General features: G+C 43.0%; 1 protein-coding gene across 2 annotated transcripts; it reads right to left on the minus strand.

Annotated features, from left to right (window-relative positions):
- Positions 1-3058: 3058 nt before the first annotated feature.
- Positions 3059-114116, minus strand: LOC132832360 (coagulation factor XIII A chain-like). 2 transcript variants are annotated; one of them, XM_060850311.1, is made up of 16 exons: positions 114016-114116; positions 111463-111505; positions 109329-109502; positions 73914-74102; positions 60532-60783; positions 59144-59262; positions 56194-56301; positions 48440-48614; positions 45493-45631; positions 41994-42097; positions 36629-36717; positions 34364-34517; positions 18508-18789; positions 12884-13044; positions 9362-9498; positions 3059-6542 (listed from the first exon to the last, which is right to left on the minus strand). In XM_060850311.1, the coding sequence occupies exons 3-16, from the start codon at positions 109486-109488 to the stop codon at positions 6404-6406; spliced, it is 2208 nt and encodes a 735-aa protein (XP_060706294.1). In that variant the 5' UTR covers positions 109489-109502; positions 111463-111505; positions 114016-114116; the 3' UTR covers positions 3059-6403. The 2 variants fall into 2 exon arrangements, with proteins under 2 accessions (XP_060706294.1, XP_060706293.1); XM_060850310.1 differs by having other exon boundaries at positions 109329-109506.
- Between the last annotated feature and the right edge of the window lie 30063 nt (positions 114117-144179).

Consider the following 144179-nt stretch of genomic DNA (forward strand, 5'->3'; position numbering starts at 1 on the left):
CACCTAGACCCATTCCCTCTGACTAATGCACCTAACTCCACTGGCAATTTAGCATGGCCAATTCACCTGATCTGCACATCTTTGAACTGTGGGAGGAAACCGGAGCAAACCCACGCAGACACAGGGAGAATGTGCAAACTCCACACAATCACCCGAGGCTGCAATTGAACCCGGGTTCCTGGTGCTGTGAGGAGTCAGTGCTAACCACTGAGCCACTGTGCTGCCCTCTGGTTTCTCTCCACGTAAGTTGCCAGACCTGCTGAGCTTTCTCAGCAATTTCTGTTTTTGTTTCTGATTTACAGCATCCATAGTTCTTTCTGTTTTTATTTAGTTGGGTTTTAGAAACATTTTTCTAAGCCCCATTCAACAAGGGCAAGGAAACAAAATCTCACAGCACGCAGCTCATGCCTTGATATATTCTTCACTCGACATTCTATGCTGAAAAGAGATCTCATTTGAAACTCTATATTGACCCTATTCCGAAGAGAGTTTAAAGTACTTTAATGATATGGAATATAAACCCTTTATAGATGTGCATTGTGCAGGCATATATTCAGCATTCCAGAGGACTAAGTTCTGACAGCCAAATTCATTGCAAATTAAAGAGTTTTACTGCACATAAACTAGTGACAGATTTAAAGGCAACACAGCCGGACTGTTGATGTGCAAAGAATAAAAAGCTAGGTAGCTCGAGATTATGTTAAATATTGAATCAAAATGGAACACTGCTGGGTTCTTAAATTGCTCACTCACAATAGAAAGCCAATGTTTGCTTTTTTTTCCCCTTCCCATTTGAACAGTAGATTAAAGCAACATTGTAATATCATAGCCTGGTAATGACAGTTTGTATCTCCCTGCTAAGGCTCAACACATTCAGATCACATTTGTCTGCCACCTTGTTATTTTACTGAGGTTAGGTTTCTTTGGGATAATGGTGACAAATGCCAAGAATTTGCCCCTGGATTCTCAGAGGCAGCCGCTGCAAAGTTGTGATGGACGTTACTTTGTGATGCCTAGGAAGTAGGGGATACCGCAACCACTTGGGAAAGGTCAGGCTGGGTTTATGGCCATCAAGCAGCTGACAAGCTGGTGTTGAAGCTCCCTTTAAGGGACAAGATCCCACTCCCTTCAAGGGACAAGATCCCACTCCCTTCCAAGAGCTGTTGGCTGGTAGGCAGACTGGTAGGTCTTCAGTCCCAGCAGAAACTCCAGGAGCAGCGGTCAGGGAGGAGATAGCCGTGACTTCCCCCCTCCCCCCTTCATAATGAGGCAAGAGTGGGTCAATGGGCCTAGTTATACAGGCTGCAACAAGTGGGAGTGGCATTGCTATGACGCTGACCATTTCCTCCTGAGTCCGCTCCACCAATCACAATGCTTCCTATTAGGAGGCTCCTGCACTGTCCCACCCAATGAGTCCACAGGGAGACTGCCAGGTGACTTCAGGCAGGTTCTCAAGAGGCAGAGGGGCCCACCCTCGAATAGGTATGATGTCAGCGGTGGTGGGTAAGATGCCCTTAATTGGCCATTTCAGTGTCTTTTGAGCTGGATGACAGTCACAGTTCTCTGCTCTTTCTTCACAAAGCTGCAACTTTCAACTTTCTCAGTACATAAAATTAGTGCTGGATTTGTTCTCATTGCCCTTCTAGGCAGTAAGATCCAGATCCTAACAATAAATTGCATAAGAACTATTAACAACCCCCTCTGTCTCTTGCATTAGGTCTCTGCCCTCTTGCTTCTTCTCTGCCTCTGTCAAAAGTATTTTAAAAAGCCTATTTTCCAACACCTTTCAGTTGTGAAGCAGTCACCTGACCTTGAAATGTTAACTCTATGTTTCTCTCTCCACAGATGCTGCCAGACCCATTGAGTTTCTTCAGCATTCTCTGTGTTTGTCACATAAAAATCTTGCTTGTGGTTCTTCTGCAAATTATTGTGTCGTTAAGCCCTCTGTTTATCAAGTCAATCCTAACTATTCACTCTTTCAAAAGACTCAAAGTAAGAGATACTGAAAAGAGAGAGAGAGAGAGAGACGTTTATGAAACAACTACTAAACTGTACAAGTGGATTATTTTGGGAGTTACACAGATACCAATAATTCAAGATGGCTCACCCCATCTGCTCAAATGAAATTAAAAGTCGACAGGTAAAAAGTGCTGGTCTTGCCAACAATGTTTTCATTCCTTGGACAGTTAAAAACACTCCTTGAATTAATGCATTCTCTTGCATTATTTTAGTAGTCTGAATCTAGCTATTAGCTGCATTTATTTAAGTTACATAGTGGTTTCTCTCCACATTACCAGCAGCTCCTTAAATTTAAAACAGAACAAACGAAAGCAGTATAAAACCAAATGGACAAATGAGAGGAAGTCTCATTACCTTACCCTCTTCTGATGAACCTGTGCTGTATTCTGTCATACCATTGTTTTTCTTTTGCTTTGAAGAACAGTTGCTCTCTTTATTACCTCTCCTTGGTTAATCGAGGAGACTTGTGATCTGCACCAAATTTGGAGAGGCAATGGCCGAGTGATATTATCACTGGACTGTTAATCCAGAGACCCAGGGGGCATTCTGGGGACCAGAGTTTGAATCCTGCCATGGCAGATGGTCAAATTTGGATTCAATAAAAATCTGGAATTAAGAATCTCCAGATGACCATGAATCCATTGTTGATTATTGGAAAAGCCCAACTGGTTCACGAATGTCTTTTAGGGAAGTAAATCTGACATCCTTACCTGGTCTGGCCCAAATGTGACTCCAGACCCACAGCAACTGCCCTTTGGGTAACTAGAGATGGGCAGTAAATGCTGGCCTGGCCAGTGATGCCCTCATCCCGTGAATGAAAACGTTTGCTCTCAAGAGTTCCAAGGGTCATTCTGAGTTGTGCCCCTCTCTTCCTTATAAACGGAGAGACAATGGATTCTAGTTCTGCATCTGCATGGCACTGCATTGTTCCATATCGTTTTGTGAGAAACTATAGTAATCTATTAACATACTGCAGTAAACGAGAAGCAAATCAATTCAACTTTCGTCTCTTAATCACACAAAGACGACATAAACTAAATTACAGAAAAGTTAATTTTATTAGCAATCAGCTTGGAATATTGATAGTGCACATTATAAGCACGTGTGTGATACAAAAGAAATCAAGAGTAAAGCTCCTCATAACAGAATTCATGGCACATTATGATGTTACAATGACATACATCAAGGTGAAGTTAACCCACTGGAAATGCCCTTCAGGATCCCTCAATCAGTGTTCCTAAGAGGTGGAGCTGCTGACAGTTTGTATTCCTGAAGAGGTGAAAGTGAGGATTGCAGATGCTGGAGAGTCAAAGTCTAAAAGCGTGGTGTTGGAAAAGCACAGCAGGACACGCAGCATCAGGACTGATGATGAGCTTATGCCTGAAACGTTGGTCTCCTGCTCCTCGGCTATTGTGCCTTTCCAGCGTCACACTTTTCCACTCTATATTCCTGAAGACCTGCTTCCTCTGCAATGTGTTATTTGTGACCTCCTTGAAAAAAGACTTTGCGGTAAATTTTTATGCAGCTCTGCTGTGCAGGCCGCACTGTCGACTGACATATTGACTTCCAATCCAGATTCCACTTAAATGGATTAAAAACGGAGCCTCCAAATATAAATACGAATGTAGCAGAGTAACACAATTCTGACTGACGTGGTGGCTCAGTGGTGATCACTCACAGCAGCAGGGACCCAAGATTGATTCTAGCCTCTGGTGACTGTCTGTGTGGAGTTTGCACATTCTTCCCATATCTGCGTAGGTTTCCTAAGATGTGCAGGTTAGGTGAATTGGCCATGCTAACTTGCCCATAGTGTTCAGGGATGTGTAGATTTGGTGCATACGTTTGGGGTAAATGTAGAGTAATAAGGGAATGGGTCTGGGTGGGATACTCTTCAGAGGGTCAGCATGGATTTGTTGGGCCGAACGAAGTGTTTCCAGACTGTAGGGATTATATGATATTCCTCTTTCCTATGCTCTTAAAGCCGACTTCTATTTGTTTCCCTAATGTCTATGTGACTCAGTGTCAAATTTTGTTTCAGAAATGCTTCAATCAAGTGGCTTAGTATATTTAGCATAGCAAATGCTGCTTTAAAAATCAGCTTGTTATCACTGGATAAGTTATTGGTAGTAACTGGATAGAAACCTTTCAATCTTGGAATGCCACTAATGTGGATCAATGTTCTTGCAGTATCAGATGAAACCCAGGATCGGGGGAGGCTATTAAATCCCTTGATTCTGTTCTGCCATTCTTAGTCATGATTGATCATGAACTTCGATGTCATTTTCCCATGCTATCCCCATATTCCTTGACATCATTAGCTGATCCTGCCTTGAAGATACTCAATGTCCCAACTTCCACAGGGCTCCACAGGAAGTAGAGAATTCCAAGCCTTTTGCATCCGCTCATGGAGATGCAAATGTAATGCCATCTTCCCTCTTACATTAGCTTGTCACACTACTTCACAGAATATGGAAGCAGGCCATTCAGCCCATCACATCCACACTGACCTTCTGATGAGCATCCTATCCTGACCCACCCGATTCCTGTAACCTTGTATTTCCCATGGCTAGCCCACCTAACCTACACATCCATGGACACTATGGGCAATTTAGCACGGCCAATCCCCCTAACTTGCAAGTTGGACTACGGGAGGAAACCAGAGCATCCTGAGGAAATCCACACAGAAATGAATGGAACTTGTAAACTCCACATAGACAGTCGCCAGAGGTTGGAATCGAATCCAGGTCCCTGGCACTGAAGCATATTGGCATATTTTGTTGTGATGTTTATAACAGCGTTGCTCCTGACATTCAGGTAGGAGACTCAGAACATTCAGTCTTCTCCAGGGTGAATCACATCTTCTATTCTGAGTGATATGTGGCTGACAGTCTCTCAAACCAGATTTTTGGATTAGTGTATTGCTAAACGGTGGTAGGGTTAGACTTGGAGGGCTAGGGGATAGCAGTACTCTCATACTATGATAACATGAAACTCTGTCAGCCTGAGTATTGCAATGGCCCTCAACTGCAAAGGAGATAGGTCCAACAAGTCATTGCAAGTACCCCTGAGTGGTACTGCCTTTTGCAACATGGCCTTTGTTCTGGGACACTTATAAGCCCAGGCATGTGTAACCACAATCTCTAAAGTGTCAGTTGCCAGGGTATGGAGTCAACAAGTGTGGAGGGAGGACAGGATGAATCTCTTAACCATGTGTAGGATGCTCTGTGCAGGGAGAGAATGAGGCAATTTCCTGGTAAAGAACAAGTACAGACATATTCCATACAAAACTGTCAAAGTTTCGGAGGCCCCCGCTGTACAACTTCTCTCGTCTTTGATAAACTTTGATTCTGGTCCTATATTGATGCAGATACGTGACATAAACGTAAAACTACTCGCTCATACATTTTTATCTATTTCTTACTGGCTACAAAAGTATGTAAAGCAATATGGAAATATCCAATATTGTGCTTTTCACTGCAGTTAAAGAAAAGCAAAGTTTGTAATGGCAATTAGCACTTACATTAAGAAAAAAAAGCATGATCTGAATACTTTTGAAAGTAAAAAGGGAGCAGATCGCTGCTTGGAGACAGCCAAAAGGTGTAAGATTCTGTAGCTTCCAGGTACACACTGCAGCTTCCCAAGTCCCCATGCCACCACTCTCCCATTCCCTGTCAGATTGTCAACCTGTCAACCACCCTCAACTGCAGAGGAAAGAAGTCAATGCAAATAATTGCTTGGGGGTGGGAACGAGAGATGGAGAAGATTGCGTCCAAATGTGATTCCCCTTGAGGGTGAACAGCTCGCTGGTAAACACCAGACGGGCTGATGCATGAAAAACATCAACTTGGGTGAAAAATATACTCTCTGGCACTTGTGCATCCCATACTCAGAATGGATCCAGAGAGGACACAGGAAAATAGTTGAGAAAGTAACTGAATGCAAACATCCCTTTCTTTCAGATACCCAATAAAGTTACAAGATGCAGGGCTATATCTGCATGTACCTTTTGATCTAAGCTTTCTGTGACACATTATGTATAGCCATAGGTGAAAAGAAGTAACGCCCTATTGATATAATCCCTGTTCTGGTTTATATATATCCAGTACACAATAACATAAGCACCACAGAGTTTGAAAAATGTTAGAGCACGGTTGGATAAAATGTAACAAGGATAAATTCTTAAGTGCTGTCATCAATTTGATATTGGCTAAAGTGAATAAAAATTGATACAGAAAGCACTGGAAACAAGCTCAAAAACAGAAGATGAATACGTTAGAATTCCCTTTTAAATTTTTCAATTAATACACACTCCAGATTACATCTTCAGAAAACTCCCTTTAAGGCACATTAGAAGAAGATTCTTTGTTTGCTCCATTTATATTTCCTATGTAACATTTAGTTCTAATTCTCCGATGACCTGCTTCAATACACCGCTGTCCAGGCTCGCTATCACTTTGCGCTGACCCCGTTTCTTGGGCACAAACACTTCCTTTGTTGTTAAGGTGGCATTGTCTTGGAGGATACTGCAAACAGAAAATGTTATTTGTGTTACAAACTTGTTCAAATTTGATGTTGAAGCTTACCTCATCAGGATAGAATCTCAAGAATGCCAAATTTTCTTTGACTATTTATGTGCGCCAAACAACCCCAGTACCCAGTGGCCAACCACTTTAACTCCACCTCCCACTCCGCCAAGGTCATGCAAGCCCTGGGCTTCCTCTGCCGCCAAATCCAAGCCACCCGCCAATGGAGGAAGAATGCCTCATCTTCCGCCTTGGGACCCTTCAAACACACAGCATGAACATCAACTTCACTAGTTTCCAAATCTCTCCTACCCCCCCACCTCCCAGATTCAACCCTCTAACTCAGCACCGTCCTCTTGAACTGTCTTGCCTGTCCATCCACCTTCCCACTTGTCTCCATCCTCCGCTCCGAACTATCACTATCACCCCCCACCTGCATCTACCTATCACCTTCACAGCTACCTTCCCCCCACCCCCGCCCTCCTATTTATCTCTCAGCCCCCTTTCCCCCCTGACATTCCTGTTGAAGGGCTTATGCCTGAAATGACAACTCTCCTGCTCCTCGAATATTGCCTAGTTTACTTATACTTGTTATAAACTGCACAAATTCACGCACAGCCATCAGTCTGCTGTAAACTGAAGGAGCACGTCTGTGCATTGTGTCTTTTCCAACTTTTGGGATAGCCATTGCCTACTGTAAACCAACAGCAATGCTTTAATCAGGAATTGACTTGCTTGAACTGAATTTAAAATCAAATTTGGCCATTAACCGTTCAATGGTATTAACTATTTATCAACCAGAGTCCAAATTCCCACTGATTGGGACATTTTTAAATGCAGTACAAATGATTGTTTTGTTTGAGATTTGGTATTCTTGCGATTTTGTCCTGATGAATGTTAGATGGAAAATTTCAAGAAAGCATGTTTCTTTTCTGTCAGTCATGTTCAAATTCTATGCAACAACCAAACATTTATGTTTAAGAATAATCCCCGGGCTACATTTAGGTTTGAACAACAATGTCATAACTTGACTTTCAGCATTTTGTGTTTCATACCACTCCTTCTGTGTTAGCTTGTCACTTAAATTATTCACACTGACTTTCTTTGCCCTTAAGTCAGTCATTATCCCTTAACCAAGAGAGTAACCAGTTCCCAGTGAAAATCTATCACTGAGAAGTTAGTTAAGCGCTGACTGATATAATTCAGCTGAACACAATGCTACAGATACTGGATGTCAGAAATAAAAACAAAATCAGAGAAACAGAATAAGTGGACAGGATTCGCCAGGTTCCTTGGAGGTGTGGGGGCCCAGGAGAATTGGAGGGGGGCATGGGCGAAGGTAGAAAAACTCCAAATGAAACTTTTGGCTGGATTTCCAATACATAGAGATATCCTTGTGACTTTTCTCATCTTCACAGTGAAGATGACAACCCACCCAGCAATGCAGGGAAACTCCTGGAGGGAGCTGAGGGCAAGTCATTAACAGGAACTTTCCCAGGTTTGTGTGTTATTTTACAGATGCCAGAGTTCATAGTGAGAGTACCCAGCAGCCTGAGGGTTACATGACATCTGCCATTTAATCCCTAAGAAGAGGGAGCCTACTATCCAATGGCAGACAAGGACCTGTCACTGCACCTTTCTCTCATGAATACCGCTGTCACTGAGAGTAACCGACCTCAAGACTCTTCCTTGAGTGAGAAAGATTCAGCCCAGTGTTTCAGAACAAATCTTTGTCAGAACAGGAAAGAAAAAGTGAGACGTGACAGCGTTGCTTGAAACCTTTTCCAGTCCTGAAAAGTGAACTTTGTTTCTCTCCCTGCAGACGCTGCCTGACCAGGTGAGGATTTCCAGTAGCTTGGCTCTTCAATTTGGAGCCATTCATTTGTGGAGAGAAAGCAAAACTCTGGGTGGTATTTCCAGGATACAGATTGATAGCTGCTGGCAAATTCACCGTGTGAGGAACCGAAGAAATCATCTCCATTTCTCCCCCACTCAGGGGCATGAGATGGAAGCGTTCTTAGTTGCTTGCTTGCTATTTCAGATTAAAGGACCATGTGCAACATCTACAGAGTCTCAGGAACACCAAAACCTTCCTCCCCCTTCACCCCCAATGCCGCTGTCACCCCTCACCATCCGAACCCACTCCTGTTCCCTCAACTCCTTCTGCCGAATGAAAGAACAGAAAACTTTGCTTTTACAGTTTCTGTCAATTTTCCAACTTTTACCTGATGTAAAACAGATGGAAACAACGTAGAGTTTTTAATAAGAAGATATGTTAATAAAGGAACACACAGCCGGAAACATTATTTAATGAGAAAATCCAGCAGATGCTGGAAATCAGAAATGTGAAATTACTGGCAAGACTCAGCAGGTTCTGCAGCATTAGAGGAAAGAAATAGAATTAACATTTTGGCTCCAAAGACCCTTCCTCAGAAATGGTTGTAGCCATGAAAAGGTTGGTTGAAATGCTGAGGATGAGGTAAGGGGATAGAGGGGGGGAAGAGGTGGAGATGGAGCGCAGAGAGAGAGAGAGAAACACAGTTAGACAGACAATAGATCAAGTAACAGACAGCCTGGACGAGTGAAGGCTGCTAGTAGGACAATGGGGGTGGCTAACTATGGAGTGGTTTTTGTAGCAGTCCACATGATCACAAGGCCTGGTGTGTGGGAGTTGTGGCAAGGACAGTGGAGACAGTGCTCAGGCCCTAAAATTACTGAATTCTATATGGAGTCCCAAGGACAATTGAGTCCCCTTGCATTATTTAATGCAAAGGTTTGATTACATTTCTATCACTTATGCTGATTTTGATTTTCCTTACCTGAACATCTTTAACTTTGCCTTCTGTGTATCAAGTCCATCAATGCGAAGAATCAGATGTTCGAGAGGCTTTCTGAGAGGGTTTGTAAATTCAATCACAAGGGTTACCTCATGGCCAAGCATCACTGGGCCTTCAACCTGAAAAGAGTTGGGGGGGGGGGGGGGATATAAAACCTGTTAGGGGCTACTATCAATTAACCATTTATCAATCCGAGTCCACATGACAATCAAACAATACCTCTTTACATACAGTATAAATTATTGTTCCCTTTGAATGTGGAATGGCCTGATGACTGCATGCCTCTCTTTTTCAGCCATATTCAACTTCTGCACCACCAAGCAAATGTTCATGGGAAATTTACCTTCCCCGTAGCCTCCTGGCCCCGGTTCCAGAAGGTTCCCTATAATATGTTCGGCCCGTGGTAAACCACAGGTAATTGAAACTGTGGAAAACAATTCTGCAGATACGGTGGTCACCCAATGCCACATTTTCAGGCCTGCCCCTTTTGTGTTAGTTTATCATTTGAATTATTCATACGGACTATCCTTACCTTTAAGTATGCCATTAATTCTCAGTTAAAACAATAACTTGTTGCCATTGTGATTCTAGCACTGAAAGTGATGGAAGTGCTAACTGGAATCAATCAATCAATCAGATTTGTCTCAGTCTTTATCAATCCCTCAGGATTCCTACAGAGAAATAAATTCTCCCCATATTTGTGTGGGTTTCCTTTGGGTGCTCTGGTTTCCTCTCACAGTCCAAAGTTAGGTGGATTGGCCAAGCTAAATTACCCATAGTGTCCAGGGAGATGCAGGCTAGGTGGATTAGCCATAGGAAATGCAGGGTTACAGGGCTGGGTTGAGTCTGAGAGGGATGCTCTTCAGAGGGTCGGTGTGGACTCGATGCATCAAATGGCCTGTTGCCACACGGTAGGGATTCTATAACAGAGAATTTTTCTGATAGTAACAATGGACAACATTTAGACATCATTTTCTGAGGCAAACTGCTGGAAATGCTCAGCAAATCAGCCAAGATTTGTCACTAGAGAAACAGGTTTTCCATTTTGGGGTCAGTGACCTTCCCTCAGGGCTGGAGCATCTGGACTACTCTGCACAGTATCAGTCTGCTTGTTTAAAAATGTAAATGCATTGGAGTCAGATCAGAGAATATCCACCAGATTAATACCTGCAATGGATGAGTTGTTCAATGAGGACAGGCTGGACAGACTAGGTTTGTACCTTATAGAGTTTAGAAGAGCCAGAGATGACTTGATTGAAACATACCATCAGACCATAAGACACAGCAGCAGAATTAGGCCATTCAGTCCATCAAGTCTGATTCACCATTCAATCATGGCTGACACATTTCTCAACCCCATTCTCCTGCCTTCTCCCTGTAACCCTTGATCCACCTTACCAATCAAGAACTTATTTCTGTCTTAAATATATTCAATGACTTGGCCTCCACAGCCCTCCACAACAATGAGTTCCACAGTTTCACCACCCTCTGCCTGAACAAATTCCTTCTCATCTCCATTCTGAAGAGCCATCTAAAGGCCCCAGGTCTTACTTTCTCCTACTGGTGGAAACATCTCCTTCACCTCTCATCCTTCTAAATGCTGAGTAAGACCTAGAGTCCTCAACCGCTCCTGATATGACAAGCCCTTCATCTCAGGATCATCCCCATGATCATCGTCTGGACTACCTCCAAAGCCAGCACATCCTTCCCTCGATACAGGGCCCAAAACTGTTCACAATATTCCAAACATGGCCTGACCAGACCCTTGTACAGCCTCAGCAGTACATTTCTATTTTTGTTTTCTTGCTCTCTTGAAATGAATGCTGACATTGCATTTTCCTTCCTAACTACCAACAGAAGCTGCATGTTAACCTTAAGAGGAAGGTGGACAGGAATGTGGATTTGAGGTTACAATAGGGTCAGCTATGATTTTATTGAACAGCAGAACTTGCTTGTGGTGCTGAACAGCGTACTCCTGCATCTTGTAATATAAACTGATGATGGTGCTAGGCAAATGCAGGGAGGAAAGGGTCAGTAAAGATGGGTCAAGAGGAAACAAAAACAGAAATTGCTGAAAAACGGATGCAAGTCTAGCAGCATCCGTGCAGAGAAATCAGACTGAACGTTTTGGGTCAAGCGACCCTTCCTCAGAACTTCTACAATGGGTCTAGAGGAGGTGTGAATGACAATCACAGAATCATTATCAGAATCTGTTAACTGAGAACATGGTTGTGCAATGGTTGTGATTGACTTGCTTGTTGATTGGCAGAATGCAGAGCAATTGGGGAACCAGCCGACATCAAACATAGGGAACCAGAAAGAAACCTCTCTTTTATCCCATATTTACTACTCGAACTGTAATTGCATTTTTCCTTATGTACTGTGTTGAATTTAGTTTAAACCATATCATGCTATTGAACTACAAGCTATCTCATAAGGCCTGGTCTTCAACCATTTGGTTTGATCATGGACAACAAGTGCTATCACAAACAATGTTTCGTTAACTATGAGCACAACAAAAGCATGCACTCTGTACTGTGACGTGGAGAAAAATGTCCACATTGCACACATTTCTCCCTTCCCCAAACTTACAGAATCATAGGATTCTGTTAAATGATTATTTTATTATTCATTTACTTCAATTGCTCTGGATGACAATTACTAAATACAGATACTCTGAGAGAACTGATTATTAGACATGTAGGAGCAAATTTCTGAGGATGCTAGAATTTAGAGTAGATTACTTACAATGTGGAAACAGGCCCTTCGGCCCAACAAGTCCACACCTGCCGAAACACAACCCACCCAGACCCATTCCCCTACATTTACCACTTCACCTAACGCTAGGTGCAATTTAGCATGGCCAATTTACCTGACCTGCACATCTTTGGACTGTGGGAGAAACCGGAGCACCCGGAGGAAACCACACAGACACAGGGAGAACATGCAAACTCCACACAGAGAGTCGCCTGAGGCAGGAATTGAACCCGGGTCTCTGTCGCTGTGAAGCAGCAGTGTTAACCACTGTGCCACCGTGCCGCCCACAGTGGCATCCTGCCATTCTGTATTGAAAACAAAAATTGCTGGAGATCACATCAGAACTCTGAAGAAGAGTCATCCAGACTTGAAATATTAGCTTGTTCTCTCTCCATGGATGCTGCCTGATCAGCTGTGATCTCCAGTATTTGTTGTTTTCAGTAATTATTAGACATCTTGGGCTCTCCACTTTTTGAAAGTACAGAAGTTCTGAACCAGAAGCGAATCACCTTGACCAAAATAAACATGTGAGGAAATGAAAGATATTTTTGATGAGCCATTTTTAACTTTAATCTTTACTGGCTCCCACCAGTGCGTGAAATGGAATTGAATTTCATTCAAAAAGTAATACCCCTCTAGTTAATGGATGCAAAAAAAAATTCTTCAACATTCTTCTGTGTTTTAATAGGAGTTTGGCCCCTGTTTTGGCAAAAACAGTAATTTGAGCCCATTTTAGACATAACTTACTCTCATGTTCAGCTTTGGAATCTGCAGGGTTACAGTCTTCTGAACAGCAAGGGTCTGCCCTGTTTCATTGACCCGGCCACTGATGAAAAAGTGCAGGATGGACTGTTCAACAAGGTGATCGACATAATCCTTTGACTTGATCTTCACTTGTGCCTGATGAACTGAGGGCAGTGATATGACTAGGTTATAAAACCACCTTTGAACAGAAGATTGTTGTCCTTTGTTTTGAAGTTAAAAACTTTAAAGCGAAACGACAGGTTCTATCAAAATGTGTATTGCTTTGTCCAAATAGTGATTTTCCACCAATTCAGCTCAAATTGATTACTCCATTAACTGTAAAAATGCATATCCAGTCCAACTATCTCATATATCCCAGATGTGAAGAATTGAATGCAAAAACAGCATGTACCATCACATAACAACGGCTGATAATAATCTAGGAACAAAACATACTCTTCTGATGTAGTGAATTTAAAGATAGTTGACTCACAGAGAAGATAGAAAGAACTACTGTGAAAAACTTGCAGTCTGGATTGAAAACTAGCTTAATGTTAAAAGGCAGGTAATTAATAAATGTAGAAAGCACTGGTTATATAATGAAGTGAATAGTATGGAGGTTATGAAGTTATTATATGCAGTGTATGCACTAGTAGGTCTCTTCTGGATTTTAATTCCTCAGTGTAAAGTTTAGGAAATAACTATGCAATGTTGCAAATACATATGATAAACAGAATGAAAAGAGCATTTGAAGAACAAAATGATTATTGATAGGTTTTAATCAGTCTCAAATGGTGGTGAAATCGAATGACATTGATCACACTCATTAGCACAGTTTTTGTTGCAGACTGGGATTGATGCTGGGAGTGAATTAGTGATGAGGTATTCCTAACTCACATCAATATGAAACAACAACACTGCCACCTTTCATTTATGAAGCACTTTCAAAGTAATAAATCATTCCAAAGGGCTTCACAAGTGTTGTCAAACACAAAAATTGCACACTTAGTCTGAGGAGGATACACTCGGACAGATAACCAGAAACATGGTCAAAAGGAACTGTTTGTTAGGGAGTTTCTGAAAGGAAGAGAATGAGGTGGAAAGGTTCACAGAGGGAACTCCAGAACTTAGCATCTAGGCATCGGGGGTGCATCCATTCATCAAGGATTACTAAAATGAGGAATGTGGACGCAAGTCAGAATTGGAGAAGCCCAGATGTGAGGGGTTGCAGGGCTTGAGAGGTTAGAGAGACAGGGGCGGGTGAGAGCACTACTTCTTTCTGCTTCCTCATTAGCCACCTTGAAGTCTGGAGGTTTATTATTTTTAGGAAGGAGGAAATTAGACTTCAGTGCAGTCAATAAAAAGACCTTGTATTTATGGTACCAGGAGTCTGGAGTTTTTGTGGCTGCTGTCATACATCAAGGTCTTTGGATGTATCTGTGGAGGCATTGCAGATGGAAGTCAGAGCAGAAAGGCGCTGTTTCAGGGGCCCTTAGAAGAGGTGATCCATAAAGAAGGTGTTAAAATGTGATAATGGAGGGAACTAGCAGAGACAGTCAAAACAATCTCCACTACCACAAGAACAGTCAGAAAGTACCAGAACAGCTTCAATGACTCACACAATTGGTTGAAATATGTCAATGCACTTGTCTCAACACATCCTGGGACTGCAGAATTGTAATAATGGTGCTTGACAAGCAACCCAAGGTTCAGGTTAACGTTCTGGGGATGAAAGTTCAACACTCTCTATTGCTTCTTAACATTCAACAGAATTATATCACTGAATACCCTGCTATCAACATCCTGGGTGTTACCATTGACCAGAAAATGACCTGGACAAGTCACATACATATTATGACTACAAGAGCAGGTCAAAGGTCAGGAACTCTTCAGCAAGTAACTCACCTCTTTACTCTTTCATGCTTGTTCACAAGCCATACATCAGGAAAGTAATAGAATGCTTGGCACTTGTCTGGTCGAATATAGCTTTGACAACACTCAAGAATTGGAGGAGCCAGTGCTGGACTGGGTGGTTGATGAAGAGCAGCGCTCCGAAAGCTAGTGCTTCCAAATAAATCTGTTGGACCATAACCTGGTGTTGTGTGATTTTTAACTTTGAACATTCAAGAAGTTCAACATTAAAAGACTTTGGGAGTGCAGGTTCATAGCTCCTTGAAAGTTGCAGGTAGATAGGATAATGAAGACGGCGTTTGGTATGCTTGCCGTTATTGGTCAGTGCACTGTGTATAGGAGTTGGGAGGTCATGTTGCAGCTGTACAGGACATTGGTTAGGCCACTTTTGGAACGCTGCATTCAACTCTGATCTCCCTGATATCATTAAACTTGAAAGGATTTGGAAAAAAGGTTTTCAAGGATGTTGCCAGGGTTGGAGGATTTGAGCTATAGGGAGAGTCTGAACAGGCTGGGGCTGTTTTCCCTGGAGCATCGAAGGCTGAGGGGGACCTTATAGGGGTTTGTAAAATCACGGATACGGCGAATAGCCAACCACCAAGGTCTTTTCCCTGGTGTCGGGAAATCCAAAACTGGAGGGCATAGGTTTAAAGGTAAGAGGGTGGTGCACGTATGGAATGAGCTGCCAGAGGAAGTGATAGAGGCTGGTACAATTATAGCATTTCAAAGGCATCTGGATGGGTATATGAATAGGAAAGGTTCTGAGGGATATGGGCCAAGTGCTGGCAAATGAGATTAGATTAGGTTAGGATATCTGGTCGGCATGGACGAGTGGGACCGAAGGGTCCATTTCCATGCTGTACTGCTCTATGATTCTATGACCGTGCTGAACAAAGTAACTCGTCGATCATCACTCCATCCATTACCTTAATAATTCACACTTTCCACTATCAATGCATAATGGCAGCACAGTATACAATATACAAGGTATAATGCAGCAGCTCCCAAGCTTGTAACCTCCACAAGGACAAGGGCAGCAAGTGCACAGGAACACCCCTACATGCAAGTCCTCCTTCAAGACAGACACCATGCTAATTTGGAACCATATCACCATTTTGTCACTGTCACTGGGTTGAAAACCTGAACCCATTTCTTAACAGTGAGTGTACTTACAGCAGATGGTTGTAGTTTTTCCAGCAGGCAATTCATCACCCACTTCTCAAGGGAAATTAGGAGGGGGGGGGCACAAATGTAGGACAAGGCCAGCAATCCCAACATTTTATGAAAATATAAAAATATAACTACACATCCACTTTGCCCTTGACCTTTCTGAACCCCTGCAATAGCAATCTCACCAAATGCCGGATTACTGCATACACTGACCAGTCACACTCTTGACTTGCCACACACTCCACACAGACTACTTCATTTATTCAAAATCTTTATTTAAAGTGGCAATGCACCTCCATATCTCACCTTCAGGAGATGCATGTGCTCATCTGGGGTCAAGTTTTGCAGGCATGTTACATTCACTTTCACACTTTGTCCAAAAGGTACAAGGGGCTTACTGTCAGTTGCAGAGAAATGCAATTGGGGAGCACTATCATAATGGAAGTTACTCTTTCAACAGGAAGCGAGAACACTTCAAGTTCTGGACTGACGCGTCTGCAGGGGAAGCTAAAGACAGAGCTAAGGGGGCAAAATGAGGTTGGTTGGAGAAGACACGGCAATGATCAGCAAAAATTCCAGCAACTTTGTGCAATTTCTCAAAGCATTGCTATGCCCTTATACTCAGCATGTAGCTTCTCAAGAGATGATGTCACTGCCTACACAGCTGAACAAGAGCGTCAGACTTTTAAGTGACGGGGGGTTACCTTGCAGGAAGTGTTGCTTCACTCCATCTGGTGTAGGAGCACCTACAGTGCTGTACGAAAGGGAGTTCCAAGTTTTTGTCTCAGTGACAGTGAAGGAACAGTGATATTGTTCCAAGTTTTTTTTTAGTTTATTCATTTTTATGGGTTATGGGTGTCGTTGGCTGGGCCAGCATACATTGCCAAACTCTAATTGCCCTTGGAGAAGGTGGGGGTGAGCTGCCTTCTTGAACCACTGCAGTCCACCTGCTGTGGGTTGACCCACAATGCTCTTAGGGAGGGAATTCCAGGATTTTGATCCACAATGCCCTTAGGGAGGGAATTCCAAGATTTTGACCCAGTAACAGTGAACATATATTTCCAAGTTAGGATGGTAAGTGACTTGGAGGGGAACTTCCCATGTATGGCGTTCCCGTGTATCTGCTTGTCCTTCTAGGTGGAAGTGGTCATGGGTTTGGAAGGTGCTGTCTGAGGATCTTTGGTGAATTTCTGCAGTGCATCTTGTAGATAGTACACACACTGCTGCTACTGAGCATCGGTGGTGGAGGGAGTGAATGTTTGTGGATGTGTTGCTAATCAAGCAGACTGTTTTGTCCCAGATGGTGTCAAGCTTCTTGATTGTTGTTGGAACTGCCCCCATCAAGTGGGGAGTATTCCATCATTCTCCTGACTTGAACCTTGTAGATGGTGGACAGGCTTTGGGGAGTCAAGAGGTGAGTTACTCGCTGCAATATTCCTAGCCTCTGACCTACTCATGTAGCCACTGTCATTAACTCGGAGTTGAGTTGAGTTTCTGGTCAATGAAAAGTTCTAGGATGTTGACAGTGGAGGATTCTGTGATGAAAGCACCATTGAATGTTATGGGTGGTAGTTAGATTGTCTGTTATTGATGATGGCCATAGCCTGGCATTTGTGTGGCACAAATGCTATTAAATCAGCATTGTGTAGGATTGGAGGAACACTTGCATGTGATGGTGTTCCCATGCATCTGTTGCTCTAGCCTCATACAAAGATTGCAGTTTGGACGTTCGGACATTTGTTCTCCTGCTATTTTCACCCCAACTCAATAATGACATGAGGAAACTTGAGTACCACAATGAATTGTCATTGGATGAAATGCATGAGAAGGAAAGGTGGGTATTTGTAAATCCAACAGCTGAAGGTGCTATTTATTGTGATCATAATGCTTCAGAGTAACTATTGAACATTGAAGATCATGTCTGTTTGGCTGTCAGGCATGTTCTCCAAGCCCCCTTTAGAAACATGAAACTTCATTTGAACTTTTGCCCTGCCTTCAGCCATCTCCAGATTTTGAGATAATCAATGCAGAGAGTAAGGAGGTGAGTTACTTGTAGAGATCTATGGAAGCTAACCTGATATGACCGACCAATAGTTCCTCTTTCTTCCAGAAAGGTGACTTTCCATTGGCAAGCTCATTGATGCCAAAAATAGCACTGGGGCGAAATAGTCTGAATGACCCACACAGACGACCCATGTCTGAATGAACCACGCATCAAGTGGAAATCCAACATCACAGCAAAGAAAATGAGCAAAAAATAGCTGTTGCAAAATTCAAAATAGTTTCCATCCATATACCCACCAGCAACATGGAAATCAGACCCAACTGATTTCAATTTCCCAACTGTACAGGAGATTAATTCTTATTGGATGCCCTTTAGAAATGATGTCCTTGCAGGTTTGAACATTAAAAAGTGGGACCTCCACCCCAAATAAATATTTAAATGAAGCATGCACATATTGCTGTTCCCTCACCAAACCCCCAATAACCGCATAACTGGATCACAATACACCGGTAATCAGAAAATCCACAACAATGGGTCTCACCTTGATGAGGTTCCACAGTGACTTTAATGGTCTCCCGCATAAATTCAATTTTTGGAACTCCAGTGTAGAACACCACGGTGCCGCTCAGAAAAACAGTCGTACTGCGTTTTTCATTGCTGTTGTTTTGGAGCTCTATACCAACAAAGAAGTTGGTACCAAGGAGGACATTCTCAGGAACATGCATGTTTAAAGATACATCCATTGTGACCTCAGTTACAGCTTGTTCCTTCTTCAGCCCATATTGTATTGCTGTGTTCAGTGCCATCCTCTCCTCTGGACTGCCTGAAGAGAGAGTGGTAACAAAGCAAAGGAATGGCGATGAGGTCTGCCCATGAGGTAATTTTACAAGAACTAGAGGGCATAGGTTTAGGGTGAGAGAGGAAAGATTTAAAAGGAACCTAAGGAGCAGCTTTTTCACACACAGAGGGTGGTGCATGTATGGAATAAGTTGCCAGAGGAAGTGGTGGAACTGGTACAATTACAACATTTAAAAGGCATCTAGATGGGTGTCTGAACAGGGAAGGGTTCAGAGGGATATGGGCCTCTAAAACTGGATTAGATTAGGTTAGGATATCTGGTCAGCATGGACGAGTTGGACCGAAGGGTCTGTTTCCGTGTTGTACATCTCTATAACTCTACGCCGCCATATGCATTGCTCATCAGGATTAAAAGATGGTAAGTGTTAGGGAATCTCAGCATCTTGCCAAGTGAAACTGTGTCACCTTTGATGCTTAATGTGACTCTTATTTGGAACTGAAAAGGGGACTGATCATAGGTTTATTCATTGGGAGAGTAGATTCAAAGTGCTGTGCAAAGTCACGATATCTCATTGGGATCGATTTTGAGGCATCTCTCTTCACAGACAGGACGGATAGTTGTCCCTGAAAATGGAGTGGAAAACCTGCTCTTTAATCCTATTTGCTTAAGATTCCTCCCCCTTGCCACTTTGCAAATGTAACTTATGTCTGCTGGAAGTCATGCTATGCAGTAATTCTCCTCACAGCTAAATTCGATTTAAATTAAAAATTTATTCATGTAGAATTAAAAATTCATTAACCTGGATTGTTTGAAAGTTGGCATCTATAGATCACAATTCTGATGTGGCAGATTAGTGCATTTTTAACATCACATATCTCACTTCAATTGTGTTTTCTGAAAGCTTTTACTGCTGAACTAAAAATCCTCATTTGATTTCTCTGTAACTTGAATTCCTTTCCTCTCACTCCCTTTACTATAACTTTCACTTCCTGTACAAGATAAACTCTCTACTCATATACCGTTCCAGTTTCATTAATTTAGTGTTTCAGTATTCCTCCACCCTTGCCACGCATCAAGTAATTTGCTACTTTGAAATTTGGCCAGTAGATTTTAGCTGTGATGACAGGGTGGCTAGTTACTTATGGATGAGAAATTGCTTAGCATCAGCCTGTTAGTGCAAACTGGGTAGAAAAAGGGTCTTCTGTTATAATGGGAGGTTTAGGCTTATGCAGTATTGGCCTTGGGCTCCGCTTACATCAGACTGGTGAACTGCATAGAGCTCACAGTGTCCCGAGGCAACATGTTGGTAAGGCTGGTTTGAATTTCAGCCCACTGTATCATCCACAGTGGCTCTTGACAGTTTTGTGAATGAGGGACTAAGTGATTGGAACTGAGAGCACAGACAGAGGGAGATAAGTGAACAGTAGGAACAGGGGTGATCAGGATTGACAGTGAAACGGACTTGCCAAATTATGCATTATGGTGCCCATTTGAAGATTGCAAAACAATGCAGCATTGTTGAATTTCCAGGCCCAAAGTACTCATGGCAATCAGTGTTTTATTTCCTGTTCAAGCAGTGTGGAACATTGAAACATTCCTGTTACAGTGTTCCATATTTGCTGCATGCTTAACAATTAGCCAAGACTTAAACGCTTTGTAATTCTCATTAACGTGACAGATTGGTACAGATAAACCGATTTTATGCTTTTGAATTAAAGGTCATATTAATGTCAGAATTAGGAAGAATAAAATGTTTAAACGTTTGGCAATTAAATAAAGGTTAAGGAAAGGAAATATAGATGCAGATATTACAGAATTAAAATAATGCAGATCATAAAATAGCAAGCTTTAAATTCGGCGCAGAATATTTTGCTGGCGTGCCCATTGCTGATGAGTTGAGACGTGCAGCTTTAAGACTCTTTCAACAACCATCACCCTGCACATCATCACCATCTCCTTCTGCACTCCTTCCCCCATCATACCCTTCACCTTCTTCACCCCACACCCTTCCCTTCTCTTCACTGTCGTGTTTTCTCTTTGGGAGATTTCCCACTTGAAACCGGAGCTTTAGACACGGCAACATGTTGGCCTGAATTGATTTGACAGAAGATACCCAAAGATTACATTTCAAAAAGAGGAGCTTTAATATGGTCAGAAAATAGAATAACCGACTTGCAAAGAAAAGGAAACAAACACATTCTTGGGAAAGAAGTGACTTGTAGTCTGAACATTGCAATCCTCAAAGTGAGGGCTCAAACTCACAACAAATAAGGGGAGGACCATCCCTTGAACTTTAAGATTTCATCTATCTGGCCTACATGTGACACACAGCATTAGGTTGACTCTTAACCCCAATAATCTCCAGCCCCGAAATGGCCCTATCAAGCCACACTGTTCAAGGACTAACTAGAGAAAGGTAATAAATACTGTCCTTGCCATCAATGCCCACACCCCATGAAAGAATAAAGAAAAAAATAAATTGTCAGCTTCCCTGGGACTTCCCAAAGCCTATCCACCATTGACAAAGCTCAGGTCAGGGGTGTGATGAAATGTTCCTCACTTACCACAATGAGTGTAGCTGCCATAAAACACATGACACTCAATACCATCAAGGACAAAGCAGCCTGTTGACTTGTACCATGTCCATCACCTTCAATATTCACTCCCTCCAACACCAGCGCCAGTGTTTACATAATAAACTGCAGCAACTCATCAAGGCTCCTTGGGGAGCACATTCCGAACACGCAGTCTCTATGATCTAGAATGGCCAGGAGAGCAGATGCATGGGAACACTATTACCTCCAAGTTCCCCATCAAGCCACTCACCACCCTGACTCAAAAACTGTACCATTCTACACAGTCATGAGATCAGATCCTGGAACTCCCTCCCTAACAGTATGTGGGTGTCTATCTACATCACATGGATGGCAGCGGTTTAGGCCGGTGGGTTCACCAGCATCTTCTCCTGGGCAATTAGGGATGTGTAACCAATGTTGGCCGAACCAGTGACATCCACAATCCTATAAAAGAATAAAAATGACGACAGCTTTCATGCTGTGAGGGTGTCTTAAAACCAAAGGCACCAGTGGGTCTATGGTTATTCAACGAGTGAGACCAGTGTGGAAGATACCTTGTCATGGGTGAGGTCTTAGCTAATTTATATCACCACTGACAAAATCTTTCAGGTTTAGCTGATCCAGAGATTAAGTCACATGAGATCCAGGCTGAGTTGTAAGTTGGGTACAAAATTAACTTGATCATATGCCACAGTTGGTAGTTGTGGAGGGGGGGGGTGTCTTTCTAGCTGGTGGTCTGTAACCAGTGGGGTTCTGCAAGGGTCAGTGCTGGGATCTCTCTTGTTTGTAATTTATATAAATTATTTGGATGAAAATGTAGGAAGTCTGATTGGTAAGTTTGCAGACAACACTGAAGTAGAGTTGTGGATAGCGAGGAGGATTGTCAAAGGATACAGCAAAATATAGATCACTTGGAAAGTTGGGCAGAGAAATGGCAGATGGATTTTAACCTGGGAGGTTAAAGAGGAAAGTTTACATTAAAAACTTTACAAGTCCCTTAGGAGCATTGATATACAAAGGGATCTTGGGATGCAAGTCCATAATTCCCTGGAAGTGGCAGTGTAAGTGGAAAAGGTGGTAAAGAATACATACGTTATGTTTGTCTTCATTGGTCAGGGCACTGAGGAAAGAAATTGGCAAGTCATGTTGCAGCTATATAAGATTGTAGTTAGACCACATTTGGAATGTTGTGTGCAATTCCAGTCACCACACTATAGGAAGGATGTGGACGCTTTGGAGACGGTGCAAAGGAGGTTTACCAGATTGTTGCCTGAAGTGTGATAACTATAAGGAGATGCTGAATAAACTTTGTCTTCCCTCGAGCATCGGAGGCTGAGGGGCAACCAGATAGATGTATACAAAATTATGAGAGGCATGACTAGGATGGATAGTCAGAGTCGTTTTCCCAGGGTAGAAATGTCAAACACTAGGGGATGTAGATTGCAGTTGAGAGAGGAAAATATTAAAAGACATGTGCGAGGCAAGTTTTCCATCAAGGTTAGTAGGTGCTTGGAATGCACTGCTATGGGAGGTGAAAGCAAAAATGATAGCAATATTTAAGAGGCATTTAGACAGACACATTAACAGGCAGGGAAGGGTGAATATAGACCATATGAAAGTAGATGGGATCAGTCTAGAATAGCATCATGGTCAGTACAAAGGCCGAAGGGCCTGTTCCTGCGCAGTACTGTTCTATACTTGATGTTCATTATGGGCTCAAGCTATTGCTGTCGTATGCGATGGACTAGATGAACCAATAGGTATTTTCATCAAGTCGTACAGTGCATAAGAGGCCCTTTAGCCCATAAGGTCTGCACTGACAAAATGACTCTAAATCTACACCAATCCCACTTCCCAGTATTTGGCCCACAGCTTTCAATGCTATGGCACTGAAAGTGGTCATCTGAGTACCGTTTAAAGGTTGTGAGGTTTCCCGCCTCAACTTGAAGATAGTGAGGACTGCAGACGCTGGAGAGTCAGAGTAGATAAAATGTGGAGCTGGAAAAAGCACAGTAGGTCAATCAGCATCACAATAGCAGTAGAGTCAACATTTCAGGCCAGGACCCTTCAACTACCTTCTGAAACAGGTCACTCCAGATCCCCATCACCCTCTTCAAATCCCCTCCAAACCTCTTGCCTTTCATCCTAAGTTACACCACCTCGTTACTGACTCTACAACAAAGGGAATAGTTACATTTTATCCACCTTGTCATAATCTGAACCATCTTAACCAGGAGCCCTCTCAGTCATCTCTGCTCTGAAGGAAACAATCCAAGCTTATCCAGCTTCTCTCCGTAGCCAAAGAGCTCGAACGCAAGCAGCAGAATCTCCTCTGAACCTCCTCCAATGCAATCACATCTTCCTTATAGCATGGTGACCAGACAGTTCCCTGCCCTGGTCGAAAGTGAGGACTGCAGTTGCTGGAGATTAGAGCAAAGAGTGTGGTGCTGGAAAAGCACAGCTTGTCAGGGAGTATTCAAGGTGCGGGAAAAATCGACATTTCGGGCAAAAGCCCTTGCCAACGTGAAAGAATTTACCGATTTAAGAAAGAACTGTTTGACCCAGCCACCTTGGTGTGTTAGCAAGATGGAATGTCTCACATTAAATGAGTTGCCCAGTTGAGAAAGTTGCCTATGAAAAATAACACATCTTAAAAATATGTGGATCAATGACCTGACATTTAAGATGGTTACATAATGGCTTTGCCTCCATGATTTTAATTTATTTTCACATAGAAATTTATCCTGTCAAATTTCAAAACAACTGATGATCTCCCTCATTTTAAGTTGATGGTGTAAAACTTTATGACTACATGCCCACTTATTGGGGTGGCATGGTGGCTCAGTGGTTAGCACTGCTGCCTCACTGCACCAAGGTCCTAGGTTCGAGTCCAGCCTTGGGCGACTGTCTGTGTGTGGAGTTTGCACATTCTTCCCGTGTCTGCGTGGGGGTGCTCTGGTTTCCTCCCAAACATGTGCAGGTCAGGTGAATTGGCCATGCTCAATTGCCCATAGTGTTAGGTGCATTAGTCAAAGGGAAATGGTTCTGGGTGGGTTACTCTTCGGAGGGTCGGTGTGGACTGGTTCGGCTGAAGGGCCTGTTGCCACGCTGTAGGGAATCTAATTTGCTTTTTAAAAAATAATAATTTATAGTGGGGGCCATGCAGCTTCTAGAAAATGAGGTTACTGGGATCTTCCTGCAGCTTCTCCAGCTGCAAGGGTCTCAGGTAGACCCTCCAGCTTTGAAGACCAGACTCTGTCCTTCACTGGACAGCAAGCCTCCTCTCTGCCATTCTTGGGCCAAATGGAGGACCATTACAAGTGAGTGACTGTTTCCCGCACTGTGCCAGCTTTTGACTCTCACCTAAGCCCGAAGGCAGGGGCTCAGGAGTCAGTAGGGAAAATCCTGTCCCAGGACAAAACACAGAGACAAGGAAACGTTTACTCAACAAAATCTGTTCGGAGACCCATTGGGGATAGGACCGCACTGCTTGCTGTAAAGGAGCATCGTAAAGGCAATCAATAAAGTTTGTGTTTACAGTGTTTACCCTGTAGAAATCAAACAGAGTGACACTTCCTCCACCAGATCACATTAAATTTGTGGAAATCACATGAAATTCTCAGCAGTGTGACAGATTTCGCTGTAGTTTTAACAAATTGCCTAACGCATCGGCATCAAGAAAGGTCTCATTTCACCAAAATTTCACAGTTATATATAAATCCCACAGTTAGATTACGCCAAATAACACTTTTCCCCCCCGCAGCAGTAAATTTTCACCTTGTGCTTTAAAACTGATTTTATCGAGCACGTTATGCTCATCAGTCTCAACCTCAGGATTCTCTGAAGCAGCCTGATCATATTCTCCCTGTCCCATTTACAGTATTTTCAAGCTGTTGCTGTACTTGCAGCTCTGCAGGACAATGGCTTGTTAACCATCGGAAAAATCTGCATGAAGCCTTCTTCCCACACCACTATACAAACATTGATCTGCCAGACATTCATATCCAATCTCAGTGAAATTAAATATTCAATGACTGTAACTTCCAAGGCAGTACAAATGTTGGATACAATAAGCCTTAATGCAGATTTGACTTTGCCATGTGTATGCAAAAATCAGCAGCATCCTTTTATTACTGATTTAAAAACCTGTGACCTCCTAGATATTCTGCTGCCACACTGCTGTAATTTTGCTCTCAGCGCTGAGGATAAAAGAGCAGGTTTTTTTCCAGTCGTGTGAGAAACAAACAATTGTTCACTGCATCTACACTTCCCCATAGACATATGCTTAGACAAAGGCTTATATACCGCAACATTGAAATTTAGAAGAATGAGGGGGGTCCTCATAGAAACATACAAAATCCTGATGGGACTGGACAGGCTAGATGCGGGAAGAATGTTCCCAATGTTGGGAATGTCCAGAACTGGGCCACAGCCATTCAGGCAGGACTTCTTCACTCAGAGAGTTGTGAACCTCTGGAATTCTCTCCCACAGGAAGCTGTTGGGGCCTGTTCGATAGATATATTCAAGACGGAACTGGAGGTGTCCCTTGCAGCTAAAGGAATCAAAGGGATATGAGGAGAGAATGGGAATGGGATACTGAGATTGCATGATCAGCCATGACCGTATTGAATGGTGGGGCAGGCTCAAAGGGCCGAATGGCCTACTCCTGCACCTATTTTGTGTATTTCTGTGTATTACAGAGTGTTCGCATTCCAAAATATTTCTTTGGTCATAAAACACTTTTGAGATGAACACCTCAGCACAACATGTGCGCGTGAATCTGGAGGGATGCAAGCAATTAATTGTGGATTTCTTTAAGCAAGCAGTTCTGCTTACTGAGGCTTGCAGATTATGAACCAGAAGTGCCAGTTAGAATTGTTTAATTCTTACTGAATGAAGTAAAGAAAATAAAGTTAGGGGAAGGAATAAAAGATGGAATCAAAAGAGAGAATTAAAGAAACAAAAATGAAAAGTTAAAAAACGTTATTACCAATTATTTACAATTTAAGCCAATGAGACTCCACAATTGCAAATGTTCATAATCAATCCCAGACAGATCATTTGGTAGTAATTAAGACTTGTTATGCCATTAAAAATTTATGCTGATACACCACAGCAGTTATAGCATGAGAAGCCTACACGGATACATTAGGGCAATACTGAGTGGGCGCAACATGATTAGAGTACTGCCTTTTGAATGTTACATTAAACTGAGACCACTTCTCCCTGCGCAGGTAGATGTAAAAGACCCCATAGCTCTATTGCAAAGAAGGGGAGGCGTATCTTGAGAGTCCTGGCCAACATCAGATTTGACTTTCTTTTTGTCTCCAAAAAGAAGTACTGGAATGGGCAAGCTCTGAATTTATCTGGCAAATTAGTGAATACCTATCACGCAAATACAACATCAAAATGTTCACCGTATTTCAATGCTGAGAGCTCTGTACACTTAGAGAAAAGCTTAGCAGGAGTAGAGCTATTCAGCACTGACTTCCTGATATTAACCACACTGGTAGAAGCTGTTGACAAATTTGATCCTAAATAATGTTGCTATTCTTTCTACTGCAAAATCCAGATATTGTTTGTGTAGCACATTGAGTGCAGTATTCCTACAGGGGTACAGTGACAACAAAATGAGCAAATGTTTTGACAGGTCCAAATACAGCATAAAATATTTACGACCTTGAAGCAGCACAGAAATGGAAGAAGTTAATGTGCAATTTGCCTCCAGCCGGATTTGTTCACCTGATGCAGCAATATGTAATGTTACGGGCGATAACATAAAAGCTGGAACACTGGTAATGTGCATTGAGAACTCCAACAGACATTTTCCTACAATTCACCAATAAATAAATATTACATTCACAGGCACATCAGTGTCTGAGCCAACATTAATATACTTGGTTAGAAAGAGGCCCAAAGTAAGAAGAGACCTTTGTAACTTCAGATCACATGTTATGATATGGTGACAAGATCATGACTATGTTTCTTAAAGGTAATACTGATCATGAAACATCCCATAATAGAAGTAACCAGGGAAGGAAGGACAGAAAGGCAGAAAGGATTTTCTTAACATAAGACCATAAGATATAGGAGTACAATTAGGCCACTCAACCTACTGATCACAGCTTAAATGTTTCTTGACCCCATTCTCCTGTCTTCTTCCTGTAATTCTTGTTCCCCTTACTAATCTCTATCTTAAATACACTCAATAATTTGGACTCCACAGCCCTCTGTGACAATGGGTTTCACAGATTCATCACCCTGCAGCTGAAGAAATTCTTCCTCATCTCAGTTCTCTAAACACAGAGAGTAGTGAATGCATGGAATGCGTTGCCAGTGGTGGTGGTGGAAGCAGAGTCATTAGGGACATTTAAGCGACTGCTCGACATTCACATGGATAGCACTGAGTTGAGGGATGTGTAGGTTAAGTTAATATATTTTACATTAGGATTAACCCTCAGTACAACATGGTGGGCCAAGGGCCTGTTCTATGCTATACCTGTTTATGTTCTATGTTTTAAAGGGCCATCCCATCACTCTGAGGCTGTGCCCTCTGGTCCTGGTCTCTCCTACTGGCAAAAACATCTTCTCCATGTCCACTCTATCAGGTTACTCGGTATTCTATAAGTTTCAATCAGATCCCCCTCATTCTACATCAGTACAGACCCAGAGTCCTCAACCATTCCTCATATGACAAGCCCTTAATCCCCAGGATCATTCTTGTAGATCTCCTCTGGACCCCCTCCAACACCAGCATATCCTTCCTTAGATACAGGACCTGTCTGACCAGAGCCGTATACAGCCTCAGCAGTATATCTCTTCTCTTGTATCTTAGCCCTCTCAAAATAAATGTTAACAATGCATTTGCCTTCCTAACTGCCAACTGAACCTGCACATTAACCTAAAGAGAATCCTGAACTAGTCCTCACAAAATCAGATTTCTGAAGTCTTCCACCATTTAGAAAATAGTCCACACCTCTATTCCTCCTAAAGCATAAAGTCACACTTGCCCACATTATATTCCAACTGCCACTTCTTTGCCCGCTCTCCTAGCCTGTCCAAGTCCTTATGCAGCCGCCCCATCTCCTCAATAAACTTTCTGTCATCTTTAAACTTGGCAACAATGCCCTCAGTTACTTTGTCCAGACCTTTGTTAATGTACAGCGTGAATAGGTGTGGTCTGAACACTGGCCCCTGCAGAAGTCTACTAGTCACGGGCTGCCATCCTGAAAAAAATCTCTTTATCCCTAATCTCTTTCTTCTGCCAAGCAGCCAATCCTCTATCCAGGCTAATACCTTGCCCCTAACACAACAGGCTCATACCTTATTTAGCAGCCTCCTGTGCTGCACCTTGTCAAAGGCCTTCTGGAAATTCAAATAGACCACATCCACTGGTCCTGCTTTGTCTAAATTGCTCATGACCTCCTCAAATAATTCTAACAGATATAAAACATAGAATATTACAGTGCAGTACAGGCCTTTCGGCCCTCAATGTTGCACCACCCTTGAAACCAATCTGAAGCCCAACTAACCTAAGATTCAGTGATGACCTCAAAACCAGAGGCCTTCCAGTTTGAAAGCAGCAGCAAGTTGCGATATCAGGTAAGTGAGGGAGGTGACAATTCAAAATGGAGACATCCTACACCCACCTTTTCTTTCTATTTTTTAATAAGTGGCTTTTGCGCCTGGTGACCACAGTCTATGGGATGGTGCTGGGGGTGAGAGAGGAGTCCCTCTAGTGGTGCAAGGAGCATCGGAGGCTGAGGGGTGACCTTATAGAGGTTTATAAAATCATGAGGGGTATGGAGAAGTAGACAAAGTCTTTTCCCTGAGGTGGGGGAGTCCAGAACTAGAGGGCATAGGTCTCAGGTGAAAGATATAAAAGAGACCTAAGGGGTAACTTGTTCACGCAGATGGTGGTACGTGTATGGAATGAGCTGCCAGAGGAAGTGGTGAAGGCTGGTACAATTGCAATATTTAAAAGGCATCTGGATGGGTATATGAATAGGAAGGGTTTGGAGTGATATGGGCCGGGTGCTGGCAGGTGGGACTAGATTAGATTAGATTAGGATATCTGGTTGGCATGGACAAGTTGGACCGAAGGGTCTGTTTCCATGCTGTAGATCTCTATGACTCTACGTGAGGCAGGCATGGAGAGTCTGTTACCAGGAAGATACCGCCCCCGCCCACCCCAGGCAGCTAAACAGTGAGGCTGACAGAAAAATAATAATCTGTCCCGTTTAGCTGGTCATTATAGGCCCTTAACGAGTTGGGTTAGCTGGCCGACTGCATGGAGTGGTAGCCCTGGGATAGCACTTCCTGTCTCCATCTCCCACCCAAGCCAGCAGTAACAAATCAAACCTTGAGAAAATGTGCACAGGTGAGGATGGCTCTGATCTGCCTCTGAACCTCCGTTAGTGAAGAAAAGTTACGAAGTGTGTTGCCCCTGTTTGAACAAATAAAAACCTCCTGACACCCCATATCCCTCAGCTCAGTGACTGGACACTGGCTGCTGGTTCACCACAGCCCTGATATCAAACATCTCATCCAACATGTCCACATTCCTTTTGTGATTTCACCCCTCAGTTTTATCTGCAGCCTCCTCCAGCATACAGCCTCCAAGAACACTGCATGCCCCAAACTCTGGTCTTGCAAGAAACCCACACATCCTTTATCACCAGCCTTTGGCAGCTGTGCTGTTCCCACCATGAAGGTCCTTCACTCTAAATTCACTTCCTGAACCTTTCCATCTCTCTATTATTGGTAGGATCTCCCACCCTGCCTTTACTATAAACCGACCGACTCTCACAGCTACCTAGACTACACCTCCTCCCACCCTGCCCCCTGTAAAAACGTCATAAAAAACTCTTGCAAGGATCTCCCTTTAAACCAACCAACAGTTCTTTTGGCTCAGAGTAATAATCTGCTCCCATGAGATGTTCTGGGACATACTGCTGTGTAAAAGGTGATATAAAAATGCAAGCTGTTGTTGTTTCGTTCCTGCTCTTCTTGGCTCATCAGGAAATTTGAGAAGGAGTGGGTAAGTCACCTCCTCAGCTCCCTTCTGGGCTTGCTGCTCCTTGGCAGGAGGGTTTCCTGTCAGTTAGCAACTGTCTCGCTAAAAGAATGAGCTCCAGTAGTGTCACAGTCTGCATGATGTAACCAGGCTGGGATCTGTACATTAACCTGCAGCTGCCAAAAGCAGGGCTGTGCACGAGCAGGGCTGGAAAAGGTAGGCACCACACGGACGATAATTTAACCTCTTCCACAAACCATTCCTGTTGGGTGCAGAGAATTAAAATAGGATGCTTCACTCACATGCATCGGAGTACGGCACAATCTAAACCTTCACTTCAATGTCAGCTATAGTCAGCCATGAGTTAGATTTGCAGGATAATTATAACACAGAAGGGGTCCATTCGTCCATCGGGTCCATGCCCACAGTTTGCAAGAATGACTCTGCTAGTACAGTCCCCGTGCCCTTCCCTCGTTGCTTTGCAAGCTTTCTCCCCATCAGGTATTTATCCAATTCCCTGTTGAAAACCAACCACTGAATCTGCCTTCATCGCAAACTCAGACATCCCCAAATCTAACCACTCACCTCATTGCTCCTCATGCCTTTTGACCAGTGATTTGATTTCATTGTCCTCTGGTTCTCAACCCTTCAGCCAATGCAAACAGCCTCTCCCTACTGCTCTGTCTAGCTCTCTCAGGAATTTGAATAATGCTACCAAATGTCTTCAGCCTCAGCATTTCCAAACTATCAGAGATTGAAGTCTCTGACATCCATTGCTCCCGGTCCATTGCTGTGTAACCTGCTCCCCAATGAGGGTGACTGATGATTATGTGCCTCTCGCTGTGGAGTTCTACCGGATTTGGAAGATATCCCTGTCTGGACGACAGCTCCAAGGCAGCACAGGTCAATGATAAGGCAACAAGATTGGGTCCCCAGTCCTCTGGACCCCAAACATGGCGTGAGTGACCGTCTACTGGGAGAATGAGATTGGGTTTCTGTCAGTCTGACCTTTGGCCACTTAGAGAAGCCTCATGTGATACCACTGATTTCATCACTGCTTGGTCAATGGTAACATGGACCTTAATGGCTGCTTTCATAGATGAAGAGGGCGATCTCAGGAAGTGGAGGGTAGGTGATGTGTGCAGGATTTAGACACTCACAGTCAGTGCATCTCCAGATGTTTTATGAAAATCGCTGATGGTTTCTGTCGTTTGGAAATGATAGATGCGTGCTCCTGAGTGTGTACTCACCTGGAGTAATTGTGCGGAAAGAGTCAGTTCTCAAACTTGTGGTTGAAAAATGTCAGTCTGAAACTAAAAAAGTGGTTTTGTTCTTTTATATATCAATGGCCTCAATATTAACCCTGGCTCCCCCCAACCCTATTAATGGATGGGAGTGAAATAGGAGGAGTACAGGTTTTGCTTTAAAGAACCCCAAAACACTTTGTATATGTCTGCTGCCTTTTGATGGAGATGGACACTGTGACATTCAAATGTCCTGCTGTGGAGAGGTTTGCTAACTTAGCTTACATATTAAATTGGATTCCTTCAATATATTTGGGAGCCCAGTTTAAAGTTCACTGTTGCTTTGTGGTCTTTCCCAGGAGCTTGGGAGAAAAAAGTGGGAGAGCTGTACAGATAGGCTTTAACACAGAGATCAGTCTCTGAGGTATGCCATGGCATTGCTATGATGTTTGGAGTCACACATTCACCAAGAAGGTGGACCTTATACAGTCCAGAGCATGTTGCTCCATAGTCTTACCAACGCGCACAATGTAATAATAAACATAAGTAGCCTAGAAGTCTGACCTGACCTTGGTTGAACAGCCCAGTTAGAACATGATCCAATATGGAGGCAGTGATGGAGACAGCAGTCTAAGAGGGACACTGTCCCTGTCAGATGAATGTAAACAACATGGCAAGATTGAGCAACTACAAGACAAGGTTGAATTCTGAGACAAGAAGATCTCCTGAAAATTTCCTGAGTATAATGGACTCATCAGTGAGGTGAAGCTATTGAAGACTTCCGTGAAGTGAAGTGAGGAATACTCCAAAGTGGCAGCATTCCTGCCTTAGCTCAGCAATCCCTGACCTTTCGGAGGCCTTTGTCTGTTGATGATGGACTGACTCAACCTTTGATGAGAGCTGTGAAAGGCCCAGCTCTAATCACAGGCCTCGCTCTCTCCCCTATCCTTGAGAACACAGGCTCACCCTCCCCTTCCTATTTCTGGGGTATGTCCCAAAGGAACAGCAACTGCTCCAGGTCAGCACTTTCTTGTACACAAACAACCTCAAAGCTGAAGAGATCCTTATCAGGCAAGATGTTGATGAATCCTCAGCAGAATTCCAGTCAATCCTAACAGCCTTCAATCCTTATTTCAGTCCCGATAATCTCTTTATTGAATGCGCTGGTCCATCCAAGGATCCCAACAGTACATCTCAGTACATTACACTGAAAATTTACATAACGTCATCATGGAAGACATAGCACCAAAGGTAAGCTTGTCACTTGTTACAATAAGTTCAAATTTAGGATCTGGGAGGTCGCAGCCTTTCACTTAAAAATCACTTTGGTGCAACATTTGCCAACAATGATAAAGTTATTAAAGACACTTTTTGAAGTTACAGAATCAGAACAAACCCTTTATGAGTTGGAAAGCACATGCCCAATTCAATCTTTTACAGTGGTTACCAGACATTCCTGTCCAATCCAAGGTGATAGCAAAATCCATTCTGTGAGGAATGGTCATGCCCAGATTATATTACTGTTCTTAGTCAGACCCTCAATCATAGTGGCACCATGTCCATCAAACTGTATCACATTTCAGTCACATCCTCATGATGAAGCAGAGTAGCAGCACAGCAGGAAAGAAAAGAATACACTCTGGTTCCCACTATTTGGTGGGGTGCCCTGTCCCACACAGGTTCTTCCTCATTCCAAATCTTTCCCCATCTCAATCCTCCCCCTCACCCTGTCCCAACCTCTCCCCTTTCCCCATCTCAGTTCTCCCCCTCACCGCTGTCCCAATCTCTCCCCTTTCCCCATCTCAATCCTCCCCCCTCACCCTTGTCCCAATCTTCCCCTTTTCCCATCTCAATCCTCCCCCTCACCCCTGTCCAAATCTCTCCCCTTTCCCCATCTCAATCTTCCCCTTCACCCCCTCCCAATTTTCCCCTTTTCCCATCTCAATCCTCCCCTTTTCCCATCTCAATCCTCCCCCTCACCCCAGTCCCAATCTCTCCCCTTTCCCCATTTCAATCCTCCCCCTCCCCCTTGTCCCAATCTTCCCCTTTTCCCATCTCAATCCTTCCCCTCACCCCTGTCCCAATCTCTCCCCTTTCCCCATCTCAATCCTCCCCTTTAACCCCCTCCCAATCTTCCCCTTTTCCCATCTCAATCCTCCCCCTCATCCCTGTCCTAATCTCTCCACTTTCCCCATCTCAATCCTCCTCCTTACCCCTGTCCCAATCTCTCCCTTTTCCCCAATCTCAATCCTCTCTCTCTAACCCTTGTCCCAATCACAAGCTTCTCTCTCCATCTCAATCCTGAGTGCCAACGCTCCCTTCCTCTCCTCTCTTGACCACTGGGCTGTGTCCCCAAGGATCCCAAACGGGTGCTCCACTGCTGCCCATTTGCCGAGTGAGCAGTTTCTCACAACGTCAGCTGGGAAAGGGAATAGTATAAATTCCAATGATCAAGGTCTGGCTAACATCACAGAATCACAGGACTATAAAAGGGCACCTATCATCCTGCTTTGCCTGTACCAGTTCTATTACATAGTACTAATTTCCCACAGTTCCCCCCATATCACTGTGCACCATTACTATCAAAATGACCATCAATGCCCTATTATGATCAATAAGAATCCTACTGCTCCAGCCTTGGCGATTTTGGCCTTCCCATCTCTGGTAAATATCAGAGTTAATGATACAAAGTACTACCATTAAGAATTAGATTTGCATTTTTCATAAGATTTTAGACTACCTTAAAGATATGGACCCTTACCCTCTTCGTATTTGTATTGATTGGTGATGTCTTTCCTGCTGTCAGATCCAATCTCCTTGGTTAGAACTAATTTTCCAATTTCATCGGTCTTCACATCGCCCTTTATTAGGGAGCCATCCTTCTGTTTGGTCCAGTAGACTATGTCACTGTTCACCTTCAAGCAGAAAATCAAAATTAACTCAAACTATGGTAAGTATTTTGCGATCTGTTATTAGATCCACCAACAGGAAGTTATTTCATAGCCTGTAATCCCAGCAATTAGCTTATTGAATTATACTACATGTTCCTTTGGTCATTCATTACAGGCAGAACAAAACTTGTATTCAGCCTGCCCTAGCCTGACTATTCCTTGATATGATTCTGCACTTGGGCAGCAGGTGCTGAAGAATTCTGAGTGTTCTAACAGCCATAACAACAATAAATTTAAGATAATAATTTTACACTTGATGAAGAAATCATTTGATCACACACAGGGACCGATGTTTTGCAAACAGAAAGGAATAGGCTTAGCCTTGCACTATTTTTGAATTCTCCAGGAATCAGAGGAGTCAGTTGTTCATTGTTGCTTTCACCATGGCAACACTTTGGCCAATCAGAGTCAACTTGCTAACCAATCAACACACTTGTTGCCGGTTGTATAAATTATTGTGCTCATCTGAAATGTGGCATTCTTGCTTTTGCCCTGATGAGTGCAGGACCAGAAGCTTCATCAACCTTTAAAATTACTTTTATATGCTTTCGATGTGGAGGAAGCAGGCTCCAATGGGCTAACTTTGCTCACTCTGGGCAGTCCCTTGGCTGTGTCACTGCATTATATAAACTTACAGACGCAAAACAGTCAAATAATTTCACATCACAACTGCTGCTGCTCCATTGCTTTACTGACCAGGTCCTGATCATGTTTCAAATACCATTTGAGGTATCCTCAAGGTACATCTTCACTCTCCTTAGCTGCCCCTTTATTAACATTTATTTTGCCTGGTATCAGGATCTCACTTGTTATTTAATCGCTCCTATCCTTCCAACTTATCCTTTTGTTCTTACTGTCCAATTCCCACCTCTGAACTTGCTTAAAATCGGTTATTTTTTTAGATTACTTACAGTGTGGAAACAGGCCCTTCGGCCCAACAAGTCCACACCGACCCGCCGAAGTGCAACCCACCCATACCCCTACATTTACACCTGACCCGCACATCTTTGGATTGTGGGAGGAAACCGGAGCAGCCGGGAGGAAACCCACGCAGACACGGGGAGAATGTGCAAACTCCACACAGTCAGTCGCCTGAGTCGGGAATTGAACCCGGGTCTCAGGCGCTGTGAGACAGCAGGGCTAACCACTGTGCCACCGTGCTGCCCACATGGTGCCAGTTCTGATGAAAGTTCACCAACCTGAACCATTAACTTGGACACTGTTGAGTATCTCCTGCATTTTCTGGTTCCATTGCCAGTTTCTGCAGTAATTTGTTTCAGGAAGGCCAAAAAGGTTGACAAGAAACACAAGCGAATGTCCACTCATGAAGCATTAGCAGGGGGTGGGGGATTAGTCAGATATGGCAATAGTCACAGCTCTGAAAAGGAAGGTTTGTGTTTTAATTGAAGAAAGAAAGAGAAAGAGAGTGAAAGGAATAGAAAACACATTCAAGTTATCAAGCAGAGCTGGTGATGTAGTGCTGGACTAATAATCCATTGCACTAGGCTAATGTTTTAGGGAGGCAAGCGTGAGGACTGCAGATGCTGGAAACCAGAGTTTAGATCAGAGTGGTGCTAGAAAAGCACAGCAGGTCAGGCAGCATCCAAGGAGCAGGAAAATCGACGTTTCGGGCACAAGCCCTTCATCAGGAATGTTTTAAGGACATGAGTTCAAATCTCATGGTGGCTGATGGTGAAATCTGAATACAATAAAAATCTGGAATGGAAAGGGTAGACTAATGGCTACCATGTAACCATGGCTGATTTCTGTAAAAACCCATTTGGGAAGGAAATCTGCCAAAGTTGCCCACAGTCTGGCCTACATGTGACTCCAGGCACACAGAAATTTGGTTGACTCATAATTGCCCTTTGGGTAATAAATGCTGCCCTAGCTAGCATGGCTTACACTCCAGGAACAAATATTTCGAAAGAAAACATTGTCTTGAATGAGGAACAAATTCACATCTCTGCATCATGTCATAAAGTAAATCTTCAGGAACAAAACTGCTTTGCTGGGATTTGTTTATTGCTATAAAAGTCTTGAGGACTGCTACATACTGTCAAGTTGCTACATACCTCCGCGTAAATGAAAGGAACATCGTATGGCAAGTAAACCTGTCCATGCTTTATGGCATTAACAGAAGCTGGTCCACACCTAAACATGCCTAAGGAAAGGAAAATAAATTATCAAAACATCACAAAACCTACTGGAGAGAAGAAATAGAAAAAGTTGCAATGTGACATCAATTAAACTTGGAGTAAAGGAGGTTCAGTAGACTCTTGATCTATGTGCACCAGAGATTCACTCGAATGATCCCTGGTACGGAGGGATTGTTCTATGAGCAAAGACTAAACAGGCTGGGACTCTACTCACTGGAATTTAGAAGAATGAGAGGTGATCTCATTGAGACATTTCGGATTCTAAAGGGGCTTGATAGGTTAATTGCAGAGAGGATGTTTCTCCTCATGGGAGAGTCTAGGACCAGAGGGCATTGTCTTAGAGTAAAGAGGAGCCAACTTAAGACTGAGATGAGGAGGAATTTCTTCTCTCAGAGGATTGTGTGTGTGTGTGTGTGTGTGTTCGGAGCTCCTTGCCATGCAGAGCTACGGGGGCAGAGTCCTTGTGTATATTTTACCGTTGCAATAGATAGATTCTTGATCATGAGAGGAATCATGGATTATCAGGAAAGTGGACGTGAGGAGTGTCAGACTGAATGGTGCAGCAGGTTCGAGGGGCCAAATGGCCTTCTCTCATTCCTATTTCTTATGGCTTCATGGGCAGGTTTGGGTAAGGTAAACAAAGAAAAGCTCTTTCCATTAGCCAATGGTATAAAGACCAGTGAGGAGCACAGATTTAAGATTTTGGAGAGGGTATGTGGGAGGATGTGAATGGAATGAAATAGATCTGGACTTGTTGCCTACACGGGTGATGGAAGCAGAGACGATGACAATCTTAAAAGGCAATTGAAGGAAATAAACTCCAGGGTCAGACTATGGGAATGAAACTGATTAGATTGTTCTAAAGAGAGCTGATTGAGACTTGATGGGCTGAATGGCTTCCACAATAACTCTGAGATATAATGCGGTCCAATGTTAGAGATGGAAAACCAATCGCATTAAGCCAGAATTAAATGCACACTCTCATAATAAAATATGCTATTTTCGAATATCCTGCTCTAAACCTTGCTATTTACAATAAGCTTAGCATTCAGATCATCACATATTGATGATATTCAGTTAAGCAAACACAAGACAGATGATCAGAAGAAGATAGACCACAGTTGTTTTACCAATGATTGTACTGTCATATAAATGTCAGAAGGCACCAGCGGCTTGGGGATGGAGAATGTGGTGAAGGAGGTAAATGAACCAGGGAGACCTTTGTTTCTGGAAAGAGTTGGAGTTGACGGGATGTATGGTACAGATTCCAGAGCACTTAGGCCGCTATGTTTACATGACATCATGACTTATGATATTCCGGTAGTCATTCTCTTGTGTAATGCAGTCAGTGTAGTCTGTGTCTGTGTGTGTGTGCGTAAAGTATACAGTAACATTAATAAATCTGTGACATGACAGCCTTGCAAACAGTACTGCAAATAAACATCAAGATCCCTGGCTCACAAATCTATAGCAAATGTTTAAAGGACTAACGTGCAGAAAACAAATCGGAATGATAAAAGATGGCTTTATCTATGAGTGCAATCACCAACATTAAAAAGGAATTGTCACCGTTCTGTACACAAATAATTATGATATATGAAATTCAAACACAACACTCAGTTTAGTACTATGTCAGGGCATTAACAACCTAGGGGAGGGGATAGGGTACAAAATAATTGTTGTGTTCCTGAACTAGTAGCTCAGGACTCAGCTAACAATCTGGAGATATGATTATAAATCTCACTCTCGACAACTGAGGAACTTAAATTCAATCAATTAAATAAATCTGGAGTTTTGTAGCCAGCAACATAAGTGGTTACTATGAAACGGTGAGTTGTCATAAATACCCAAATGGTCCATGCTTTTCCTTTTGGGCAATATATCAGGCAATTTTTCTCCAGTCTAGTCTAGATGTGACTTCTGACCCACAGTGTGATCCTCTGAAACAGCTCATCAAGCCACTCAGTTGGATTCAAAACAGTTCACTACCACGTTCCCAGAGGGAACAAAAGGTAAGCAATAAATTCTGGCCTTTCCAATAACACCCATACTCTGTGAATTTCAGACAAAAAAAAATACAATAAATGAGGAAACTGGCGGAAACGGAACAGAAAGCAACTAAAAGGGTTGTCCAGTTATTCAATCCAAAAAACTGGGAGGGTTTTGGCAATTTTTGCTCATGCCATTTCCCCATAAACATCTCCGTAGAAAATATGTAAAAATAAAGCAGTGATAAATTATTACAATGAATATAGGAAAGAATGGCGGCACGGTGGCACAGTGGTTAGCACTGCTGCCTCACAGCACCAGAGACCTGGGTTCAATTCCCGACTCAGGTGACTGACTGTGTGGAGTTTGCACGTTCTCCCCTTGTCTGCGTGGGTTTCCTCCGGGTACTCCTGTTTCCTCCCACAGTCCAAAGATGTGCAGGTCAGATGAATTGGACATGCTAAATTGCCCATAGTGTTAGATAAGGGGTAAATTTGGGGAACGGGTGGGTTGCGCTTCGGCGGGCCGGTGTGGACTTGTTGGGCCGAAGGGCCTGTTTCCACACTGTAAGTAATCTAATCTAATCTAATAATGCATCTGGCTTAACAGTTGACTGCTATTTCTCCAAAATGATTCTATGCATCATCTTTTATACCAGAAGCACATTTCCCCAGCCCTTTTCCGAAATCAATGTCCAGGTTCTTTCCCAATCTTTTCTCTTTTTCCAGCCTTACCAAAATCCACTTACTCTTCCATCGTTGCTTCTGTTGCAAAATACACGCCTGAAACAGCCCAATCTTTCTTCCTTGCAGAGGTGCTGAATAATCTGCGCTATTTTTGACCACATTTTCTCTTTTCATTTCTGATTTTTGGCACTTTCATTTCTTTTCAGTTTTGTTACCAGCTGTTCCCTTTTCTTGATGCCAATGAATTCCATGTAAGCAGCCATGTGTTTGATTGGGGGCTGCTTTGATAGGTCAACTTCATGTCATGGGGACTTTGTGTGCTGCGAAGACCCTTCGAGGGGCGCACTCAGCACCTTGTTGCTCCTTTTGGGCCCATCCAGGGTAGCAAGGCCTGAGGGGGTGATGCCAATCAGACCCTGGTCCATAAGGTCCTCAGAGGCATAACAGGCAAGAGGAAGATTTAGCCACTTCGCTGTCTGTGAAGGCAGAGGATTATGATAGGGTGGCTCAGTGGTTAGCACTGCTGTCTCACAACCAGGGACCTGGTTTCGATTCCAACCTCCTGTCTGTATGGAGTTTGCATGTTCTCCCAGTGTATGTGTGCATTTCCTCCGGGTGCTCCGGTTTCCTCCCATGGTCCAAAGATGTGCTTGTTAGGTCAACTGGCCTATTTAAATTGTCCATAGTGTGCAGACTAGGTGCATTAATCAGGAGTACATGTCGCGTAATGGGTTAAGGGGAATGAGTCTGGGTGGGTTACTCTTCGGAGGGTTGGTGTGGACTTGTTGGACCAAATGGCCTGTTTCCACACTGTAGGGATTCTTTGATTCTAGGTGGCCCTGTTTATCGTGTCTCAACACAACACCAAAGTCTGACCACTAGCCTGTGCAGATACCACCCATAAAGAGCACACCCCTGGGTCCCCACATTAAACAATACCGAGTGCAAAAGTCAGCCAGGTCTGCTATTGATGGGCAATGGGAAGTGGGTCAGGGCTGTGCACCTGGGAGTCTGTAATGATGATCTACACTCAAGTGTCAGACAAAAGCAGGAAAGTCTTTGACTATCTGTGCTGGGACAGAGGGCAGCAGCCTCTGAAACTCCGAAGTCATTTTCAAGATACTCTTCTGCTCACCACCATACAGGGAGGGAACTACCCAAAAGGTCACTGAATATGCCCTCCCGTTTTCTCCCTGAGGTATTACCACATTTGTGGTCGAAGAAATAAACCTTTAAATATTGCACCTGGAAATATTCAAATGTTCCTGGATAATCTCAAGTCGGACTGTCCAGGAAGAAAAACTGCAAGCCTATCATCTGAGCTATTACGACTCCAAACTGACGTCACCGTCCTCAGTCAGTCCCTCAGTAAGGGTGTCAGCATGTCCATCAAACTGTATCACTTTTTCAGTCACATCCCCACAATGTGGCAGCTTTGCAGCAGAGAAGGAAACACTCTAGGACCCATTATTTACTGGGATACCCTGCCCTATCTGCCCAAAATCTGTGCATCAAGATTTAACGCATCCAGTCACATGATGACCCACAGATGAAACCATGAACCTGAGCAGGCATCAGTCTTGAGTTGAGGAACAGTCACCTACTGTGTTTGAATTAAAATAATGTCAACATTCTGGGTTAATAGAGAAAACTGTGGAGACAATATTTCCTCAGAGAAACACGAGGGGAACCAATGCAAGATGTTTTATGTGTAGCCTAATTCCAACCTAGTATATTCTGGATATTACTATGTGGAGATTACTCCTTGGCATCCAGGAGATATCCGGCTTCCTTGGCCTGGCATTTGTTGTTCTGGAATGATGCATACTCCAGTCCACTATGGAGGTTATTCCATCAGCTTGACCATATTTCTGGCTCCAGTGTAATCAGCCACGAATGGGAGCTGGGCTGTTCAGTCACTTTCCACCCCAGCCTGAATCTACAGGCTTCATGGTTCCCTCCATCAATGACTAACTGGCAGGCCCCTGCATCCTCACTGGTAGCACAATGGGCTGAATTGGCTTATTCAGTGCTTTAGGATTCTGAAATCCTATCTGTGTTCAACAGATAGACAGCAGGAAGTCTAGCAAAGGCTGTCTTCCCTCAACCCCCAAATGCCATTGACGGTCCAGTGATAGGAAACAGCCTGTGAGGTGATGTTACAACAGACACAGAATCCCCAACCCAGATTCAGCAACAATGACAAGGCTAGGAAATTCAGATTGTCCAGATTTTACTAATGTGATGAACACTCCACCCTCTTATATACACAAAAACCAAATTATTTTCATCACCATTACTGGGTTTTAGATTGTCACTGTCAAAAAAAACCCAGAAAATTCAATGCTTGCCTACAAATTGTTGAATAAAATTAGATCGGTCTCTCCAATGTCCTCTGTTCTCCCTTGAGGACATGTTAGAAGCAATAACCATTACAGTGATACCCAAATTGTCATGAAGTGCCACAGATATATGTTTGTGTTTCATATTTCTCAAGGATATGGGTCTCTCACAGTTCACTGGGAATCAGGGTTAGGTATGTTTTTATTGTAGATATCAACATCAGAAAGACATAGTTCAAGAGACAAAATCCTGTAGTGACCCACCTTCACTTGTTTCCTGAGGTGTTGCATCTATAACTTGCCATCCACTATATTCTGGTGGTAGATCAATTCTGGCCATCCAACATTCATTCCAGCAGTGGTAGTTCCTAGTTATGGTGACCAACAAGATAACAACATTGGTAAACTTTGCAAGTGTAAAATATAATGTAGGAACCAAACATGGGTATTTTCCTGCCATTTTCTGCCACGTTAATATTTGAAAGCAGAATTGGAAAGGAATGGTCAAATCGCATCTAACAGCATCTTGTTCAGAACTGCTCAAAGTCACAAACTGAAAATTATAAATGCTACAATTTTACTGAGAGAAATGATGGGAAGTTTGCCAACAATGTCAACATGAAAACGAGTTGAGATCTGAAACATTTTCTTTCAACTCCAATATCCAGATTCAAAAATGTGGCACACAGCTTGGAATAATATAAATACTGTCCAATTAAATCAATTCCGTCTTTGTTTTCAATGCAACAGTAGTGTCATAATCTATACTACATTAGCTGGAGTGTTTTTTGAATATCTAAGTGTCCCTGTGTAGCCACGCTTTCAATTATTCAGAAATAAATTTGAGTAATCAATGTAAAATTTTAAATGATAAATGGTACAATGTACAACTGGGTAACAGAATACATTCAAATGTATCTACCTCTTTCCAGATTATAAAAGCTTTGATGCCAGCTACAGATTTCTTTTCTTGCCAGAATACCTCCCGAATCAAACTAGGAAAGGGGAAGGGTCATATCGAGTTCATGACCTGACTTGACACAACCTATTGGCTAATCAAACCCATGCCCACTTTCTAGCCAGTTAAACTTTGACCCTATAGAATCAACATCAACCATTCATGCCAAACAGGCTCTGCTTATTAGATGGCTGATCACAAATTACTCACACATTGTACTATAAATGTCACTATCTGAAATGTGTATCTAACTTGCATCACATGTCACTGGGTAGGTGGTGTGTTGCAGCCGTAGTATGTGGGAGCCGTTGGACTCCTGTGTGATCTTCAGCAACTACATCTGAAATGAGAATTTACAGCTGAAGAAACTTCAGCTTTGCCTTGATGAGCTGGATTCTGAATTTCTGATACTTTGATACAACAGAATGAGTGTTACTGGACACTTTGTTCTAGAAGGAAGACACACTCATACACTGGGATTGTATTCATTGGAGTTTAGAAGATTAAGGGGAGACTTAATAGAGACGTACAAGATAATACATGGCTTGGAAAGGGTGGACGCTAGGAAATTGTTTCCATTAGGCGAGGAGACATGCACCCGTGGACACAGCCTTAGAATTAGAGGGGGTCAATTCAGAACAGAAATGCGGAGACATTTCTTCAGCCAGAGGGTGGTGGGCCTGTGGAATTCATTGCCACGGAGTGCAGTGGAGACCAGGATGCTAAATGTCTTCAAGGCAGAGATTGATAGATTCTTGATGTCACAAGGAATTAAGGGCTATGGGGAGAACGCTGGTAAGTGGAGTTGAAATGCCCATCAGCCATGATTGAATGGTGGAGTGGACTCGATGGGCCGAATGGCCTTACTTCCACTCCTATGTCTTATGGTCTTATATGGCGAGACCAAATTACGTTGGTGGTCAGGAACAGGAGGGTGTGACTGCAAGGAAAGCAGCAAAAGGGTTCTACAAAGTAGCAAGAAAATAGCCTTCACCTTTGCCAAAGAGTTCAATGTTAATGCAGCTTGCGTGCATGAGAGTAGAACTCCAGGAAAAATGAACGAATGGATCACAGCAACATGATGCAGGAGCCAATTAATTTAGGTATGGAAAAGAAAGGTAGCAGCAAGGTCCATTACATTTAGGAGATAAATACAGTTCCCTGCCGCTGAGATCATGAATCCCAGAAGTAGTATTGCCTGCCCAGTGCCAGGACTTATGATCGCTCCTCAGAGGAATTGGGAGTACGGGAGGAAGGATGCAGTTGTCATGGTCCACGTGCGTACTATAAACATAGCTAAGACTAGGACAGCAGTTCTGCCAATACAGTCTGAATACCTAGATGCTCAATTCAAAGACAAAACCTAGATTTCTAACTGAACCAGGAGCAAATTGGCACACAGTAAATAAGATTGGAGTTGAAGGCATGGCTTAGTGATTAGTGTGAGAGAAATAGGTTTCAATTCATGAGGATTGGCACCAGGACTGGGGGAAGAGGAAACTGTTTTGGTCAGTCCTCATCTGAACTACGTTGGGATCCATGCTTGAATCATATAACTAGGGCTGTATGGAGGGCTTTAAACTAAATAGAGAGCAGCAGAGTTGTGTTCAAGGGAGATTTAGAAATTTAAGAAGAAAGTACAAGGCAATACTGCAGGGTAGCTAGATGGATAATGATAACCAATGAGACAAAAAGGACTAGAGCATAAAACATAACAGCGCATCAGCAAAGATCAGAGTAGACCAAAAAGATAAAAAGGCAGAATTAAAAGCATTTTATTTGGATGCTCACAGCATTTTTAACAAGATAGGTGAACTGAAATCCTCATGATTTCAGGATATAAATTATTATGATATAATAATCTGTACGGTCACAAAGTGATCAGGACTGAGACGTAAACATTCAAGAGTTCTTGGCATTTCCAAAAGATGAGGAGACAGAAAAGGAAATGGATTAGCTCTGTTAGTAAAGGATGGTGAAACAGCGATGAGACATTATCAAAAGATTACAATGTGGAATCAGTTTGAATGGAGGAGGAAAGAAACAAAAATACTAATGTGAATAGTTTTTAGACTCCTTAACTTTAGCTATACTGTAAGATTATATATAAATCAAGCTAAAGTGGGTCCTTAGAAGAAAGATAGCACAATAATCATGTTCAGTTTCAGCCTTCATGTGGATTGCACATATCAAAGTGGCAAAGGTAGCCTGAATGTCATGTTCATTAAGTATATTCAACACAGGAACAACTGTATGTTCTGGAACCAACCAAAGAACCGGTCATTTTAGACATGGCAATGTGTAACGAGACAAGATTAATTAATTACTATATAGTAAAAGGTTATCTAGGTGAGCACAATCATAACATTATACAATTTTACATTAAGTTTAAGACTGAGAAAACTGAGTCTAAAATGAGTGCCTTATACTGAAAAAGTAATATTAAGGTTATGTAGACAGAGCTGACTGAAGCTGACTGGGAAAATATAGTCAGAAGTAAGACAATAGCGGTGAGACATTTAAAAAGACCATCAACAAAGTTAGAGACATCAGGTCATCATAAATAGGAGCAAGAGTAGACCATTCAACAACATTGCCCCACTATTTATGCCAGTCTTATGTCACCACCCTGTTTTCCAGAACAAGGGAATGCACAGACAATGGTGAAATTGAGATTAAGCAAGCAAAAAGAGTAGGTCAAATGACCTCTGTCTGATAGGAAAAGAAGAAGTACTATATGTAAGTGATGTCATTTCTGAATTTAACAGAATTAACATGGTAAAGTACACGGTTAATGGTTCTCACCAGATTGAATCCTTAGTCAAGTTTGTATCTTTCTTTCCATTTTCATCAAGAATGATATCAGTGGTTAAATTAGCATCATTGTCATGTGCTGAGGAGAAGTTTGTTATCACTCTTCCTGGTATCCCCAAGCAGCGAAGAACTGGTCCGAATGGAAAGAACATAATATGTTCAATTTTTACCAGAAGGATGTAAGGGCTATCTGTGAATGAAAACTCTCTGACCTTTTAGCACTTTGGTTATCTGATCAATACAACTCTAAACCAGGAACAGAATCAGAAATTTTGATGGTACTTGTGATACAATGGTAGTGTCCCTAGCTCAGAGCCAGGAGGCCAAGGTTCAAGTCCCATCTGCTGCAGATACATGTAATAACATTTCTGAACAGGGTGATCAAAAATATCCAAGATCATGAATTTAGAAAGAAGGTAGTGGTGTAGAGGGGTCAACACTTTGCTCAGAATCCAATGCCCCAGATTAATGTTCTGGGCAAATGGGTTCAAATTCACCATGGCAGCTGTTGAAATCCAAATCTAATATAAATCTGGAATTTAAGGGGCTCTTGTGGTATAATGGTAGTGTCCCTACTTCTAGAGAGGAGTTCAAGTTCCATGTACTCCAAAGGTGTGTCATAACATCTCTGAACAGGCCGATTAGAAATATCTATATCAAGAATTTAAAGAAATGCTGTTTGCTCATCCCTATGAATTTAGTCCAACTTACAATCTTCGTAACAATTCTGAGAATACATACCAAGTTCCCAGAAACAATTTCTAGTATGAATTTAATACCTTTCCTTCAGCGCTGGGTGCCATACAATCCAGTTGAAGGGTACCTTCCCCCCTTCACCCCAATCAATATAAACATATAAAGGACCTCATTCAATCATGTCCCCCAGTGGCAGGTGGAAGGGCATGCCATGGGGAACACAACAAGGAGACCCTGTGGAGATTGTTCTTCATTTCTGACAAAGTTGGAGAGTCCTCCATTCAAAGGCATTAGATTAGATTAGATTACTTACAGTGTGGAAACATCTTAGTTCCTGACTATGGAAACCAGCAACGGCAAGGGAAATGACTACTGACAGCCACCATGTTCCATCCCTGTAGACGACACTCCTCCCCAGTAACTCCCAACCCCACCCTCACCTTCACCGCCATGATCCACCAGCCCACCATCCCTCAACTGGGACCCAGTGATGATACCCAGCCTCGGTGCGGGGGTGGGGGTGGGAAACAATATACAGGCAGGAGCCCCCATCCCCCATTGGCGCTGCAAGATATCTGGGTCACTGGTCTTGGACAAGCCCAAGTTTTTCCAAGTATATGATTTGTATTTAATTTGGCAGGGCCTGCTCTGAAAGAGACAAGGCAGAGCACCTTTCCAGCCAGCAGATACAAACCTGTGGGCACCTCCATCAAATCCATTCTCTAGTATTGTCACTGTGTCCAATGCTGACCCTAACTTGTCTTTCCTGTACACTGATCAGACCCTGTAAGAGTAATGTGCTAGTGTATATCTTAAAGGGAACTTTACTGCAGCCTATTTGCCCTCTGCACACTTTGTGCACAGCTTTACAGCAACTGGGAATTTAAACAGATTAGAGGGAACATTATCTGTGATCCAGGTCAGAGACCATGTAGTCTCACAGACCTATAGAACAGAATGTTTTTCTCATTACTCAGAACTGCCAAAGTAAAAATTATTCCCTGACATACACCCTCCTGAACATTTCCCAAGCTGATTTAGGAATAAATCACCAATCCTTCAGCATCAGTAAGCCAAATCCTGCAACTCTCTGCCTAACAGCACTCATGATAAGGTCTTACACCATTTGATCATTCTCCCCACATCTCTTAGCCATGTGTCCTCCTTGCTATGGGAGGTGCTTTTTACACAGTGTCACATACTAACCCTTACAAAGCCAAATAGTACAACTGCATTTTAGTGGATGCATTTTTGTTATTGTGACTGTATTTGTGTTTGTGAGTGGAAGAGACAGAGACACTTGATGTGACTGCACAAGCGTGATACATTTGTGCAGATCGGAATAACCTCCCCCATGTTGGCTTTGGTGGAGGTTGTTAGGGGGCGGGGGGAGGGGGGAGTGGTGGGAGCCCCACCCCCTGCCTCAGTGTAGACCACTTTGAAAAGGCTTGCAGATTGTCTTCCTGTTCAATGATTGATGCTCTCTTCAGGTCTTGTCCAGCCATTTCTCTGATATTTACCCAGTGACAGGCAGGGTAGTCACAATGTGGAAGGCCTGAAAAGCAAACCCTATTTAGGCAATCATTCAGGTTTCATTTTGGAGAGTGGCTGTCTCTCCAACAAAGGCAGTCAGTGCCCGATTGTAGGGAGCCAACATTGGGAAAGGGTTATGTGGCAACAGTGAACCCCTTATTGCCAAATCAATGGTCTCCCCCTGCGCAATCCCTAGCTCACAATACTGACCCCATCATCACTCACGTGGAATCTGAATCCCTCAGTGATCTCCCAGGGGGCAGCGTTGCTTCCTTGATGGTGTTAGTTGCAATGAGAGCTGTTGCCCTCTGACTGATAGCCATTCACAGGGATGTGGTTTCTGCTGCCATGGACCTTGATCCCAGCAGGGGGGCTTGCCACTTTAATTCAGCAGGCCTTATTGGAAGGGGGCAATGCAAGATTCTTGTCAACTCTTCAGCCAATGGGAATAGACCTTGGCTGATTCCATTAAATGCCTCCCTGTGTGTGTGTCCGCGTGTGTCCGTGCACACGTATGTGTATATGTGTATCTGTATGTGTGTGCATATGCGTAACAGCGTGGGCACAGAGAGACACACAGACTGTGTGTGTGTGTGTGTGTGTGTGTGTGTGTATATGCCAAAGCATACAAATACCCAGCTATGATTATATAAAATGCAGGCCTCAAACTATGTTCATATCCAACTTGGTAGGAGACAGAAGTTCTCACCTGTGTTCAGTACAGCAGCAAAGACCCAGCATTGTCCATAACAAACTGGCAGCCCTGTCTCGGCATACTGCTGTAAAATTTCTCTGCTGCTATTCCAGGCTGTGGGGGATATTCCATTTGTGTACTCCCCATCCCAGCATCCAACAAGGACACCACCATCATCTTTTGAATTTATCTGGATTGGGGGGGCGGGGGCGGAAACATTGGTTGGTCAAAGAGAGTAGTTTATTTTTCACAGGATATATTTAAATTAAATTACTGTAAAGACATTGTTCAGAAACAGTTTCAAAAGTTATGTTCTCCAATTACTTATCACTTTGAAGTTTGCTTTTCAAATTGATGAAATCATATTATCAATGAAGTATTGTAACATTACCATGCTGTGGATTGGAAGATGGTAAACAAAGACATTGTGCAACACAAAAATCTGTATGATGAATGGTTATTTTAATTTTGGATGATTTAACATATGTTCATAACAATCATTTCAGATCCTCCCTGGTTTGAATTCACTTGAACGGATTTCCACAGGTTTTGATGTTCAGTTATAATCTCATTGTTGAAACTCTGTGGATAATTGTGGATACAATGGTGCTGTGCAGCACTGTTCAAACACCCGCCATCATCAATCACACAATGTTTTCACAAGCTGAGATCTTAACAGTTGCACTTACTAAATTCTATCAGCCAAAAACATTTCTTCCTAAAACTGGAATAGAACAAAACTGAACTCCCAAACATATTCTTGACAACTCCAATCAGGGAAATGCATGTTGTGTTCTTTATTTTGAACTCCCTCATTCTGCTGTTCTCATGTAAACTTAAAAACGGATGGTATTGTAGGTATTATAGTGTACCCATGTTCATTGAAGTAAAGAAATCTGGGGAGCAAATTTCCGGTGATCTATCAGTCCACATCCTGGGCTCATCATATTCACAACTAAAAGGTGGGTGCTGCTTCAAGTGGGCGAGAGAATTTGTTGCCTTGCCTTAACATGGCATGAATGAGTCCAATATCTTCCATGCTTGAGAAAAGGATTTATATCTGGTACCACAGCCATAACCCTATCACCTGGTCCCCTTTTAAATTTAGAATCCCTCCCCTTTCTCTATCCAAGACCCTTTAGCAGTACATTTATTGAATGTCTGATTGACCATTTTTCCTGTGGGTCTCTAAACAGTAAGTGATGGCAAGTTATTCAACCACGAGAGCATCACAGTCAAATCCATTTCTGTGGTGACTCTCATGGACAAAGAGGGAGTAGTAGTGAATTTAAATTATGATTGCTTTTCCTCTCTTAAGCCTGAGACAGCAAGGTATTTTGCGATTTAGTCCTTTCTTTTTCTAGTGTCATCTCTTACTGAGGAAGGCTGAAGGTTTGTCAGGTTCTAAATCTTTGAAATAAAGCTAAACACTTGAAGATGAAATCAAAGATAGGGTTCATTAACAAAACGGACAAATGGCAGGAGAATTCCTTTGCTTGTCAATCTGTATAAACAAGAACTCAGGAAGTTAAGGAAAACAGGATTAGAAAGGACAAGGATTAAAATGACAAATTTTGGTTAATCCAGCGGTACTAAAAAAAAATCAGTGCATAAATTACGTCTCTGAGATTGTCTTCTCTTCAGTGAGCTAATGAGGTAGGTGAAGTGAAGCCCACACCAATGGACAGTTTTGTGATCCATATTGGTCCAACACTACTTCTTTCTCTCAAACATATCACATGCCCATGTCACATGTCAGCTTACTTGGAGGGGTTGTTGTAGCTTAGTTGGCTGGACAGCTGTTCTCGGATACAGAATGATGACCAACTTTGCGAGTTCGATGCCCGCAATGGCTGAGGTTATCCAGAAGGATTTGCCTTTTCAACCTCTTCAGTTGTCTAAGGTATGGTGGCTCTCAGATTAAACCACCTCAAGTTGGCGTTCTAATGAGAAAGCAGCTCCATGATCTGGTAAGACTGCAGCGACTTTACAGTCACTTGTGAAATGCTAATTTCTGAAAGAAATCAATCTTATTTGGATGAATTGATGGTAAATGCTTCCGTTGCTACCCGAGGGAGTCTGATCCATTGATTAACCCTTCTCCCACTGAAAACTTGTTTCTGCAGATTACTTTGGAATTACTCCTCTTCACATTATGTCTCTGGTTCTAACATTCTCGACAAACTGAGATAGTTTGTCATGATCTGCATTATAAAGTCCTTTTATATCCCAGAAACTGAAACCGTATCACCTCCTGACTTTGTCTTTTAAGTGAAAATGTGCCCAATTTATGTAGCCACACCACACAGTCAAATCCCTCTATCTCCAACATCATTCTAGCTGCTGTCTGTGGTGTCCTGTTTAGAGCTACAATACTCTTACTGTCATATACACATACTGTACACACACATACACTGGGTGGGGTTTAATTCATTCAACAATCTTTTCTGTCAAAAAAGACCTGACCTCAACTTAAAACATAAACAGATTCGAAGCAGGACCTCACACCCAAAGTGCATTGTCTAACCTGCGATGTCACCTCTTGTACATTGATAAAACCTTTAATTATCTAGGGACAAAGACTTGAAAGGAATCTGGATTTTGCATTTTAATCAGCAGACTCCTCCTAAGTGATTAAAGGATTCAACAAGGGCAACTGGTTTTAAAATTGTTAACTTTTTGCCTATAAATACTGTGTCTTACCCCTCTCTATCCTACTTTAGGAGAAAACTGAGCTCCAAAAGCCTGCTGTTTCAAATAAACCTGTTGGATTATAATCTGGTGTTGTGCACTTTTTGACCTTGGCCACCCCAGTCCAACTCCGGCATCTCAACATCACTGTATTCTAAGTATGATTGTACCAATGATTTGCAAGGATTATCGCAGTTACCTGCTGCCAAACACAATTGTGATGGCTTCAGTTTATTGTCAAATAGCATCCTCCAGTTGTCTTTTGATTCAACGAGTATGGATTCATGTAGCTTATAGTGCACAGGCTCCGTCAGGTATTGCACAGAAAGTACATGTACATGCACTTTCAACTCAACAAAATGTTTCATTTCTCATGGCCATGCTCTGACCAGAGTTAACCTGTTCAGTTTAGAATTTAAACAAAGCCTGGGAGTTAATTGTCAAGATTGCAGTACTGGAAAAGCACAGTAGGTCAGGCAGCAACCGAAGAGCAGGAGAATCGATGTTTCGGGCATAAGCTCTTCACCACTCCTGATGAAGCTCCTCGGATGCTGCCTAACTTGCTGTGCTTTTCCAGTACTGCATTCTCGACTCTGATCTCCAGGATTTGCAGTCCTCACTTTCTTCCGATAGTTAAATGTCAATTATCATAATGTGGTGCATTCTGCATGGCAATGCCTCTAACAATCAGAATCCATTTATCAACTCATTAGCACTCTCCCCCCCCCACCCCAACACAGTGTAAATGTTGAATTGGTACTCTTGTGAGTGGTTCTGATGAGTGCAAGACCAAAGGCTTTCAGGAAATGTGTCTTTTTTTCAACAAAACTCAAATAGTAACTTATCAAACTTCAAACTGATGCGGTTCAAGAAAAGGACTGGCATAACAAATGATTCAAAATGGAATTATTCTTCAATCAATGATGTTTGTGACAAACTAAATTACTTTCCTCATCAATTCAGGGATTGCCTTAAAATTCTCAGAATGTGATTAAGTATCACTAAGGAGTTAGTACAGCTGATAAAAGTCCAAGCCAACAGCTTGGAAGTTACAAAACAATAACAGTTCTACCTGTACTGTCAATGTTATTAATCATTGGTCCCCAGGTTCACTGTCTGGCATGAGGTACATGAGAGTTTCTGTCAGTAATGAAAGTTTCTCCATGAAATGGGAAAAGAAACTTTATGATCATGTGCAGGTTAAACGAGTACTTCTCAATCCAGTGAATTTTGTTTCTTTATAAAACACTCTAGGGTGAAGGAATGGACGATAGGATGTCACGAGAGTTGAAGCATAGGAGATGGAGTGAATCAACAAAAAAAAAAGCAGCTGGATTTCATTAAGTTCCCCCCGTAATTCCACAAAAACAATGTCAGATACTGATTCAGGTAGTGACTTTTCATTTCATCCCTTTTATATTTTCTATTCCACTGATCCTACCCCGTATTTACATCTTCTATCTTACCTCCAGAAGATCAATTAGTTTCCCCTTATAAAGTGCAGTGCTAGTTTCTGACAATGAATCATGGGTTTGGATTCACGGATAAACGTTGCTAGCAATGAAATCATTTCACAGCCCGCATCCCATTTTGGAAAGGTACCAAGGAAACCAAGCTGTACTTTTGAGACAGATGTTTTTGAATAGTAAATGATGCAACCATTCACAAGTGTGTAACTCTCGGTCTTCTCCATTGTTGCAAATGAGCCTTGTTCATCATCTTTATTATCCCTGGATTGTCACAAAACTGGTAGGAGCATGGTATTACAGACTCAGCATGCTATGGATAAAGAACTGGGCTGAACAACAGGAGACAGAGAGTAGTAGTTGAAAGGAGTTTCTCGAAATGGAGAAAGGTGACCAGTGGTGTTCCACAGGGACCAGTGTTGGGGCTACTGTTGTTTGTGATCTACATAAATAATCTGGAAGAGGGCACTGTTGGTATGATCAGCAAGTTTGCAGATGACACGAAGATTGGTGGAGTAGCAGAAAGAATAGGGGACTGTCAAAGAATACAGGAGAATATAGATAGACTGGAGAGTTGGGTGGAGAAGTGGCAGATGGAGTTCAATCCAGGCAAATGTGAGGAGATGCATTTTGGGAAGTCTAATTCTAGAGCGAATTATACAGTAAACAGAAGAGCCTTGGGAAAAGTTGATGAGCAGAGAGATCTAGGAGTTCAGGTCCAGGTGTGCCCTGAAGGTTGCTGCACAGGTGGATCGAGTGGTCAGGAAGGCATATGGTACACTTGCCTTCATCAGATGGGGTATTGAGCACAAGAGCTGGCAGGTCATGTTAAAATTGTACAAGACATTGGTTTGGCCACATTTAGAATACTTTGTACAGTTCTGGTCGCTACATTACCAAAAGGATGTGGATGCTTTGGAGAGGGTGCAGAGAAGGTTTACGAGGATGTTGCCTGCTAGCTATGAAGAGGTTGAGTAGGTTAGGATTGTTTTCATTAGAAAAAAGGAGATTGAGGGGGGACCTGATTGAGGTTTACAAAATCATGAAGGGTATAGACAGGGGAGATAGCGATAAGCTTTTTTCCCAGGATGAAGGATTTAATAATGAGAGATCACGCTTTCAAGGTGAGAGGTGAAAAGTTTAAAGGGGAGACATGCAGCAAGTACTTTACACAGAGAGTGGTAGGTGCCTGGAATGTATTGCCAGCAGAGATAGTAGGGGCAGGCACAGTAGATCAATTTAAGATGTGTCTGAACAGCTGCATGAGTAGGTGGGGAGCAGAGGGATACAGATGCTTAGGAATTGGGCGACAAGTTTAGACAGTGGATTTGGATCAGCTCAGGCTTGGAGGGCCAAAGGGCTTGTTCCTGGGCTGTAAACTTTCTTTGTTCTATCACCATTGGCTTATGCACATTTCCTTCATGCATTGCAAACTCAGTGTTGGATTTTCCAACAGGCTCAAGGACCTTGATACATAAAATGGGTGGCATCCAGATTGTCTTGATTTCCAGTGCATCTATCCCATCATAGTTGCCTTACACATGTGGCTTCCAGTGCATGCAAGTACGCCACACTGCAAGCTTGATAAATAATCCAATTGATTTGATTTACTGTTGTCACATATACCTAAGTACAGTGAAAAGTTTTGTTTTGTATGCAGACCATAACACAAGGACACATAGACGATCAGTGTAATGCTTCACACACTCAAGATTATCCAACAAACTTTATCCATTTGGGGAAAAAAACAGTTAATGCTGGACACTGCATTGTGTTTTCTGTGAGTATGGGCAGGTTGGATATGGCCAACACCTTGATATGCTGTTTAAAATGATCCATTAATCTTTGGGATATATGGCTTACATACCTGGCATCACAACAGCACTACAATTCATATACCAAAATGTGTGTGATAGGGAATGTCTTTTGGGCATTCTGTTCGTGGTGAATGTCACTCATGCTGCTACTGCCTGAAAGCTTAATGCTGAAATAGGGTTCATTAAAGATATCCTGAAGGAAAAGACTGCACTGAACAGACCATTTCTCACAGTAAATCATGAAAACTCCTTATGCAGTCACTCTTGGACTTGAGATGTGCTTAGTCTCTCTCAGATTACCCTGGAAGGGTGGGGTATGTCGAGTGTTTGAGCAACAAGTGAAGGTAGCTGTATCAAACAGCAGATTCCTTCGATTGATTATAACAAGCAAATATGAACCATAACCAACAAACCCACACTTGCAAAATCCGCAGCACCATGTCTAACATTAGCTGTCATTCAGTAATTGGACAACTTTTGCTAGGTCAGCCTGAGTGTGTGAATTACACTAATAACATACCTTGAATTGTCGATCAGGCTTGCAATGTGCTACACATGTATAAGGGAAGCTACATGTATTAATATTTTTGTTTTGCAGACAGAAAAAGCATGGTGCCTGTTTCCACTCACCCAACAGCTGACAGCCAGTCACTGGCTCACTTCTCATTGCAATACCTTCACCAATCAGACTTACTCAGCCTCATTTGAAATCTAAACAAACCCTGGCAGTTAACTGTCAATCATTAGCAACATCTCCACCAATCACAGCTCACTTGCCCATCAATCAGCACCCTCCTTTAGTGGTATTCTTGCAAATTGTTTGATGAGTTCAAGTGAAAAACATTGGTAGAATGTGTGTTTCTTCAGCAAATCTCAAGTCTCTCCTACCAAATATTTCTTTAATAGTATTAGGGAATGGATAAATTCTGCCATGGGATGTTTTGCAGCCACCTGAGGGGACGACACTGGTTTCTTTTTGGGGTTTCAGTTGATAGTCAATGTTCGATTTATGTATAGCACAGAACTGACCAGTTAACCCAACCAGTCCCCACCAGTATTTAAGCACCATACAAACCTTCTTCAGCTAGTCATTATCACAATCCTCCCAACAGTGCTGCATACCTTTAGTTCTTATTTTATATTATAATATGAAAGGTTATATATTAGAGCTAGAAACAGAGAGTTACGCATAAAGGTTTCAGTTGGGAACATTTACAACTGCATCTGATGGGCATAGAATGGACAAACGAATCAGATGAAAGTAGTCTGGTGCAGCCTCTTCAATACCAGAATCCAACAAAAATTAAATGAGACAAAATTTTGCTTACTTGAACATACGATCTAGGAGGAATAGGCCATTCAGCCCCTCAAGCATGCTGTGCTATTTGATACAATCACGCTGATCTGATCTCCGCCTCAAGTCCACTTTCCTGCCCATTCTCCATAACCCTTCAACTCAATACCAATTAAAAATCCATCTTAATCATACTTAAATTTATTCAATGTCCCAGCATCCACTCCGGAGGAATGAATTCTACAGACTCACAACCCTTTGAAGGAAGTAATTCCTCCTCATCTCATCTAAATCTGCTACTGCTTATCCTCAAACTGTGACCTCCCCTTCTGGACTGCCCCACGTGAGGAAATATCCCTTCTATGTCGAAGCTTGAAGCGTGAATTGTGATTAAGCAAACAGCACAGAACCTATCAGTACAGCATCAAAGTCCTGTTTCTGTTAACTCCTGAAATGACTCTGGAGTATTATTCCTATCGTCCTGTTGTCAGATCAACTCACCATTGCAGATACAACTCGAGAGATTTTGACTGGACATCCTCTTGTCTGCAAGGGCATCTGTGCCCTGTCCAGTATGTAAATGCACGTGTCCAATATCTTTCTTTCAAACTGGATGGAATTAAGGGGACAAACTGAAGATTATAAAGTGAAGATGCAATCACTTATGTCAGCATACTAATTATATTGTGTTTCATTAATACCTCCTGAACATAAATAAAAATCATAATGTTCAGTACGATAAATGAGATCTTTCAAATACTGAACAATAAGTGAACACATTTAGTTATAAAGTTTAAAATCAAACAGTTATTCATGAAAGACAATGGGCATCCCCCTCTATTAGAGAAACACAATTGGTTTAATTGCTTAAAGGCACCATTTCACATTAAGGACAGAGCAAGGTGAGGCGGTGGACCTCTATGAACTATTGCAGGATACAGGGACCGAACCCGGGAATGTTTTACACCAATCACTTGGCATCAAATCTAACCACATTTACACCTGGAACTAAACTGCACTATGTAAAACAGTGCCCAGCATCATAAATGCTAAGTGAAAGTCTGAAATTAATTTGAAAGATCAAAGCAGCTCTTGAATCACACAAAGCTTGATTATCTGCCAATTATGCATTTTTGCTGTTTCTCTGCTATGACTAACTGCTTTTCTATTTAATCAAATCGGAACATTGCCCACCTTGGTACCTGCTTCAGCTTATCTGCCTCTCAAACCCTTTATTCATGCCTTCATCACTTCGAAAACAGAACTATTTCAATGCTCCACTCATCATCTTGCAACCTCTGTAAATGTAACCTCCTTCAAAACTCTGCGGGTCATAGCTGACTCTTGACTCACATCCTGTTTACTGACTGCTTACTAACATTTGTCCTAGATCTAGCAATGCCTTCATTTTAAAACTTTCAATCTATTTTGCATTTTCTTCCATGACTACACCCCTCCCAATTTCTGTCCCATCCTCTAGCCCACATACCCTCTTGGATCTCAGAGGTTTCTTTCATTCTGATGCTTGAACATTCCCAATTTTAACAGCTCCAAAGTTGCTCATTATGGCTCTGATTTCCAAGGCCACAAGTTACAGAGACATAGAGACCTACAGCACGAAGACAGGCCCCTTGGCCCAAACTGGTCCATGCCGAGCAAAACGTATATCCACGCTCCCCCCACTTGGCCCATCTCCTTCTAATCCTTTCCTATCCATTTATTTATCCAAATGCCTTTTGAATGTCGTTAATGTTTCCACCTCAACCACTTCCGCTGGCAGCTCATTCCATATGCGTACCACCCTCCGTGTCAAAAGTTGCCCCTCAGGTTCCCTTTTATTTTTTCCCCTCTAACCCTAAACCGATGCCCTCTAGTCCTCGATTCCCCAACCATGGGAAAAAGATTGAGTATATTCACTCTATCCATGTCTTTCATGATCTTATACCCCTCAATAAGGTCCCTTCTCAGTCTCCTATGCTCCAAAGAAAGAAGTCCTAACTTGTCCAACCTTCCCTGTAACTCAGACCCTCGAGTCCTGGTGACATCCTCGTAAATTTCTTCTGCACCCTCTCCAGTTTAATAACATCCTTCCTATAGTAAGATGACCAAAAACTGAACACAATGCTCCAAGTGCAGTCTCACTAACATCCTGTACAATATAACTTCCCAACTTCTATCCTCAATGCCCTGACTGATGAAGGCCAGTGTGCCAAAAGCTTTTATTGCCCTGTCTATCTGTGACTCCACTTTCAGAGAACTGTGAACCTGAACTCCAGAATCCCTCTGATCCACTACACTCCTTAAGGGCCTAACATTCACCATGAAACTCCTACCTTGATGTGACTTTCCAAAATGCAAGGCCTCACACTTGTCTATATTAAACTCCGTTTGCCATTTCTCGGCCCACTCTCCCAGCTGATCAAGGTCCTGCTGCAATTTCTGATAACATTCCTCACAATCCATGATACTGCCTATTTTAGTATCATCTGCAAACTTACTAATCATACCTTGTACATTCTCATCCAAATCATTGATGTAGATAACAAACAATAATGGGCCCAGCACCGAACCCTGAGGCACTCCACGAGTAACAGGCTTCCAGTCGGACAAGCAGCCTTCCACTTTTACCCTCTGCTTCCTGCCATCAAGCCAATTGTGTATCTAATTTGCTAGCTTGCCCTGGATTCCATGCGATCTAACCTTCTAGAGCAGCCTACCATGTAGAACCTTATCAAAGATCTTACTGAAATCCATGAGACACGTCTACTGCCCTGCCCTCATCAACCTTCCTACTCACTTCATCAAAGAACTCTAACAAATTTGTGAGGCATGATCTCCCACTCACAAAGCCATGCTGACTATTCCTAATCAAACACCGTTTTTCCAAATGCATGTGTATATTATCTCTCAGAATCTTCTCTAGTAACTTACCTGCCTCAGATGTTCTCGAATTCCCTGAACTCCTCTGCCTCACCATTCTTGCCTCACAAAGAAATGTAATCATAGATACTGCAGGAAGATAAGTCTGAAAAGGTATCCCACACCATTGCATGATTCTTACTGCTCTCTAAAGTAGCTAGCAACTTCTCAGGGTAAGCAGAGATGGGTAGTAATTTAACCTTGGCTTTACGTGCAAGACTTAAAACCCAATTCAGAATAACCTCAGTTATCCGAACATCAATTATCCGAATTTTGGATTATCAGAACAAGATCTCAAGCTCCCTTAAAAACGTTATCCGAACAATCAATTATCCAAACAAAATACTCCCCACCGATCTCATTCGGATAATCAAGGTTGTTCTGTAATATATTTAACAGTTCAACGATCTATTCTTTGCCTCATTCCTAGAATATGAATGAACTTTTGGCAATGCTGGAGAGCAGAGATGTCTATTATGAATGGCTCAGTACAGTCAAGACACTTTATCTACAAGATAAATAATAACAATACCTGGTCAAAAAACCAAGTTCTGGAGACCACTTCTGTGAACTTCCCATAGTAAATGCAGCCAATGTCATTTAAAACGTATTCTTCTTTTTCTGCATCATTATCCAAATAAACAGCATCCTCTGATTGTTGTAACAGTGCCATTCAGAAGTTTAAAACAAAACAGGCAGAATTTACAAGGAAGGTTAGACTTTGTGTTAAATACTGAGAAATACAATTTAATACTGAAAAATTTTGAAAACTTTAACGAACTAACCATCTTCTGTGTAACAGGGAAAATTGCAAAGTGAAGCTAGAAGTGAATATCAGACAGTAATGCATTCTAGACCGTTGCTCCAATGTGTGATTATCAGCCAAAGTTTAAGGATGTACAGACATAACTGAACCAGAGTTTAAATTGTACCATTGTGACTCAGTGGTTAGCACTGCTGCCTCATAACATCAGGGTCCCAGATTCTATTCCAGCCTTGGGTAACTGTCTGTGTGGAGTTTGCACATTCTCCCTGAGTCAGTGTGGGTTTCCTCTGGGTGCTCCAGTTTCCTCCCACATTCCAAAGATGTGCGGGTTAGGTGAATTGGCCATGCTAAATTGCCCAAAGTGTTAGGTGCATTAGTCAGAAGGAAATGGGTCTGGGTGGGTTACCCTTTGGAGGGTTGGTATGGGACTGGTTGGGCTGAAGGTCCTGTTTCCACACGGTAGGGAATCTAATAAAAAATATTATCTAATCCTCACTCATTGTAATTGGTTCTAGTGTGCTATATATGGATTACCTTTTGCCCTTTCCCTCCCACAGTAGATCCCAACAATCTGCAGTGCATGTCAAAGATCTGAGTGCAAGGAACATGTGAGTTTCCAACTATTTAAATTTAATGATCCAAAAAAATCATGCATGGGCATTTTCCCAAGTTTCTGCTGTGTACTTACAACAGCCAAGGCTCATTGGCAGGAGAGGATGTTCATACAAACAATATTATAAAAGCAACATATTGCAGATGCTGGAAAACTGAAATAAGAACAAAGAGGAAAGGCTGGAGTTTAGATGAACTGACATCTCTGTTCCTTTCCACAGATGCTGCATGACCTGCTGAGTTTCTCAAGCATTCTTGTTTTAAGGAACTTTGATATTTTTGGTTACAATTAAAAATGGTTAATGCAGTTATTAGAAGTACCATGGGAAAAAACAGACAGAAGGCTGTGAAAATACCATATTGTCACCTCTTCTGGATGATACTGCAGATTGGAAGGTATACAGTGAGAACTGACTCCTTGTTGCTTCAAAACAAAGTTGCTTTAAAAGGGATTCATTTTATGAAACAGTCCATTTAAAACAGTTTATTGCACTCACAAGAAATAGTTTATAGCAATAATAGTGTGGTGCATTGAGCAATACCTTCACACCAAGGGTTGAAGAGAATGTAAATATCTGTATCTTTATCTCTCACAGTTCTGCGGATCCCATACGGAGTCATCACAGCTACATACATTCTGAAACGTCCCACTATGCACTGTGGAGATGACATGACCGAGAGAGTAAGCGCGTTGTTCCAGATTGACACCACTTTGGCTCCCCATTGGCCTTTCTCCAGTTGTTCTTTGATAAGAATTGGAATGTAAGTTCCTTTGGTGCGATCCGGATACCTGCCTGCAACAAAATGCCACAAGCAGTAAGTTTCAGTTCAGAACAATTGGTTCACTTCATTGTGATCATATTTAGCTCAGTTGGCTGGACAGCTGGTTTGTGATGCTAGCAGCATGGATTCAATCCGTACACTGACTGAAGTTACCAAGGACTCCCATTCTCAACCTCTCCCCTCACCTGAGGTCTGATAACCCTCAGGTTAAACTGCCATCAGTTCTTTTAGATCAGATTCCCTACAGTATGGAAACAGTCCCTTCAGCCCAACAAGTCCACACTGACCCTCAGAAGAGTAATCCATCCAGACTCATTCCCCTACCCTATAATTACCCCTGACTATGGGACAATTTAGCAAGGCCAATTCACCTGAACTGCATATCTTTGGATTGTGAGAGGAAACTGGAGCAAGTCCACGCAGACACGGGGAAAATGTACAAACTCCACACAGACAGTCACCCGAGGCTGGAATCGAACCTGGGTCCCTGGCACTGTGAGGCAACAGTTCTAACCACTGAACCAGCCCAAGAGCATCCCTCTTCTCTCTTTTTCTCACTCTCTCACACTCACTCAACACATGTATCACGTTCAAGAACAGGTTCTTCCCTGCATTTATTAAGCTTCTGAATGACCTCTCAAATTTCAAATCTAAAGTTGATCTTGCTTTTGTGCACCTTCTCTGTAGCCGTTATTTTATTCTTCACTTTGTTCAATTACCCTATGATCTTTGTGTCTTTGTATGTTATGATCTGTTGTACTGCATGCAAAACAAAACTTTTCACTGTACCTAGGTACATGTGACAACAATAAATCAAATCTCTCTCTCTCTCTCTCACTCACACACACACACGAGAGAGCAGGTCTATGATCTGGTAAGACCATGGTGACCGATTTATTTTCACACAAGTATATTGGTAGATACAATAAAAACTGAGGGGTTTATTCATGGAACAAAATCTATCTGTAAAGCATGGAAAATATTCAGAGAAAAAGAACAATGACTGATGCAAAATGTCTATGTTTAAGGTAGGAACATTTCAAAATGTTTGAGCACATTCTCTTGTAAACTTCTTTGTGGTCATGTTGAGCAAAACTCATTTATAATAATAAACAATTTAAGATTAAATAAATCTGAAGACATTACCACGTGTACCCACATCATTAGTCATAATACCTTACACTGCAAACTCCATCCCATAATCCAAGCTACATTTTTCCCACACTTCAAATATTTATCCCAGATTCCCTATTCCATGTGATTCTGATGCCCCATGTGGCTGGGGGATTATCTTATATTGGCATATTTTTGTTCTTTTTATCATTAAATTAAATTTAAAATAGTGCATTGTTCCAGTTGGAATGATGGATGCTCCCAACTTTGGCCAGTTTTATCCAACCCAACTTCGAAAAGCAGAAATGTAACAAAATTACAGTCAATCAAGGCACTTTATTTGAGCTCCAGAGAAGTGGCTAAGGCAGAAAGCAAAAGAAGGATATGTTTTTAGGGTGAAAGAGGACTGTAAGCAATTCATGGGGAGTATGAACACTGATATAGGGTGGACAGGTTGTCTCCACACTATGGGCTCTACGTAAATGCACAGAAAGTTTTGCTGATAGTGACTTCAATTCATTTATTGGGACTAACTCAGGTACTAAGCAAATTACTACTTATATTTCTGCCTTGCCTCAGTTTGCATGGTCACACCAATATTTCAGGACTTATATTTTCAGTGTCTTTTCTCCCTCTACCACCCGCTCTGGCAGTGTTGCCAACTTGACCTCCTGCTTGTTCAAACTAAATCCTACAATGTGGTAGAATCAAGCACTGTTCCGTAGATGGCAATGATCTTCTCTGGGCAATGCTCACTGTATTCATCTTATATCTGAAGCACTGCTGTAATATGTCAGTGCCCAATAATCATCTTGGTGGTTGCATGGGTCTTAGATTTCTGACGTTCAGGAGAATCAAGGAGGCGGGGAGAAATGGAGTTAACATCTCTGATCAGTGACCTATTCAGAACTCTGATAAAAGATCACAAACTTGAAATTTTAAGGCTGTTTCTCTCTCTCTACCAATGCTACTAGAGAATTTTCAGCATTCTCCATCTTTACTTCGGGTGTGAAGCCTCCACAGTGTGAAACGAGTACTTAGTTTTAATTTCCAGCAACCATCCTACCTTGATCTACATGCAAGCCTGGCACAGGGGACTATCACAAAGTAAAATCGTGTGGGTACTGATGGAGTAGTTGGCATCGCCTAGATAATGGTGAATTAATCTCAAATCACTTGCTCATTGGTTGATTAGGAATGCTTTCTGCTCATTTAAACGATTATATTGGGTAGAGGGGAGGTGTGGTGGGGGGCAGATGGGTGTGTGTGACCAATCACTTCTTGTGGGGAAAGACAAGACTCTGGTGGAGTTAGACAGTTCCATCATGCTGATATTGTCAATCGTGGTGCTTGGCAATAAAATGCTTTGATCCTCCTGACTAAACTACTTTTTGGTTGTTTAATGAACCATTGATTGCAAATTGGTGGACACCACCGCAGCTGCCTTACAAGAACTGGAAGTATAAAAATGCTATTTCACATCTTCTGCAGCTGGAATGACTTGACCAACTCAGAGTCAGGTCACTATCTTGATACTGATAGTGCATTCAGAAACTTCCTGTGCATTTGTCCTGCGGCTTGGTAGCTTTACCTGGAACTGCTGATTAATGAGTAAAGACAGTGTACCTTTGGTGTCTTTTTATTTTTATTCAGTCATGGGTTACGAGCATCGCTGGCAATGATGGCATTTCTTGCTCATCCCCAATTGCCCCAAGAATGTGCTGGGTCTTCAACCAGGGCAGGCCATGTGGTGTAGGTAATCCCACTGTATTGCTGAGTGAAAAATCTCAATGAAGGAACAATGATACATTTCCACATCAAGAAGACATGTGGCTTGGACAGGTGTCTGCAGGTTGGTGCTATTCCCATTCACCTGTTACCCTTGTCCTTCTGAGCGGTGGAGACTGTGGGTTTCGAAGGTGCTATTGCGGGTGATTAGACATCCCATCTCTGCTGCTGCTTCTCTTCCCTATTGGCACTGACCACCAAGAGCTGACAGCAGTGAAACAAAGCTACAGTAGAAATGAATGTTGAGGCTCCTTAGAGGCATGAACCTGGCTGATTTGAAGAAGCCAGTTCACAGGAGCATCACTTGATACATAACTGCTTGAATTCAGTGCACTCGGTACTTAATGAACAATTAATACCAACAATAACCAGAATCCAGTTCCTGTCTTGGACAAAGCAGCAATCATCAGCCTCAGTCCCTCCACAGCCATTTCAACCTGGTGCCACCCAGATGATGCGCATTAAGCTGATTTTGTTTCTAATCAACCAGTTCAGAAATGTTAGGACACGCCATTAGAAGTAGGCCTTCAACTGAGGCCTCCTGGACCAAAGACAGAGACATTACCACTGTGCCATAACAGCCCTACCACCAGCAAATGGAGAACAAAGCCTGCATTTATCGATAAACAAGACCATAATTGGTATACATTTAAACATTTATTGAATTAACCTTCTAGCTCCTAATGATTGATTTTATGTATTCCAAGAGCAGTTTAGCCAGCTCAATAACAACGCACAGATGGTTTGTGTGTTATATAAATTATTTTCTTCATAAGGTTTGTTTACTGCATACCCAAAACATGAAGTCACTTGTTCTGAGTGTATACGACTTCTTAAAGATAGCTTTATGTGACATCTGCCTGCAAGACTTACTCTGCAAATTGTTTCATGATGGCAGCAAGGCGAGTAATTTATACTGCATCGTGCGTTGAACAGGAAAGGAAATCAGATCCTGCAGTTAACCAGGCTGATTTTCGGAGATAATTGTTCCTGTTATAATTGTCTAGATTCCAGGTTCAAATCCTACATGGAGATGTAGCATGTCATGTCCAGATAGGTTGATTAAAACGTGATTTTTGCCTCCTGATATTTTGTTTTTGACTGTGTGGAGTTTGCTCATTCTCCCCGTGTCTGCGTGGGTTTCCTCCGGGTGCTCCGGTTTCCTCCCACAGTCCAAAGATGTGCAGGTCAGGTGAATTGGCTATGATAAATTACCCAAAGTGTTCAGAGATGTGTAGGTTAGGTCAGGGGTAAATATAAGGTAGGGGGAATGAGGCTGGGTGGGTTACTCTTTGGAGGGTCAGTGTGGATTTGTTGGGCCGAAGGGCATGTTTTACACACTGTAGGGATTCTAGGATTCTAGAAGATTGAATATGCAAAACTGCCTGCCTGATATGGTGGTGAACTGGGTGTACTGCTGGTCTAGTAAACCAGGTGGATGGACTAATAGTCTCAACACAACATGTGTTCAAATGCCATTCAAAAGACTGATAGGGGAGCCTCTGGGATATTGTACAACCCCATTGGTTTGCGAATGGAAGGAAACCTTGCTGAGTTTTCCCATTCTGAACCATAAATGTGTTCAGTCCTAAAACCAACTTGGGGCTGTTGTCTAATGGTGATAGCTTCCCGATCTCTAGGCGAGGTGACCAGAATTCAACGCCCACTTACCTTGAAAGGGTGATACAATGTGAGCAAACACTTTGATTAAAAACAAAATCAAATCTACTGAAGAAAAGAAAACAAGAATTGCAGACGCTGGAAATCTGAAACAAAATCAGAAATGGGTTGGAGAAACTCAGCATCTCTGTGGAGAGAGAAAGCTGAGTCGGGTCGAGGGATTCTTCTTCAGAACACGAATTACCACCAGGGACGGGTAATAAACGTCGGTCCAGTTAGTGACACCCACATCACATGAATGAATAAAATAAATGTATAAAGAATGATGATAAATGATGAATGTTTTATGTCCTAAGACCTGCATCGCTGTTCTGTGACAACCTTGTGTGGTATATCCTCCATAAACACTGCTCCTCACAAAACTGAGGGGGAGTGGCTTTGATTTTGAACATCCTAGGAACTAGTTAGGCCTTCTTGTGAAAGCACAAAGGCTTTTTGCAGTTGGATAATCTTCAGCTTCTACTGTTCATATACAACCAAATAAAAGTGTATAGCTTTGTCCTTCCTGAGGCTCTCAGAGTAAACAATGAGGAAAGGAATCTCCCATTCAGGCGAGTGAGTGTTCCTTTACATGCAGCTTCCAAGCAACATTTTGAAACCAATCCTGCGTGGTTTTAATCAGTGCAACAACCTCTGCTTTTAGATATTAATGGACTCCTGAAGCTAATTTAAATAATCCTTCAGGCCACTTAAGGAAAATCTTGTGTTAAGGTGAGTGGGAGGCAGCAATAAAGCAGGAGGTCTGCTGTTGGGATTTGAACTCAGGGTTTTGTTGAGTGGAGGAGAGTAGGGTCCCCCTCCCCTCGCCTGTGCGTCCAAGCAAAGAAATGTTGGGGTAACTATGCAACATCTAACTCTGTCCATAGTACTGGAGTAACAGTGCCACCTCACTCACATTCCAGAGCTAATATCAAACAGCCTGACAGTACCATCAGATACAATCAGGTTAAAAACATGAGATAAAATGAACATTTTTCTGTTGGGTTATCTTACTTAAACATGGAACATACAGCAGTACAGCAAAGATACAGGCCATTTGGCCCACCATGTCTGTGCTGAACATGTTGCCATTCTTAACCTATCCCTGCACATGGTCCATATCCCTCTATTCCCTGCACGTCCATCGATCTGTTCAACTGCCTCTTAACCACTGCTATCCTATCTGCTTCTACCACCTCCGCTGGCACTGCATTCCAGGCACCTATTACCCTCTGTGCTAAACAAAACTTGCCTCACACATCTTCTTTAAACTTTTCCCCTCTCACTTTAAACCTCTGCTCCCTAGTATTTGCCACTTCCACCCTGGGAAAAGGACTCTGACTATCCAACCTATCCATGCCTCTCATTATTTTATAATTTGGAGTTGCCAAATTTGGACTGGGGTGTACAACGTAAAAAAAATACACAACACCAATTGGAAGCACTAGCTTTCGGAGCGCTGCTCCTTCATCAGGTGGTTGTGGAGTATAAGATAGTAAGACACAGAATTTATAGCAAAGGTTTACAATGTGGTGTAACTGATCTTTTCAGAACAGGTCTTTTTCCATGTATAATTTCAGTTACATTACACAGTAAAATTTTGCTATAAATTCTGTGTCTTATGATCTGATACTTCGTGGGTGGCACGATGGCACAGTGGTTAGCACTGCTGCCTCACAGCGCCTGAGACCCGGGTTCAATTCCCGACTCAGGCGACAGACTGTGTGGAGTTTACACATTCTCCCCATGTCTGCGTGGGTTTCCTCCGGGTACTCCGGTTTCCTCCCACAGTCCAAAGATGTACAGGTCAGGTGAATTGGCCATGCTAAATTGCCCGTAGTGTTAGGTAAGGGGTAAATGTAGGGGTATGGGTGGGTTGCGCTTCGGCGGGTCGGTGTGGACTTGTAGGGCCGAAGGGCCTGTTTCCACACTGTAAGTAATCTAATCTAATCAAAGTAATCTAACCTAACCACCTGATGAAGAAGCTAGTGCTTCCAAATAAACCTGTTGGATTATAACCTGGAGTTGTGTGATTTTTTTAAACATTATTTTATATATTGCTCCAATGTTCTTGTGAAAACAATCCAACTTTTTCCAAACTCTCCGTACAGCTAATACACTCCAATCCAGGCAACATCCTGGTAAACCTCTTTTGCATCTCTCCAAAGCCTCCATTTCCCTCCTATAGTGTGGTGACCTGAATTGCACACAATACTCCATATGTAGCCTCACTGAAGTTTTATACAGCTTGGAAATATTACAATAAAATAGGTCCATTAGTTCATCATGACCCTTTTTTCACTTTTAACTAAAATCAATCCATTGTTGAGGAGACTTCCAGAAACATTGCTCTGGGGAGACAACTTGTGGCCAGAGCTGGGAACTGCATTGCAAAAAAAAAAGGCAAAAGGGAGATGTTGACATGTAATGATGTCTGATAAATGTTGATGAAAAACAGCACTGAGAACAATAGTACCAAGAATTTTTGTACAACAAACAGATTTTTTTTAAACAATGTGTAGATTTAATGATTTTTGCAGACTCTATTTTTTAATCAGCATTGAAATTTGCATAGTCTGTCAAAGAATATATGAATCATGTATTCTTTCATCTTTTACTAAATGAGTTGAGTATTTACCTGAATCTCTTCTGAGAATGATACAAGATTATTGACCTAAATTATTCTTCTTCAAATATTTATTCACTTCCCTTTTAGAAGCTATTATGCCTCTACTTTCACCACTGTTCCTAGTGAAGTATTCGATGCCCTAGTAACGTTCTGCATATATTAAAAAAAACCTTTCAATTTCTTTTTTTCATGTTTTTCATGTTGAAGCTTTTACTCTGCACTTACCCATGCTTGGCCATGGAAATCATTTTCTCTGGTTTATCTCATCAAAAACTTCCATTTGGAATAGCTCAGTTAGATCAAATACTAAAATTCACTGTTCCAGCAAAAATGACCCCAGTTGCTCTTCATCAATAAAGCTCTTGTCCTGTTTTGAATATAGAAGATCTCTGACGTACAATTTCAATAGATTTCACATCTTCCTATAATCGGTCACTCAAAACTAGATGACGCACAGTCAGAGAGGCATACAAATGTACAGCATGGAAACAGACCCTTCAGTCCAACTCATCCATGCTGATCAGAAATCTTAAATGAAACTAATCCCATTTGCCAGTATTTGTCCCATATCTCTCCAAACCCTTCCTATTCATATATCCATCCAGATGCCTTTTAAATGTTGCAATTGCAAAAACCACCATCACTTCCTCTAGCAGCTCATTCCATTCACATAACATCCTCTTTGTGAAAAGTTGCCCTCTGGGCCTCTTTTGTATTGTTCCCCATTCAACCTAAACCTATGCTCTCTAGTTCTGGACTCCCCCACCCCAGGAAAAAGACCTTGTCTATTTACCCTATTCATTTCCCTCATGATTTTATCAACCTCTATAAAGGTCACCCGCCAGTCTCCGACACTCTAGGGAAAACAGCCCTAACTTATTCAACCTCTCCCTATAGCTCAAACCCTCCATCCCAGCAACATCCTTGTAAATCCTTTCTGAAACCCTTTCAGGTTTCACAACATCCTTCATATTTTATATTGTTTTCATAAACTTCTGTTTTCCAAGTTGAGGTTGAACCTTAAGTACTGGACAAGCAGAGAAAGTCATGTATCTGTCCATCTGCTGCATAAATCCAACTGTTCATGTGTGTCAAGGTTTGGGCTTTTTTAGCCACCAGTCTATAACAATGGAGACAGACTACTCAATGGTAAACTCTGTCAACCACAGACAATAGCACTGTCTCAATGAGTTTTTATTTTCGTTCAGCCAGTTGTTGCAATTTGGGCTGCGCAGTTATGTAACTTCCGAGATAAATCAGACCAATACTTGAAGGGAAACAAAAATAACAGGCCTGCGAGAGACAGTATGAGAATGCAAAGAATTGAGAGGTCTTTCAAAGCACCAGACACGATGCACTGAATGGGAGAAAGTGACGACAGCAGATGCTGGAAATCAGAATCAAGAGTGTGTTGCTGGAAAAGCACAGCAGGTCAGGCAGCATCCGAGGAGCAGGAGAATCAGCGTTTCGGGTATAAGCCCTTCATCAGGCAGGATGTACCTAATGGTCTCCTTCTCCTTTTATCAGAAGTACTGAATGTCCTGAAATGCACAAAAGTGGATAAATCCCCAGGACCTGATCAGGTATACCCTAGAACTCTGTGGGAAGCTAGGGAAGTGATTGCTGGGCCTCTTGCTGAGATATTTGTATCATCGATAGTCACAGGTGAGGTGCTAGAAGACTGGAGGTTGGCTAACATGGTGCCACTATTTAAGAAAGGTAGTAAGGACAAGCCAGGGAACTATAGACTGGTGAGCCTGATGTCAGCGGTGGGCAAGTTGTTGGAGGGAATCCTGAACGACAGGATGTGCATGTTTTTGGAAAGGCAAGGAATGATTAGGGATAGTCAACGTGGATTTGTGCATAGGAAATCATGTCTCACAAACTTGATTGAGTTTTTTGAAGAAGTAACATAGAGGATTGATGAGGACAGAGTGGTGGATCTGATCTATATGGACTTCAGTAAGGCGTTTGACAAGGTTCCCCATGGGACACTCATGGAATACAGGGAGAACTAGCCATTTGGATATACAGCTGACTCGAAGATAGAAGATAGAGGATGGTGGTGGACGGTTGTTTTTCAGACTGGAGGCCTGTGACCAGTGGAGTGCCACAAGGATCGGTGCTGGGTTCACTACGTTTTGTCATTTATATTAAATGATTTTGATGAGAGCATCAGAGGTACAATTAGTAAGTTTGCAGATAACACCAAAGTTGGAGGTGTAGTGGAGAGCGAAGAGGGTTACCTTAGATTACAACAGGATCTGGCCCAGATGGGCCAATGGGCTGAGAAGTGGTAGATGGAGTTTAATTCAGATAAATGCAAGGTGTTGCATTTTGGCAAAGCAAATCTTAGCAGGACTTATACACTTGATGGTAAGGTCCTGAGGAGTGTTGCTGAACAAAGAGACCTTGAAGTGCAGATTCATAGCTCCTTGAAAGTAGAGTTGCAGGTAAATAGGATAATGAAGAAGGCGTTTGGTATGCTTTCCTTTATTGGTCAGAATATTGAGTACAGGAGTTGGGAGGTCATGTTGTGGCTGTACAGGACATTGGCTAAGCCATTTTTGGAATATTATGTGCAGTTCTGGTTTCCTTCCATTCGGAAGAATGTTGTGAAACTTGAAAGGGTTCAGAAAAGATTTGCAAGAATGTTGCCAGGGTTGGAAGATTTGAACTATAGGGAGAGGTTAACAGGTGGGGCTATTTTCTCTGGAGTGTCGGAGGCTGAGGGGTGACCTCATTGAGGTTTATAAATTGAAGAGGGGCATGGATAGGATAAATAGACAAAGTCTTTTCCTCGGGGTGGGGCAGACCAGAACTAGAGGGCATTGGTTTAGAGTGAGAGGGAAAAGATATAAAAGAGACCCAAGGGGCAACTTTTTCACGCAGAGCGTGGTACGTGTATGGAATGAGCTACTAGAGGAAATGGTTAGTACAATTGCAACATTTAAAAGACATCTGGATGGATACATGAATAGGAAGGGTTTGGAGGGATAGGGGCCGAGTACTGCGGTGAACTAGATTTGGGTTAGGATATCTGGTCATCATGGAGTAGTTGGACTGAAGGGTCTGTTTCTGTGCTGTGTATCTCTATGACTCTATGAACTCTACGACACTTTTCAGGCACAATTTTACTTTTAGAAAACTGTGCTGCTTGTTTTTAAGAATTCTAAATATTTATTTATTCTATTCTATGGTCTGTAGAAAGTTGTAACTCCTGATGTTAGGCTGACAGATCTGTGATGACTTCGTGTATTCCTTCCTACTTACCTGAACAAAGGTATTTCATGGCAATATTTCAGTCCTCTGGCACAACTTCCAAACCCAGAGATGTCTGATAGATTATTATCGGAGTCTCAGATACATCCTCCCTGATTTCACTAATGTTCATATCATACAAGCCATAACACCTTATAATATTACCATGAGAAATACATTAATTTCTTAATTTCTACGTCTTTATCTATGGTCAGCCAAATTACATCCCCTCCTGAGTCCCATTATCACATTTCTTTATAGAATCTGATACAAAGGGTTCAATTAGTATTTCCCCCTATCATTGATACTCTGAAAATCTGTATTTTTCCATCTTATCCCACCTCTGCACTTCCATTAACACTCCTTTCATAACTCTAGGACATCTCCACAGGAGCTCTTTACCCAGAGGTGTTCTGGACCTAACTGTCATGGACCAGAAACTCAACTGGACCAACCACATCAATGCCAGAACTACTGGAGCAGGTCACGGGCTGAACATTCCATGGCAAGCGATGTACTTCCCGCTCCCCACAGCCATCTACAAAACACAACGCAGGAGTGTGATAGGGGAAGAATATGCTCCATTTGCCTGGAGGAATGCAGTTCCTGCAGCATTCAAGAAAACTCAACACCTTCCAAAGCAGCCCACTTGATTGGCAACGCATACAGATACTGATTTCCATCCATATTTTCTAGGCTCTGCTTGATTTTCTATTAGGGATCTGGCATTATTATACGCCTTCTTATCATGTCTTATTTTTAAGTTCTCTAATCCTTCAGGGCATCTCCAGCTTTTGCTTTTCTTCCTTTCCTTCTTGTAAGAATGTATTTTCTGTATCTCAATCAACCCATGTTTCATTTTGAATAATGAATTTTTAAAAGTTAAACACGGTCACCTTTCACCGTTTCCCCCCTGGTTTTGATTGAACCAGATTGTGCTGAGAGTAACTGTTTGCACGACTTATTTACTTCAAGTCATTCAGCACAGAAACAGACCCTTCGGTCCAACGTGTCTGTGCTGACCAGACATCCCAATCAGATCTAGTCCCATTTGCCAGCATTTGGATCATATCCCTCCAAACTCTTCCTGTTCATATACCCATCCAGGTGCTGTTTAAATGTTGTAACCGTACCAGCCTCCACCACGTCCTGAATTCATCTGTCACTCACCCTCACTCTCTTAACCTCATTCTCACTCACTCATACCTTCTGTCCACAACCGAAATCAGGGGAGCAGCTCCAGAATCAGTGAACAGGATGGACTCCAGGGAGGATGGGGGGTTTGGAGAAGAGGGAATGGGGGGATGGCAGCAGAAGTCTAATAGCCCAGGAAGTTAGGGGAGAGGTTGGGGAGGGCACAGATAGGCAGGGGGACTGTGTATGTGTTGAAAATGCGTTGCTGGTTAAAGCACAGCAGGTCAGGCAGCATCTAAGGAATAGGAAATTCGACGTTTCGGGCATAAGCCCTTCATCAGGAATCCATTCCTGATGAAGGGCTTATGCCCGAAACGTCGAATTTCCTATTCCTTGGATGCTGCCTGACCTGCTGTGCTTTAACCAGCAACGCATTTTCAACTGTGATCTCCAGCATCTGCAGACCTCATTTTTTACCCGGACTGTGTATGTGGTCCATTTATAATTGCCTTTGAACTGAGTCGCTTGCTAGACCACTTCAGAGGGCATTTAAAGGTCAGTCAATCATGTCACTGTAAGTCTGGATTCACAAGTAGGCCAGACCAGCTAAGGATGGCAGATTTCCCTCCTTAAAAGGACATTTGGTGCCAAGTCGTGGTTGGCACAGACATGGGCTGAAGGGCCTGTTCCTGTGCTGTAATGTTCTATGTTCTATGGCATGTCATTGTCATTACCCCTCAACAACTTTTTTCACAGCTCCAATCCAATAAAGATATTAAAAAATAAGAAATGTTGATTTTAATGCCCTGCAGGTTTTCTTTATGTCTTTGCTCCCTGCGTTGCTCAAGGAAGGGTCCTGCAAATGAATGTTCAGTTCCTGGGGACTCTAATGTAAAGCTGCAGGTTTGGCAAGCTCAGATTTGGCTGCATCCTAAAAATTATAATATCGAAAGTCAGCAAACGAAATGCTGGTGGAAGTAATTGTCCCAGTTTCGTGACATGTTACTGCATGACATTTACTTTCAATTATTATCTAGTGCTTCACTTTCTCCTTACAACTTTGGAATTCCCATCCTCAACGGTAGTGGATGCAGAATCCTCCAATGTTTTTAAGACAGTGCTAGATTGACTCTCGACTACCAAGGGGTTGCAAGACTATCTGGGATGTACAGGAATGTAAAGTTGAAGTTAAAATCAGATCAGCCACGATCTTATTGAATAGCAGAGCAGGTTGGTAGGGCTGAATGACCTCAGCTTGAACCTTGCTCATATGTTCATAACTGCCCCTCCATTTGCCATTGGTTACCCGATAGGTCAGTTATCCCTGAGCTCTGCCTTCCCCAAGACGTTTCAATACGTGCCTACTTTAACTTTGGAGAATCCGGTCAACCAATGCTGCATTCAACACCTCAAATACTAACAGTACGGCTGAGAACTGATGATAATTCACAGCAAGAGTCACATAATCTCCCTCTGTCTTCAGCAACCAAAGGGAATTCTGGTGCGCACGCATTGATCTGAACATGTTACACAGGCTCCTTCTGTCAACGTACTCACCAATCAAAAACTCAATCCACAGCCTGTCTTTTTCCAAATCGATTGCTCGGTTGACAGTGATGGTGACTTGGAAAGGCTGACCACGTCTCACAATAAGGTTGCTGCAATCGTAGAGCGCTGTATGATGCTGCCTCCTGTTAATGTCATCTGGATTTGGGTGAACATCAACGCTCCAGATCTCCAGAAATGCTTTAATGGAAACAAAAATAAAATGTAAATTCTTTGTCAGACAGTTGAGTTATTTTTATATGCATTGCACTTTGTTTTAATTCATTCAGGGTGAGATGGTTCTCTCTTCAAGTCATCCTTTTTAAAATGAACTGCAGCATTAAGTACAATTATTGAAAGCAGAAAAACTGGAAGCACACAAGTTGATCAGTACATTTTATACAGATTTCAATTGTTTTACATCTGACCACCCATCAGTTCCACTACATTATAAATCATATAGTCCACACAGTGCAAAAAGAGGCCATTTGGCCCACTGATTCTCCAAAGAGCATCCCACCCAATCCCTGTAACCCTGCACTTCTCATGGCTAGTCCACCTAACCCACACATTCCTGGACACCACAGGACAACTTCACAACTTTTCGGACTGTGGGAGGAAACCTGATCACCCGGAGGAAGTCTGCGCAGAGATAATGTGCAAACTCCATCCAGAGAGTCACCCCAGGCTGGAATCCAATCCAGGGTCCCTGTGTGACTGAAGTGCTGACCACCAAGCCACCCTCCAATCTTTCTCCCACAAATGCTTCTCAATACGTCGTAGAGCTTCAAACAATCTATTTTTGCTTCAGATGGTTAACATTACCAATCTCTTTTTAATATTTCTGCACGAAAATGCTTTCATGCATTTGCTAATTGCAAGTATGCTCATAATACATACCAGCGTTTATAAAGCTCTTATGCAATTTTAAGCTTTTATAACGTTGTTTGCATGCATGATTAAAAACATGCCGTAAGTCTGGATAAAAACACATTTTTATATTAAGATAGTGTTGTTGTTAATGATGTATTAATGGTTTTCCATTCCATTCCCATTGCAACAACACAAGTTGAGAGGGCAGAGTGGAGGATGGGGTGGGAAGAGAGCAGTATGGAATCGGAACGAGCTCTCCTTCTCTTTCCAGCTCACATGTGGATCAGTACAGAGCCTCACCCCCACCCCACCCCCACCTCTTTTCCGATCAGCACCTTGTGCAAGTTCAGCAAAGGTATGGGGTGTTTGAAAATTGAGAATGTATCCTGAGAGAAGCATTCAACCCCAATTTAAACACCTTATTTTCTCCTTTGCAGGGTTGTCCTCAGAACCAGCATCACCAATATGGTGAGTGGTACAATGGCCTGCAGAAATGTGCATACACTTCACCTTTGCCATATTATGGACTTAGATTACCCTTTAGGACTTGAACCTGAGACTATACATTGGACAATGCTTTGTGTAGAGTCATAGAGGTGCACAGCATGGAAACAGACCCTTCGGTCCAACTCATCCATGCCGACCAGATATCCTAAATTAATCTAGTCTGATTTGCCAGCAATTGGCCCACATCCTTCTAAACACTTCCTATTCATCTACCCATCCAGATGCCTTTTAAATGTTGTAATTGTACCAGCCTCCATCACTTCCTCTGGCAGCTCATTCCATACACGCACCACCCTCTGCATCAAAAAGTTGCCCCTTAGGTTCCTTTTAAATTTTTTCCCTCTCCCCTTAAAACTATGCCTTCTAGTTTTGGACTCCTCTACCCTGGGGCAAAAACCTTGTCTATTTACCCTATCCATGCCCCTCATGATATCATAAACCTCTATAAGGTCACCCCTCAGCTTCCAACGCTCCAGGAAAAACAGCCCCAGCCTAATCAGCCTCTCCCTGTAGCTGAAACCCTCCAACCCTGGCAACATCCTTGTAATATCATCAATTCACAAACTCAGCACATAAGGTTTCATACATTTTGAATTTTCAGTCCACTAATGTGCAGTGACAGCAATTTCAATGTAAACATCAAATCTTGAAAACGTTTGAGTGCGTAACAGCAGAAATATTTAACACGGTCAGTTTCGCATTTTACTGTTTCTTATATAAACAGCGTCTCTCTTTATGAGAAGAAATAAAAACACATCTATATCAAATGCTTTGACAGATTCAAAATGAGAGCAGTAATACGGTTATATACATAGCACATGTTTGAAGCTGAACTCAATTCTGAATTTTGCTTTATACAAATGTTACTCCAGAGGTTATATCTGAAATATTCACCATGCTTTAGAATTGTATGTTTGGCAGACATGGCATTTTTGTTCTTCAAAGATAATTGTAGCTGCCGACTAGAACCATTTTAGCTGCAATAGTTGTTTCATAAAGCTCAGTCCCTCTCTGGGGAAATAGCTTGCTGGCTCTGTCGCCATAACAAAGCACCAATTTAACAATCAGTCAGAGAACGGCTGCTGAATTAGAACACATCAGCTGTGCAAGCTAAGCACTTTAAGATGGTTTTCTGAACAATAGAAAATGTGCAAATGTGAAGTCTCATATATATTAATGGAAATATCTTTGTTCTTTTGCACATCAATTATGAATTAGCCTTAAAAATAACAGCCCCAAAAGGATTGCGTCTATGAGAAACATGCTGGAGTAATGCTGTCTTGCCTCTGTAACGTGATGGAAATGTGTTACATAGGACAAACATACAGAATTCTAAAACAGTAATTGTACAATCAAATTAAACCCCATTTCCATACGTTAGGCTGAAAGAGAATGGAACCTTAACAGCATTTTAAAATCCCTACAGTGTGGAAGCAGACCATTTGGCCCATCGAATATGTACAGACCTTCTAAAGATCATCCCACCAAGACCTGTATTTTCCCTGGTTAACCAACCAAACCTGCAAATCCTTACAATCCATCTAACCTGCACATTGCTGTACTGTGGGAGGAAACCAGAGCACATCCACGCAGACAAGGGGAGAATGTACAAATTCCATAGAGACAGTTGCCCGAGGCAGGGATTGAACCCAGGCCCCTGGTGCTGTGAGGCAACAGTGCTACCTACTGAGCCACCGTTAGTGTAGCATGTTTTTAAAAATATCTTTCCATTTCCATCATGTTTAATACGAAGTCAAAATACATTAAAAAAAAGGTGACCAGAGATAAATAAGAAATTGTAGTCAATTGGCAAAATTAAAAGTTTTGCAATTTTTAAACTTTTGCACCGCTGTTAGGAAGCTACTTTCCATAAATGATCAAAAAGCAGTGAATGCCTGTATTCCATGACAGTCCCCATCACTGGCATTAACCTCGTTCATCTCGTGTGCTCCCGTGTCCAGTATATGGCACAAACCAATTCACATTTCCCTAACAGCCAAGGACAATAGGAGGTAAAACTTCTATATGCAACAAATGGTTAGCGTTTGGATTACACTCCCTGATAGGGTGGTGAATATAGGTTCAGCAGTAGCTTTTGATAAGGAAGTTCCAGGTAAGAGTCATGAGAGGTGGCAGAGAGTGGCACAAAGGAGGGGTGTGGCTCGTAGAGAAGGAAAGTCACAGTGCGGTCTTCGGATGGTGGGGGTTACCTGATGCACAAAGGGCATCTTCTGAAGATTTCTATCCTTTCAAGTTTTACACTACCTTTCACTCTATATTTATTCGATATCTTGTATACCTTACTGCTTATCTCTGTTGTACATTTTAGATAGTTTACATTTTAAAACCGAATGCCATGTTCTAAGCTTTCCTGTCACGTGTTGAATAATCTATACGTAACAAGCTGCAATGGTGAGGGAGGGCAGCCTCCAACAGCAGGAGGCGACACTGAGGGAGGACACCAAGCAGAGCAGTCAAATGGACTATTTCTGGAGGAAAAGGTGGCTTTGGGGGAAGGAGGCCCCAAGAGGAGAAGGATCAGACAGATAAAGGATTTTCTCAAACAGTTGTAAACCATCTGCTTAATTCCATATAAATGCTGCCTCTTGCTTAGCCTTAATTTTCTTTCATACTTGTAATAAACTGAGACTAGGGGAATAAAGAATCCCTGCTTCATGATCTTTCAGGCACCTGTATGTTCAAATCTCATGTTACATACATGTGCACAGCTAATCCTGCTGCTTTGCTTCACTTTCTAATTCTTAGCTGTAACAAACTATTTTGTAACTAGTTCATCAAATCACAATCAAAAAGTGTGTGGTGCTGGAAAAGCACAGCCAGTCAGGCAGCATCCGAGGAGCAGGAGAGTCGATGTTTCGAGCATAAACTCCTCGTCAGGAATGTTACTGATGAAGAGCTTATGCTCGAAATGTCATCCCTCCTGCCCCTCAGATGCTGCCTGACCGGCCATGCTTTTCCAGCACCACACGTTTTGACTCTGATCTCCAGCATCTGCAGTCCTCCCTTTCTCAAATCACAAGAAATACGAGCTTATGTCTACTACTTCCCTTCTCCGCACAGGTTCCTTTGCAGCAATTAAAATAGCATCCTTAACAGAACACAATTACAGAATTCTGCAAAATAAACTTTGGCCCTTGCTTGTTCAATGAATCAATTAATTTTCATTGTGCTTGCTGGACACTTAACCGTTGCAGAGGTCTGGCTCTTTGTCTGGAGTTTTGCTTCAGTTCTGCTGGGAATTTCCTGGGAAAATCTTGCTGGCAGAAATTCTATGTTAGCTGCTCAACAAGTTTTCATTAGCATTACATCAATAGATCAGGAAAAACCCTGAGGAAATTCACAGCTTTGTTTCTCTGTTCCTCTCCCCCATTTAAAAATCACATGTTCTCTTTTCCCCATTATGCTTCCTTCCTGCTTCATCAACTGACCTAGTTTTAAAAATACATCTGAATAAAATGAATTCTAAATGTTCATCTTTCAATCTTCAGGCATACAGGGTACAGTATCTCCCTTTTAACCTACCGCAAAGAGAAACACAACATTTTCCCTACTTTTAGTTTCATTCAATATCTATTTGCCTAATAATCTGATCTGTCCATTTTGTCACCACATCCACTATTATCACATGTAAAGAACTGAAAAATTTGCAAGTGTTTACAATTAATTTATCACCTATGACAAAATTTCAAAGTGGAAGCAGCTGATGATTAATTCTCCACTTCAGTGCAAGGCAAAGTGTTCAACTGAATTTAAGAATTGTACAAATCTCATAGTGATGCCACTGGGAATTGATTCTGTTCTGAGGTTTGAGCCGAGATACAGTGACGGGTCAAAGCAAAGGGAACTTTACTGCGTATCTAATCACACAATAATCGACCTCGGGTGTGTTTGACGCAGACACTGGATGCTCAGAATAGTAAGTGTTGTATTAACTCCCCATCTTGTTGAACAAGGACAATCACACAGCAAAGTAATTAGAAAAACACTTTTCATGTTGTTGAATTCATGAATGATTTCAAATCCAATGAATTAGCCATTACAGACAATTTAACTCTTTCCTCCTCACTTCCAGTAAAAAAAACTTGTAAAGCTCCCAATATTTGACAGCCAAGACCAAAGCATTTTTGTAGTAACTCATTATTATGCTTTGCATGCACTTTCATTCCAAGGGTAGCATTATGAACCTGTTGCTTTGCTCTAAAGCATTTATGTTTACAGAAACTGTCTCTGGTTCCTTTTTGGTGCAGGAGACCATTCAGCCCATTGTTTCTGGACCGGCTCTAACACCAAGTCCAATTCTATTATCTAGTGCCAACCTCCTGCCTTTTCCTCATTTCCCTGCCCATGATTACTATCCAAAACAAACACCATCCAATGCCTCAATTGAACCTGCTTCCACCACATTTCCAGACCCTAACGACTCGCTGTGTGAAAATGTTTTTTCTTACATCACTCTCACTTCAGTTGCAGCCTAACATTATCACTTGGAAATGCACGCCCTCTCGTTTCCATTTCTTATACAAGTGGAAACAAATTCACCCAATCCACTCTGTCCAAGCTGCTCATTTTGAAACCTCTGTCAGATCTCATCTCAGCCTCCGTCTCTCCAGGGAGAACACTCCCAACTTCTTCAATCTGTCCTCATGCCTGAAGTTTCTTATCCCTGGAACCTTGCTAGTAAATCGCTTCTGCACTCTCTCCAATACATTTGCATCTGTTCTATCATATGACACCTACAAATGCACACGATACTCCAACTTCGGTTTAGCAACAACAAGTTCACCTTTGCTCTGGAACTCTTTGGCCCTATTCATAAAGCTGAGAACAATGTATGGTCTATTTACTGCTCTCTCCACTGCCCTGCTATCTTCAATGATCTGTGTGCATATACACCAGGCTCCTTCTGGTCCTGCACCTTATTTAGAATTGTACTCCCAATTGAATATTTCTTTCAGTGTCACCTGACACTCCTCTACATACATGGTCCTTAATATAAAGGGAAAAAAAATCCTAGCTACCTCTATACACCTTGCCCCTATTATCTACCCTGGATTAGCAAGAAAACACTTGCCTTTCTATAACACTCCCTGGACTCTCAAAGTGCTTTATTACCAAGTAAGTATTTTTTGAAGTGCAGTCAATGGCATAATGTAGGAAATGTAACCAACAGGTGCACAGCTAGATCCCACAACAGCCACGTGTCAGTGAACAAATAGTCTGCTTCTTCGATGCTTATGGGTGGGTTGCTCTTCGGAGATGAAGAGTCATTTGGACTCGAAACATTAGCTCTCTCTCCCTCCATGGATGTTCTCTGAACTGCTATGATCTTCACCATTCGTTGTTTTCTGTAGAGATTCCAGCATCTGCAGTAATTTGTTCCAGCTCTTTGGAGCGTTGGTGCAGACTCCGTGGTTGAATAGCCTCTCTGCACTGTCAGGATTCTGTGATTCTGCTGGGGTCTAGTATGTGGTCAGTGAACCTCACAGAATCAGAGGAGCACAGCCTGTTAATATCCACCTATTTATATCCAGTTTACACCTGAATACTCAGGTCCATGTACCCACGCATACTCATGGCTCTCACTAGTTGCCATGCCTGGCCTTATAAAACCTACACTCTTAAACCACAAGAGAGAGAGCTGTCTGGAGGTACAGATGAAGTCAAGGAGGCTGCGTTGCTATAGCAACATGCACACTCCTCCTCCAGCTACATTGATCTAGTGCTGCTCTCAAGTGCCCCTGTGAAATTCAAACCCATTCATGTCGTGGTGTTATCACTCCATGTGGTCTGCTGCTTACCTATGCTACATTGTGCCCTGTATCATTCCTTTCCAGCATTACCCTTCTCCACAACTTGGCTCTGTGTCACCTGCCCAAGGTATTTCAACTTCCCACTGTCAGCCACTGATAATAATCGGTCTGTGTTGTCAGCTCCCAATGATTTTAATAGCCACTCGTTTGTACGTCATTCAGCCCATTCCCCCCAAGCACCTTTCAGAAATACAATTCGATCTTTCTCCTGTGCATTTATTTTTATGGATAAACATTCTGAGGGAGGAATGATTGCTGTAAAGAGAATTCCTGGCTGAGATTATAAACTGCTTCTGAATTTGCAGATAAGAATTTACAAACCCCATAATTATCTAAATGAAAGAAAAAACACAAAGACAATAAGCACAAACTCACAAAAATACTTCGATTAAATCTTGTTCTGTCACACTGCACAATCAGAGGACTCGTAAGTAGTTATAACTTCAATTCTGACACTACATTTGAATTTAATGCTGGATGCAATTGATTCAAAGAAATGGTTGCCTCTGAGTACTTCCAATCTGTAAAACTGGTATCAGCACTTTAGTGTGAGCATCTGCTTTCTGAACTGAAAGCATTAGACAGTGAAACATTAAAGATAAGTGGTTAATAAAACTAAACAAGTTGGAAAAAAAAACTGTGTTTGGATTGATATTTAGTATTATAGAGCTGTACAATAGCTGGACAAAGTGAGTGGCACAGTGGCTAGCACCTCTGTCTCACGGCACCAGGGACTGGGTTTGATTCCAGCTTTGGGCAACTGTCTGTGTGGAGTTTGCCCATTTTCCCCGTGTCTGTGTGAGTTTCCTCTGGGTGGTCCAGTTTCCACCGACAATCCACATATTTGCAGGATAGGTGAACTGGCCAAGCTAAATTGTCCATCGTGTTCAGAGATGTGCAGGTTAAGGACATTAGTCAGGGGTAAATGTAGAGCAATAGGATAGCGGAATGGGCCTGGTTGGATTACTCCATGGTGGGTTGGTGTGGACTTGTTGGGCCTAAGGACCTGTTTCCACACTGTAGGAATTCTATTTTTTTTAAATATAGAAACAGACTCTTTGGTCCAACTTGTCAATGCCAAACAGATATCCTAAATAAACCTTGTCTAATTTACCATGCTAACCAGATATTCTAAATTAATCCATTCCCATTTGCCAGAACTTGGCCCATATCCCTCTAAGTTCTTCCCATTCATATATCCATCCAGATATCTTTTAAATGTTGTAATTGTACCAACCTCCACCACTTCCTCTGGCAGCTCATTCCATGCATGCACCACCCTCCTGCATGAAAAGGTTACCTCTTAGGTCCCTTTCATATCTTTCCCCTCTCACCTTAAACCTATGCCTTCTAGTTTTGGACTCCCCCACCCTGTGGAGTTTGACAAGCTTAGTAGCTTGTCCAAATACAAACAAAAATGGCTGTTTTAACCGATCTCCCAAAGTTGCAGGAATATAGAAAATAGGAGCAGCAGTCGGCGATTTGACCCTTCGATTCTGTTCTGCCATCCATCCTCTTCCTGTTTTTCCCCAATATCCTTTGATTGTTGCAGCCTCAAGTGCTATATTCATCTCCTATTTGAAATTATACAATATTTGGCCTTGTATTCTTTCTGTGACAGTAAATTCCACAGGCTCACCGCTCTATGGGGGAAGAAATTTCTCCTCATCTCAGTCTTAAATGGTTTACCCCATATCCTTAGACGGTGATAACTGCTACTGGACTCCTCATCATTCTACATCTCCCCTGTCTAGTCCTGTTAGAACTTCAGAGTTTTTTTTTAAATGAGACACCCCTCATTCTTTTAAACTCCAGCGAACATAATCCTAACCAATTCAACCTTTCCTCATATGTCAGTCCTGCCATCCCAGGAATCAGTCTAGTAAACCATTGTTGCACTCCCTCTATAACAAGAACATCTCTAGATATGAAGACCAAACCCGCAGGCAATATGGCAGGTGACTGGGTGAACTCTAGCAGCAGTTCAGGGCCAATGACTGTTGTGCTGATGGGCAAATTGGACAACTTCATCAGCATTTATTGTATAAAACGTAACTCATCATTTACAAAAGTCAGAATTCTACCACAGAACAAAGAGCGGCCTGGTGGCTCAGTGGTTAGTATTGTTACCTCACAACGCCAGGGACCCAAGTTCAATTCCACCCTCAGGCAACTGTCAGTGTGGAGTTTGTATGTTTTCCCTGTCTCTGCTTGGGTTTCCTCCCACAGTCCAAAGACGTGCAGGTTAGTTGGACTGGCAATGCCATACTGTCCAGGGGTGTGTCGGCTAGGTGGACTATGCAGGAAACACAGGATTATGTGGTGAGATGTTCTTTGGAGGTCAGTGTGAACTCAATGGGATGAATGGCCTGCTACCAAACTGTTATGATTCTAAATGGCTCATCTTGGCAATCATTTTAAAATCTAAACCTACTTTCAACTTGGACACAATGAGTGAAACTTAAAACTTAATTCTGACTGCGCTCCACAGATGCTGCCAGTCCTGCTGAGCTTTTCCAGCAATTCCTGTTTTCATTAGTATCAGGGTGTTGGTGAGACCACACCTTGAATAGTGTGTAAAGTCCTGACTTCCTTATTTAAATGTGATGGAGACAGTTCAGAGGAGGTTTACTAGACTGAATAAAACAGAATCCCAACAGTGTGGAAGCAGGCCCTTCAGCCCACAAATCCATACCGACCCTCCGAAGAGTAACCCACCCAGACCCATTCCCCTACCCTATATTCACCCCTGACTAATGCAACTAACCTACACATCCCTGGACACTGTGGGCAATTCAGTATGGCTTATCCACCAAACCTGCACATCTTTGGACTGTGGGAGGAAATTGAAGCCCCCAGAGGAAACCCACGCAGACACAGGGAGAAGGTGTAAACTCCACACAGACAGTCGCCCGAGGCTGGAATTAAACCTGGGTCCCTGGCACTGTGAGGCAGTAGTGCTAACCACTGAGTCACCTTGCCACCCTGATATCTAGAATGTGTGGGTGGTCTTATGAGGATAGTTTGGATAGGCTGGGTTTGTTTCCACAGAAGTTGTAAAAATGTGCGATTTTATTTCCGTGCTTTTTTAAAATTTGCACCAAATCACTTTAAGCCAGAAGGAAAGTAGCTTAGCCTGCCTTCAGCAGATGCTCCAAGTTGTGATTTTGAATTGGAAACATAAGAGACTTCTCGCTAAACGAAACAGCCACCCTGTGCCTCTTGCAAACCAGTGGAAGCATTTGGAAAAGGCAGGCTGTGGTGATACATTCAGATTTGTCGGAACCAATTCAACAGAATTTGGAAACAAAGGCTAAGGCACTGTTCTTCAAGTTTTCCCTCTGCCCATGTATTTTTTTCCCTCTGTTTATGTCTGACTGTCTGTGTATAAGGAGGAGCTGACAAGGATTCTACAGTTTTAATAGAGTTTTCATTAATTTAGTGTAACAGTTTATCTTTAACTTGGTTAAAAGTTTAATGACCTGTCATTATTAATAATGTTCCTTAACTACAGGAACCTAATTGGTACTTTTTAATCAACCTGCATCTAAAAATAAGGTGGTTTGGGGATTTTGCGCATACATTTTCAAAAAATAAGCTTTAATGTATGTGACAACTTCAGGAATAGCAGGGTTGGATTTCCAGTGGGTTACGCCTGTGCATGGTGACAGAGTTTACATAAGTGAGGGGCAACTTTATTGATGTGTATAAGATCTTGAATAGTCTTGACAAAAGTAGACATAGAAAGGGCATTTGTTTCTTGTAGGTAAGTCTAGAACCAGCAGAAACAGTTTCAAACTTAGGGACTGCCCTCTTAGTATAAAGATGAGGGGAAAATATTTTCTCTTAAGAGCCGTGCAGTTTTGTATCTCTGCCTAAGGAGATGGAGATGGGGGAGGTCATTGAATATTTTTAATATCGCGGGAGTTAGATTCCTGTTAGGAATCAAAGGTTGGAACAAATTATCACAGACTGTACTGAAGACAAAAACAAAATGCTGGAAATCACAGCAGATCAGGCAGCATCCATGAATAGAGAGCAAATATTTATGCTGTCCCCTCCATACTTCACATCAGCTCTAATAAAGAGTCATCTCGACTCAAAACATTAGCTTGCTCTCTCTCCACGAATGCTGTCTGACCTGTTGGGAATCAGAGGTTACCAGGTAGACGGGAATATGAAATTCAGAACACAAACAGATCAGCAATGATCCTACTGAACATCAGAATGGCTCGAGGGACTGAAGGGCTTATATTTGTATGTTGCATGTATGTGCACATTTGTTATCTTAGATTCATTTCATTTGTTAATGCAATAACACAGATGGATGGGTGCATTCTAAATACTTCTCATTATTTTGTCCAGTCTCCCAGCATATTGACAAGCACGGACAACACAGAAATGTGAAATAGAAGATACATTTATCATAAAGTAGGTCCGTTGATCTTAACAAGAAAATATTAAGGAACCTTCACCATCTCTTTATTTTTGACGCTAATAGACAGAGAAGCATGAATACTTAGCTAGATGTTTGCATAAATTGACATCTGGTGTTTAAGCTGGCATCAACATCTGTCTGCTGAATTAAAGGTCGATGACAGTGGCACGTTAATGACAAAAGAGGTTAGTATAAAAAGTAAATGGGTGGAAAGATATCTGTACTCAGACTCACATTTTATTGACACTCAAATATTGAGAGAGTACTAAGATAAATGATACATCGTTTGATTATGATAAAGCTGTGGTGAAAGCAGAGACAGCAAAACAAGAGAGAGTGTGCAAGCAAGAAAATCTAATTTATCAAATGGAGGCTGTGAAAATTCGGTAATGTTTAATCTTGCGACACTGGGGATAGCCCTGTATCCACTACATCACAGGAGGAGCATTCCTGCACAGAACTTGGGGTCAATGAGTTTAAATTTCAAGCGAAGTGTGTAAATCCTGCCTGCAGGAGATGGGGGTAAGGATCCCAATATTATTCAGGGCACTGTTTGTGATCAATTCATTGCTTCCAGCAAATCAATCTACACACAGAATCAGAGCTGACAGCATTCTATTTTCAAGACTGTCCTACCCTGATCAAAAAATTCCTTGGCTGATGGATCTCACAAAAGCCATAAAACCAATCAGCACAATCTGAGCTGATCACCATGTTGGTTGGTACTTTACTACGAGGTTCCCACTGCACAGGTCCTTTTGGTGCCGTTCCTTTTCTGATTGACGTGGCTGAACTAATATTTCAGTTGGACCAGTGATAGAGCTACTCATCTGGATTGGAAATATACACCAAGTGACCATTGCCACATCTTGCTCAGTCACTTCCCCAGCACAGTGGCCAATGTTACACAAGGACAACAGGACCCTGGAGCAGCTGTGCAATGATGTCATGGGGCAGCACACCACTGAGTATAAAGTCTGGGCAGAGTTAGAAGAGCAGACTACAGTAAACTCTTTACTCTCTGAAAGAAACACAGAGCATATGGACATGAACACATGAAGATGATGAATTGGTCATTTTCTAATATATTGATAGTAAGGCAGAGCCTGATACATCTGTAATTACTACAGACTCATTTATACAAAAGGGAGTTAACTTTGAAGTATAAGGCTGAAGACAGAAGATTAAAGGGTGACTGAAAGGAAATTTTCAGGGTGCCAAGATACTCCTCTGGAGTAGGTATTCACCTGATGAATAAAAATATCTAGGGGTTATCAGTCTAAGGGGGAAGAAGAGATTTTCTTATTCACTCGGTGTCAGGATTTGGAATGTGTGATTTAAAAAGACAGTGGAAGCTGATTCCATTTCATTTTAAAGTGAGAAGAACAGGAACTTGAGGGTGAGGAACTTTCAGGATTATGGACAAAAAGGCCAGATGTAGAATTTAGCAAGCCTGCTCTGAAAAAGGGGTGATGGGCCCCACTGATGTGGTAAATATCAATAATCCAACAATTCTATGCCTAATTGCCTTTTTGAAATTTCTTTCGAACTTGCTTCCAACAAGCTTAATGGGAATACTCATAAGATCCTAACAACCCTCTGAGATAAAAAAAAACCACACTTGCCTTCATTTCGATTATTTTAAGCCCATGACCTTGGTGTTTAATAGGACTAGCACCTTCATGTCATTGTCAGTTGCATTTTCTGGCTCTGAATGTGGGCAAAACTCATTGGTCTTTCATGGTGTTGTCAACTCTGCCTTACAAATACCTCCAAATAACTGGCTTTGCATGCCAAGGGACATATCCTCTTTCCTCATCCTGGCTAATGGGTTAAGCTAAATCAGGTTAACATTTTTATTCAGTCTCAGGATATGAGCATCACTGGCTGGACCAGCCTTTACTGATCTTCCCTAGTCACCTTTGAGAAGATTATGGTGAGCTGTCTTCGTGAACTGCTGTAGTCCATGTGCTATAGGTTGATCCACAATGCCCTTATGGAGGGAATTCAAGAAGTGACACTGAAAGGACGACAATATATTTCCAAGCCAGGAATATATATGACTTCAGGGAATTTTGGAGGTGGTGCTATTTCCACATATCTGCTGCCCTTGACCTTCCAGATGGAAGTGGTCGTGGATTTAGAAGGTGCAGTCTGAGGATGAATTTCTGCAGTGCATCTTGTAGACCATACACACCGCTGCTACTGAGTGTCAGTGGTGGAGGGAGGGGATGTTTGTGGATGCAATGCCAATCAAGTGGGCTGCTTTGTCCTGGATGGTGTCAAGCTTCTTGAGTGTTGTTGGAGCTACACCCATTCAGGAAAGTGAACAGTATTCCATCACATTCCTGACTTGTGCCTTGTGGACAGGCTTTGGGGAGGCTTACTCATCCAAGATTTCTAGCCTCTGACCTGCTCTTGTGTCTATATGGTGAATCCAATTTCGTTTCTGGTCTATGGTAATTCCCAGGATGTTGATTGTGGGGTCATCAGCTTTTTCTGGTATTGATAGGGGAAGTCACTTTTATAACTGCACAATGGAAAAGGCAAGTGGCTCTGAAGGCACTCAGTAAAATGCGTAGCATATCCATTCCCTCATGAGAAAGACGACTCATGCTGAGTCATGCTGGAAAAAAATTGGGTCTATACTGAGTATGATCCAATATGGAACTTAGTCACAAAGTGCTTTGATTACAAAAATGACAGACACAAAATTGCACCCAACTCTTAGCAAGAGGAAGGGTCCCAAAGAAGATGATCTCTATTTCATACTGTCCCTTGTTGCCTTATCAACAACTCTTTTAAGTTATAAATGTTTCTGCAGAGTCTGCCCTTAGCCCTCTCTGCTCTGAGGAGAGTAAACTAGCCTCTTTAATCTCTCCACATAACTGAAATCCCTCATTCCTGGTAAAAGAATCTCCTCCACACCTTCTTCCAAGGCCTTGATACTTGTCAGGAAGTGCCATGTTCAGATTTGGATAGAATGCTCCTGCTAAGGCCAGGCCAGGGATTGGTGGAGGGGGTGACATGGCATCCTGGCCTTTCTGTACAACAACACAATTTGCAAAGTAAATTATTCCGTAGGTTCCTGAACTGCTTTGTCGGATTTCCTCACCATCTTCCTCCTTCTGAGAAAATGTCGCCCCAGTAGCTGCTGCTCTTGCAGCTTGGAGATGATGCGAACTCTCCATACCCTTCTGTGCCCAGGGTATTATTTGAACTCATCTGCATTAAATGACATTTGCCATGTGTCTGCCCACTTCACCAGGGTATCTCAAAGTCTGTATAATTTGCCTCAACATTCACAATGTGGTCAAGTTCTGTATCATTTGCAAACTTTGAAATTCTGCTCCTATGGCCAAATTCATTTAACAAAAGCACCAACAGGGCTGACATCTGAGCCCTGGAGCAGCTTCTGCCTGCAGTCAGAAAACCATCCATTCCTCACTGCTACCTGCCCCCTCTCCAATCACATTCCCAATTTACCATGGTCTGCTGCAAAGCACTTTAGGATTTCTGCAGTTATGGGAGGCACTATGTCAATTCAATATCATTTTTTCTTGTATTTCTTTCCTTTCCATTTTCAGACTGTTAGTATTTCCTATTTCTGTAGTCAGGACAAGTTTGTGCTCACTTATAAGTTGCTGTGCTGCCATTGCTATGATATTACTAAGTAAACGGAACTGAGAAGTCATACATTGCAAATGTCCAACTGTGCTCCTGCTGTGAAATCTCACTGCTCACAGCTTCCATTGAAAACTCAGGTGCGAACCTTACAGGAGTTGCTGACCACTACAGTCAGAGATTTAGTCCTTTAGCTCGGTGCAGAATTCCTCCCATTCTGCCTCACTTGAATTCTAGAGTCCCAGACTATCACCCGACTGCACCCCATGTCTTGATGAATGTCCTGTTTCAGATACAGCAAGACCATTCAAGATTCAGTTTCTCTGAATCTTGACCAACATTACGAGAACACATGAAGCCATTCCTATACCATAAACATAAGCAGAATATCAGGTCATGAATACTTTAGCACACTGGTCAGAATGAAACTCAGAGTCAAAGATTTCATTTCATAGAATCCCTGCAGAGTGGAAACTGGCCACTTTGCTCAACAAGTCCACACCAACCCTCCAAAGGGTATCCCACCCAGATCCGTTCCCCTACTCTATTACACTACATTTCCCCTAACTAATGCATCTAATCTAAACATCCCTGAACACGATGGGGAAAATTACCATGGCCAATTCAGCTAACCTGCACGTCTTTGGATTGTGGGAGGAAACCGGAGCATCCGGAGGAAATCCACACAGACTCAAGGAGAACGTGCAAACCCCACACAGACTCCAGAGGGTGGAATCTGACCTGGGTCCTTGGTGCTGTGAGGCAGCAGTGCTCCCCACTGAGCCCAGTGTGTCATAGAGACGTACAGCACAGAAACAGACCCTTCTGTCCAACTTGCCCATGCTAACCAGATATCCTAACCTAACCTGGTCCCACTTGCCAACATTTGGCCCATATTCCTCTAAACCTTTCCTATTCATATACCTTTTAAATGCTTTAATTGTACCAGCCTCCACCACTTCCTCTGACAATTAATTCCATACACACACCACCCTCTGCATGAAAAGGTTGCTCCTTATGTCCCTTTTAAATCTATCCCCTCACCCTAAACCCATGCCCTCTAGTTTTGGACACCCCCACCTCAGGGAAAAGACTTTTTCTATTTACCCTTTCCATGCCCCTCATGATTTTACAAACCTCGATAAGGTCACCCTTCAACTTCCAATGTTCCAGGGAAACAGCCCCAGCTTATTCAGCCTCTCCCTATAGCTCAAACCCTCTACCCCAGCAACACCCTTATAAACTGCTTCTGAACTCTTTTAACATCCTTCCCATAGGAGGGAGACCAGAGTTGCACACAATATTCCAAAAGTCGCCTAACCAATGTCCTGTACAGCTGCAATATGACCTCCCAACTCCTGTATTCAATGCACTGGCCAATAAAGGAAGGCATAGTAAGTGCCTTCTTCATTATCCTATCTACCTGCGACTCCACTTTCAAGGAACTATAAAAGTGCACTCCAAGGTATCTTTGTTCAGCAACATTCCCCAGGACCTTACCATTAACTGTCTAAGTCCTTCCCTGATTTGCCTTTCCAAAATGTCATGCTCAAAAAGAAAAAAAACACAATTGAATGAGATGTGCTGACCGGAGACAACATGGTAGTTCAGTGGTTAGCACTACTGCCTCACAGTGCCAGGGACCCAGGTTTGATTCCAGCCTCGGATGACTGTGTGGCATTGGCACACTCTCCCTGTATCTGTGTTGGTTTCCTCCGGATGCTCTAGTTTCCTCCCACAGTCAAAGATGTGCAGGTTAGGGTGGATTAGCTATGGGAAATGCAGGGTTACAGGTAGAGGGGTGGGTCTGGGGTTGATGTTCTTCAGAGGATTGGTATGGATTTGATGGGCCAAATAGCCTGCTTCTACATTGTAGGGATCCTATAATTTAGGAAGAAATCCTCAATAAACGCAGCAGAGTGAATTGTCTCCAATGGTCTTGATCTTCCTGAGCAGCATCGGGTTAAACCTCCTGTTTACTCCGGCTGCTTGACCAAAACGTGTGTATACTGACTCTTCAGAGCATAACCTGCTGCGTCGCAGGCGCGATTCTCAATGTTCATGCCAGAAATTCACCAAGGCTCCTCAGATACCACCTGCAAATTGCCCTCCAAACCATTCACCATCTTGACTTGGAAATATATTACCATTCCTTCACTGTCACGGAGTCAAAATCCTGCAACTCCATCCTGAAGGCCATCGTGGGTCCAGCAATACCAAATGGAGTCCATGCGGTTCAAAGAGGCAGCTCACCTTCACCTTCTCCAGGGCAACTAGGAACTGTCAATAAATGCTGGCCCAGCCAGCGATGTCCACATCCCACAACTGCATGAATAAAAAGAATAGGTTCTGATGGGCCACTGGACTTGAAAAGCTAATTCTGTTTCTCTCTCCACAGATTCTGCCAGACCTACTGAGTTTCTCCAGCTATTTCTGTTTTAGAATAAGAAGAAACTCTGTTCTATGCCCAGTCCCTCATGCACACACAAACGAAGGCAGGTTGAGAGGTTCCACATGAACTGATTAACTGTCTACATGTTTTTATCATTCAGCTGGGCATACACTTGTTCTTTCTCCTGCCTGGAGTAAGGTAATTGCAGCCCAGGCAAGAATAGCCCCTGAAGTGGTCCTTAAATTAACACTGAAGGGCCTCAATTGGCGACGGGAAGGTCAAGCTTGAGCCTTTTCACCCAGAATCCAATTGCAGTGAAGGTGCCAAAGTCAAGAGGTTTCTGGGGCAGTTCCTGTGGGAGACCTGAAGACCCGACTGACAATTTTCTCCCTGTCCAGACAATTTCCTTCCTCTATTTCAGGTCCGTTTCAATCCTGCTACATCTACAACACCTGTTGACCTGCTTATCATTTTGGCCATTTTAAAACCTCTTTAGTCTCGATGCACAGTGATGTACAAAACCTTATGGCATACCCAAGATTGGTCAAATGAAAATAAGTTTGCTTCTCAGCACCAAAATGAAAATGAGCTGTTCCTTACACTGCTTGGCATTTTGAAATATCTCTTTCTTTAACAAGTGCTATATTGTTGTAGGTATGACCGACTCCAGTGCTACACTTTTTATCAGCTGCAATTAATGCCTGTTGACACATCGATCTGTCTCGCCTGGCTACACAGGTGAGTAAGGGTACGCAGCCCCACAGAGACACCACTGACATGTCTGTCTGCCTAATCAATATTTATGACTGACCCGATTCACCACGATGAGTGTACTTCTCAGTCATGCATGTCTAATATCATCAGGCAAAATGCAGTCATTCAAGTCACCACCTCAGTCAAGAGCGAAACTGGCAACATTAAAACAATTAATTTGTTAAATGAAAACACTGGCTAATTGATCAAATTCTGCTTGAAAGAGCATCTCAAAAGATGTCACTAGAACATACGCCCATCCCCGAACAAGAGCTAAGCAACAGAAAGCAGAGAGGACTTCATTCCAAACCATGCGTGCGATCGAACCAGATGGAGCACAGTTTATTTGCAAAACGCTGACAAATATTCAGAAAGTTGTGCCTAGAAAAACATAACAAGGAGCAGTCATATGGCATCCAAAGAGCTCCTGATAAGCAAAAGGAAGTGACTTGTACATGTGATTTATCATTTATAATGAATTTTATCATTTGAGGGATTGTTTAACAGAAGTTCTATAATTAGCATTGGTGTAGTAAGTATGAATGATCATAACTCTATTATTATTCATTGGATGTATAACAAACGTAAAGAGCCCACTAACATTTCTCTTAACAGGCAGAAAGATTTCTCCTTTCTTGTCTCTGTGGAAGTCAAACTTGAAATCCGTCTCTAAAGTTGTGAAAAAAGTTTCTGGCAAGTTACGGGGTGGGGGGGGGGGGGGGGGTCGAAAACCAGGAACAATAAAAGCTAAATACTTGGATACTGGAGATCTGAAATAAAAACAATTTGCTTGTGAAACTCAATAGGTCTGGCAGCATCTGTGGAACATGACAAATGCATTTCTTTAACTTTTCGGGTCTGGTAGGACTCTTTGGAATCCCAGAGTTCAAAAGGAAAGTGATTTTGAACTTTATACATTAACTCTGGTTCCGTCTCCACAGATGCTGTTGGTCTTGGTGGTCATCATTTCTTGTTGTCAGTTGACACGTGGGATCTGCTCTATATAGGCTAATCTTAAATCCTGTGTGTCCTCTTAGTGACACAGTCCACGTTGCCTACTTGAAAGTTAGATAAGGTAGTAATAAAGGCCTACGGCATACTTACCTTCTTTGGAAGGGGTGCTAAGTATAAGGATAGGCAAGTTATGCTGCAGCTTTATAGAGCTTTAGTTCAGCCACACTTGAAGTATTGCGTACAGTTCTAGTCACCCTGTTACCAGAAGGATGTGAATGTTTCGGAGAGGGTACAAAGGTTTACCAGGACATTGCCTGGTATGGGGGTGGGGGGGTTAGCTATGAAAAAAGGGTTTGCTAGACTGGGTTTGTTTTCACTGGAACACAGGAGGTTGAGGAGTGACCTGAAATAAATTTCTAAGATTGTGAGTGGCATGAACAGAGTAGAAAGTATGAGGCTTTTTTCCCAGGGTGGAGGGGTCAATTACTAGGGGATACAGGTTCAAGGTGCAAGGGGGGGGGGGGAGTGAGGGGGGGGCGGGGTGGGAAAAGAGTTTAAAAGAGATGTGCAAAGCAAGTTTTTCACACAAACTGTGGTGAGTGCCTGGAACGTGCTGCCAGAGGAAGCAGACACCATAGCAGCATTCAAAAAGCACCTGGACAATTAAATGAATAGGAAGGGAATGGAGGGATCCAGATTTGTAAGTGAAGACTGTTTTAGTATGGAAGGGCAAGATTTGTCAGCGCAGGCTTGGAGGGCTAAAAGACCTGCTCTTCACTTTTCAGTGTGGCATTGTTTGAATCCAACTGCTGACTTTTGTGGATTGAAGTTTTAGCTAACTAATAATCAGCTTTTGTGTCTTTTGATGTTCATTCAGTTCCATTTAAGGCATCTTGTAGAAAATCATTCCTTTTGAAGCACAGCTGGACTTAAGTAAAGTAACTCCAAGAATGAGCAGATAGACTTTTATTTTTTACAATTTCTTTTATCATTCACTCTCAGGACATGCCTTTCATTGGGGAAAAACTAGGTAAAAACAGGGATTGCAGACGCTGGAAACCAGAGTCTCGATTAGAGTGCTGGAAAAGCACAGCAGGTCAGGCAGCATCTGAGGTGCAGGAAAATTGACATTTCGGGCAAAAGCCCTTCATCAGGAATAGAGGCAGGGTGCCTGCAGAGTGGAGAGATTAATGAGAGGGGGGGTGGGAGTGAGGAGAAAGTGGTATAGAGCACAACAGGTGAATAGGGATGGGGCTGGAGGTGATAGGTCAGAGAGGAGTGTGGAGTGGATAGGTGGAAAGGAAGATAGGCAGGTAGGACAATTCATGAGGGCGGTGCTGAGCTGGAAGGTTGGAACTGGGGTGAGGTGGGGGAAGAGGAAATGAGGAAACTGGTGAAATCCACATTGATGCCATGGGTTGAAGTGTTCCGAGGCGGAAGATGAGGCATTCTTCCTCTAGGCGTCGGGTGGTAAGGGAGCAGTGGTGGAGGAGGCCCAGGACCTCCATGTCCTCAGCAGAGTGGGAGGGGAGTTGAAATGTTGGGCCACAGGGCAGTGTGGCTAATTGGTGCGGGTGTCACAGAGATGTTCCCTAAAGCGCTCTGCTTGGATGAGTCCAGTCTCCCCACTGTAGAGGAGACCGCATCGGGAGCAATGGATACAATAAATGATATTGGTGGATGTGCAGGTAAAACTTTGATGGATGTGGAAGGCTCCTTTAGGGCCTTGGATGGAGGTGAGGGAGGAGGTGTGGGCACAGGTTTTGCAATTCCTGCGGTGGCAGGGGAAGGTGCCAGGACAGGAGGGTGGGTTGTAGGGGGGGCGTGGACCTGATCAGGTAGTCACAGAGGGAATGGTCTTTGCGGAAAGCGGAAATGGGTGGGGAGGGAAATATATCCCTGGTGGTGGGGTCTTTTTGGAGGTGACGGAAATGTCTTTAGATAATGTGGTTTATGCGAAGGTTGGTAGGCTGGAAGGTGAGCGCCAGGGGAGTTCTGTCCTTGTTACGGTTGGAGGGGTGGGGTCTGAGGGCAGAGGTGTGGGATGTGGATGAGATGCATTGGAGGGCATCTTTAACCACGTGGGAAAGGAAATTGCGGTCTCTAAAGGAGGACATCTGGTGTGTTCTATGGTGGAACTGGTCCTCCTGGGAGCAGATATGGCAGAGGTGGAGGAATTGGGAATACAGGATGGCATTTTTGCAGGAGGTAGGGTGGGAAGAGGTGTAATCCAGGTAGCTGTGGGAGTCAGTGGGTTTGTAAAAAATATCAGTGTCAAGTTGGTCATCATTAATGGAGATGGAGAGGTCCAGGAAGGGGAGGGAGATGTCAGAGATGGTCCAGGTGAATTTAAGATTGGGGTAGAATGTGTTGGCGAAGTTGATGAATTGCTCAACCTCCTCGTTGGAGCACGAGGTGGCGCCAATGCAGTCTTCAATGTAGCAGAGGAAGAGATGGGGAGTGGTGCCGGTATAACTATGGAAGATGGACTGTTCTACGTAGCCAACAAACAGACAGGCGTAGCTGGGGCCCATATGGGTTCCCATGGCTACCCCTTTGGTCTGGAGGAAGTGGGAAGATTCGAAGGAGAAATTGTTAAGGGTGAGGACCAGTTCAGCCAGACGAATGAGAGTGTCACCTCCACGTCTGTCAGGGAGCAAGCTTCAGCATGTTTGACACAGTAACTGAATGAACAGTGATAAAGTCCAAAGTCATGATGGTGTAGGGCTTGAAGGGGAATGTGCAGATTGTTGTGTCTCTACTCATCTGTCACCCTCATTTATTTTTAAAAAATTATTATATGGGTGTCACTGGCTGAGCAAGCAGTCAAGAGTCAACCAAATTGCTATGGGTCTGGAGTCACATGTCTGGAGTCTGGAGTCACACGTCTGGAGTCTGGAGTCACATGTAGGCCAAACAGGGAAGGATGGCAAATTTCCCTTTGAAATTCTGAAGGGTTTTATGACAATTGGCAGTAGTCACCATTGGGCTAGTTTTTATTTCTAAGTTTCCTTTTATTTATTGAATAAAAATGTCATCATCTGCTGCAGTGGGGTTTGAGCCCATGCCCCCCAGAGCATTGTCCAGGGTTTTTTTTAGATTACTAGCCCTGTGACATTTACCACTAGGCCATTCCCTGTACTCTGTATGAGGAAATGAAACTGTTATCCCGTTCCCCAGGTCATTATCCTGGAGTAGGAGAGGGGGAGGTTATATCAGACCTACTTGTCTGGAAGCCCTGGGAAGCCAAATGAAGGCCTGTTTATGGAGGCCGATTGGGATTTCCCAGATAGTCTCTAGATCGCCGTCTAGCAGCGGGGGAATAGCTTAGTTGCCTGAAGGTGCTCCAGGTATAGAGGAAGTTGCTCTATGGAGAGTATCTGCATCCTTAAAAATGGATGCCAAGAACATCTCTCTTATTTCAAGTAAGGAAGGGTTGGATAGAGAGGACACATCTATTTCAAGGTACCCCCACCCCCTCACTTTCCTGCCCTGGCACCCTTCAGCGCTGACAGCTCACCTGGTTAGACAGTGAGTTCAACACCAGGTCATCAACTTTAGTCCCTTGGTGTAATTTTCCCCAGGGAAGGTTTGTTCAGACTTTGACCCTAATTGTAGCCTGAAGCCAATAGGAGAATCCAGCCCATTATCATTTTGGTTAGATGTTTTGTTAAGTTCCATATTATCATTTCCTTTCATGTTTCTTAAAAAAAAACATATCTGCTGTGAGGAGAGAAATGCAAAGCACTCAAGCCAGCACAGTGCTCTTGATTATTAAAGGACATTTTGTTTTAAAAACAGGAGATGCCTATTTTGAAATGAGCCAAATTCCTTTTTTTCCATTCATACAGTATGTGGCACTTTGCCAGCATTGCAAGTACCTTAACAACATAAATCAAAAGCTGATCCAACAGGCAACTATAAGGGAAAGGAGTATGGAGGCCAGTGAAGGCTTTAACTGTGTAGAAATACATCTTTCATGAACCAGGAGATAAAAGGAATCCCAAATCACTTGCCATCTGCTTCCTCACTGCTTATTTTATTTGATTCTCACATCCACAAACATTTAGTTGCTTTTATTAATTCAGAAACGCTGCACTGACCAGTCTCGAAGTCTTATGTGCGGCCAACATTTTAACATTCAGGAATCAAATCAATCGAAGACTGTGCCTACTGCTGTACAATGTGCATGTACAAACACAGTTTAAGCATTCGATCTCCTGTAAATAATCTGGCAATCTACAACACCTACAGAACATGTTTGAACATCTGGAATGGCTGACAGTGACAGAATTGTATTTGCTTCCTGAAGTCTGGCAAAACTCATACAAATGATGTAAACTATCTGAGTAAAGGGTACAGCCTCTGAGCAAGATATCCCCGTGGGCCCTGAATGTACTTCCATACTTTCATGTATGTGACCACATTTTTTTCCACAATCAGTTTTAAAACCAGAGCAATGACTTTGTCAGGTTACTGCCCAGGGCTTTGGGATATGGTAACTGTCCCTTTCACTACAGGTTTGAGATTAAACATACATTAACACAAACATCTGGGAAAATCTGCATTACAACAGACATGAACAACAGACAGGCAGAATATTCAAAGTGCAGATAATATTCTAACCCCAATTCCACCAGCTGCAAGCGTGCATCTAGATCTGGACTGAATTTCAGCCAAATTACAGTCTTTCATTTAATGCCACTTCCCTGGAGTCAAATCTTTTCTTCTGCTCTTTACCATATGTGACAAGTGAGAGGCATTTACATAGTTTAAATATCTAGGAAGCCAACAGTCAATTGTTGCATTCAACTTCGAGCATCATAGAATGCTTGCAGAAGGGAGGCTATTCAGCCCACTGATCTCCTGCCAGCTCTTTGAAAGAACAATTTAACTCGGCTCCACTCTCACACCCTTTCCTCAACTGCTCTGCTAATTGCTTCCTTGAAGACGTTTATTGAAATCCTTCTGAAAACCATCTTTCCAACCGCCCTTACATTTCAGATTCTAACCATGTGCTGCTTCAACAAGATTTATTTCATCTCTCTTTTGGTATTTTTGCTAATTACCATAAAACAGTGTCTTCTGGTCCTTGAACCTTTCACCAATGGGAGTGATTTCTCACTCTCTCTCTCTCTGTCCAGATACTTCAAAGTATTGGACTATCAAATCATCTCTTTGGTCTTCACCTCATAGATTAGAGAATCTGCATTGGTTCTCTTCAATCAGCGTCTCCTCAACTCAGGGTGAAATCGATCTTCATCAGCGATGGAATACAGGCTCATGACCAATTGGCAATCCACAGTAGACAGGGTCTATTTCAAGGTGACTTGCAATGAGCCCATTTCACTTTACTGGCAGAGACAGATTCTTTTCCCAATTTTTTTCCTCAGTGAGAAGTTTTGAATCATTACAGTAGATTATCTTGGGGGTGAGGGCATGTCAGGCAGATCTTTCACTGCTTTCTCAAAACCACCGCCAGCTACCTTTTGGAGAGAATCTTTCCCAGCCTAATTTCCCAAACAGGTGCCACCAAACACTTCTCCAGTTGTCAGAATACTCCCCAAAGCACCCACAACAATCCCTGTTCTGAAGGAGGGTCACCGGACCCGAAATATCAACTCTGTTTTCTCTCCACAGACGCTGCCAAACATGCTGTGTTTTTCCATGCACTTTCTTGACTTGAATTGACTGTCAAAGATGTATGTTTCTGAAGGGACTCCACAGAGCTGACATGGAAAAACTGCTTCCTGTCATCAAGGAGTTGAGAGCTAGTGGTGTGTAGCTCCCAATTAAAATGGAGATATCTGGCTGAATTTCTTCTTTCAGCAGGTCATTGTGCTTTGAATTTCTCTTCTTCAGACATCATGGAGGCTGGGTCATTGAATATATTTGAATATATGCCATAGACTGTTGACTGATGAGGGAGTTGAGAGTTTTGGGGTAGGTGGGGCCAGCATAGTGGAGCTAAAGCCAGAATCAGAGCAGCCATGGTCCTCTCAAATGATGGGCTTTTACGCTCCTGTTAGGTCCCTTGTTGCGTTACATGATTCAAGTAAGATCTCACAGTTACAAAAATATTCTAATTTGGGTTTGATTTCATGGAGTGACTGCTCACAAAGCCCAACACCATTAAAGATAGCTTCCCCAGCACAGCAACACTCTGCACCCAGTCTGTGTGGTCTTTGCCTTCTCTTTATCTTTCCCTCTCTCTATCTCCATCTCTCTCTCTCTCTCTCTCCCCCCAATCTCTTGCTCGCATGATTGCTCATCTGCAAGATTGCCAGGTTGCTACTGCACATGTGCAGGAGTGACAATTCTCCAGCTGGAGTCTAATCAGTGGTTTCAAAAGGTTCTGCTTATCTTCCTAGCGTTCGGCCTGTTGTAAGAGCCCTGAACTCTGAAGCCAGCCAGCTGAATACTGCTGCCCACCAACTGAGGCATGACCGAACTGATCAGGGGACAGTTCAATTGGCACAATTCACTTAGTTCCCTGACTGGTGCACTCTAGTGTTGAATTCTAACAAAACGCTCAAATTCCACGCATGCAGTCCTCCTCCATCTAACGTTGGCACTGGCCTAAAGCACAGTCTTTCTGCTCTGATGTATTCCTTTCATCGTGACAAAATATTCCATTTTTACCTGAAACTATTTCATTATTTATTCAGAGAGGATTTCAACACTAATTGCAACTTATTTCCTGCCAGATTGCATCCTTTCAGAGTATTGAATTTCAGTGGGCAATTTATAGAACTCAAAATGACATTTATTGAGTCTATTTTCAACAGTCTGGGAAGTTTATAGGATTATATGATGGGAGTCTATAAAGACACAAAAAGGTGGGACAGAGTAGGTGGTAACATAGTCTCCTTTAAATACCGAGAACAATAATGAGAGATATAGAAGGGAGATTAATGAGAAAAGATCTGCAGTAAAACAGGAGGATGTATTTTAGAGAAGCTGAGAGTAAATCACAGCTGCAGAAAGGAAGAGTGGGCATAGGCTTTCCAGAGGTGCAGTAGGAATCGCTTTTATACATTTTAACAAAGTTTCGGCCACACAGCACGAGCAGTGTGAAGAAAATTCATGACCTGCATCAAAATAACTAAAAAGGTTAACTGTGAGTTTTAAATAATGTGATCAAGAGAGAGTGAGTGTGAGGGAGCGCGAGTGTGAGGGAGCGCGAGTGTGAGGGAGCGCGAGTGTGAGGGAGAGAGTGAGGGAGTCAGATGAGGTCACACAGCACGAACAGTGTGAAGAAAATTCATGATCTGCATCAAAATAACTAAAAAGATTAACTGTGGGTTTTAAATAATGTGATCAAGAGATTTGGGGAGAGAGAGTGTGTGTGTGAGAGAGAGACAGAGAAACTAAGAGAGTGAGAGAGTGACAGAGAGTGACAGAGAGCTCATGCAGGAGACAAACACCAACACAAACTGGGTGAGGAGTTTTGCTGTGCTGGAGAATGTAGGAATCTGTTACATTCCTGTTTCAAGGCATTCATTTATAAGGGAATTACTCCGCACAGAGCCTGGTATGGGATCAGTGTCAGGTTCAATGGTTTGATTGTTCTGTGTTTGATCACACAATTGTTTTATATTTATTGTGCTTGATTGGTCAAGTCTGTGCATGGGCTCTGTGAGCAAATTAAACAGACACTACAGACGGTGCAAGAAGAGAGAGCTCGGATAAGTACGATTGTGGACATGGTATGATTGCACAGATATTTTAAAGCCATGTCAATAAATATATTGCACATTTAAAGTAGTGTCATCTCTGTGCTGTTCTGAAAGAAATAAAACATGAAACAAACTGGAGAACACATAACCGTGAAGAGGCAGCACATTGCTAGATATTGTTCATCCGGACACCAACATTCCTGTCCCAATGGTCTGAAGTATCTCAGTGAGTGAGGGTACAATTTTACATTAGCTATTCTTTACGTCATGCCTCGTACACTCTTGCTCAGTAAAATGTGCCAGTGCAAACATCTTTTCTGTATAGGTTTTGTTTGAGTGGCCTGCAGAAAAAAGCAAGAGAGGACCATCCCCTACTCACTTCATCTGCCTCCCTACTCCAGGCTTGCACTTCTTGCAGGCATTGGGCCAGCTATCATAGAATCTGTACAGTGTGGAAGCAGGCTATTTGGCCCATCGAGTCCATACCAACTCTCTTAAGAGCTATGTCTATTCAAGGCATCCCTGACAATCCCAGTTGTGTTGGAAGACCTATCTGACACAATGGGACCTCCATGCCAATTTTCTGCTCACCACCCAGAAATTACCTGTTGTGGCTTCAGGAATATCAAATATGACAGAAAATCCATTCGGCTCCATGCAAATGAACTGCCATCTTGCATTTCTTTTTATATTTGTAGGCTTTACAGGCAGGGATCAGCATTTATTGTCCATCGCTAACCTCCCATAAGCAGGCAGTGGATTGCTGTCATCCCAAAGATGATCTTGTGTATCATTTTCAATTCAAAGTTTGGGAGAAGATTTGTAGCTCGGGTGCTCGTTGTTGTGGTTCTGTTCGCCGAGCTGGGAATTTGTGTTGCAAACGTTTCGTCCCCTGTCTAGGTGACATCCTCAGTGCTTGGGAGCCTCCTGTGAAGCCAAGGAGGGCTTCATAGGAGGCTCCCAAGCACTGAGGACGTCACCTAGACAGGGGACGAAACGTTTGCAACACAAATTCCCAGCTCGGCGAACAGAACCACAACATCATTTTCAATCTTATAACCTATCGCTCCAATCACTATTTACCCTAATTTTAAGCTAAGAGCAGAAGGACAGCAAAGTTGATGGACTGCTGGCCATTTATTTCAACTTTGCTACTCAGTCGAATAGGCTGGGGCTGTGTCGGAGGCTGAGGGGTGACCTTATGGAGTTGCATAAAACCATGAGGGGCATGGATAGGATAAACAGACAAGGTATTTTCCTTGGGGAGTCCAGAACTAGAGAGCATAGGTTTAAGGTGAGAGGGAAAGAGTTAAAAGTGAACTAAGGAGCAACGTTTTCACGCAGAGGGTGGCGTTGTGCATGGAATGAGCTGCCAGAGGAAGTGGTGGAGGCTGGTACAATTACAACATTTAAAAGGCATCTGGTTGGGTGTATGAATAGGAAAGGTTTGGAGGGGCATGGGCCAAGTGCTGGCAAGTGGGACTAGATTAGGTTAGGATATCTGGATGGCTTGGATGCATTGGACCAAAGGGTCTGTTTCCATATTGTACATCTCTAAGTTCTGCACTTATTGTTTTATTGTTCTAAGTCATTTTCATATTGGGCATGGGTTAATTACTGCAGTTTTAACAACTGAAAAACAAAACGATCTGACTGCAAGAGAAGTTGTCCATTTAGGATGAGACATTTTACAGTCTACAGGCTGGGATTTGGAGCAACCATCTCAGGATAGAGTAATTCAACCAGTTTATTTCTGCTTATCGGTTTAGTTGACAGTTTGTTTGGTCAATGTGTCTTATTTCCCAAAATAGCAATGCTGTGTTAATATGTTCAAGTATGGAATAAATATTAAATTACCAACAGGAAGAAGCAATGAACAATATGCCCCTGTAAATAGTATCACACAGCAGAAGAGTGTAAATTGACTGTGTCCTGTTGCAAACCTAACTGTGTGACATTCTGACCACCATAGGTTGATCTACCTTTTATATAAACATAAAATTAGAAGAGGTTACAAATACACAGCAGATCTGGCAGCATCTGTGGACAGGAAGAGAATTTATTTTTTATTAATTCATGGGCTAAGCATTTATTGTCCATCCCTATTTTGCCAGAGGGCAGTTTAGAGTCCACCATATTGTTGTAGGTCTGCAGTTCTACATGTGAATGGCAATTTCCTTCCCTGAAGGACATTAGTGAATCAGATGGGTTTTTCCTGATTCATCAACAATGGAGTCATGACCATCATTAGAGTCTTCATTCCAGATTTTTATTGACTTCAAATTCCACCATCTGCCATGGCGGGATTTGAACCCTGGCCCTCAGAATATCACCTAGGTCTCTCAAGTAACAGTTCAGTGATAAAACCACTGGGCAATCACCTCCCCTGTTAATTAACAGGTGGTATTACACTGACCACAAGGAGGCTGGATTGGAGGGGGGGGGGGGGTAAAATAGAGGGGAATCATTTCAAATTGACACTGCCGCTGGATTGACTGAGCCACTTTACCAGGCATTCGTTCGGCAGAGGGAACCACTGGAGACTGCCCCTCAATGTGGGGAGAGGGCTCTAAAGCCACAGGGAACGCTGGGTGTAGGGAAGGCAACTCCTGCGGCCTCAGTGCTTTCCTCAAAAGGCCTTTCTCTAAAATCACTTGGTTTGTGATTTAGCAAAACATTTTTTTGAGGTTTACCTGCAGAATGCAGCATGTACCTAACCTGCCCTAGGAGCTCCCATTGTACCTGGTGGTGTAAGAGGCTCTGCGCATGCATGTGAGGCTTAAAAGTGAATGACAGATTCAGCAACCAAATAAACCACCTGCCTCTGGCTGCTCCCTTCTCCAGCTGATGTTAGACCCTCCATCAAGTTGGTCAAAGCCAATTTTTCAGGTCTGTGACCTTTCATTCAAAAGCATGACTGTAGAAAGGGGGACGGTTGTATCTAGCTCTGATGAAAGGTCACAAACTTGGAAAGTTAACTTTGTTTCTCCCTCTACAAGATGCTGCCAGACCTGCTGAATATTTACAGCATTTTATATTTCCAATACCCACAGTTTTTTCCACTTTTCTACCAGTTGTATAATAGGAGTGCATCTCCCGTTGTGCTGTTCACAAGAAGACAAAATCAAATATTTTTCAGGTGAAGTGGAATTACAGTGATAATTAGACTAATTTTCACAGATATACTTAAAACAGCCAGGCATTCTGTCTTTCTTTTCACATTCCTAAAAATGGCATGGTGGCTCAGTGATTAGCACTGCTGCCTCACAGCACCACAGACCTGGGTTTGTGACCAGCCTTGAGTGACACTGTCCGTGTGGAGTTTGCCCATTCTCTGTGTGTGTTTCCTCAGGTGCTCTGATTTCCTCCTGCTGTCCGAAGATGAGCAGGTTCGATAGACTGGCCATGCTAAATTGTCTAGTGTTCAGATGAGGTAGGTTAGCTGTGGTAAATCAACGAGGTAAAAACAATGACTGCAGATGCTGGAAACCAGATTCTGGAGCAGCGGTGCTGGAAGAGCACGGCAGTTCAGGCAGCATCCAACGAGCAGTGAAATCGACATTTCGGGCAAAAGCCCTTCATCAGGAATAAAGGCAATGAGCCTGAAGCATGGAGAGATAAGCTAGGGGAGGGTGGGGGTGGGGAGAGAGTGGCATAGAGTACAATGGGTGAGTGGGGGAGGAGATGAAGGTGATAGGTCAGGGAGGAGAGGGTGGAGTGGATAGGTGGAAAAGGAGCTCGGCAGGTCGGACAAGTCCGGACAAGTCATGGGGACAGTGCTGAGCTGGAAGTTTGAAACTAGGGTGAGGTGGGGGATGGGGAAATGAGGACGCTGTTGAAGTCCACATTGATGCCCTGGGGTTGAAGTGTTCCGAGGCGGAAGCTGTGGTAAATGCAGAGTTACAAGGATAGACTAGGGGGCTAGTTCTGGGTGGAATACTCTTCAGAGGATTGATGCAGACTCAATGGGCTGAATGGCCTCTTTCAGCACTGTAGAGATTCTGTGATTCTATTATCAATTCCCACATCCACATTTTAACAGAAATTGCCTATGTTGACACATCAGTATGAATACACAATCCTATAACAAGTCTGCTGATAAGGAGGGCACTTAGTACAGCATACAAGTTGACAGAAATTTGTAATGAAAGCTGTCTAAGTCCACATTTATAAAGAAGAAATGGACAAAGAAAGCTTTTAGAAGCGAGATTTTTAAATGCATTATTAATTTATATATAATCCGCCTATTCAAACAATGTCCCATAGCAGTCTGCTGAAATTTACTTTTGTTTCAAGGCAAATTGCAAGTGATACGTAGATTCATTGTGAACAATTTACAGATTTCCAATATAAACTTGGGACTTAGGAGGTCAGTTCAGTTGGCTGGATGGCTGGTTTGCTCATGGAAAGTAGCACCAACAGTGTGGGCTCAATGCTGACACTCCTGGGGTTATCACAAAGGACCCCACTGCTCAACGGTTCCCCTCACCGGAGATGTGGGGACTCTTGGGCTCAAACACCACCAGTCCTCAGTAAAAAAACAAACAGTTTCTATGGCGACTTTGCATCTTATAATCTTGTGATGCATCAGAAAGATTTGAGACACAGTCTCAAATTACTTTAGAACCAATTGGTGGCTCAGTGACTGGTACTGCTGCCACACAGCGCCAGGGACCTGAGTTTGATTCTACCCTCGGGGAAATTGTCTGTGTGGAGTCTGTGTATTCTCCCTGCATAGGTTTCCTATCACAATCCAAAAATATGTAAATTAGGTGGATTGGCCATGCTAAATCGCCCAGAGTGTCCAGGCCTGATGGGCTGGTCATGGGAAATGCAGGATTATAAGGATAGGGTAGGTGGGTGGGATGCCCTTCAGAGATTTGGTGTGGACTTGATGAGATAAATGGCCCACTTCCACACTGTAGGGATTCTATAGTTCTACGAGGGGCGTGGAATAGGGTGAATAATCAAGAACCTTTCCCCAGGGTATGGGAGTCCAAAACCAGAGGGCTGAGGTTTAAGGTGAGGGGCTAAAAGATTGAAATGGGAATGAGCTATCAGAGGAGGTGGTGGAGTTTGGTACAATTACAGAAGTACAGGGCAGAGGTTTAGGGTGAGAGGGGAAAAATTTAAAAGTGACCTAAGGGGCAACTTTTTCACACAGAGGGTGGTGCGTTTATGGAATTAGCTGCCAGAGGAAGTGGTGGAGGCCGGTACAATTACAACATTTAAAAGGCAGCTGGATGGGAACATGAATAGGAAGGGTTTAGAGGGATATGGACCAAATTCTGGAAAATGGGAATAGGTTAATTTAGAATACCTGGTCAGCGTGGACGAGTTGGATCGAAGGATCTGTTTCCATGTCACACATCTCTATGACTCTATGTGCAAGTTAGGTGGATTGGTCATGCTATAATGCCCACAGCATCTAGAGTTGTGCAGGCTATGTGAATTACTCAAGATTACAGGGAGAGGGTATAAGGATGGGTCTGAGTGAGACTCTTTGAAGGGTTGGTGTGGATTTGATGAGCCAAATTGCCTGCTTCCACTCTGTAGGATTCGATGATCGTACAAATTGCATGCTTTAGAATCAGAGCCAGTCACTGTCATGATGTAGGTAATTCCGCAGCCATTTCGCTCACAGTAAACTCTCATCAACAGCAAGGCAACGGTGACTATAAATATGTTTGTGAGATTGATCGAAAGATAAGAAATGGCCAGGAATAATTCACTTGGTCTTCTTCAAAATAGCATCTGTCTCACAGAGAGTTAACAGCGGCTTAGTTCAACATCTCCTCTGAAATACAGCACTCCCTCTGTACTATACAGGAGCGTCAGCCTAAATCAAATGATTAGTTTTATCTGGAAGCCACAGATTCCCACAGACAAGTATTTTAGAGAATAAAAATCAGAGAAATCTAACGGTTATATAACATTGTGAATCTGAGTCAAGAGTATTTTAGAGAACAGACAAAAATCAGGTTCCAACTTAAATCATTCCCTACATGAGGGGTCACAATGGGGTCGGTCTTAAAGCCTGATATGTACAATTTATCTTATTGCTCTAAGAACTACTTCACTATCTTTGCTTGTAATATCAAATTATTACAAAGATAAGAACTATATGCAAAGAAAATGAATGGTTTCCATCAATTAATTCACAAGAGAATGTTGCTGTAATGGGTAGATTGCACAGAATTCCTTACGGCAAGGGGTGAATCGGGAAAGATATCCAGCCTCCGTGAGCATCCAGCCAATCAAACGGCAGCCAATCAAACGGCAGCCAATCAAACGGCAGCCAATCAAACGGTCAGCAGCTCTCCAGCCTCTGCAGTGGCAGTCATAGCAAGGGCTGTATCCAGTCCTCAATGGCAATTGATGGAGCCTGACACCAAGGTAATGGGGAAGATATCAATAGCACACAGGTGTGGAGAGATCAGGATGGGATTAGATCTTGACAGTTATAAGTAACCTATGAGCATTGCCCTTTGAGGTAAAGGGCACTGCTTGTCACTGGCCACCCGGGTGTTTTCCTATCTTCCTGGTGGTGGAAATTGAATAAAGATTTGTGTACTGTGTGTCTCACAACTGCACACACACACACACACCATGGGTGCTGGGGAAAAATAAGCACTAACGCAGTTAGACGGTAGTGTGGGGGTTAATAAAAAAAAATTAATAAAAGGAGTTAGCATTGCCCTTTGATGTCAAGGGGAAAAAAAAGAGGGCCATAGGTGCTGGGGAAAAAAAGAAGAGTGTCAGAGGTCCTGAAAAAGAAAGGACCTATGTCCCCCTCCCCACCACACCCTCCCTAACTGCCCCTTACCCATCAGCAACTCGAGGAAGTGAAATCTGAGAGACTTCATGCCTAGTTCTCACCCTCAACCCACTGCATGCAAACTTACAACAGGACAAAGGTGGGGCAGGTAGGCCCTAGGAATGCATGTAGGACCTGTGTCCAATGTTATACCCTCCCTTTGCCCACCTCAGCTAAGATGTCCCCGTGAGAGTAGCAACGTCAGCGCCCGGGTGAGATACTGATATATCCACTACTTCATCTGGACTGTCTACTATCTCTTGATGACTTCACGTGTGGGGTCTTCTCTATTCCTTTCCCAGTCTCTCCTTTGTTTGGTGCCATGGTGAATGGAACCGGTGTCTGCAGATCACAGCTGGCATAAAGCCATCGCTCAAAAACATACTTGTGTGGTCTATTTGTGGAGGTGCCGGTGTTGGACTGGGGTGGATAAAGTTAAAAATCACACAACACCAGGTTATAATCCATCAGGTTTATTGAAAGTTCAAACTTTCAGAGCACTAAAGGGGCAGCGTTCCGAGAGCTCATACTTTCAAATAAACCTGATGTCATGTGATTTTTAACTGTGTGCTCTTAACACAGACGGTTAATAGACCTTCTTACTTTTGTCTCCTTTACTTGCACTGAATTCCAAAAAAAGGACATTCTAAATTAAAATCTGTGATGTTATCATTTGATTAATTGGATCACCAAGTTACCACTGGAAGGTTGTTTATGCAACTTTTCAGAATTTCACAGCTGGATCACAGTATATTAGTGACTCCCAGTTGAAGAGAAGGTCTTAATGACCCCAGAGTATGTGTAAAAGCACCCTTCAATATTCTGTACCATTTGCTGATTATGTCTATAAAGAAGAACTATATAGAAGTACAGAGCATTTAGAATATAATGACATGCACTTATTCTGCAGCAGTATGTCAAGGCTAAAGAGTAATGATACAAATGACATACTCCCTTAACTCATCACTGAACAGAATTATTTTATTCATTGTTAACCAGGCTGTTGATCTTCCTTTCTTTAATCTAGAGACAAGTGAAGATGATAATGCCTATCAGCGAATTGGATAAATAACCTTAATCTTTTTTTCCCAAAGTGCTGATTTAGGTTCCACAGCAGCGGGAAATGGCAAATTTCGACTGAACAGAATGACATTTGCAAGGTGAGGTTTGAAATTGATTTCAGGTCAGCGTGTAGCTGGAGGAAGCAGAGATTCTTCAAATTACTAAACCTATCAATCATAGATTATGGAGACCTACAGTTCCAATTTGCACTATAACTGTAACTGAACATGAACTTGCTGTTATCTTAATTATATCACAGAGTTGATCATTTAATCAATGACTCCCCTGGTATAATGACATTTCACAATGTCGATAGGTTTCCACTGCTTTTTAATGGCCATAAGGACTTTTGGCAATGCATGTAACTCACACAAAATGTCTATCCCATTTATAAAATTTCATCACCTTTTGGCAGCTGTTCAAAGAGTTATTCATTTTGATAACACCCACAACTGTAAGTTATATCAGAAACGTCTGAAAGAGATTTATTCTGGTACCTTCCAGGTTGGGTTGTCCTCTTGGTCTGAGTCCAAAGTACTCAAAGTCGTTAACCTCATTCTCTTCAGCATTGGAGATACTGGAAGGGGTGATTCTCCGACCAACGTGGGAAGGCAATGGGCTCCTGCTGTTTGAGTCACCGGAGGTGGGTCCAGACATTTTGAAACACAAAACTTGCTAGAACAAAGTGACACAGACTGAGTCAGAGTAATGAAGGAAAGTTACAGAGAGTGAGCATCTACAGCTGGACGGAAAAACAGAACGGATCACCTTATCGACAGAGATTGCCAGCAAATACAGACGTCACCCTTCTTTGCTGAAAATTTTAACCCTCTCACAAACATTTTTTTTATTAATCATTCATGGGATGAGGATTTTGCTGGGTCTGGAGTCACATGTAGGCCAGACCAGGTAAGGATGGCTGTTTCCTTCCCTAAAGGACATTAGTGAACTACATGGGTTTTTTTCCCCAGCAATTAACCATTCATGGCTACCATTAGACTCTTAATTCCAGATTATTTTGGAATTCATATTCCACCATCTGCCATGGCACATTTCAAACGCAGATCCCCAGACCATTAGCTGGGTTGCTGGATCAACAGGACAGCAATAATACCATTAGGGCATCACATTATTTGATTTAATTGTGAAGCTGAAAATGCATTTATACTGTAGAATAATAGTGTTAAATATTGGTAGTTGGAAGCAAAAACAGAAAATGGTTGGAAATGCTTCACAGGTCAGACCATACCAGTAAAGAGAAAGTGAGGTCAGTAATCCATTCCTTTTCATCAGAACAGTGCCTTTCTTCCAAAATATCGATACTCTCTTCTTGTCAACTCTTAGTCAACCAAACAGTTTCCTTAGTATGCATCCACTGTCCCCATCAATATGGGTCAGTGTGGAGGATCTTATAGTCAAATATTAACACGGACAGTCCTATGTCAAGCTCAAATCTGTAGCCTGTCCACTGGGTATGGCACTAGAAGACCACCATCATCCAATGACTTACATCTGAACACAAACTGTTCAAGAGAGGAAGGTCAGAACATAGAACAGTACAGCACAGTACAGGCCCTTCGGCCCTCTATGTTGTGCCGACTTTTTATCCTACTCTAAAATCAGTCTAACCTACATACCCTTCATTATACTATTTTCCATGTGCCTTTCCAAGGGTCGCTTAAATGTCCCTAATGTATAGACTCTACTACCACTGCTAGCAGTGCATTCCACACACTCACCACTCTGTATAAAGAACCAACTTTTGACATTTCCCCTAAAGCTTCCTCCTATCACCTTAAAATTATGCCCTTTCATGACAGACATTTCCACCATGGAAAAAATGTCTCTGACTACCAACTCTACCTGTGCCTCTCATCATCTTTTACGCCTCTATCAAGTCGCCTCACATCCTTCTTAGCTCCAGTAAAAAGTCCTACCTCCCTCAACCTTTCTTTATATGACATGCCCTCCAGTCCAGGCCGCATCCTGGTAAATCTCCCCTGCACCCTCTTTAAAGCTTCCACATAATGAGGCGACCAGATGTTAACACAATATTCCAAGTGTGGTCTAACCAGGGCTCTATAGAGCTGCAGCACAACCTCATGGCTCTTAAATTCAATCTCCCTGCTAACACACCATTCACCTTCTTAACAATGCTATCAACTGGGGTGGCAACTTTGAAGGATCTATGGACATGGACCCCAAGATTCCTCTGTTCCTCCACACTGCCAAGAGTCCTGCATTTAACCCTGTATAATGCATTCAAATTCAACCTTCTAAAGTGAATTACTTCACACTTTTCAAGTTTGAACTCTATCTGCCACATCAGCCCAGCACTGCATCATGTCAATGTCCCGTTGCAACCTCCAACAGCCCTCCACACTATCGACAACTCCACTAACCTTCGCGTCATCGGCAAACTTACTAACCCACCCTTCCATTTTCCCATCCAAGTCATTTATATATTAAAAAAAAACACAGAACTGATCTGTTAGGTGGGGAAGTTAGAGGGCACATGGAGGACATGGGGAAATTTGTGATCGTTAAGTTAGCGTTACTAACATTCTTTACAAGGCTTTCTATTTTACTGAGGCTGGCATTATACCCATGCACAATAAACATGGTCCATACCTTCTATGGACTTCCTTGAGTTAGCTTCTTTTGATGGTTCTTCCTGAAAAAGAAATATGATAATGGTTAACGTGATGCAATGTTAAGATATATGTTAAATGTTTGATGTTTTCATGATCATTAAAGGAACTTTGGAGATGCATCACGGTGGCACAGTGGTAGGGCGGCACGGTGGCACAGTGGTTAGCACTGCTGCCTCACAGCACCAGGGACCTGGGTTCAATTCCCGCCTCAGGTGACTGACTGTGTGGAGTTTGCACGTTCTCCCCGTGTCTGCGTGGGTTTCCTCCGGGTGCTCCGGTTTCCTCCCACAGTCCAAAGATGTGCGGCTCAGGTGAATTGGCCATGCTAAATTGCCCGTAGTGTTAGGTAAGGCGTATATGTAGGGGATGGGTGGGTGGCGGGTCGGTGTGGACTTGTTGGGCCGAAGGGCCTGTTTCCGCACTGTAAGTAATCTAATCTAATAAATGTGGTTGCTTCAGACAGTCAGTTTCAGATATCATTTGAGCCAGTCTTTTTAAAGCATTGAAGAGAAGTGAAGCCCACTCCTGCATCCATCTTACAATTCAGAGCAGGCCATTCAGCCCAATGGGTCCACTGTGATGGTATTTCCTACTTGCCTCCACTCACCTTTCTTTGTCTCAGCGATATCTCCTTCCACTTGTTCCTCTTCAAATGTTTAGATAGATTCCCCTTCAGTGGTCCTATGGCAGCTACTCCTTGTGATAAGTAGCCTATTGCACACTCTGATTGTTAAGCTCACATATTCGATCCATACTAGCCTCTGGGAATTGCATTGTATGTGACACACTGCAACCGAGAGGGATACCAATCCAGAGTGTCATGATTTGTGATGCCGGTGTTGGACTGGGGTGTACAAAGTTAAAAATCACAATACCAGGTTATAGTCCAACAGGTATAATTGCTAGCACACTAGCTTTCGGAGCCACGCTCCTTCATCAGGTGATAGTGGAGGGCTCCATCATAACATCGAGCCCTCCACTGTCACCTGATGAAGGGGCGTTGCTCCGAAAGCTAGTGTGCTTCCAATTAAACCTGTTGGGCTATAACCTGGTATTGTGTGATTTTTAATCCAGAGTGTGACAGACTGACAGCAGTGAGATTTACTACTTCATCTGCTACTGCTTTCCTCCAGGGATAGAGAAAGTTAACAAGAGCAGTCTTTTGAGAAATTGCCAACAGTTAAAGAATAAGCAGGATTCCCAGATCACCAGGGGTTTGTCAGAAAGAGAATTCCCAACAGTCTGCTGCTGATGGGCACATTTAAATAAAAAGAGTCTCTACATATATATTTTTTAAAAGGTTACACAAAGAGCAGAAACATAGTGGTAGATGCTTTTAAGACTATCATTTTACATTTGGCTCTGGAAATGTAAAAGTCCATTAATGTGTCCAAATCAAAGCCAGTGTTCTAAAGATCTCCAAGTTACTCACTGGCAAACTTTATGTGTAACAAAGGGTTATTGTCCCAGAAAATAAAAATCTTACATTCAAATGGGATATCTGGGCAGCATGGGAGGGTTGGACCAAAGGGTCTGTTTCCATGCTGTACATCTCTATGACTCTATATAGCGCCTTTCACATCAGCAAATTGTGTCGACGCTTTTACATTCAATCTGTTGTTTACACTTAAAACTGAAATAGGTGGAATATTCCTGGAGACGCTTGCATTTCTGAAAATGGCATGAAGAAATTGCTTTGGAAGCATCGGGTAGTTGTTGGTTTTTGCTCACACCAAACAACTGAGATGGGGACATGTGTTTTAAATAACCTCTACATCAAAGCTTTGAGAAGATCTTTTAAGTGGAACTGAGTCAGTCAGTCAGAAACGATGGTAACAGCATCAGAGCAGGGAAAACAAATGCACAAATTGCTTCGAAGTTTCTTTTCCAAAAACTTTGACAGAGGGAGATCTAACTTTCGATCACTGTGTATACACTTTTTCCAGCGTCAGTGAGACTGAAAACCAATAAAACGGTTGCAAGCTTTATTATAAATGGAAGCAAACCTGGTGAATTGCTACAAAGATATTTGAAGGCACTACAATGAAAAAGTCAGTCAGAAGCACCAAACTAAAGTATTTCCCGGAACCAACCCAAACAAATCGTAAGTTACATTTATTGATATTGGAAATAAATCTGTTTCTCCAATTAAACACCCAGAAAAGCTAGCGGCTCCTCTGTCATTACTCAGGAGACAATAAACAAAGACCACTGCTCACCAAAGTGCACTTTGCTGTTCACGTTTCAAATGCTATCTTGTTATTTGGCCAACTCTCTGAATTTAACAAAGAAATGACCACAGTCTCCAGTTTGAAGAGTAACAGGGAAGAATTTGCATATATTAGAGACATATGGAGATTATTCCAACTTTAAAAAGCAGGAACTGACAGCCTACAAGTGGCAAGGCCCCTACCCCAATAGTGCATTGATATGTATTTTTATAAATTAACAGCCTCGTCACAAAACCTTAACTTCATTGCAACAAATTGACTCAATTAGCGAGTTGAACTATGAGAAAAAGATCATTTACCTGATGAGAGAGAAGAAACTAGCAGCCTGGAGACAGAGGACTAGTTAAGAGCATCTGAATGCACCAGTTTTATACTGATTGTCAGAAGCCAGCTCGCCTTTGCAAAGAATGTGAGCAAGTTTTTTTTTCGCATTCCCGGTTTTGTGGTTAACAATTCTGACTCAGAACAGCAAAGAACACGTTGGCCACGCCTCACAAACCTGACGAGAAAGAACGGGTGGACAGCCCATGTCTGCAATTACTCACAATCCTCTAGTTATCAGCGTTCCCCGGAGCAGAAACACTCACCGAATGTTTCACCCTAAAACCCAGAGAGAATGTGGCCTTTCTCCTCCCACAGAGGCTGCCTGTCCTGCTGAGTGTTTCCAGCATTTTATTCCAGTTTTGCAGCACCCAAGCAGGTATCTTATCTCTGGACCAGATACCAGTCCTTTTGGTGGTGTTCAGGCTTTGCACTTTGGATGCAGCCTGAACTGCTGTGCTCTTCCAGCACCAGTGATCCATAAGCTTATTGAGCAGTCTTACTGCTCAAGTTAAATAAATAGTGGAGGTGGCAAAGATATCTCATTGATATTGAAGTATTGCTTTCTTCAGGCCAGATTGCGGTAGGGTAAAGGGGGAACAGGTACTGCAATGAGATAACAAGGGAACAGGCTTTAAACTTGCCCCTCCCCCAACCACGACCTACCCCCCCCCACTCCCCATTCCCCTATTTCCAAGACCCCAACCACTTCTCCAAATGAAACTGTAGAGATATTCCATTACTGTGTTACTGTACCAATGGTTTCACTCCTGTTGCATTGATTTGATTTATTATTGTCAAATGTACCTCTGTACAGTGAAAAGTTTTGTTTTGCCTGCACTATACAACATAGAAAGGCTCAAAGATCACAGGGTGATAGAACAGAGTGAGGAAAACAAAGTTGCAGCTGCAAAAATTGTTAGCAATTTTTAACAGACTTAGAATGGAGGTTTAAAAGTGCAGAACGATTGTAAGAATTATGAGAATAAAGTCTGCTGTAGAGAGCTTCCAAAGAGTTGTGTCAGTGCCATCTTGAATCAGTGGTGTATACAGTACTTTCTGCTCTACCCAGTGGAGTTTTTAACTAAAGGTCTGTCATTCAGACAGTACCATTTAACACCAGTTCATCTGTTTCTACAGAAAGCCCCAATTTAAATTGTCTTTTCCTTTGCAAATCCTTGCTGCTTTTTACATGTTATCAATTTCTGCAGGGTCTGTCCCGACTCATTAGCCAATTGGTTCTTTAAAATCTTTAATGCTCATATTAAAGGTTAACATCGCATTACAACAGACATACCAATCACAAGACAGCTTTATTAAGCTTTCAGACAGTCTGACCAACACTACCCTCACAAGCCTCCATTTATTAGCTCTAGAGATTAAACATTATTTCATCAGCAGTATATTCCTTCTCCTATCGTAGGAATACTATCCATTACGAAATCCACAGTAAACTATTATGGATATCATTTTATATTGGATAACAAGCATTATTCAAAATCTGCTACTTTCAGTACAATTCCACAAATCAAAAAGTGACTACCTGGATTATAGAATCATAGAGATGTACAGCACGGAAACAGATCCTTCGGTCAAACTCATCCATGCCAACCAGATATCCTAACCTAATCTAGTCCCATTTTCCAGCACTTGGCCCATATCCCTCCAAACCCTTCCTATTCATAAACCCATCCAGATGCCTTTTAAATGTTGTAATTGTACCAGCGTTCACCATTTCCTCTGGCAGCTCATTCCAGACTTGCACCATCCTCTGTGGGAAAAAATTGCCCCTTAGATCCCTTTTTAAAATTTTCCCCTCTCACCCTAAACCAATGCCCTCTAGTTCTGGGCACCCCCACCCCAGAGAAAACGCCTCGTCAATGTATCATATCCATGCTCCTCATGATTTTATAAACCTCTATAAGGTCACCCCTCAGCCTCCAGCACTCCAGGGAAAACAGCCCCAGCCTATTCAGCCTCTCCCTGTAGCTCATTTGCAGTAATATTTTACAGGTACCCACCTTGGATACCTGAAGCAATCCATATCCAAATGCAGCAAGACTTGGACAACATTCAGGCAACTAATTGGTGCCTCACAAGTGCAAGGTAATGATCAACTCCAGCAAGACTCAATCTAACCATCGTCCCTTGACATTCAATGTCATTCCCATCACTGAATCTCCGACCAACTTAGGGCAACATGTTGGGTCTAGTTTAGTTTGGGAACATGTTTGGCGTGGATTGGTTGGACCGAAGGGTCTGATTCCATGTTGTATGACTCTATGACTCTTCAAAGTCATTCAGGGGATGGTGATGACCCAGTGGTGTTATCATTGGTCTGTTACTAGAGAGATCCAGGTAACATTCTGGGGACCCAGGTTTGAATCCCACCATGACAGATGGTGGAATTAAGAGTTTAATAATGACCAGGAATTAATTGTCGAGAAAACCCATCTGGTTAATTACATGTGATTCCAGACCCACACAACTGTCCTCTGGGAAATAAATGCTAGCCTAGCCAGCTACGCCCTCATCCCATGAATGAATAAAGTAAAACATTCCCATCACTGATTCCCTCACCATTTTAAGAGTTACTCTTGACCAGAGACTGAATTGGATTCGCCATAATAATACTCTGGCTGCAAGAGCAGGAATTCTTCAGTCAGTAACTCACTACCTGTCTCCCCAAAGCCTAGCCAACATGGACAAGGGGCAAATCAGGAATACTTTCTACTTACCTGGATGAGTGCTGTCATGACAACACTTAAGAAGCTGGACACCATCCAGGACAATTCAAACTGCCTGATTGGCACCATGTCCTCCACCTTCAACTGAAAAAAAAACTGCAGATGCTGTAAATCAGAAACAAAAACAGAAATTGCTGGAAAACATAGAACAGTACAGCACAGAACAGGCCCTTCAGCCCACAATGTTGTGCCAACCACTGATCCTCATCTATGCACCCTCAAATTTCTGTGACCATATGCATGTCCAGCAGTCTCTTAAATGTCCCCAATGACCTTGCTTCCACAACTGCTGCTAGCAATGCATTCCATGCTCTCACAACTCTCTGTGTAAAGAAGCCGTCTCTGACATCCCCTCTATACTTTCCTCCAACCAGCTTAAAACTATGACCCCTCGTGTTAGTCACTTCTGCCCTGGGAAATAGTCTCTGGCTATCGACTCTATCTATGCCTCTCATTATCTTGTATACCTCAATTAGGTCCCCTCTCCTTCTCCTTTTCTACAATGAAATAAGTCCGAGCTCAATCAACCTCTCTTCATAAGATCAGCCCTCCAGTCCAGGCAGCATCCTGGTAAACCTCCTCTGAACCTCTCCAAAGCATCCACATCTTTCCTATAATAGGGCGACCAGAACTGGACACAGTATTCCAAGTGCGGTCTCACCAAAGTTTTATAGAGCTGCAACAAGATCTCATGACTCTTAAACTCAATCTACCTGTTAATGAAGGCCAAAACACCATATGCTTTTTAACAACCCTGTCCACTTGGGTGGCCATTTTAAGGGATGTATGTACCTGCACACCAAGATCCCTCTGTTTCTCCACACTGCCAAGAATCCTATCCTTAATCCTGTACTCAGCTTTCAAATTCGACCTTCCAAAATGCATCACCTCGCATTTATCCAGGTTGAACTCCATCTGCCACCTCTCGGCCCATCTCTGCATCCTGTCAATGTTCCGCTGCAGCCTACAATAGCCCTCTATACTGTCAACGATACCTCCAACCTTTGTGTCATCTGCAAACTTGCTGACCCATCCTTCAATCCCCTCATCCAAGTCATTAATAAAACTTGCAAACAGTAGAGGCCCAAGGACAGAGCCGTGTGGAACACCACTCACCACAGACTTCCAGGCAGAATATTTTCCTTCTACTACCACTCGCTGTCTTCTGTTGACCAGTCAATTCTGAATCCAGACAGCTATGCTCCCCTGTATCCCATTCCTCCTGACCTTCTGAATGAACCTACCATGGGGAACCTTATCAAATGCCTTGCTGAAGTCCATATGCACCACATCCACAGCTTGACCCTCATCAACCTTTCTAGTCACATCCTCAAAGAACTCGATAAGGTTTGTGAGGCTTGACCTGCCCCTCACAAAGCCGTGTTGACTGCATTTAATCAAGCCATGCTCTTCCAGATGGTCATAAATCCTATCCCTCAGAATCCTTTCTAACACCTTGCAGACGACTGACGTGAGACTTTGATGAAAGAGTGAACATTGATGGTGGTGGATTGGCAGCATCTGTGGAGAGAAATCAGAGTTAACCTTTCAGGTCAAAACATTAGCACTGATTTATCTCCACAGAAGCTGCCAGACCTGCTGAGCTTTTCCAGCAATTTCTGTTCTTGTTCCACCACCATCAATGTTCACTCTTTCCACTGAGTAGCAGCAGGGTGTACCATCTGCAAGATGTACTGCAGCAACTCATCAAGGCTCCTTAGACAGCGTTTGCCAAACCCATAAAGTCTACCACCCACAAGGACAAAGGCAGCAGACACAAGGGAACATTGCCACCTGCAAGGTTCTGTCCAACTCATGCACATCCTGACTTGGATGTACGTCACCGTTCCTTCACTGTCGCTGAGTCAAAATCTTGGAGCATTCTTTGTAACACCATGGCTATCCTATATCCCAAGGGCTACAGTGGTTTAAGTAGGTAGCTCAACACTATCTTCTCAAGGGCATCTGAGGATGCCTAATAAATGCTGTCCAAGTCAGCAATACCTACATCTCATGCACGAATAAAAATTTGCAAGCACTTGAACAAGCAAGTAGTCAGCAGGAACTTATGGAAAGGCAATCAGGAAGAAACAACACTTGAAGCAAACGTCTTTCCTTCAGATCTGCAAAGGGAGCACAGAGGAAAGCAGTCTGGGCTAGAAAGAGCTTAAAGACCAGTCCTATCTGACACTTGGAGATTCCATTAAGAAGCAAGGGTTTGTTGGAGCATCAAAGTTAAAGGTTCAACAAGGATGTAAACATATTGATTTTAAAAACACCCGTTGGCCGAGAAGACATTCCTTAAGTTAGTGATTTTTTAAAAAAAGGTTGAGAAGGCAGGAAGTAATAATAAAGAGTACTTATAGTTCACAACAAACATTGTTACTATATTGACTGAACACCACAAGACTTGGTTATAGTAGAGACAACAAAGGTTGAATAATGAAGTTGCAGCACTGAAATTGTCATGAATCAGAATTAAGGTTAGAAAAGGAACTCTTTGAAAGCTAAAATCAGTAGTATCAAACAGGAGAACATGGTTAGAAGACTTTGATGCCACAGATAAGAGGGTAAGATCCTTAAATTAAACCTTTGTGCAAACATAAAGAATGTATAAAGTTCACAGCCACAAGCTTCTTTTTGTAAAGTCCTGGTCAGTGATACATAACATTTATCAGGTCATGAAGGGTGGGAAATCATCCATTTGACCCAGGAGAAATCAGGAAACCTCCATTTTGCCTGCAGAGAGTAGGAGATCTCCATTTTAACCACAACAGCATGAGGAACCCCACAAATTTACAGCATGACAATTTAATAGAATTATAAGCTTTGAGAGATGGAAATTGCAAGTTATTTGAAGTAAAAATCTTGAAGGTAAAAAAGATTACAAGGGAAAGAATGTAAAAGCTTTGGAGAAGAATAAATAGTCACACTAGGAAGTCATGGCTGGAGAAAAAGTCCTGCCTCAAAGAGTTAACATCAGAGATGGAACATCCTATCGGAAAGATGTTGTGAAACTTGAAAGGGTTCAGAAAAGATTTACAAGGATGTTGCCAGGATTGGAGGATTTGAGCTATAGGGAGAGGCTGAACAGGCTGGGGCTGTTTTCCCTGGAGCGTCGGAGGCTGAGGAGTGACCTTGCAGAGGTATAAAAAATCATGAGGGGCCTGGATAGGATAAATAGTCAAAGTCTTTTCCCTGGGATTGGGGAATCCAGAACTAATGGGCATAGGTTTAGGGTGAGAGGGGAAAGATATAAAAAAGACACCTAAGGGGCAACTTTTTCACGTAGAGGGTGGTACATGTATGGAATGAGTTGCCAGAGGATGTGGTGGGAGCTGGAATAATTGCAACATTTAAGAGGCATTTGGATGGGTATATGAATAGGAAGGGTTTGGAGGGATATGGGCCAGGTGCTGGCAGGTGGGACTAGATTGGGTTGGGATATCTGGTTGGAGTGGACAGGTTGGACCGAAGGGTCTGTTTCCATGCTGTACATCTCTATGACTAAGTTGAACAAATGATTGGACATCTTGGAGAAAACATTTCCTATGACAGAATTCCTTCAAATTCAAACCCACAGTTGAATAAGTTGTATTTTACCAAAACACACAACATATTTTAGAAAATGTTGGACAATTTAAATTCTTGAAAGAGAATGTTCAGCATTCAAGGGAATCTGTGGTGCTTTCATTAAGCATCTTTCATTAATGAAAGCATCTGTGCAAATAGTAGAAAATGTGACTGTGGAGATTTATAATCGTAATTCATAACAGTCGGAATTAGAGTTGGAATTGTTGATGAGTCTTAAGTTTCCCAAAGAAGATCTGATTTCAGAGAAAGCTATATAGGTGGTGCTGAAACAGAAACCAGGAATGATTGCAGCCAAACCCTCAGAGGTGTTGGGTAAGTATCAGACTCTATCCATGTTATAAGATTTAAACAATCCAAAGATGTAGGGTAAACCAGTTGGGAGATTCAGCCAAACAGCAGATATCAAGAGCCAGTGTCACTGCTGTGAAGTGACAAAGTTGATTGATGAGGAAAGGGCTGTAGATATCATATACATGGACTTCAGTAGGCGTTTGATAAAGTTCGAGAGTGTGGTGCTGGAAAAGCACAGCAGGTCAGGCAACATCTGAGGAGCAGGAGAATCAATGTTTTGGGCAGAAGCCCTTCATCAGGAATTAATAAAGTTCCCAATAGAAGGCTTTTGGAGAAAGTGAAGTCGCATAGGATCCAAGGTGTACTATCTAGATGGGCAGCAGGAGACAAAGAGTAGCAGTGGAAGGAGTTTCTCAAAATGGAGAACTGTGACCAATAGTTTTCCACAGGGATCCGTGTTGGGACCACTGATATATATATATATAAATGATCTGGAGGAAGGTATAAGTGGTCTGATTAGCAAGCTTGCAGATGACACTAAGATTGGTGGAGTAGCAGATAGTGAAGGGGACTGTCAGAGAACATAGCAGAATATAGATAGATTGGAGAGCTGGACGGAGAAATGGCAGGTGGAGTTTGATCCAGGCAAATGTGAGGGAATGATTTTGGAAGATCCAATTCAAGAGCGAACTATACTGTATGTGCAAACGCCCTGGGGAAAATTGATGTACAGAGAGATCTGGGTGTCCAGGTCCATTACCCTGAAGGTGGCAATGCATGTCATTAAAGAGGTCAAGAAGGCATATGGCATGCTTTCCTTCTTTGGATGAGGTCTTGAATACAAGAGTTGGCAGTTGTCATGTTACAGTTGTCTGGGACTTTGGTTCGACCACATTTGGAATATCGAGTACAGTTCTGGTTGCCAGATTACCAAAAGGATGTGGATGCTTTGGTGAGGGTGCAGAGGAGGTTCTCCAAGATGTTCCCTGGTATGGAGGGCACTAGCTATGAAGAGAGGTTGAGTAGATTAGGATTATTTTCATTAGAAAGACAGAAATTGAGGGGGGACTTGATTGAAGTCTACAATATAATGAGAGGTACAGACAGGGTGGATAGCAAGAAGCTATTTCCCAGAGTGGGTTTCTCAATTACCAGGGGTCATGACTTCAAGGTGAGAAGGGAAAAGTTTAAGAGAGATATGCATGGAAAGTTCTTTACGCACAGGGTGGTGGGTGCCTGGTTCACATTGCCAGCAGAGGTAGTAGAGGCAGGCATGATAGCGCCATTTAAGATGCAAAAAGACAGATAGATGAATAGGCAAGGAGCAGAGGGATACAGATCCTTAGAAAATAGGTGGCAGGTTTAGATAGAGGATCTGGATCAGTGCAGGCTTGGAGGGCCTTCGTTCTTTGTTCAATAGATTGGCAGTGACCAACTATGACAAAGGATGCCGCATCAGTCAAACAATAGGTCACTTCCTGAAGATGTGCAGGAGTAGGTTGCAGTTTTAGACCAGGCAAAAGCCAAATGCTGACACATAAAGTTGACAATGTAATAGAACCAGCAACATTGGGAAAGATACCCAGTGCATTCCTAATGGAAATTGGCGATCCAACCTGCTCAGAACATGTTTGTGTTCAGATCTGGTATTGCATTAATTTTATTTGATGCATGAGAATGTGGATGTCTTCTGAACTTGAATGCCATTGCTGAAGAAACAAAAGTTATAGCCTTCAGAGATGAAACCACATGGTCTGGGTAGTATAAAGCTTAGAGATATGCTACTGGCCCAAGTGATTGGCATGGCAAGCAGAACCATGATCTCCTGTGTCCCATGAGAGTAAATGGCATCCATTCTCCCACTGCCAGCTCACACGCACAGGGGCATCATGGTCTGCCAGTGCACAGGCATCTACCTCATAACCAGGCATAGCCTGGAAACATAGAGAGGCTAAAACCTTGTGAGTTCATAGCTACATGATCCTCTCAAACTACTGACCCTTTCTAGACATTGTGCATCCCACTCACTCACTGGGGATAGTTCACCCCCACCAGGTAGGATTACACCCCTAGGAGGAGAAAGTGAGGTCTGCAGATGCTGGAGATCAGAGCTGAAAATGTGTTGCTGGAAAAGCGCAGCAGATCAGGCAGCATCTAAGGAACAGGAGAATCGACGTTTCGGGCATAAGCCCTTCTTCATTCCTGAAGAAGGGCTTATGCCGAAACGTCGATTCTCCTGTCCCTTGGATGCTGCCTGACCTGCTGCGCTTTTCCAGCAACACATTTTCAGTATTACACTCCTACTCCCATTCACATCACACTCAGTCCTTTTCTTTACCTCATTGCAGGAGATATACCCAACCATATTGAGAGAGCCAGGCAGGGTGGGGTTGGAGGTGATGAACATGAAAGTTCTCACTCCAGTGGAGGTCAGGGCATTTGATCTGGTCAGCGAAGACCGTGACATTTCCTGTTGTGGTCCAGAGACACAAACAGTGAATAACTTTACACTCTGCTCTTCTCAGATGAGCACCAAGGCAAACTCATTGTGCTGCACAAACTTCCCACCAACTTCATTAAGTAATTCCTTCTCTTCTTCCGCCCCACTAGTGCCAGCCAACAGCAGATGCAGAGCAAGAGGCTGTACCCTGAGGAGGAAGCCTTAAAGGGCGCACTGGCAAGGGATTCATCTGCATCCTCCACTCGCTCAGCGGCAAAGACCCCAGTGAGTACTCAGGCTAAACTCAGGGAACAGGCTGGTGAACATATCACTGATGCATATCCAGAACTTGTAGAGGAAGATACCCTCAGCTTTGTAGAAGGCCAAGTGTATCCATAAGCCTTGCTCTAAAGCAGCTGGGATACAGTGAGCAATTCCACCACTGTGTGCTTTTGTAAGTGTACATGGAAATTCCTGATGAAGAACTTATGCTCGAAACATCTCCTCGGACGCTGCCTGAGCAGCTGTGCTTTTCCAGTGCCACGCGTCTTGACTCTGATGTCTAGCATCTGCAGTCCTCACATTCTCCTACGTTGAAATATTCCCAGTGCCAAAGACATGTCTGGCCCATCAGAGAGCCCAACCCCAGGTGAATATTACCATGTTGTCCCACAGCCTGGCAATGCACATTATGCAGCTTAAACCCTCAAACTCCCTGCAGTGCTGCAGAATACAATGAGCCCTCACTGTATCCTCACAATGTCTAAGCATCCTCACTGATAATGCCACCAATACTATGGGCAATGAATGGGGATTGATTCACTCCATTGAAGCTCCACAGTTATGGTAAGTTGACATGTGATTTGGCCACAGTCCATCTCATAGATTCAATGAGACGCCGCCATCCTCCAATTCTCAGGCAATGGATTGACCTTTTCTTCCTGAAAGCTGGAGATATGTGACAGATTCCGCCATTGCTCCCATAAGGTGAGGGGGTTCAACTAAACATCTCAAGTGCTGGTTCCAAACCTCTCCGCCAAACCTTATCATTATCCTAAGTGTCCTCCTGAATCATCTCTACTGCCTTGACTGGAATCCCGATTTTACCAGTCTGTGAGTTCCCTGATGCATGAGGGACTCTCAAATCACCCACTTTGCTGATGATGGGAGCGGTTCCAAAGAACATGATTGAAATGCAGCTCATCCTTTCAACGGTTCAAGATAGTCCACATCTTTGACTTTGGAGAAGCTTCTCATATTGGGACAATGAGATGACCACAAAATCTGGGAGAGTGCAAGTGAAGATATACGTTGGTGAAAGTGCAGGTTATATCCAGTGATTGAATATCCATGCCACTGAGTGCTCAGTAGCACATTTAAAGTCAATATTTTATTGCATAGATAAATCAAATAGAAAAACCACTCAATCCTTAAGTAGTGTGGCACTCAGTAAGAGGGCTGACAACCAACTGTGCAAATGAAATATTAACAACATAAAAATTGATCAACCAACTCCATCATCCTGGAGGCTGTGACAATTAAGTTGTCTCTGGCCTCTCTGGCTCCATTGACCATTGCTGTGTCTTCCCCTCAGATGGTCATTACGTCCCTTTTTATCCTCCTCCTCAGAGCATTCGTCTCACTCCCACATCTTCTCTCCAGACAACCCATCCCACTTTCTTGGCAAATGAGAAGGAGGGTACAGCACACCGCTCGGGTGTGGGACACACCATCTGTCATAGGGTTGCCCTGCCTGAATGATCCAGAAACCTCACCTCCAGGGGTCCTCTGCTGTCTTCCACCCTGCCTCTCATCGAAGCTTTGCCAGCTGCGGTCTGCCACTGCTCAGTCGCAAACTGGGAAATTAAAGTTAGTCACTTGTTGCAGAGTTACTCCTGCTTCCCCCTGCACCCATCCTTGGATATGCAAAGGGCCTTTGAAAGAGGCTGGCACCCACATACTATTCACTGTAATTCTATCCAGTACTGACCTGCATTATCAGGCTTTAAACACAGTACTACAGACGCTGGAAATCTGATTTAAAAACAGAAAGTGCAGGAGAAGCCCAGCAGTCTGGCAGCATCCATGGAGAGAGAGAGAAGCAAAGTTTGTGCTTTAAGTGACTCTCCTTCAAGACTCTCTTCCAGTTTTCAAGCAGCTGGCATAGGGATGAGATGATGACTCGGCATTGAGAGTCATCTTCTACACCACGTTTCACTAGTTTTGCAGATAGCTGCAGTTATTGCTGTAGATCCTGTTTCAGGCAAGAGCTCTCCTTTGACGTGGGAGCCTCCTGCTGCTTCTCCCTCTGCAATAGCTGTTGCTGCAGCTACACATGACTCTGTTAATATCTGCATTGATTCCTCTGCAGGGCACTCACAAGGTGAACTGTTGGTTTCACCTCTGCCATGGAGTTTAAGATTATCAGATCGGCCAAGGTCTCATCGAGAGGCAGAGCCATTGACCTGATGGGCTGAATTGCCTACTCCTGCTCCAATGTTTTACGGGGGAAATCTTGAAATGATCAGGTTTCAAAAGGACTTGGGGGCTCAGGTGAATAACACTTTAAATAAAGCAGCGTGGTGGCTCAGTGGTTAGCACTGCTACCTCACAGCACCAGGAGCCCGGGTTTGATCCCAGCCTCGAGTGACTGTCTGTGTGGAGTTTGCACATTCTCCCTGTGTCTGTGTGGGTTTCCTCCAGGTTCTCTGATTTCCTCCCACAGTCCAAAGATGTGTAGGTTAGGTAAATTGTCCATAGTGTTCAGGGGTGTGTCGGTTAGCTGCATTAGTCAGAAGTAAATGTAGAGTAAGAGGGTAGGAACATGGGTCTAACATATGAGGAACAGCTGAGGATCCTGGAATTGTATTCATTGGAGTTTAGATGATTAAGGGGAGACTTAATAGAAACTTACAAGATAATACATGGCTTGGAAAGGGTGGACGCTAGGAAATTTTTCCCGTTAGGCGAGGAGACTAGGACCTGTGGACACAGCCTTAAAATTAGAGGGGGTCAATTCAGAGCAGAAATGCGGAGACATTTCTTCAGCCAGAGAGTGGTGGGCCTGTGGAATTAATCGCCGCAGAGTGCAGTGGAGGCCGGGACACTAAATGTCTTCGAGGCAGAGATTGATAGATTCTTGATGTCACGAGGAATTAAGGACTACAGGGAAAATGCGGGTAAGTGGAGTTGAAATGCCCATCAGCCATGATTGAATGGTGGAGTGGACTCGATGGGCCAAATGGCCTTGCTTCCACTCCTATGTCTTATGGTCTTATGGTCTTATGGGTGGGATACTCTTCGGAGGATCGGTCTGGACTTGTTGGGCCAAATGGCCTGTTTCACCCTGTAGAGATTCTTTTTATTCTGCCACTTCTATGAAAAATATTATGGGCAAGTTAGGGATGTAACCGAAAAGGTGAACAGAATGTTGCTGGCCATTGTTTCTAGGGGACTAGATTACAAGGAGGTTGGTGCCACGCTCCAGCTCCACAAAGCCCTGGTTGGACCACACCTGAGGAAGGGTAGATTGGCGTTGAAGGATATGCAGTGGGGACTCACCAGAATGAGATCTGGCCTTGAGGAGTTAAATTATGAGGAGACACTATAGAATTTAGGGCTGTGTTCCCCAGAATGTAGAGGGCTAAGGAGTGTTTTGGTCAAAATGTTCAAGACATTAAGGTTAAATGGAGGGAGAAATTATGCCTGTTGGTATAAGAAGGTCTAGAGCTACTGGCATAGTCCAAAAATTCAGACCAGAAGCTGTGAAACTATTGTTGTGTTGCTATAGTCTTATCAGACCATAGGGACTGCTCTCTCATTAGAGAGAAGTGACTGGAGATGGTTTAACCAGAGGGCCACCAGACCTCAGGTGGGGGAAAGAGGTGTCCTTCATGGTAACATTAAGCCAGTGATGGGAATTGAACCCATGCTGTTGGTATCACACTGCTCTCTAAACCGACAACCCACCCAACAGAGCTAAACTGATTCTCTTGGATTGTAATTAGAAACAGTCAAATTATGGGAGATCTTTGAACCCAATTCTGCAGACAGTGAATGCCAGATCAATTGCTAAATTTGAATGGGAAATGAATCGACTTTTACTAATTGTGGACAGGGCAGGAGAAAGCATATAGAGGTGGGGGATGGGGGGAGAGTTCGATGGGCAACTATTTGGGCACTCATAGACGGGTGTCCCTCCACACCAACTCTTCCTGCTCCAGTCACCAGAATTTACGAGGTGGCCTCACACCACATGTTTATTCCTAGTAACAACAGGAGAAGACAATCAATTGACCATCTGCAGATTTCAATTGGCACATGCATAAGTTGGCGACCTCCCTTGCCATTGGTAAAATACCCAGGTAAGGGGGCGTGGAGTAGATGATGGGTACAGTACTGCTGCCCAAGTCCCCTGTAACACCCCACCTGCTACCCTGCCTCTTGGGTGGGGGCTGCGAGTGAGGGGACCGTAAAGTTGAATCTTAAAATGTAAAAGCTATATGGGGCAAAGGTGGGAGTTAAATTGCAAATCACTCATGATCTCATTGAATTGCAGATGGTCTCAAGTAGGTAAATCACCTCCTGATTCATTTCTCAGTTGTTATGTGTTGATTCAATGTGTGTCACATTTATTAATTATGGTGTTCGATTTGGCAACCCTTCTTAAAAGTTTTGAGCTCGTCGTGAACAATATAGTCAAAGTGACTTTCTCCCTTTTAGCACTTGCATCAGCAACACTGCACTCAGCTGGACCACTGCTCTGAGGGTTTGATGCAACAGCAGTGACTCATCTGAAGAAGGCATAAGGCTGGCTCATGAAGAACAGGATAAGTACAAACTTAGATCAAAGTCCTGTCATGACGTTGATCTGCTGTAGGATCTTCAACCACACATTCAAATTCAAAATAACTTTCTGCTAAAACACCAAAGTCAAAAGGAAGGCAGTTTCAGCTAATAGGATGTGATGACAAATATAAATATTTATCAGTACCGACCAGAATTTGGTTACATAGTGAACAAGCTCTTGCCTTATTGTTTCCAGTCCAATCCTGAAGTGTGGATTTGTCAAAATGAATACAACTTTGTTGTAAATAAAAGTTCAGAAGTAAAAGTGCAGTGAATACCGAAGAAGGTTACCTCAGATTACAATGGGATATTGATTAGATGGGCCAATGGGCTGAGGAGTGGCAGATGAAGTTTAATTCTGATAAATGCAAGGTGCTGCATTTTGGGAAAGCAAAGCAAAGCAGAACTTAAGAGACTTAATGGTAAGGTCCTGGGGAGTGTTGCTAGACAAAGAGATCATGGAGTGCAGGTTGCTAGTTCCTTGGAAGTAGAGTCACAGGTAAATAGGATAGTGAAGAAGGCTTTAGGTGTGCTTTAGGAATTGGAAGGCCATGTTGCAGCTGTACAGGACATTGGTTAGGCCACTTTTTGGAATATTATGTGCAATTCTGATCTCCTTCCTATCGGAAGGATGTGTTGTGAAACTTGAAAGGGTTCAGAAAAGATCTACAAGGATGTTGCCAGAGTTGAAGGATCTGAACTAAAGGGAGAGGCTGAATAAACTGGGACTGTTTTCCCTGGAGCATCGCATGCTGAGGAGTGACCTTACAGAGGTTTATAAAGTCACAAGGGGCATGGATAGGATAAATAGACAAGGTCTTTTCCCTGAGGTGGGTGTATCCAGAACTGGAGGCCATAGGGTGAGAGGGAAAAAATATAAAAGGGACCTAAGGGGCAACCTTTTCACGCAGAGGGTGGTACATGTATGGAATGAGTTGCCCAAGGAAGTGGTGGAGGCTGGTACAATTATAGCATTTAAAAGGTAACTGGATGGGTATATGAATTGGAAGGGTTAGAGGGATATGGGCCAAATGCTGGCATATGGGACTAGATTAGATTGAGATAACTGGTCGGCATAGATGAGATGAACTGAGGGGTCTGTTTCCGTGCCATACATATCTATGACTTTATGACTCTATCACTCTCACTTTTCCAAGTCCAACAATTAACAGCGTTTAATGATATTGCGTGTTGCGTGACTCTTGTTCTTGGAAGTGAGGAGTAATCATTCAAAGCTGTCAACACCATTTAAAGCAGGATGTATTTTTGTTTCAAGTCCTAACCTCTTTTTATGGAAGAAAATGATAAATAGACATACAACTTTTGTTTTCATGCTTGATCATATATTTAGAGAAGTCCAATGAAGTTGTTAGAAACGGAGCAAGCTGAGGACTGAGAACAGCTTAGAATTCAACAAAGGAGGACCAAGAGGTTGCTTAAGGGGGGGGGGGAGGCAAAATAGAGTATGAGCGTAAACTTGCATGGAACATGATAGCAGACAGTGAGAGTTTCTTCACATGTGTAAAGGGAAGGGAGGCAATGGGCTCCTGCTCCAGAGATCCAGATAATGTTTTAGGGACATGGGATCGAATCCTCCATGGCAGATGGTGGAATTTGAACTCAATAAGAAAAAAGTCTGGAAATAAGAACCTAATGAAAACACTGAGTTGTTTATGGGAAAACCCCCATCTGGTTCATTAATGTCCTTTTGGGAAGGAGCCGTCCTTACCTGGCCTGGCCTACATGTGACTGGAAACCTACTGTAGTGTGGTTGATTCTTAACTACACTCATAGAATCCCTACAATGTGGAAACAGACCATTTGGCCCAACAACTCCATACCAACCCTCCGAACAGTATCCCACGCAGACCCATTCCCCTACCCTATTACTCTACATCTCCCTTGACTGATGCACCTGACCGACACAACCCTGAACACTATGGGCAATTTAGCATGGCCAATTCACCTAACCTGCACATCTTTGGACTGTGGAGGGAGACTGGAACACCCAGAGGTACAAACTCCTCACAGACAGTCGCCCAAGGCCAGAAGTGAACCTGGGTCTTTGGCACTTTGAGGCAGCAGTGCTAACCATTGAGCCACCGTTCTTCCCCTAAGTACACTCTGGGCAATTAGGGATGGACAATAAATGCTGTCTAACCAGCCACACCCTCATCCCATGAATGAATAATGATTGACACAAATTGATGAAGTCCCCTTACTGCCCTAAAATGGAAGAATTAATAATGGGGAGAAAGGAAATGGCAGAATAATTAAACCAACTGCTTTAATTATATCTTTACAAAAGAACCGCAAGCAACTTTCTGAAAATATTACAGAAGCAAGTGATTCTAGGGAAGGAGGAATTGAAGGAAATTAGTACCAGATACAAAAAAAAGTTTAGGAATAATTAATGGGACTGAAAGCTGATAAACCTGCAAATGCTGCAAATAGTCTACATCCAAGGTGGTAAAGGATGTGGCCCATGGAAGTATTGGATGAGTTGGTTGCCACCTTCCAAAATTCTATATGATCTAGAACAGTCCTGGAAGATTAGAGAGTGGCAATTGTAATCCTGCTATTGAACGAAGAAGGAATGGAAAAAATATTGGGAATTATAGAGTACTGAGCTTAACGGCAGGTTGAGTGGGCAAATGTATTGCAATATAATGTGGATAAATATGAAGTTGCCCATTTCAGTTGGGAGTACAGGATGGCGGAGTATTATTTAAATGCTGATAGTTTGGGAAAGATTGATGTGTAAAAGGGCCTGTGTGTCCATCTACACTGTTCATTGAAAACAAATATGCACATGCAGCAAGCATTGAGGAAGGCAAATGGTATATATTTTTCTTATTCTTTCACAAGATGAAGACATCGCTGCGTAGGGGAACATTTATTGTCAGTTTTTAATGCCCTTAGAGCAGTTAAGATTCTATGACATTGTAATGAGTCTAGAGTCACATGTAGGCCAGACCGGGTAAAGATGGCAGATTCCCTTCCTGGAAACACAAACCACACCAGCTGCCAAGGTGGGACTCAAACACTCACCGAGAATTCTGGGTTACTAGTTCAGTACTGCTCCACTGCTCCCCTTTTGGCCTTCATTCAAGAGGATTTGAATACGGAGACAAGGAAATCTTCTTGTAGCAGTGCTAGGCCTTGGTGGGACAACACGTCATGTATTGTGTGCAGTTTTGGTCTCCTTAACCAAGAAAAGATACACTCAGAGCCATAGAGAGTAGTCATAGAGTCATAGAGATATACAGCATGGAAACAGACCGTTCGGTCCAACCTGTCCATGCCGACCAGATATCTCAACCCAATCTAGTCCCCTTTGCCAGCACTTGGCCCATATCCCTCTAAACCCTTCCTATTCATATACCCATCCAAATGCCTTTTAAATGTTGCAATTGTACCAGCCTGCCAGCTCATTCCATACATGTACCACCTCTGCGTGAAAAAGTTGCCCCTTAGGTCCCTTTTATGGTTTTAACCGCATGCCTTAAAACCTACAACCTCTGGTTCTGGACTCACCCACCCCCAGGGAAAAGACCTTGTCTATTTATCCTATCTATGCCCCTCATGATTTTATAAACCTTTATAAAGTCACCCCCTCAGCCTCCAACGCTCCAAGGAAAATAGCCTCAGCCTATTCAGCCTCTCCCGAGAGCTCAAATTCTCCAACTCTGGCAACATCCTTGTAAATCTTTTCTGATCCCTTTCAGGTTTCACAACATCTTTCCGATAGGAAGGAGATCAGAATTGCACGTAATATTCCAAAAGTGGCCTCAGCAACGTCCTGTACAGCCGCAACATGACCTCCCAAGTCCTGTACTCAATGCTCTGACCAATAAAGGAAAGCATACCAAACGCCTTCTTCACTATCCTATCTACCTGTGACTCCACTTTCAAGGAGCTATGAACCTGCACTCCAAGGTCTCTTTGAAAGGGAGTGCAATGAAGGTTCACCCAATTGATTCTTGGGGTGGCAGGTTTGTCACATGAGGAGAGACTGGGTCAACTGCGTCTGAATTCATTGCAGTCCAGAAGAATGGGTGGGATTTCACTGAAACATATAAAACCCTGACAGGGCCAGACAGACTGGATGCAGGGATCATGTCTCCCCGACCACGTTGTAGGGAGGAGTCAAGCCTTGGAATATGCAACGAGCCATTTTAGACTGAGATGCAGAGAAATGTCTTCACTCTGAGGGGGACGAGCCTGTGGAAGTCTCTACCACAGAAGGCTGTGGAGCTTAAGTCAGTGAATATCTTTCAACAATAAATTGACTGAGGCTGCAGGAATCAAGCAGTGTCGGGTTTGGAGGGGTGGCGGGTGGCGCAGGGGGAGTATGACATTGGGATAGAGGATCGATCATAATTGTGTTGAGTGGTAGAGTGGACTCGATGGGCTGAAAAGTCTACTGCTGTTCCTTGTTTTATGTTTCTGTCATTGACAGGGGAAAACCTTGCATTAAATTTTGTTGGGGATCATAGAAACATATTAAAAATCGGAGCAGGAATAGGCCATCCGGCTGTTCAAGCCTGTTCCACAATTCAATCTGATCATGACAACTCATGCTCCTGTTCCTGCTTTTCCCCCCACACCCTTCGATTCGTTTAGCCCCAAGTTCTGTATCCGACTCCTTTTGAAATCATACAGCATTTTGGCCTCAATTGTTTTCTGGGTGAAGAATTATCTCCATGTCTCAGTCCTGAATGGTTTACCCATATCCTTAGACTGTGACCTGTGGTTCTGGACTCCCTGGTCATCAAGAACATCCTTTCTGCATCTACCCTGACTTTTAGAAATTGGTCCTTTCCATTTGAGACCAGCTGCGTTGCAAACCGGGGAACTGCCCCAAGCTCATGAAAGTGAAGACACAGCCTTTGTGTCATGCATTCTTGGGAAATGAGTGGCACTGGCAAAGATTTCTTGTGCGCCCCTAAATACCGTTGAAAATGTGATGGTGAGCTGCCTTCCTGAACCACTACAGTCCATCTGGTGTTGGTGCACTTTCTGTAAGGAAGTCTCGTCACCACAACAATGAAAGTACCATAATTCTACATCCTGGTGCCAAATGACATAGAGGGAAACTCAAATGTGTTGGTATTTATTACATCTGCTGTCCTTGTCCATCCAGGTAATAGAGGTCACAGATTTGGAAGGTGCTGTTGATAGAGATGTACAGCACTGCAACCAGACCCTTCAGTTCAACCTGTCCATGCCAACTGCTGCAGTGTATCTTATAGCTGGTACAAGAGGGCATGATTCATTCCTTAATGCCAGGGCTTAATTTTTGAATTTGTACTTGGCCACACAAGCTCACATTCATAAAATCTACCCTATGGTTTTCTTGTGTTTGTCAATGTGATCTTAATATACGGCTTGCATTTGTGATGGAGCCACACAGAAATACTCATTCCTTGATAAGTAAAGATGCCTTGGACTAAGGGAGACACTACTGAACAGTCTCTAGCCTGGCAGTAAAGCTCACTTTAATCATGTTAGCCATCACTAGAGGTTGGCGTTCTGCGATCTGACTACAGATATTAATCTCTTTCTGACTGGGGCTGACATTTCTTGTGGGCATCGGAAACAAAGATATTCTCGACATGCTCCAGTGATGAAGACAAAGCACAAACCTCTCTGAGTGTGGAGGGGGAAGACCTCCGCAAGGATGCAGTTGGACACGTGTGCAGCATGTCAAGGCTTGTATATCCCCATAGAAATATTCGGAGCAGTCTCTGATAGCCCTCCAATCCCAATTCCATTCCAGAAGCTGCCTGCCTACAGGAGAGCCTGACAGGAGCAGGGGCAGCACTCTTGGGAAGTGGTCCTTAACGGAGGTGTCAGTGAGTTGGATTACCTTCCTGCTTCCTTACAAGGATTCCAATGAGACAATCGTCTGGAAAAGGACTGCAGTGGTGACATCAGAACAGCTATGTTCCTGCCTCCCCACCTCCCACTCCAAACCCCACTTCACAGGACCGGGAAAGATCGCCCCCTCCATGGAGCAGTTCTAAGTGCGTGGAATCTGCTATCTTTTGGACAATGTTTTGAACTGAAGCCCCATCTGTCCGCAGCACTCCAGATGGATTTCAAACAATCCACAGCCCCATGTCAAGGAACAGCAGAAATCTTGGTGGGAGAAAGCTCAACTGAGGCAATCAAGAGGGCGCCACACGCTACTTGGGATCGAAACAATGTGCACTGGTGTAGAGAAAACGGAGATTGATGCTCCTTTAATGAGCTGGTGCAGACATGATGACCTCATTTTGTGCCGTAACAATTCTGGGATTTTCCTCGATGTCCTGGCCAACATTAATCCCTCAAGTCAGAGGAAATGGTGGATGCAGGGAAAGTTACAACATGTAAAAGGCATTCGGACAGATACATGAATAGGAAAGTTTTAGAGGGATATGGGCCGGATGCAAGCAAATGGGATTAGTTTAATTTGTGTAGCCTGGTCAGCATGGATGAGTTGGACTGAAGGATCTGTTTCCATGCTGTATAACTCTATGACTCCAAGCAACTTCTTTGGGCTTTATTGCATTCTGCTTTAGGGAGTTGTTGCTTTTCCTACATTCAGCAATAGCTACACCTCAGAGTTCTTTATTGACTGTAACACCCTTTTGTGACATTTGGAGGTTCGAAAGGTACGATATAAAAGCAAGTATGTCCCTTTCAAGTAAAAATACAAGTCTGTGTCTCATGGTTGATATGAATCATGGCAAGTGTGTAAGACACTGAGGAAAATCAATACCAAGGGCTGAAAACAGCGTAAACCTTACAGCAGTATTGATTGTGTAAGAGGGAATGTAAAAAGGAGATGAGGAAAGCTAAAAGCAGACAAGAAATGATACTGGCAGGTAAAATAAAGAGAAATGTACAGTTATTTTATGCGAATATTGAGAGTAAAAGCATAATAAGAAAAAGAGTAGAGTCCATTAATGACCACAGCAGTGATTTGTGTATGGAGCCAGAGGATAGAGATTGAGTTCTAAATGAATACTTTGTGTCAGTGAAGGTCCGTGATACAACTAAAGAAATTAGCGTAGGCAGAGAGGAGGTTCTGAGTGATCTGGCAGGCCTAAAAAAGATAAATCTCCAGGGTCAGATGAAATGTATCCCAGGTCATTGGATGAGGCAAGGGGAGAAAATAGTTGGGCTACTGGCAATAATTTTCAATTCTTCTTGGCTACAGGAGAGCTACCAGCAGATTTAAGGACATCCAATGTGACACCTTTATTAAAGAAGGGAGCAATGATAAACGACAAAACTATGGGCCAGTCAGTCAAACCTTGATGTTAGGGAAACTATTAGAAGTGATTCTGAGGGACAGAATTAATTTGGATTTGGAGATGTAGAGATGAATCAAGAAAAGTCAGCAGGGTTGTGTTAAGAGGAGGTCCATGTCTGACCAACTTAATTGAATCTTTTGATGAGGCGACCAGGTGTGTAGATGAGGGTAACGCTTAGACTTTAGCAAGACTTTTGATAAAGTCCTGCATGAGAAACTGACTGCAAAGGGAAAAGCCCATGGATCCAAGGAAATTTGGCAAATTGGATCCACAATTGGCCGAGTGGCAGGAAGCAGAGGATGATTGTTTAGGGGTGTTTTTCTGTCTGGAAGGTGTGGGTCCATTGGGGTCCCACAGGGGTCAGTGTTGAGGCCCATGCTGTTTTTGTTTTGTATAGATGATTAGACTTGAATGTAGCTGGGTTGATCAGTAAGTTTGCAGATGACACAAAAATTCATGAGGTGGTGCATAGGGAGGAGGCTAGCCTTAGATTACAGGAGAGTGTAGAAGGCTGGTTAAATAGACTGATCAGTAACAAATGGAATTCAATATAGATAAATATGAGGCGATGCGCTTAGACAGGACAAACTAGGCAAGGGAATATATAATTAGTGGTAGGATCCTGGGAAACACCAAGGGTTAGAGGGAACTTGGTTTGCATGTACACCGATGCCTTAAGGTATCAGGTCAAGTGGATGAAGTGGTTAAGAAGACATATGGTATACTTGCCTTTCTTAGTCAAGACATAGAGTTTGAGAGCAGAAAGATTATGCGGAAATTGTTGGTTGGGACATAACTAGAGTACTGTGTGCAGTTCTGGAATCCACATGATAGAAGGGATGTGAGAGCATTGGGGACAGTGCGGAGGGGATTTCCCAGGTTGTTGCCTGGCCTGGAGAGTTTCAGTGATGAAGAGAGATTGGATAGACTGGGGTTGTTTTCCTCAGAGCAGAGGAGATTGATAGGGGTCATGATTGAGATGTAAAAGGTTAAGAGGGGCATAGATAGGATAGACAGGAAGAGACCTTTCCCCTTGATGGAGGGTTCAGTGACCAGGGGCATAGATTAAGGAAGAGGGCAGAAGGGTTAGAGGAAGATGTGAGGAAAATCTTTTTTTCACCCAGAGGCTGATGGGAATCTGGAACTCACAGCCTGTCAGGGTGGGAGAGGCAGAAACCCTCACAACCTTTGAACAATATTTAGATGTGCACTTGCGATGCCAAGGCATATAGAGCTATGGGCCAAGTGCTGGGAAATGTGATTAGAATAGTTAGGGGCTTGCTTCTAACTGGCACAGACGCGATCAGCCGAAGTGCATTTTTCTGTGCTGCAGATCTCTCTGACTCTGAACCAGGTAATTTATTAATGGGACCAGATTTTAATGTAATACAACAAATTCCTGAAGCTCATTTCTCTTTAGATGGGAGCTTTGCCAATAGTTGGACTCTTGAGGCACAATGGTAGTGTCATCACCTCTGTCCCAGAATGTGCTTGAGTTCAGGTCCCACCAGCTCCAGAGGAGTGTCACAGCCTGTCTGAAAAGTTTATTTAAGGGGAGCAGTGTGCATGCCTTGTTACTTACCCCTTCATTTTCTCGTTCGCTTCTATTTTGAACATTCAGGGAAACATAGAAAGCTGACAAGCTATCAGCAGAGTGCACGTTCTTACATATCATTATCCATGCTGCAGGCAGAAACCACAAGAAGCCCTGGTGCTTTCTGGGCTGATAGCTGGTTTTACAGCCAGCAGTATTTTAGTGCAATGAGGTCATGTGTTGCATTCAGAATGCATGGCAAAGCAAGGGAACAAAGAAGATGCAAAGTAAGCTTCCATCTTAAGATTGGTAGGAAGCCATCTGTTTTCAATCAACTAAGACATCTGGAAGCAGGAGAGTTGTTCAGATTTCCACCCTCCTCAGCAGGATCAGACTAAAGCCATCATCGCCCCCAGAATATTATCCATCCCGTTAGTTCGCCTCAGGGCATTGAGCAACTACTTATTGCTCTCCCAGATGTGAGTCTTAGAGAAATGTGTACCTGATCAAAGCAGGAGGATTACATGATCCTCACGGACTGGGCAATCATCCAGAACATCAAACCTCATGCAGTCTATTTCGGTGGCACTGACTGGTGTTCCAGGGAAAAGTCAGTCAAAAGCACAGCCAATCCAGCCAGGAAGACATCCCTTGAATTTGAATTACGGTTGGAGTGTTTCCTGTCTGTTGACCTGCTTCTGGCAAAATCCTACCAGCTCTGTGTCACAGTCGGAACGTTGTTATAATGGGGGGTGCAGGGAGGCTGAGGGGTGGGCATTGAGGAATGGAGCAATTCTATGGGTCTCTTGTTAATTTTGCAAAGAGAGCCTGGGAGAATGCTGTAAAGCTTTAGTAACTACCAGCAGGTGACACTGATTGCTGCTGACTCCCCGATCCCAAAGTAAAGATAAACCTGCAGAAACCCAGCAGGTCTGGCTGCATCTGTCAGCATTTCGAGTCCAGTGACTCTTCCTCAGAATCCACTAACCATTAACTCACTTTTTTCTCTCCATAGATGCTGAGTTTCTTCAGCACTTTCTGTGTCAGAGCTCTGATATCTGCAGTTCTTTGTTTTATTTTACTCTCCACTTCCAGCTCCTCATGATGATGTTGTCAATAATTGCCCTGCTTACTGTGGAACTATACCACACAGACAAGGTGGTCTCGACATCCATTACCCATCCATTATCCAGATACATATCCACTACTGATGCTCAGTACATGTTGAGTTCACTGTCTCTAGACTTGGGGTAATTCCAGCAACAATACAGTACTCCACTGGAATAAAGCAGAGGACAATTCCTGTTTTGGTTTGAATGATACCTGTCAGACATCCCTCCTTTTATCCCAAATGATGCTATATCCTATACGGGGATAGGGTGAATAGCCAAGGTCTTTTTCTTAAGGTGGAGGGCATCTGAAACTAAAGCACATAGGTTTAAGGTGAGAAGGGAAAGATTTAAGAAGGACCTGAGGGGTATCATTTTCAGGTAGAAGGCAGTATGTGTATGGAACGAGCTACCAGAGAAAGTGGTAGTCCTGAAGAAGGGTTACCCCCAAAACGTTGACTTCTCCACTTCCTGATGCTGCCTGGCTTGCTGTGTTCTTCCAGCCTCCTGCTCGTCTACCTTGGATTCCAGCATCTGCAGCTTTTTTTTTGTCTCTAACAGAGGAAGTGGTGGAGGCTGGTACAATTACAACATTTAAAAGGCATTTGGATGGGCATATGAATAGCAATGGCTCACTAATGGTAAGGAAAGGACCCAAATCAATCCTGTTTGAATATTATCTTTATGTTATCATTGGCACATGACTCCAACAGGTTAAAATTCACCAGTTTTCCCAAGTTAGGAGGACAATAGAATTTGCCCTCCATTGGGGACAGTGGAGATTCAATGATCCTGTTTAAACAAAGAGTCATTCAATTATGGACTTACATATTCTTCACAAGAGCAGTTCAAGACATCAGTTATACATTCAATAGTAGAGCATCAAGTGATACCTTGTAACACTGGAACCAATGGCTATCAGGGGAAACTCTCCACTGGTTGACGTCATACCTGGAACATAGGAAGATGGTTGTAGTTGTTGGAAGTCAGTCATTTCAGCTCCAGGACATCTCTGCAGGCGTTCTTCAAGATAGTGTCCTAGGCCCAATTATCTCCAGTGGCTTCATCAATGACCTTCCCTCCATTGTAAGATCAGAACTGGAAATGTTTCCCGATTTCGCATAACATTCAGCGCCATTTGCAACTCCTCAGATACTGAAGCAATCCAGATCCAAATGCAATAACTGAGCAATACGCAGCCTTGGAAAGTAAAGTGGCAAGTAACATTCAGACCACATAAATGTCAGGCAATGCCTACCTACAATAAGAGACAATCTAACCACAGCCCTTTGACATTCATTAGGATTACCATCACTGATTCCCCTGTTGTCAATGTCCTGGAGGTTACCATTGACCAGAAACGCAACTGGATTAGGCATATAAATACTGTGGCTATAAGAGCAAGTCAAAAGCAAGGAATACTGCAGTGAATAACTCATTTCTTCTTAATTCCCCAAAGCCTGACAATCATCTGTTAAGGCAGGAGGAGTATGATGAAATACTCCCTACTTGCCTGGATGAGTGCAGTTCCAACAACACTCAAGAACCATCCAGGACAAAGCAGCCAATTTGATTGGCACCACATCAACAAGCCGTCACTCCCTCTACCACCATTTCTCATTAGCAGCAGCACGTGCTCTCTACAAGATCCACTGCAACAATAAATCAAAACTCCTTAGACAGCAACTTCCAAATCCATGGCCACTTTTGTCTAGAAGGACAGTGGCAGCAGATACATGAGAACTGCAAGTTCCCCTCCAAACCACTCACCATTCTGACTTGGAAATATATCACTGTTCTTTCACAGTCGCTGAATCCAAAACCTGGAACTCCTTCCCTAATGGCACTCTGGGTCAACATTTACTGAATGAACTGCAGTTCAAGACAGCAGCTCACCAGCACCTTCCCAAGCAGAGTTCATAAGGGACAGTCAATGCTGACCTGGGCGGAGGTGGGTACTGCAGATGCTGGAGATTAGAGTCAAGATTAGAGTGGTGCTGGAAAAACACAGCAGGTCAGGCAGCATCTGAGGAGCAGGAAAATTGATGTTTCAGGCAAAAGCCTGTCATCAGTCAATGCTGACCCATCTAACAAAATGATATCTCTAGATTTCACTCCCTCCTGGAATGCTCAGCCTCATGCGTTCAGAGTTCTGTGTGTCACCATGACGATGTTGCTTCTTTAACAAGGTTATTCTGTCCTTTTTTTTCAGGGGGATGTAAAGGCAGAAGTCCCTTTAGTCACCTGGTGAAGGAGCAGCGCTTCGAAAGCTAGTGCTTCCCAATAAACCTGTTGGACGATAACCTGGTGTTGTGTGATTTTTAACTTTGTACAGGGAGACAGTGAGGTCTGCAGACGCTAGAGATCAGAATTGAGAGTGTGTGGCTGGAAAAGCACAGCAGGTCAGGCAGCATTTGAGGAGCAGGAAAATCAACATTTTGGGCCAGAGCCCAGGGCTCAGGAAAATGTTATTTTCCTCTGAAATGACTCAACGCACTAGAATACATTTGTTTGCTCAGTTTGTAGACCATATCCATGGCCACTATTGCCTAGAAGGACAGTGGCAGCAGATACATGAGAACCGCAAGTTCCCCTCCAAGCCACTCACCATTCTGGTCAACCTAGTTCAACCATTCAATCCAGGTCACAAAGTCCCTCTTGATTTGTAGGAATCACAAGCACCACATTATAAACTCAGTCATGAAGTTCAAATCAAGATATCAGTCTCTAAAACTTGCTCCCAAATCCACCAGGAACAATCAGCTTGCATCCAAATAGCAGCTTTAATGCAGAAATATGTCTGAAAGCACTCAGGAAGAGCATGATCAATTTTTTAAAAACAACACTGAGTACAGAAGCTACATCAAAACTGATGACCTAAATCTTGGTGGAAGAGCTGAATGTTAAAGAACGTCTTAAAGGTGGATAGAGAAGCAAGAGCAGCAGAAAGGTTTAGTGAGAGAATTCCAGAACTCATGGGTTTAGTGGCTGCAGGCACAGCTACCAACTGTGGAATTATTAAAACTGGCTTAAAGTTGAAGCTGCTCCTGGAAATGATTCCTAGAACTGTGACATTTGAGTTTGGATCAACTGCATTAACCAAATCGCTTTCAATTTTAATAAGGCATCATTTATCCAAGCTCTTTGGAATGGGTTCAACCATAACAACAGCAGATGACATTCCCTGGAAGTGACATTCTTCATGTCTGGTTTACAGTTAAACATAGGAACAAAGTGAGCAATATGGAAAACTGCTATAACATGCTGTGCAATGAACTGGTCGAAATGAGGTTTATGTATGGCAGTGCTGTAACCATGGCCATACTGTCAAGGGCAGCAAGAGTGCCTTACAATTGGGGGAAAGGAATAGGCAGGAGACTGGAAGGATTGATGAAAGAATTACAGGAGGAATTTTTTTTATATCAGAAGAGAATTCATCTGCGGCTGTACTAACAGTGAATGAGACATCCTTGTAATAATGCAGCTACACCTCATGGGACTACGGATGAAGCCTTGAATGTGCTATGTCAGTGTTAAGATGACAGGTGTAAGACATAACCAGAAAAGAACAGCTGATACCAGTCACACTAGACTCATTTCTTTTTGACTGCTGGTTTATGTGTCATCCTCTGCTGCTGGTGCACACACAAGCACCCTGCTCATGAAGCTCATTATCACAGTCATATTTCAGCACTCCTTCCAGCATCATGGGCCACCCATCATTTAATGTGAGCAAGATCGCACCCCTTTTGTTCTGTTTCATTTCCTTTTTTCCCCATGCCTCTTTTAATCCCCGCTTTGTACTTTATTTATTTGTCTTATCAAAGGACCTTCATTAGCAGAATCATGGACAGTCATGTCTTAATGCACATTAGAAACTGAGTTGAAAATTTTACAAACGTATTCCAATCCACTTTCAACTAATGTGTGCTGACTGCAACTGAAGGTGCGCTTTGCTTTTGACAGTTTTAGATAAATGTGACGCTTCCCAGCTTCAGTCCTGCCAAACGTCGCTCTGCCAGTTCTGGCAGCATTCCCTCTCCCCGTGTATCACAGCAGTTGTATTTTGAAGTGTATTCATGTGATACACACATTGATCAAAAATCAGAATATTAATACTACCATGGTTACGTCAATTAGTGTAAAGTTAATTTTTTTTCCGTTCTGTCTGCATCCAACAATGTGAGCCAACAATGCAGCCATCTAAATAATTGTACGCGAAAATCTTGAAGAGCCACTTGGTGCTTTGTGAGACCTCTTTAATCAGATGCAACAACATGACTCTTTAAAAGGTCAGGTCACTCTCAACCTCAGGTTGAACGAGAACATTTCACACTGATTCAAAGGCAGTGTTGCTTTTGTGTTTGCAGACTCATCATCCCATATCTAGTCCTGTATGAGCTAAAGTTTTGTCCAATTAAACACTGACAAAGCCTAATCTATTGCTGTCACCCCGTTCCCTGCACTGTGTGTGATCCCATCCCTCTCCCACGCCATTGTCTCTGGCAGAAGTAGGCAATTTGTAATCTTGGGTCTATTTAACCCAGGTTAAACCCGCAATCTCATATTACCCCCAGCACACTGGCTCAGTGGTTAGCACTGCTACCTCACAGCACCAGGGTCCCAGGTTCAATTCCAGCCTTGGGCAACGGTCTGTGTGGAGTTTATACATTCTCCCTGTGTCTGTGTGGGTTTCCTCCCACAATCACAAAGATGTGCAGGTCAGGTGAATTGGCCATGCTAAATTGCCCATAGTGTTAGGTGCATTAGTCAGAGGGAAATGGGTCTGGGTGGGTTACTCTTCGGAGGGTCGGTGTGGACTTGTTGGGCCAAAGGGCCTGTTTCCACACTGTAAGTAATCTAATTCCCTACAGTGTGGAAACAGGCCCTTCGGCCCAACAAGTCTACACCGACCCGCCGAAGCGCAACCCACCCATACCCCTACATTTACCCCTTACCTAACACTACGGGCAATTTAGCATGGCCAATTCACCTGACCCACACATCTTTGGACTGTGGGAGGAAACCGGAGCACCCGGAGGAAACCCACACTGACCCTTCAAAGAGCAACCCGTCCACCCTATCCATTGAACTCTGTACCTCCCATGGCCAATCTACTGAACCTGCTCACTTTTGAACCGTGGGAAGAAACCCACGCAGACACGGGGAGAACGTGCAAACTCCACACAGTCCATCGCCTGAGTCGGGAATTGAACCTGGGTCTCAGGCGCTGTGAGGCAGCAGTGCTAACCACTGTGCCACCGTGCCGCCCACTAATCTAATGTAAAAAATAATGAATGCTATAGGAAGGATATTATTAAATTGGAGAGGATACAGAAAAGTTTACCATGATGTTGCCAGGACGAGAGGGTTTGACTTACGAAGAAAGGCTGGATAGATTAGTATGTTTTTCACTGGAGCGTAGGAGATTGGGGAGGTGATCTTATAAAGGCGAATAAAATCATGAGGGGTATAGATAACATGAATAACAAAAGTCTTTTCCCCAAGGGTAGGTGAATTCAAAACTAGAGGACATTTTTTTAAAGTAAGAGGAGAGCAGGACCTGAGGGGTAAATTTTTCATACAGAGAGTAATTCGTACATAGAATGAACTACCAGAGGGTGTGATAGATGCAGTTACCATTACAACATTAAAACAACAGTTGGACAGATATATGAATAGGAAAGGTTTGGAGGGATATGGGCCAAATGCAAGCAAATGGGACAAGTTTAGTTTGGGATTATGGACGGGTTGGACTGAAAGGTCTGTCTCCGAGCTATGTGACTCAATGGCTGTATGATCATTTACTTGCACCCCCTATAATATCGCTGACTCTTCCATGACTCCACTTGCCTGCTGCAGACTTACATGGTTTCCAGGCTATTCCATTGCTCCAGGGTCTGGGCCTCTTATCTTAGCAACCCTTATTCTAACCTATTCTGTATCCCCATCACTCTTGTGATCACTAAGGTTCGCTTTCGACCAGAGCCTCAATTAAAATTCTCATCCTCGACCTCAAATCCCTACAAAGGCCTCACCTTTCCCTGGGTGGATTACAGTCATAGAGTATAGAGATGTACAGCATGGAAACAGACCCTTCGGTCCAACCCGTCCATGCTGACCAGATATCCCAACCAGATCTAGTCCCACCTGACAGCACCTGGCCAATATCCCTCCAAACCCTTCCTATTCATACACCCATCCAAATGCCTCTTAAATGTTGCAATTGTACTAGCTTCCACCACTTCCTCTGGCAGCTCATTCCATACACG

The sequence above is a fragment of the Hemiscyllium ocellatum genome, chromosome 34, assembly GCF_020745735.1.
Source record: "Hemiscyllium ocellatum isolate sHemOce1 chromosome 34, sHemOce1.pat.X.cur, whole genome shotgun sequence".
Lineage (NCBI taxonomy): Eukaryota > Metazoa > Chordata > Chondrichthyes > Orectolobiformes > Hemiscylliidae > Hemiscyllium > Hemiscyllium ocellatum.

Bases quoted from the DNA above. Each gene is read 5' to 3' on its own strand.
- LOC132832360 (XM_060850311.1), bottom strand. From the start codon at position 109,488: ATGTCTGGACCCACCTCCGGTGACTCAAACAGCAGGAGCCCATTGCCT. The intron at 60,784-73,913 runs GTGAGTACGTTG...ATTTTGTTGCAG, and splicing joins GTGGATTGAGTTTTTGATTG to GCAGGTATCCGGATCGCACC. The intron at 6,543-9,361 runs GTAAGGAAAATC...TTCTGTTTGCAG, and splicing joins GCAAAGTTAAAGATGTTCAG to TATCCTCCAAGACAATGCCA.